This window comes from Rhamphochromis sp. 'chilingali', assembly GCF_963969265.1.
Source record: "Rhamphochromis sp. 'chilingali' genome assembly, chromosome: 3".
NCBI lineage: Eukaryota > Metazoa > Chordata > Actinopteri > Cichliformes > Cichlidae > Rhamphochromis > Rhamphochromis sp. 'chilingali'.
Genome location: NC_137931.1, coordinates 37,217,037 through 37,347,282, shown reverse-complemented (window position 1 = coordinate 37,347,282; position 130,246 = coordinate 37,217,037). Strand labels below are relative to the sequence as shown.

The 130,246-nt window shown below is 40.5% G+C and overlaps 9 protein-coding genes and 1 long non-coding RNA gene across 11 annotated transcripts; 3 read left to right on the top strand and 7 right to left on the bottom strand.

The window, feature by feature from the left end:
- Positions 1–3,020: 3,020 nt before the first annotated feature.
- chd1l (chromodomain helicase DNA binding protein 1-like) lies at positions 3,021–23,421 on the bottom strand. The gene is made up of 25 exons (XM_080879109.1): positions 23,222–23,421; positions 22,898–23,010; positions 22,280–22,386; positions 22,082–22,193; positions 21,945–21,976; positions 21,342–21,423; positions 21,091–21,253; positions 20,753–20,908; positions 19,961–20,053; positions 19,717–19,813; positions 19,510–19,583; positions 19,231–19,341; positions 17,875–17,989; positions 12,738–12,891; positions 12,391–12,580; positions 10,400–10,545; positions 8,370–8,533; positions 8,073–8,269; positions 7,088–7,186; positions 6,929–6,999; positions 6,579–6,693; positions 5,697–5,805; positions 5,389–5,616; positions 5,114–5,198; positions 3,021–4,928 (listed from the first exon to the last, which is right to left on the bottom strand). Exons 1-25 carry the CDS (start codon positions 23,313–23,315, stop codon positions 4,806–4,808), a joined length of 3,030 nt encoding a protein of 1,009 aa, XP_080735235.1. The 5' UTR covers positions 23,316–23,421; the 3' UTR covers positions 3,021–4,805.
- Positions 23,422–24,177: 756 nt separating this feature from the next.
- Positions 24,178–27,333, bottom strand: sft2d2a (SFT2 domain containing 2a). The gene is made up of 8 exons (XM_080877878.1): positions 27,109–27,333; positions 26,930–27,019; positions 26,609–26,694; positions 26,425–26,506; positions 24,932–24,967; positions 24,766–24,824; positions 24,657–24,686; positions 24,178–24,554 (listed from the first exon to the last, which is right to left on the bottom strand). The coding sequence occupies exons 1-8, from the start codon at positions 27,172–27,174 to the stop codon at positions 24,515–24,517; spliced, it is 489 nt and encodes a 162-aa protein (XP_080734004.1). The 5' UTR covers positions 27,175–27,333; the 3' UTR covers positions 24,178–24,514.
- Positions 27,334–28,407: 1,074 nt separating this feature from the next.
- On the bottom strand, positions 28,408–35,472 carry tmem45a (transmembrane protein 45a). 2 transcript variants are annotated; one of them, XM_080877440.1, is made up of 6 exons: positions 35,127–35,472; positions 31,960–32,170; positions 31,611–31,823; positions 30,751–30,935; positions 30,524–30,666; positions 28,408–29,367 (listed from the first exon to the last, which is right to left on the bottom strand). In XM_080877440.1, the coding sequence occupies exons 2-6, from the start codon at positions 32,153–32,155 to the stop codon at positions 29,271–29,273; spliced, it is 834 nt and encodes a 277-aa protein (XP_080733566.1). In that variant the 5' UTR covers positions 32,156–32,170; positions 35,127–35,472; the 3' UTR covers positions 28,408–29,270. The 2 variants fall into 2 exon arrangements, with proteins under 2 accessions (XP_080733566.1, XP_080733565.1); XM_080877439.1 differs by lacking the exon at positions 35,127–35,472 and adding an exon at positions 34,820–35,059 and having other exon boundaries at positions 28,415–29,367.
- Positions 35,473–40,177: 4,705 nt separating this feature from the next.
- Positions 40,178–44,689, bottom strand: lnp1 (leukemia NUP98 fusion partner 1; the record flags this gene model as incomplete). Its single annotated transcript, XM_080877675.1, has 4 exons — positions 40,178–40,345; positions 40,607–40,699; positions 41,419–41,664; positions 44,504–44,689. 4 exons carry the CDS (start codon positions 44,687–44,689, stop codon positions 40,178–40,180), a joined length of 693 nt encoding a protein of 230 aa, XP_080733801.1.
- Positions 44,690–51,879: 7,190 nt separating this feature from the next.
- On the bottom strand, positions 51,880–60,300 carry LOC308393551 (ELAV-like protein 1). The gene is made up of 8 exons (XM_080877407.1): positions 60,141–60,300; positions 59,041–59,103; positions 57,630–57,701; positions 57,359–57,527; positions 53,846–53,949; positions 53,231–53,384; positions 52,918–53,143; positions 51,880–52,765 (listed from the first exon to the last, which is right to left on the bottom strand). Exons 2-8 carry the CDS (start codon positions 59,074–59,076, stop codon positions 52,447–52,449), a joined length of 1,080 nt encoding a protein of 359 aa, XP_080733533.1. The 5' UTR covers positions 59,077–59,103; positions 60,141–60,300; the 3' UTR covers positions 51,880–52,446.
- Positions 60,301–74,599: 14,299 nt separating this feature from the next.
- LOC308394124 (uncharacterized protein) lies at positions 74,600–76,451 on the top strand. Its single transcript, XM_080878296.1, has 2 exons — positions 74,600–75,065; positions 75,954–76,451. Exons 1-2 carry the CDS (start codon positions 74,806–74,808, stop codon positions 76,222–76,224), a joined length of 531 nt encoding a protein of 176 aa, XP_080734422.1. The 5' UTR covers positions 74,600–74,805; the 3' UTR covers positions 76,225–76,451.
- Positions 76,452–76,563: 112 nt separating this feature from the next.
- LOC308394125 lies at positions 76,564–77,906 on the bottom strand. Its single transcript, XR_013971120.1, has 2 exons — positions 77,667–77,906; positions 76,564–76,828 (listed from the first exon to the last, which is right to left on the bottom strand). It is a non-coding gene; the product is annotated as an uncharacterized lncRNA (long non-coding RNA).
- Positions 77,907–79,279: 1,373 nt separating this feature from the next.
- On the top strand, positions 79,280–85,083 carry stx6 (syntaxin 6). Its single transcript, XM_080879121.1, has 8 exons — positions 79,280–79,478; positions 80,971–81,140; positions 82,171–82,265; positions 82,414–82,470; positions 82,614–82,742; positions 82,819–82,925; positions 83,305–83,399; positions 83,677–85,083. Exons 1-8 carry the CDS (start codon positions 79,444–79,446, stop codon positions 83,751–83,753), a joined length of 765 nt encoding a protein of 254 aa, XP_080735247.1. The 5' UTR covers positions 79,280–79,443; the 3' UTR covers positions 83,754–85,083.
- A 140-nt stretch (positions 85,084–85,223) lies between these two features.
- LOC308393717 (uncharacterized protein) lies at positions 85,224–99,206 on the bottom strand (the record flags this gene model as incomplete). Its single annotated transcript, XM_080877674.1, has 8 exons — positions 85,224–85,942; positions 87,919–88,091; positions 88,169–88,260; positions 91,890–92,100; positions 93,140–93,215; positions 96,251–97,008; positions 97,587–97,706; positions 99,175–99,206. The coding sequence occupies 8 exons, from the start codon at positions 99,204–99,206 to the stop codon at positions 85,749–85,751; spliced, it is 1,656 nt and encodes a 551-aa protein (XP_080733800.1). The 3' UTR covers positions 85,224–85,748.
- Positions 99,207–100,830: 1,624 nt separating this feature from the next.
- On the top strand, positions 100,831–121,474 carry wdr18 (WD repeat domain 18). The gene is made up of 10 exons (XM_080879016.1): positions 100,831–101,085; positions 102,728–102,838; positions 104,227–104,360; positions 104,606–104,747; positions 105,031–105,174; positions 105,268–105,332; positions 106,942–107,066; positions 115,831–115,994; positions 116,757–116,825; positions 121,263–121,474. The coding sequence occupies exons 1-10, from the start codon at positions 100,873–100,875 to the stop codon at positions 121,389–121,391; spliced, it is 1,296 nt and encodes a 431-aa protein (XP_080735142.1). The 5' UTR covers positions 100,831–100,872; the 3' UTR covers positions 121,392–121,474.
- Positions 121,475–130,246: the final 8,772 nt, after the last annotated feature.

Sequence of the window (130,246 nt, the reverse complement as noted above, 5' to 3'; positions counted from 1 at the left end):
TTAGAAGCATGGCGTCTACTTAGTTTTTCACACAGTGCTTCTGCATTTTGGTTTAGTCTGTTAGATAAATAATGTCAGCGTGTAACACGTCATGTTTTGCTGTTCATCTGAGGTTGTATTTAATTAATCTTAACACCCGAGAAGGACCAGATGATCCTAAAACTTGCTGTTAAAACTTAAGAATTAAAAGAGGGCCACGTTTTGGCTTTGATATTTGACTTTGGGAACGGCTGATCTCTAATGGTGGTCAGTTTCAGCTAATAGCAAATGTTTTGTAAATCGCTACAGAAGTAATTTTTCTCATAAATCATATGTTTGTACTATACTAATAACCCTAAGACTTCAGAGTGCAGAAAGGTGATGCATCCATATGCTTAAATCTGGTCCTGTTTGTCTCATTGGTGTGTTTACACCTGCTTTAAAGTTTATGTAAATAGGCAGGCATGATGGGGGGTGGGGTATAGATCACAAGACTGTAAACATGCAGACTGCAGTTCATATCCTGTTCAGTTTTGCTTTCACTTGTTTTTTTGGTTAGGTTTAGTAAAAGGTTGTGGTTTGGGTAGTATTCTGAGAGGCCCATCCTGCTGCAGTATTTGCATCATGGCAGACACTATGTATCTCTGAGACTGTAGCTGTTTGCAAATTATAAGAAGAATAAAATTCTGAATACAAAACTATGAGAATTCTGCAACAGAAGAATAGATTTCATAATAACTTAAACCTACTTATTTGGGGATAAACTTCAAAACAGAAGTGTTTTTTTAATCAAATTTGATTAGTGATTGTTTACATGTATTTATGTTATGGTATCGCATTTCATATGATATCAATCGCCATGTATGGGCGTGTCCTGACAGCACTCCTGCTGTAGGTACCACAATTTTCACAGTGCTTAAGTACAGAGAAAGCAAAGCTCCAGTGCAAAGAGCTGTTTTTTCCACTCTGACATTTTTTTCCTGTTTTTACGGAAATGTAACTAGCAAATTTCATCATTATTAGTTAGAAAACATGTAATCACCATTTCATTGTTTAATGGTAAAGTTACTCTAAATTAATAGATAATTAAACTGTAATCTACAGTTCTTTAATGATAGTAGATACACATCATGACTTTCTTCCCACCCAGAAAACAAAACACCTGAATTCATCAAAACTAACAACAAAACACAAAGTCCAACATCTTAAAACCCGTTTATTTGCTCATTAGATGTTCTGTTGAAAAGTTTCCTCTTTGGAGTGTGGCACAAAAAATTACAGGATTTTTTTCTAAATATGCAAAAAAAAAAATCAATAAAAATAAATTACTTTTACTAAAAAAAAAAATCATTCAGTGAAATTTGGTTCTTTTCGGTTTCACACTATCTTATTTTGAAGGAAGATTTAATATGGAGTCAAGGAATCCCTGAAAACGTAACTAAAATAACTTACGACAAGACTATTTTAAGTGTAACCTTCATAAGTAAGACTATTGATAAAGGAGTTTATAATCTAATAAAATGTTATTAGAGACACTGAAACTGCCTTAAAATCTTAAAAGCAAGCACAGAATTTTATTCTGCAAACCAGAAATCACTTGGATGCTGAGATGCCTCAGGTCAAGGTCAAAGTGTAAAGGATATGAACCCGTATAATAGATCTATAGTTACATTAGGATCGTTTTTTCCCCTTCCTATACAACTTGAAGTTGCCTCACCCGTTTCTTTATCATAGATATTCAGCCTATACCCGCATCTGTCCAGTCATCTCACTGTTTGTCTGTGGTCATAAAGATTTGATCAAATTGGATGCGACAAAACTTTCATGAAAATTAAGAGAAACCTGAGCTCAGTGATCACCTACACCAAGAATCTTCCAAATCACTTTAAGCATATTTGCACTGCACAAGACATAATGTGGATTGCACAACACTGGTCACTATATTCTTCATTTCCAGTTAATACTTGTACAGCTGCTGTTATTGTGTATATATATATTTATTTATTTATTTATTTATATTTCTTCATACATTCTTATATAGTTCTATACTGTGTATTGTGTATTTTGTTGTACAGTTAATTTATTTTCAACTTTAATTTAATTTATATATTTTATCTTATTCTTTCCCAGTTAAATTTACCCTTCATTCTAATTTGTGTTGTACAGTTATTTCATTTTTAACCTTAATTTATATTTTATTCCTTCCTTATTTAAATTTACCCTTTTTAATTTTTCATATTTATTTCCTATCTTATTCATAGCCTTTTCCTTTTTTTTCCCTTTAGGTCACGAGCAGTTGTCTAAGCATTTCACTGCATATCGTACTGTGTATGACTGTGTACGTGACAAATAAAATTTGAATTTGATTTGAATCTAAGTGTAATAAGATCATGAAGGGGTAAATTTGTGTCCAAGAGGAGATTTAGAAAAACTCACCAGTTAATAATCTACTCTTCATGCAGGATAAATGCAGTTTCCAGTAATTCCCGTGAGCTCAGGCCTCAGACTTCTCTAAACAACGAGAGTGGGGAAAAACCTGCCTGCAGCTAAGTATGATGTCAGTGACAGAGGGATAGTGATAATATGGTCACAGCAGCCCAGAAGCACCTCCTACCTGTTGATCAAAACTTCTATTTGTGAGAGACAGCCAATCAAAACAAATTTCTCTTATAGGGAGAGAAGCAAGCTATATTTTTTCAGTAGTGAATAGTGCAAAGCTACTTTAGTAGAGTTCAAAGTAGCAAAAATGCAGAGATGGAAAGGAGCAGATTAGGTCCACTTCAGAATGGCTCATTCTCTTTTAGTCAGAGTCACTCAGAGCCTAAAATAGTTCCACGTTAGTTGATTTTTGTTAAAAACGAGCTTGTAGATGTCTCATATCTGCAACTGGATGTGAATTCAAACTACACAGTTTAAATTCACATTTCTGTTTGCACAGGTTTCAGAGACATGCATGTTAGGTTAATTTGTGTTTCTACAGTAGCTTGCAAAAGTATTCGGCCCCCTTGAATTTTCCCACATTTTGTCACATCACAGCCACAAACATGAATCAATTTTAATGGAATTCCACATGAAAGACCAACACAAAGTGGTGTACACGTGAGAAGTGGAACGAAAATCATACATGATTCCAAACATTTTTCACAAATAAATAACTGCAAAGTGGGGTGTGCGTAATTATTCAGCCTCCTGAGTCAATACTTTGTAGAACCACCTTTTGCTGCAATTACAGCTGCCAGTCTTTTAGGGCATGTCTCTACCAGCTTTGCACATCTAGAGACTGAAATCTTTGCCCATTCTTCTTTGCAAAACAGCTCCAGCTCAGATTAGATGGACAGCGTTTGTGAACAGCAGTTTTCAGATTTTGCCACATATTCTCGATTGGATTTAGATCTGGACTTTGACTGGGCCAGTCTAACACATGGATATGTTTTGTTTTAAACCATTCCATTGTTGCCCTGGCTTTATGTTTAGGGTCGTTGTCCTGCTGGAAGGTGAACCTCCGCCCCAGTCTCAAGTCTTTTGCAGAATCCAAGAGGTTTTCCTCCAAGATTGCCCTGTATTTGGCTCCATCCATCTTCCCATCAACTCTGACCAGCTTCCCTGTCCCTGCTGAAGAGAAGCACCCCCAGAGCATGATGCTGCCACCACCATATTTGACAGTGGGGATGGTGTGTTCAGAGTGATGTGCAGTGTTAGTTTCCCGCCACACATAGCGTTTTGCATTTTGGTCAAAAAGTTCCATTTTGGTCTCATCTGACCAGAGCACCTTCTTCCACATGTTTGCTGTGTCCCCCACATGGCTTGTGGCAAACTGCAAATGGGACTTCTTATGGTTTTCTGTTAACAATGGCTTTCTTCTTGCCGCTCTTCCATAAAGGCCAACTTTGTGCAGTGCACGACTAATAGTAGTCCTATGGACAGATTCCCCCAGCTGAGCTGTAGATCTCTGCAGCTCGTCCAGAGTCACCATGGGCCTCTTGGCTGCATTTCTGATCAGCCTTGTTCGGCCTGTGAGTTTAGGTGGACGGCCTTGTCTTGGTAGGTTTACAGTTGTGCCATACTTCTTCCATTTCTGAATGATCACTTGAACAGTGCTCCGTGGGATGTTCAAGGCTTGGGAAATCTTTTTGTAGCCTAAGCCTGCTTTAAATTTCTCAATAACTTTATCCCTGACCTGTCTGGTGTGTTCTTTGGACTTCATGGTGTTGTTGCTCCCAATATTCTCTTAGACAACCTCTGAGGCCGTCACAGGGCAGCTGTATTTGTACTGACCTTAGATTACACACAGGTGCACTCTATTTAGTCATTAGCACTCATCAGGTCTCTATGGTCTCTCTCAGTTGCCCATAGACATTGCTATGGGCAACTGACTGCACTCAGACCAAAGGGGGGCTGAATAATTACGCACACCCCACTTTGCAGTTATTTATTTGTAAAGAATGTTTGGAATCATGTAAATTGGCAGTAGGTATGAATGGTTGTCTGTCTCTGTGCGCCGGCCCGATGATGCACTGGTGCCCTGTCGAGGGATGACAGCTGGGACAGGCTATGCCCCGTGAGCCTGAATTGACAAAATTAGGTGTATGAATGATTTTGTGTCATTTATATTTCTTTTAAACCTAGTAATGTATTTATGTAAAACACATCAAACCTCCTCCTTTGTTGTTGTTCGTTTACTCCTTATGCTGCTTAAAGATAATCAATTTTAATAGCTATCAAATGATCTGCACTATGTGTCAAGCATCCAACAGTGAACTCAGAGTTCATTGTGACGAAGCACAATTTAATGACGTAATTTAAAAACACACCAATAAAACAGTGTGTTATCTGAGCTTATGTAGGTACTGTGCAGTGTTGATTCTTGTTTGTTTGGAAAAGCAGGACTCGAGCCAGGCCCTCTGCACAGGAACAGCCTGACTGTACTGACGCAGCAGATCCTGGAGCTCCTGGTTCGAACAAAACAAAGAGATAGTATTTAATTTACATCGTTTACAACCTAAAGAAATTTAATCTGCCTCAAGAAAATGCCTCCTAACTCTTTCCGCCCCACCTCGACAAATAAACATTACTGGAAAAGATTATGTATGTCAAACGTCAGATAAGCATCAGTGAGAGTTACCATGACACTAACCTGTGAGTGGATGTTGTTCTCCACCTCTGCTACTATGTGGGTGACATCCGGACTCATGATCTCCTCCTCATCTCCATCATAAGTGCACTTCAGCTAAGGAGGAGTTATAACATTATTTGAGCATCGTACCACACCTCTGTAGTTCGCAATTGTGGCTTTTAAGCTTTCGGGCTCTTTTCTCAACAAAACCACACAAACTGCCGCAGATGAAAGCACGCAGGAGACAGTAACTGTTAAAACACCAAGCTGTGGCAACCAGTATTAAAGGATATGTGATAAGATAGCGGGCCAGCCTCTTCCTCTCTGATGCAGGCAAGTTGTAGAAAAACACACGGACCCCGTTCATGAAACTAGGGAGGTCTGCAGGGCTCTGGAGTGTAGCCGAGGGCCCGGAGGTTGCAGAGTCGGTGTCATCAGAATTTTGCAACTGTAGCCCCGGGGAGGATGCTGAAGTGGATGTCTGGGGTATAGCTGTGTTCTTGACATTTCTGCTATGATAGTATCTGAAAGTTTGGTTAAGAGAAGATTACAGACATCACAACTACTACTACTGAGTCCATGCTCTGAAAGCACTAAAAGATACATGAATGTGGGGATGCCTCTGGAAGCAAGGTGCTTCCTGATGAGCCTCTCTGTGCCGTACCAGTTGAAACCTTTGGTAGCGTGACCGATACGTGGAAGATGAACACTTGCTTTGTGTGGGAAAAAGACAACAAGGGTTAGTGGCTGTTAGCAGTAGCCTCCTGCAGTCTTTACCATTGAAAGTATTTTAGTGCAGAGGGTTACAACAATAAGAAAACACTGTGGTGAATGAGAATTAAGTCAAGCCAATTTATTTGTAGCCCAGTATCACGTGTAAAGGTTCAAAGGACATGAGGAGAAATAATAATCAAGTCACAAAGAATTTAAGAGGCATAAAAAAAGAAGAGTATTTGCAATAAAGACCTATTGAGCCAAAGAGAGAAGAGAGGGAGAAAGAAAACAAACCTGGTTTGATAATGTGCACAGCTGTGCCTCGATTACTAAATGTAAGATTTAAGAAGCGTCTTTACGAGTTTCTTAAAGGTATCGGTTGATTTTGGGGCACAAACAGCAAAAGCAGCGAGTGCAAAGTCTTTTAATCAGTTCATCTAGCGTGCAACATAACTAGAGGAAATATAAATTCCCGCTTCATTGGTTGTTCTTCTGCAGTTGTGTTTGTAAGAATTTGTGCGTGCACACATCAGATGGCACACAGCACGTCCTGTAAATCCTGCCAATCAGGTCTTACAGTAATAACGCATCATTTTCAAGGTGTGTTATTACTGTAAGGTGTTCGGTTATTATTCGAACCTTTACAAGGGTTTATGTGAGCACTGCTGACTTGACTTTTTTCACAATTTCACCAGTCTCAGGCTACATGAAAACAAAAAAAAGACATTTCACACTTTTTTGTATTAAAATAGCATGAAATGCTTTACTGCACCCATGGTTCTTTTGGCCGCTTTGTAAATCTTCTTCAGGCCTTCATCCAGAGCACTCAGAAAGATCCCAGACAAGTTGTTGGCTTTGTCTCGCTGCTGTGCCACTATTAGGGCTAACTGGGTGACAGGAAGGAGATGGAAGCTGATCAACACATTATCTGATCACTGTTGCATGGCACTGAGTGCTGTTCCTCACAGCTTTGCAAGCCTGTCACCACACATTAACCCAAAGCAGGTATATCACACAACTGATCACTACTACTGCAAAGAAACAAAAAATATTGTGAAACAAGCATGTTTTTTAAGACATTCAGGGTGTTTTATGCAGCAGAGTTCTTCAACCAGAACCTACTTGATCTTGGCTGTTCAATCTGGACTGTTTGTCATTAATTGGGAACAGAAGCACACTTCCAAGATCCAAATCTGAAACAAATCATATTTAATTTTGTGACTCATTCTTTAGTCAGACCACCAAAGAAGAAATAAAATGCTTTTTTACTGTCAATCTTACCTTTCATCTTTCCAGCTAACTCATACTGCTTTCGCGGCTCGTCTGATCTCACCTCCAGTGCTGTAAACAGACCTCCTCTTCCCCACCGACCTGAGTCATCTACACAGGAATCACTACTTTGGTAAATAACACATGCCGTGGTTTGGTTTTCAAACTTATTGTGCCCAAGGGGCACCAAACACGAATTAAAAGCCACACCTGCATCATATCGTGGCAAAGTTACCATCTGACATGTTGCCAGTCGTTTTGGTTTGAACTGATAAATTAAGGTATTAATTAAGACTTTGCACGACATCAAAGTTTTCACACCAGGTTCTTTTACGCAATCCAACATTCAGTCCTGCTGCAACTGGTACAGATCTAGTTCTCTTTTGTGTAAGATAAATCTTTCTCTCTACAGAGGCCTGTTTGGCACCATGTTGGCATTAATCAGCTTCTCTAAGGTAGAAACCGTTGGTTAGGGTCTGCTCAACAGACTTTTTTTTTCTTTCCTATTTCCATTAGTGAGTCGTTCAGTAGTTCTTATTTGCTTTGCACAAGAAAATGATCAATTTTGTACTTTTTTGTTAACTTTTGCACTATAAGTCAGGGCTTTTAGTGTATCACACTGTAATAACAGGTAATTATCTAGTAGCCTCCTAAAACTGAGAGACTTAATGCTAAGGATGTGGTTACTGTGACTGACAGCTGTCCTGACAGTCTTATTCAGGTTCAACCTCTCCACTGTTGGTGTTTTTTGGAGGATTTTTAATCCAATGCACATCATATGTTTTACTCACCAGACCATATGAGGAGCTGAAGTTTGTGCTTTAATTCTGGTGAAAATAATTCTTGGTCTTAGCTTATTACTTAGCACCTGTACCTGTACCGAAAGGTGACATCATGTAATGTCCATATCCATCTATAGTTCCTACAAAGCGCACACTGAATTAAAAAAATTCTAATGTGTCAGTTTACGAAGTAACAAGAAAAATGGGGCACGTACCAACGCAGTGGACGATGATGGCGTCTCCCCGGGCAGTGTGAGGATGAGTAACATCCCCCAGAACGTAGTGGATATCCGTGCTGTCAGAGTCTGTGGAGCACATGCTGCTGCCATCCTCCTCTTCTTCCTCCTCTTCCTCACTGTCCACAGACGGCAGGCACCGAGATCTGTACCCACAGGACTCCCACCAGGCCATTCTGCACAACGAACCCACAAGTCAAATAAAGGGAAAAACTGTTTGTGCAAAAGAAGTCTCAGAATTGTTTTAAAAAAGCAAATAAACTAATAAATCTTTACTTTTTCTTGTATTTCTGCTCTTCCTGCTTCTTCTTCATCTCCTCCTGCATTTTGGCTCTCTTGGCTGCAGCCTCCTCCCTCCTCTGCCGCCTCAGCTCCAGCTCAGCCTCCGTGACAGGCTTCCTCTTCCTCGTTGGAATCCCAAGGGCTACCGACAGTGAAACCTGAGAACCCATCGAGAAAAATCACACTCATATAACGCTTGCAACACTGGGATTATCAGCGTAAGAAAACATGTGAGGCTGCTTTGTATCCATCCTTTAAGTAACACTGAAAGCCTGGGTTTTTGTGGTTGCTGGGATTTCCTGTAATATTCATTCAAATCAACCCACAGATAAAATTAAAGTCAATTAAATGTTGCTCAGTCCAGAGTATACATTTGATCCATTTTCCATTTTTTTATTTGTGCAGTTTAATTTCAGTTGAGATTTTATGAGTTTCAGTAATCGCTTTGGTATTTGGAGAATTTTGAGGTGGATAATATTTGTCAGGCGCAAAATGTAAGAAAGTAGAATTTATAATATAAACAAAGCTTTCTAACTGTTGACTGTCAGTCCTGCGGTGATCCCATTCTCAATAAACACATCTACCAATGTGACAGTGTTTGAATATTTAGCAAAGTTAACAAAAACTAGCTTAGTTAGTTTTCGTTAACTATAATGCTCTCGTTAGCGATGTTAAAGCTACAGCTCCTCCAGAGTTAACAACCCGGTCCCATAGGAGCTACAACACTGAGTGTGGTAGGGAAAAAACCCAAGGCAACAAGAATCTTGTGATTAAAATAGGTTTTAACTGGTATTCACTTTTGATAACATTAAAAAAAGGCTGACAGCTGAAGGAAAAATTGTGACATGTAATGGTGAAATATGACCGAGGACCAAAGACAGCCTGCGGAACGTTTCAATCACCTGCAACATCCTGAAAGGAAGAGATAACAATCCATCCAACAATAATAAAAGAGGCAGCATTATTATGAGAAATCGACAACAAGTCTGAACTACTTCTTCACCTGAATTCAAAGCAATGACCTTCATAGATGTGCCTGTGAAGTTTTTAGTCAGCTACTTTAAAAATATACTTTCTATTGTTGTCTCTGATTACATTAATCAGGAACATCCGGAACAAATGGTTTCGCAGACCGCAGATGTGTACTACAAAGCAGGATTTGAACGTATCCAGGTAACTTGGCGGTTAAGTTCTTGTGTACATTTCCATGATAACATATGCTGCAGACCTAAACTGCTCTGCAGCGGTTTATGACTGGAGATCAAAAGGTACAAAATTATCGCCTACTGACCAATCAGTTCTCTAGGAAACAGCTTGGCTGTTCCTGGAAGGTCTTTTGGACCACTGTGCACAGGCAGTAGTAGTTCTAATGGCACCGAAAGTCTGCCTTTTCCTGATTAGCAACACAAGTTGACTTCACATGGATTCAACCATTCCTTTGATTTTGGTCCTTATTGACATGACGGCATCACACAGTTGCGGGTTTGCCGGTTGCACATCCATGCTATGATTCTCCTGTTTCACTACATCCCAAAGGCGGTCTGCAGAAGATGAGTACATTGTGGTCATGAAGGGATGGACCTTGTCAGTGACAACACTCAGGTAGGCCATGCTGTTTAAATGATGTTCAGCTGGTACTTAGGGGCCCAAAGCACGCCATTACACCACCAGCCTGCACCTCTATCGTTACGCCCACATGTTGTGGTAGCGACGAGGACACGAGCAAAAAGCAAAACTAGAAAAAAGTCTGTCAGGACCGAACTGATTGATGTCCCCAACATCTTACAGACTGTGTTACACTGTGATCATCACAGTGTTCCCTTCATTTTTCATGGGGGTGGATGTGTCCTCCGTCCAAGTGTTCCTCGTCTGCTAATTAACTTTAAACTGCAGAGCCACGATGAGTCTAACATGGCTAATTTCTTTTAAGTTTTCAGCATTCTGTCTATACATAACTAACCTCATGTGGGATGCATGTCCTTACAAAGATAATTCTGTTTTAATTTAAAGTCGGGGCGTCTTACTCCAGTTTTGTGTCGCAGAGCTCGTCCCTCTCCTGCTGCTCTCTGAAACCCGGTCAGCTGCTCCTCCAACAAACGATCAAAGCTCTTCTGGTCCTCAGAGCTGGGGTCCTTACTGTAGTCTTTCCCCTCAAAGAAGTACAGGTGGTCTAAAGGAGCAGAGGGGACAGAGGTTTGAGATAATCATCACAAAGAGAGAAAAGACTATGTCGGCTGTGATGAAGCACAGAGGAGGTCAAAATCTGCATGTAAACTAACAGGCTCCTGGCTTCTTTAAAGGCTTTTAATGGAGGTGTCAAACTTAAGGGACACGAGAGAAATGAGAATCACATCGGGGGCAAGACATATTTAGTTTGTCCTGCTTTCATTTTGTCAAAAGCCCATTTTTCTCTACTTAAACTTATCTCGTTGCCCGTGAGGAAAATTTTATGGAATCATCTAATTTATTGGGATGAAATTTGCTGCACATTACACCCGAAACACTTTCTCAGAAAAATCATCTTCTTAATGGCCTCCCTGACTTTCATTTCCTGTGCTGCGGTGAGACTTCCTTTTACAGAGTCGTCACTTTGAGATGGGTTCAAACTTATTTTGCTCTAGATTTGTGTCTTTTTGACGGAGCACCTTCCCGCCCCTCTTTGCTGTCCATGACTCAGTATCTCTGCTGGTGTTTGAATTCAAAATGATGATACAAATTATATCATTTAAAAACAGCCGTCATTTTATGACACATCAGTAAACAGGCCTTTCTTCATGGTAAAAAAAAAAGAAAAAAAAAGTACCCACTCATTGCCAGTTATGCCATGCTGTGTTAGTTAGCTGTTAGGCTTCAGCTGTATGAGGGGGGGATGACTGGTTTTAATATATAATATAAAAATAATCTAGTTCTTGGAAGGTCTTCAGGTTGAGTTGTAACGCCTTGATTCTTTACCTTTTCAGACATTCTGCCGTAGATTTGCTGCTGTGTTTGAGATCATTGTCCTTCTGCATGACCCAGCTTCGGTCAGGCAGCCAGCCTCATATTTGACTCTAGAATACTTTGTTATACAGAGGAGTTCATGGACGAGTCACTGACTGCAATGTTCCCTGATGCTGTGGCTGCAAAACGAGCCCGGATCATCATGCCTCCGCCACGATTGACAGCATGCAATAGGTATTTGTGACAAACATGGCGCCGTGCATTATGCCAAACACCTCCAATTGGGTGTCTTCAGTCAAAAGATGTTGTTGCCCAAGTCTTGTGGTTTGGGCTGATGCAGGTTTGCAAACCTAAGCTGTGATGCCGTAGAGAGAAGATGTTTTCTCCTGGTAATCCTTCCAGGATTCTTCCATGTTTTTCTAACTGTACTGTCATGAACTTTAACATTTAACATGCTAACTGAGGCCTGTAGAGTCTCAGATGCCACTCCAAGGTTTTTTTGCAGTTTCTTTGAGCCTTGCACTGTCTGACTTCAAGGTGAATTTACTGGGACATCCACTCCTGGAAAGGCTGTGGCATTGTGTTAACACACACCTCAATATACCACAACAGAAAACTGGTAAAATCTCTGCTTTTATACTACATTCGATAAGCAGCACCTGGCTGCAATGTACCCTTTTAATCCCTATGGAAGAAGTAAGGTTGTTTTTACCTTTTTTATTTTTATAGGACTGTATTTGAACACTTATCTGTCTTACTCTCAATGTGATTCTCATTTTCTCTTGCAGCCCTATGTGAAACTAAATTTGTCACTCCTGACCTAAAGTGATTTGCAGATTTCCTCTGTTTTCTTTGCAACCTCTAGTGATGAGCCCAAGAGAAGCAATCTTGGGTGTTTTCTCCTCTGTGGTTTGCAGTTCAAGAACCAAAAGTAAGACGGAGTCGCTTACATGCAGGAACAACATGTTCGCTATACCACACCAGTTACATTATATTAGTAGTTTTTGAAATTCGCACACTAAGAATAGCCCATAGTGATTTGAGATTTCAACATGTACACTATAATGAAACATACTCTGCCCGTCAGCTTCAGATCCTTTCCCTTCATCATCCTCTTCATTTTCTTCATGCTGGGAGTAGTCCTCATCATCCACCCAATGACCATTATGTGACAGGCCAAGGATCTTCTCCAGTTTCACATCTTGTATGGAGCTCTCATCAGATGACAAAAGCTTATCAATGCCAAACTTCAAGATCTCGCTTAGCTGTGCCGAAGAGGAAATGTGAGCAGAGGAGGTGAAAACTGGAGAGGTTTTCATACAAAGCGGACACACAGTAAACTGAGCACTGAAGGATTCAGAGATTATCAGGGATTATCCTGCAGTGATAGAATTTATTTTCAGTGATTTAAAGCTCACAAACCTGCAGCCCTCCTGCAGCTGACTGAGCTTGATCCAGTAAAGAGAAGCGGCCTTCTTCAATAACAGTGTTGGTGAGCTGCAACTTGGACACAGCGCGAGAGTACATGATCTCCTCCACAGTGTCTCGTGCCAGGAGGCGGATCACTTTCACAGGCCTGTAGGAAATCATTCAAATATTGAACCCCAACATCACATTGAACTTCCATTAAGTTGAGAATTGTTAAATTCATAGAGTAAAGCTCAAGCTACCCATAATCAATCAGTCAATTAATCTTTACTTTTATAGCTCATTTCCTGTAGATTACTGCAAAGTGCTTCACAGACGACTGACATGCAGATATTAATACAATAGAAAATGTAATAAAAATAGACTAAAAGTTAGGTGAATCAAACTGAAAGGATAAACGTATATAAATTCAACTGCAGCAGTCTGAGACTGTAAATGTAGGTACATATACAGTGGTTGGAGATCTATTAACCAATCATGTCTGAGATTTGATTACATACAGTCTATGTGGCGCAAAAGAGAGTCTACATTTGCTGAAATTCACGATAAGTATGGGTTATTATCTAGCCTTGTTCTGAAACAAATTTACAGTCATTACGGACGTAAACAGATCTCTTGGACCTGATATCTACTGGCTAAGTCAGAGCCGAGTATGGCAGCCAAGTCAGCAGTCTAGCTGACTGATGCCAGACTGACAGTGTCATGCCAAGGCAGTGTTGGTATACAGCAAACACCCCCACAATGTTAAGGAGAACAACCGACTAATACTACCTTAAAACATGAAAGTCTGTTAGTCCAGAACACTTCAAAAACCTTTCAAGTTCAGTCACAAAAGCCATCAAAGGGGACATGAAACGCAACACATATAAAGGCTAATTTACATTTTATTTTAAAAAGTGACAGATTTTTTATTGTTGTTTTGTCCATGGCACGCATCGGCCTACTTTTCCTACAGACATACTGTTAGGATATCCAATCGTGCTTCAGTAAGAAACACAGTTATGTTTGTGGTGTGCATGTAGTGCTGTTATGTTGTAAACTGGATGTGCTCGTGGGAAAAGAAAGATTTTTTTACTGCATAAAATAGTTTTGATCGCATCAGCTGACTGCGCCCCTTACTTGGCCAGACGAGGAAAAATGTGAGTTTCTAACACCAGCTTGTCGGTCCGGTGAATCACCTCACACCTGGATCAAACAGGCTCTCCTCCACCTCCACGCAGTCCTCATTTATAAAGTGCGTAACAAACCCGAATATTACGGCTAACAGCTCGATTTTCCCCCTTGAGTGCAGCTAGCCAAACAGCGGGGAGCCAGATACTGCTAACGAGACGGAGAGTGAAAGTAAACAACGTAACATAAAACTCATTGTAGCAACACAAAAATGACCCCTTTAGACTGATTTTTAGTTGTTTTTATTTTTAGTCTCCTTGCTCTTCTTGGAGTTATCGGTTCTGTCACTAGTTAGCTAACAGAAACTAATGTAAGTTTATTAGCTGCAACCAACCAACCGGTTAACGTCATTTACTGACAGAAGATGGTGTTAAAGATGTTTAACTTTAGGTATTTATTTCTTAAATCCAGTTTCACAGACAGTGTTACATCTATGTCAGTTGAGAGTAGGTCTCAGTGTTATAAATAACCTTTATATGTGTAGTGTTTCATGTCCCCTTTAATGAAGACCACCACAAGAGAAAAAGACATGAAGACCAAGTAGATCATTTAATCGAAACTTAGGCTACGTTCATACTGCAGGTCTTAATGCTCAAATCCAATTTTTGGATCAAATCCGATTTTTTTGTCTGCTTGTTCACACTACAAATAAAACGCATGCGCAAAAGAAGACGTCACACACAACGCGCTCTGTTTAGACCCAGACCAAACAGTGTTATTTGACTGATGGCTGTTAATATAAAGACTTGTTTCGGACTTTACATTTCCCAATTTTGCTTTAAGTTATCAAGTTATTTAGATATGGCCTAATAATGATCCTTATTGCGGTTTTAGAGAGGAGCGGTACTTCAAAGGATAGTTGCAGATTTCTGTCAGAATCTGCAGATTATACAGTACAAATAAAATGTTCACGTTTCTCCAACGTTGTCTTCCAAACAGTTTCACTGGATGGCCAGGAAGCGTTCGCGATGTCTTCTTGGGCGCTGATATTTGGCGTCTGTCTTGTGTCAGTGACGTAGAAGACTGATTTAATGCGACGTGACCGTTCAAACAGCAGTCGCTTTCTAAAACATCAGATATGTATCGGATTCAGTACCACATACGAAAGTGACCCAGATCGGATTTGAAAATATCAGATTTGTGCTGTTCACACTGTCACACCATGATCGGATATGGGTCGCAAAGGGTCAAAAAAGTCGGATTTGATGCACATTCGCCTGAAGTTCATGGTGAAACCACTCTTAAGGTCAGCTGTTGGAGGTGTAGTGTGATGTGTTGCGACTTGCAGATATGTGCAAAATATTATAATATGTAAAATATTCGAATAACTAACAACAGATCATATCTTTCTCTCCGAACTCATCTCGTTCTTTGCCAGTATGCCCCTCTCCCATCAGCCGTATTTGTACCTCACCTCTGAATGCTCTACCTGTTGATCCCCACCCTGCACCTGATTTTTTGCAACGTATCCTACAAATATTTTAAAAGCTATATATTTCTTTAAAAGAAATATAGAGTTTCTGTCTAACCAGAGGACAAAGGGTTATATAAATATTGAAACAACATAACACATAATCTTTAATAAGAAGCTAAATGGAGACAGCGACAACCACTAAGTTTTAAGGTGGAATATTTTCTCGCTTGTTGTGAACAGATCAGTATATCAACGTGACACCTCTAACAATTCATTCGATTTTAAGCTGGTCTCTGCATAATACACGAACTGCACTGCCTGAACTGGTCCGGTTATTTCAACAACAGTTACTGCATGAAAGAAAAACAAAAGGGGAGCTCTGCACTCATACTACAGTCATGATACTACAGCAACATTAAAAAAAGGCTGACAGCTGAAGGAAAAATTGTGACATGTAATGGTGAAATATGACCGAGGACCAAAGACAGCCTGCGGAACGTTTCAATCACCTGCAACATCCTGAAAGGAAGAGATAACAATCCATCCAACAATAATAAAAGAGGCAGCATTATTATGAGAAATCGACAACAAGTCTTAACTACTTCTTCACCTGAATTCAAAGCAATGACCTTCATAGATGTGCCTGTGAAGTTTTTAGTCAGCTACTTTAAAAAATATACTTTCTATTGTTGTCTCTGATTACATTAATCAGGAACATCCGGAACAAATGGTTTCGCAGACCGCAGATGTGTACTACAAAGCAGGATTTGAACGTATCCAGGTAACTTGGCGGTTAAGTTCTTGTGTACATTGCCATGATAACATATGCTGCAGACCTAAACTGCTCTGCAGCGGTTTATGACTGGAGATCAAAAGGTACAAAATTATCGCCTACTGACCAATCAGTTCTCTAGGAAACAGCTTGGCTGTTCCTGGAAGGTCTTTTGGACCACTGTGCACAGGCAGTAGTAGTTCTAATGGCACCGAAAGTCTGCCTTTTCCTGATTAGCAACACAAGTTGACTTCACATGGATTCAACCATTCCTTTGATTTTGGTCCTTATTGACATGACGGCATCACACAGTTGCGGGTTTGCCGGTTGCACATCCATGCTATGATTCTCCTGTTTCACTACATCCCAAAGGCGGTCTGCAGAAGATGAGTACATTGTGGTCATGAAGGGATGGACCTTGTCAGTGACAACACTCAGGTAGGCCATGCTGTTTAAATGATGTGATCGGATATGGGTCGCAAAGGGTCAAAAAAGTCGGATTTGATGCGCATTCGCCTGAAGTTCATGGTGAAACCACTCTTAAGGTCAGCTGTTGGAGGTGTAGTGTGATGTGTTGCGACTTGCAGATATGTGCAAAATATTATAATATGTAAAATATTCGAATAACTAACAACAGATCATATCTTTCTCTCCGAACTCATCTCGTTCTTTGCCAGTATGCCCCTCTCCATCAGCCGTATTTGTACCTCACCTCTGAATGCTCTACCTGTTGATCCCCACCCTGCACCTGATTTTTTGCAACGTATCCTACAAATATTTTAAAAGCTATATATTTCTTTAAAAGAAATATAGAGTTTCTGTCTAACCAGAGGACAAAGGGTTATATAAATATTGAAACAACATAACACATAATCTTTAATAAGAAGCTAAATGGAGACAGCGACAACCACTAAGTTTTAAGGTGGAATATTTTCTCGCTTGTTGTGAACAGATCAGTATATCAACGTGACACCTCTAACAATTCATTCGATTTTAAGCTGGTCTCTGCATAATACACGAACTGCACTGCCTGAACTGGTCCGGTTATTTCAACAACAGTTACTGCATGAAAGAAAAACAAAAGGGGAGCTCTGCACTCATACTACAGTCATGATACTACAGCAAGACTTAACAAGTTCAATGAAAATTCAATTGTTTTTCTTAATAATGAGCCAAAACACACTTTCAGGCCTGCCACTCACAATCATCCACCCTAAACCCAACGGAAATGGTTTCAGGTGAGCTGGACCACAGAGTAAAAGTAAAGCAGCCAAGGACAGCTCAGGAGGTGCAGGAATTCTTTCAACGAGAACCTCCTGGCAATGCCCTCATGTTGCTGGTTGTGAAATGATGAGTGTGCAACATAATCTTGGCTTGTTTAACTTGTTTTTACGACATAAATCAAAAGATATCGCAGACATTGTTCCCCAGCATGGGAAAAAATAAAAATATGGAAAAACACTACCAAAGTAAGTGTTAACATTTTTGTCTCGCTCTGCTGCATCAATTTTGTTGCTTTCTGTAAGCATCCCTATGAAGCCTTATTGATGTGCAATAGCTAGGTTGCATGCAGGGAGTACTCTTTCACACCTAACTAGAGATAAGCCTAATGAGATAGTTATTTTCTTCAGCAAAACAGGACATCGTGCAGAAGTTTTCACCACTTCTTTGTGCTGTCAATGCTGCACGTCCCTTTGCGAAACGGTGCGACTTTCAGGACACCTAAATGAAATACCGATTGGATCCTGCTTGGAATCATTTCTCGTATGCTTCACCTGTTCTGACCAATCCGGTGGCTGCGTGCGGCAGCCTGCAAGTCATTTTGAGGGTTGAAGTCACTATCCACAAAAATGACAGTGTCAGCAGCTGTCAGGTTCATCCCTACTCCCCCTGCAAAGACAGAGGGAAAGAACAAAAACTGAAAATTGTGGCTCTCGATTTTTGTGCACGCAATAAAGAAACAGTAGGATTGGTGCATTTACTGTAAACAGGTTAAAGAAAATCATAATCTGTGACAGGAAACATGCTGGCCTTATTTACACAGGCGTTTCATTCTGCTGCAGCTCTTATCTCCTGTCATCACTCCCCTTTCCTCTCTCAGCCACTTCTGTGTTAGAAAGTCAGCTCAAGCTGAGCTTGCAGGCTTGTCTGCATATCTGAATCTACAGCAGAGTTCACAGAAGTGTTATCTTAAAAATTGCCACAGTCTTGTTTGTGAAATGCACTCTCAGCACTTTTGGCATCTAAAATGTCTACAGTAGAAGGGGTTACTGCTTCCCCTTTTCATATGCCTAGTTCCCAATCATAACCAGTGGGGTGCGTGATAGCGGATCATATGATGACTTTCTATCCCTATTTAGGTTTGGGTTTTTTTTAGCAGGAACCAGGATCTCTTTCAGGATCGTCTTTGACCGATCTACTATTTAGGTTTTGTCTACCCGTTTCTTGCCCATGCAGGTGAGGCTGAGAGCGCAGAAGTATTTGGTATTGAGTAGCAGGGGAGGGAAGAGGTGGTAGCTTGCTCTGAAGCTGCATTTTGTAAACAAATGCCAGCTTTTTTCCACATCCTCCTGCCTAAAGACCTGCTTCTTAAACATCCCTCTGAAATTTTCTGTGGCTAACCAATAACAGCCACTTCTTGTATGGGCTCTCCATGTGACATTTACCAGTGAGTTATATTAGTTATGTTGCAGTAAAATGAAAAAGCAAAAGATCCAGACATTTGTCTGAAGAATATCTTAAATAGAACCTATTCTGTCCCAGCTCTGCATTTCCATTCTTCTACTAGAACAGCTCTGCACGAGTTCAAAATGCAGCCCCTCAGTTCATCCTCTGACTGAAACAAGTAATTTTAGGTCCTCCACCTTTTTTCTGATTGCCGACAGCAGCTGGGTGGGGCTCCGGTGCCTCTGATGACCATATTAGGAATATCTGCACTCATTGAGTGAAAAAAAGGGTTTTAAAAAAGGAAAAAAAGGAGAACCTGACTGAAACTGAACATTTAGATCAGTCGGAAGTCTGCGCTATTGACTCACAGGAATTACTTGAATAGACTTCATTACTTGAAACGGTTTAACATGAGTTTATATATAAGTATATCAAAGAAAATACTACACCAGGGCTTTATTTACCGGCTTTAGTGCTGAGCAGAAAGACGAAGACATCTTTGCTGCTGAAGTTTTTCACTGCTAGGTTTCGTTCCTCCCCTCGGACTGACCCATCCAGACGTTCGTAGCTGTAACCTGAACAGAAAAGCTGAATTCAGCATTTATTTATAACTAAGAATAAATCAAATGGTTTTCAAGTTTGCCATTATGAAGAATGAGAATAATTACTAATTAATTCATGCCATTAAGAACAATTAATAGTAAGTCAATGAACAATAACCCCTCATGTTCACTCTCACTCACCTCTGTACTCCATGTAGTCCTGGAGAATATCGAGCATCCTCGTCATCTGAGAGAACAGCAGGATCCGATGGCCCCTTCAACCACAGATATGAAAACACAAATATTGTAAGACTCAATTTAAAGACGAATATGTGACTTAGAATATCACAGCATTACAGCAATGCCGCACTAAACCACCAGGTGGAGCCAAATAACACATCAGCAAACCCTTTGTGGAGGAATGTCAGCATGCTGTCCAAAAGACAAAGTTTTCCACTGGCTTCAATGAGATGTTCCCCCATCTCAAATGGCTCTGGCTCAACTCCTATCCAAGAAACAGACACACAAACATAGAATGTAATGGAAGCGGCTTTATCCTGTCCCACTGAAAACACACCTACGCCTCAGGTCTTTCCTGTAGCAGAGAGAACTAAAGCCAGTCTTTTTTACATCATCACTCTGCACCTCTCACCGTCAAACAGATAAGGGTGGTCAACACACTTCCTCAGGTTCATCAAGATGTTCAGCAACCGAGTTTTGCTGCCTTGGTCATTTCCAAAAGCCTCTGAAAGAAGAGTTTTAGAAGCAGATTGAATTTACAAATGACTGATGCCACTAAACAGATACTATTAGAACTATTATTTCCACTTGGCACCTTTAAAAACAGCCTACAAAGTGGAAAAAGCCAAAATCAAACAACAACAAAATCAGTGTAAAGTTATAAGACATGAAACAAGGACATAAGGACATAACAAAATGCCTTTGTTATGAGTTTTTGGTGGTTCTCAAATGTAACTTAACACCCGAGTGTTTCTTAGATGTAGACTAGTTGGTTAGTCTCATTTTTGTTCCTCGTTTAGTTGACTGAGAAATTAGTTGCCAGGAACATCCCTAGTAAAACTAGTAAACTAATAATAAAAGCTATGAAGCAACCATGAGAGCTCAGAATATTCGTGCCTTGATCACCTTCAGGTTTATTCATCGACTTTGGAACAGACAAAAAAATAGCACATTTCTCCTACACAGCTGGAGACCAGACCCAGAAGTTCTTTAAGGTGATGAGTAAAACCTTAAAACCAACTCTAAAATAGAGAGAACTGATAGAGAGAAGTCAGGATTTAGTGTCTGTTATGCCAACTGTAAAAATCAGTGATAAGCTGAGCTGGTGCTTTCTTGCTAATGCTATAAGTAAAGAGGCAGGGTAAGTACTGCAGAGAAAATGCATTTATAAATGACACAGCACACCATAGCGCCCAAGTCTCACCCAGATCCTTCATCAGAACAGCTTTGTAGTATTTCTTCTGCAGAGCGGACATGCCGTGATAAACCACCAGCTCGGTTTTCTTGGGCAGATCGACGGCCACCTGAGACTTGACTCTACGGAGCAGGAAGGGCTCCAGGATGCTTTGGAGCTCAGCAGCTATAAAAGTAATAAGATTCATGGTTAGCGTTCCTACAGTGCATTACTGTACTCCACTTTTTCGTGACCAATATTCACCCATTATATTTCAAAACATTTATTTGGATATGGAGAGACGCATGGACTCAGAAATAACACTGAATGTAAGCTATGCTTTGTTATGCTATAATTATGTATCGTACCCAACGCAGGCTGACTTTGTACATCAGAGTAAGAGTTGACAAAGCTGTCTGTGTCTTCTGGTATAAAGATATTGGGCTGGATGAAGCTCAGCAGGGAGTAGAGCTCCTGCAGGTTGTTCTGAATGGGAGTCCCTGTCAGCAAGACTCTGAATCCCACGAAAAACTACAAGAGAAGAACACAAACAAACTGATTTAAGAGGTCAAGGGAAAGACAATGAAGAAATCTGCCCAAACCAGGTGTTGCTTAGTACCTCTGTCAAAGTTTTGTGCAACAGCGAGTTTTGATTCTTCAACCTGTGAGCTTCATCAACCACAAGCACCTTCCACTTCCACCTGAGGAAGAGATCAGGGAAATATCAGCACATGAAAACTTTGTTCTCAGTGAACAAACCTTTAAAGACCATTATTCTCTTCCTTTTCTTCTGTCACATATAATTTGATACAAAGGTGGATTGCTTATATTAAAAATGGCTCACGTTTAAAAGAATGACCCCTCTCTAATAATCTCTGTAGATTACTACAGACACACAGGCTTCAGACTAATATTAAAGCTTTGTTTGTGACAGTTTTTTCTAGTCTTGGTTTTGTAGTGTGGCTAGAATAACATGATCATCTCAGGCATACAGGTCGCTAACCTAGATAACTACAGTTTAAGCCGATCTTACTGGGTGAAGGCCGGGAAGAGCCGACACAGAGCGACCTAAAAGCAATATCTCTGTTGGTACTGGTCCTTTTTTCTGTCACCTCTTGCTTAAAACTATATAAACTTGTATTAGGACCCCACAGTTAAATTTTCCTCACAGTACATTGCTTCCAGAGTAGTTTATGTAGATCAAGAATAAGTACAAACTCACCGTTTCAAGAATGAAGCATCTTTGAGACACAGCTGGAAATAACAGGTAAAAAAAAAATATATATATATATATATATATATCAGTTTTAACAAAGGTGAAACCTTATCCTGTTTTGTTTTCACTTAATAGCCTCCGACCTCATATGTAGTGAGAAGAACATGGAAGTCCTGAGAGTTCGCCTCCTGCTGGATCTCTGTCCGCCTTTCTTTGTCTCCTTTGTAAACCAGGGCCGTCAGTGAGGGAGCGAAGCTGAAAGCGAGGCACACACAGGTTTACAGACAGCGCTAAAAGCACATTATCAAATGAAATGCAATTACTGATTAATGTAGCTCCACCTTTCCAACTCATTCCTCCAGTTCTCCAGGACAGAGAGTGGGCTCAGCACCAGAAATGGTCCTTTCTTCCTGAGAGCCCCTGACATGTACACCAGCAGAGAGATTGTCTGAAGGGATACATGATGACCAGGACACCGTTAGAACATGTAAATAATAAGCCATATATAAAGCAGCCCCCAAATGGTCAGATTCATGAGTGTGTGACACATAAGGGGAAAACTTCTCATTCAATTGAAGCAAAGTGTGTAATTTGTCTAACAAGCCACTTGGAAACCAAGAATCTCTCTTCAGAGAAACATTGCTTAACTTTGAAGAGCACTGGCTCTGATCCAGTGTATGCTAATGTTATAAAGGTGTAAGCCTATGGAGTAGAAAAACTGCATTAAAATAAATGTAATTATAGTAATTATACAAATGTCACGTTAGGTCCAAGTGACAGAAAAGTGCTATAAAAAATATAACGAAAGGCACAATTGATATGTCACATGGCACTGAGGCTTTTTAGAATCAACTTCTGGGCACCCCCAGTGTAACAGATGCTCCAAGCCTCACCGCCTATATAAAAACTGTCCAGCCATGCCAGGGCTCTGGATTACAGGTAAACAGATGATGTCATACCTGGCAGGTTTTACCCAAGCCCATCTCGTCTCCTAAGATGCATCCCTGCTGGTTCTTCAGGCACTGAGTTAACCAGTGCACCCCGTCCAGCTGGTAGGGTCTCAGCTGTATCCCTGTGAGGAGAAAGATCATCACCGCTGGAGCACGTTTAATATAATCTCTGAAAATTACATGTAGGACGGCGCTGAAAGTGTATTAATCTGCTCTAAGTGCGTTTAGTTTGTATCCACAGAAAACGCCATGTCACTGTGAATGAGTGAAGACAGCCTGAAGTTTGTATGTACTTTGCAGGTCAGTCGTCCAGGTTAAAAATAGCCTTTCTACCTCTCAATCCCCATTTCTTCAGGTCACTTTGAGCAACATCCGCCTTCTTTTTCTCCGCGATGCTGTTTTTTATTCTCACCAAAATGTCCGACATGTTTGCTGACCGGCAGGACTATAATTTATACGAAAGACGACTTTATCGGAGACATGTACAGACATGCGAGTTCCCACTGTTGTTTTCATGCAGTTTATGCTTCCTGACTGGGTCACGTGACGCTACGGAAAGGCGCGCGGTTTTTTAAACTTCGCCAAAAGTTTGTTTTCTTTCTTGAGCAACGCTCATTTCTTTATATTTTGCTAGGAAAACGGGAAATATATGCAAACATAAATGCAACTACAGAATATAAGGGGAAAACTGTTTTTAAATTCTAGAAACGATTAAGAATTTGCACATTTTACAAACTTTGGCTTTTTGTGACAGGTCGCTAGTAACTAAGTGCCTGATAATAAAATTTAATGGTGCTTTCTTTGCTAGAAATCACACTGGTTAATCTCTGAAGCCCGGGGTCTTTTTTATGCTTGAATTACTCATGACCTCAGAAAACAAAAGACATTCCTCTTTAAATGGACGGGTTCGAGGACTGGACTGAAAATGAGCGAAAAGGAAGCCAATGTCCAACAAAAAGACTTTACAAAAAAGGCTCCCTAGAAACAAAATAATAAGAAAAGGTCTTAAAAGCTCCACAAATAGATGTAAAAATAAGTGCTTCGAGTTTTAACGTGAAACAGATTTTCTGACAGTTTAGTTCTGAAAACAGAAACAAGAACCAAAAATATAAACTTATACTAAATGAGAGATAATTCCTGATAACTAAAAATTCACCATTTAAAAAAATACATTTTGCATATTATAATATTAACAGGACCTGTTCATACCCTGATTAACTATTTGAGCTTCACATTCAAATACCAACACAATTTAAGACCATAAGAACTTTTAATAAAAATAGATTTTTTCTGAGCAAGATGAAAACAAAAATCACCAACAACAAATTTAAAAAGTTTAAAATACTGATTTATTACAGATATTTACACATATTACAAACAAAGTCTACAATAATTATAAACTGGTTAAATTTGAGTGGTCACCAAAAATTAATCAATCAATCAATGAAGCACAACTGAGAAAGATAAATAGAAAATTTGCTTCTTTTTCACCTATAAACAAATGTCTGAGCAGCAGGAAGGGCCAGAGACTCTCTAAAGGAGCCAATTTTAGCAACTTCAGTAAGAGACCTGCCCCATTCTTCAACACTTCATCCAAGCTGAACCTTCACCGCAAACACACATGGCCTATTTCATGCACATGGCCAGCATCCTCATGATTGCTTCTCTGGAAGGTAAAGAACATAAACCAGACATTTAGGCTTTGAACACCACTTTTTTCTGATTATTTATACAGAAGATTTGAATAAATGGAGCAAAATCTACAAACCTCACACATGGGATGTATGACAAGCTGTACCTGAAAACACACACATTTTATGTAACAAAAAACAATTTAAGACTGAAAAAAAAAATTAATTAGATATGTAGAGACTCACCAGGTAAATGACAAGACTTGCAAGATAACAAACAACAAAGCAAGTCCAAAGTTCTTCCACTGTGAGAAAAAAAAGAGAGAGATTGGGATCAAACACTGACATTAATCCAACAGATAAACAGATAAAGTTAGAAGTGATCATAAGTATTTTTTGGAGGCTCACTCACCCAGAAAGCCGCACAGAGAGTCAGAACGAGACAAGTCTAAAGCAATGACAGAGAGACTTTTAGCTTTAATTTGAAGGGTTTTAACAAAAGTCTGTGTAAACTGTTTTTGAAGTACAGCTATTTTTTGGACACAGACCCTCATTTTTAGGCTCTCACATTAACTGTACAAACTAACATAGTTGTAAATATAAGGATTGTTTAATACTTTGATAAAAATCATTGACTGCTTAAAGTCTAGAAACCATGGATATTACCAAATGTCTTGCTGTGCTAGACCTTTACTTCTGCTGCCTTTATTTACTCCTAGTTTGTGAGTCTTTCTGCATTCAGTTATGTAGTTAATAACTGAAAAGCATGCTCTATTGATTTTCTCATTTCTTTTCCTGAGAAACTGTTGGGTTAGTGTGCAGTTTGCTTTGGGTCTATTTGCACTGTGAAGTGCAGTCTGGTCAGTTTATACCCCTGCACACTTCACAGGTCATCCCGCAACTTCTATCAACAGTCACATCATCAATAAACACCAGTAACCAAGTTGCACTAGCAGCCATACATGCCCATGCAATAACATCGCCTCCATCATGTTTTACAGATAATGTGGTACACTTCAAATTCAAATTTTATTTGTCACGTACACAGTCATACACAGTACGATATGTAGTGAAATGCTTGGCTTCAGATCATGAGCAGTTTCTCTCCTTCTTTTCCTTTCCATTCATTCTGGTACAAGGTCATCCTGGTTTCATCTGTCTTATATTTTCTGTGGTCTTCCCTTAGGCTTTTTGGTTTTGCTGAGCGAGTCAGTGCATTCCTTCTTTTTATGACTCTACCAGTTTGCTCATTTGGCTATCCCTAAAGTTTTTGGTTTCTATCTGATGTTGTTTTGTTTCAGCCCAGTGATGACCTCCCTCACTTGCACTAACATCTCTTAGGGCCTGTTAGTTAACTATAATACCCTTGCTTCCAGTTGTATATGTCAGAACTGCAAAGTATGATGCTTGGGCATTACATAGGCGACATGGCCATGCTCATAACCACATTAAAGCTGAGAAAATCTTCAGATCTACAACACAGGTGTCACATTAGTGTCTGATTTAATTATTTACCTACATGTAGTTTAAATATTTGCATACTGAGCACTGAAAGAAAGAGGATGGTAACCTAATTGCACCTGCTGTGGGACATTCTGAGAGCAAATCTTCCATCACAGCAAATATTGTAGTTTTAAAGAGAGACGTTTGCACATCAGGGTCTGATTTTTGTCAGTCCATCCACAACCAAGTTTTATGAACTCTAGCTTGGTGTTGTCATGCAATCCTCTAAGCAGAAAGCTGTGTTATGCAATCCTTTCACCTTTAACCAGCTCTTGAACTCTTAAGGAAAACAGAATTTTTTTTGCAATGAATCTAAATTTACTGAACTCAGTCCACTCATGTTTGTGTAACATGTTCTGTCTTTTGGGGGTTGATTTTTTTATTTTTATTTTTTGCACTTACCAACATAAGAGTAGTAGCCAGCGCTCTTGTTTTGTCACACATCCTTTTCAGCTGCTTCATTGGGCCCATCAGAAGCATTGTGCTATTGGACACAGTGAAATGTGCAAGAAAGAAAAGCATGTATTAAGTGTGTAAAACATGCAAAATAAGCTTCCCATTTCAAGGTATTTTTTTCATCACTAACCTGCACAGAGCACATATGTTGCCAAATGTGTAAAAGACAATAAAGAGAGTGATCCCAATCTTGGGGAGGAAGAGCACACACACTCCCTGCAAGACACACGTGAATGCAGGTGGATCACACGTCATGTTTTATAAGCCTCACTTTAAGGAGGGACTAGGCAGTGTCGCCAAATGAAAGAGCATCACATCTTCAGCATTCCTCAGAGCAAGAAGAACCAGTAGGGCAACACCAGCTTTCTCTGAGCTCTTCCTCGTTGTGGAGAGCGACTGAATATTGTCGTAGAAAAAACAAAAACAAAAAACACAGAAATTAAATTCTTACCAGAACTGTGCATGCAGCTCCCACCACGAAGCAGGCGATGAATCCCTTTATACGTGTGCCCCAGCCTAAAGTCGAAGCTTGGTTCATTTGCTGCATTAGTAGAGATTGAATAAACGATCGATTAATGATCCAGCTGAGATTACTAGCCACAACAGTGAAAGATGGGATTAAGGCTTTACCTGTATAATGTTCCGGTCATCTCTGCGCGCCTCCTCACCGCTCAGAACCGACTTTAATTTATCCATGCCCGAGGAGCTTTAAAATTCGGCTTAATTGGTGAAGAATTATAGTTGTTTCCTGAACTGATAGGAACTTTGCCGGGTTTTCTCAGATCTGTGTGAATGGACAACAGCGTCACATGCCAGCAGAGGGAGAGCCGGATGAGCTGCCAGTACCTTACCTGGCCAGGTGGGTCACTTCATCGTCACACCTGAACCGGAACAGCAGCAAAGACGTCTCACTCTGATCTTTTTTTCCCAGACGTGACTCAGTGTTAGAAAAATTTAAACGCACCACCCAGTACAGCCATGAGTGAACAAGAGGGTCCAGACACCACTTTTATTTATTTTTTTCGGAGATAACAAGTTTTCTCTTAAAACTGTAAAAATAACTATACAAGTTAAATAATTGTTTTGATTCCCCGGGGAATCAAAACAAAGTGGTTTGGTCCATCGTATATAATTCACTTCTTTACTTTGTAAAGCTGGGCTTAAAACAATTTATTTCTACTAGTTAGTGGTAGAAATAAATTGTTACACCTCTCTTGCATTTCTGAATGAATTGATAGAAATAATCAAATAAAGCACCTTTTGCGTTTTTCGTAGTATTTTAACCGAACTGCTTATCATACCTCCATTAAATGTGCAAAGACTGTCACACAGAGGCCCACTTTTTTCAAGACCGAGTGTTTAATCTTGTCAAAACAGAACATCTTTGTTTATCCCTCTTGTCAACAGATGTTTTGTGTTGCCCTGCCCTGACAAAAATAAATCTGCACAAGCACTTTATTAGGACTGATCATTTGGTATTAATGTGATTGTGTTCTAAAAATCAGGGGTTCTCAGGCATTTTAGGGCTAGTAGTAGTCTTAGTATTTGAACTATTAGACACTACTGAAACTTTAATCCTGGAAGTTTTCAACCAGCTCAGACAGGGGAAACTTTATGTTCTACAATCTTATCAACAAGAGAATGGGGCTGAGAGCAAAGGACACAGTAACTTCCCTTTATTGGTAGAAACCACATCCTTTGCTGTCACCTTTATAATAATTTGTCGCAAATTAATTGATCATTTCAATGACCCTGTCTGAGAGCCACTGATAGATGATGGTGATTATGGATACATGAATAAAGAGAACCAACTTTAAAACATATAAAAAAGTAAAATTTGATCATAGAGGCTACCATAAATTCTGTATTGAGTAGCACATTGTAAACACTTACATACTAGCTATAATGTTATGCAAGGTGTGAAGGAAATGATAGGAATTAAATAAAATTAAAAAAAATTTACTGTTTGAACAATTTTATTTTTCTTTTTATAGTTTGACACTTGGTTTGAGTCACTTGCTAACATGAAACAATATAAAATGTACAATTTCAAGTAATACACATGATGATGCAGTGACGTTTTCACCACAAAATAGCACTACTGAATACCAAACTGTGGAAGAAGTTTAGCAAGTCAAAAGTAAAGCATGAAATCCATTAAAAGCTTTTCATTTATATTGAATGCGCAAAGTAGTAACAAAGATATGACAGAGTATATGAAAATTATATTGCTGTAAAATAAATAAGAGCAGCTTGTGACTGCATACCTCCACTAAGGTAGGTAATCCCCTCCGCACCTTGCATGAACCGACTCTCTGCATCCAGATTAATTTATATTTTCACAAAAGATGTTATCTTTTGATATTTATTATTAAAACTGTATTTTGTAGCTGTGATGTTGTGAAACATCCAGTCTTGTTCTCTTGCAATGGTAAATGATTCAAAACCTTCTGGATCCAGGTGGCGATGCACATATTTTTATAGTTTATATATACAGTCACAAATTTTGCCAAGCCACAAGAGTTCTGTCCAGTAATCCTGCTGAAAAATAAACTGAACAAATCATAAAGCTTCTCTGGAGGAGGTAATAACAAAAGTACGTTTAAAATGTTGTACAGCTGGTTAATTAAGGCAGAGGTAGAGACGCATTTCTAAGGTTAAGGTTCCGTATCCACATCAGTTTCCACATCTGTGTGCCTTGCTTCTTATTCTGCTCCTGGAAATTTGAGCGTTTTATCCCTGATTGTTCTATAATGTTCATGAGCCACAACGTAGATGCACAACAGTCTTCCTCACATAAGCTCATCCTCAGACTCTGGATCTCGCTCTCTTGCCTTCAGAAGTCCCATTTCCACTGGAGGAGTCTTCTTCAGTCTGGAGCGAACCGCACTTCAAGAGGAAAATAACAACAAACACGAGAATCACACATATTGTAAACTGTGCAGGTCTCCAGGATAAATAAACAAGTGTCTATCAGATATAGAAAAATACAGTACATTTTTGTCCCTATAGGTATGCACTAGGGCTAATGATTGGAACTAAAATTAAATGTATAACTTTTGAAATCCAAAGGTTTTCTTTTTGTTTGTTTTTTTTAATTGATGTGTTACAGTGGTCCCTCGCTATATTGCGGTTCACTTTTCGCGGCCTCGCTGTTTTGCGGATTTTTTCGGGGGTGCAATTTTTCATTTATTTATTTTTTTAAACAGCGCAATGTGTTCTGCGTCCTGATCGGCTATAGACCATTTTCAATCAATCTCGTGCTGTGTCTTTTATACAGTACAGAATTCATTCAGCCTGTCAAATCTACATAAATCTTCGCTAGCAGAAGACAACAAACACAACAGTGTCTACGTCAAAGGATTATAAGGAGCATTAAGTAAACCAAACAGTCAGATGAGTAAAACGTCACTCAATTCCTTCTTCTTGCTTCCTCTACTTCCGTATCATTAATTCATTAATGTTGAATTGTCTCGCAGCTGCTCTATTCACATGTTCTGGACTTGAAAACAGGGTTTGATCTTTGGTTTCATTCTATAATACTGGACTTATTTTTCTACGAAGGTTTGAACTTTGAGAGTGTTTAAACAAGAGAGAAGCGCGTCAAAATGTCGATGCCTGTCTGAGAAAAGTGTATAAAGTGTGTAGTGAGGGGTTTTTTACAGCCTTAAAACATCTATAATAATTGTAAAAAATAAAGTTCCCTACTTCGCGGATTTCACCTTTCGTGGGTTATTTTTAGAACATAACACCTGCGATAAACGAGGGAACACTGTTTTTTAAATCTACATTCTTGAGCAGCAAAAACACATTTATTACACATTTTCTCTCTTGGATTTTATGGTGAAATAGTGGCAAAAACCAAATTTGATTAAATATGAATCAGAGGTTTGTTCTCCTTGTATCTGGTTATATCTGCACCTATGGCCAATTTAAAGCCTTATGTGCTAAATAAGACAAAAAAAATGCATTTCCAATTCTTTGAATATATCTAAATCACAATGGGATGTCTTATTGGATTGTCTTTTGTGGAGCAGGTTCTTACCAGCTGACGATGCAATAGAGCACGCTCACTATAAGCATGGCGAAGGCGAGGTGCCAGGAGTAACACATGGTAATGAACATCATATTGTTGGGATCTTTCAAGTCCCACTCGGGGCCGCGGGGCGGGTACAGCACAAAACCAACCTGTGGTTTAGAGGAGAAAACATTGGGAGTAACTATAAATCAGCAAACATAAACATCTGCTCATAAAGCCACATTCAGATTTACCTCCCAGAACCAGGTCCCCTGAACCACCGTTAGCGTGCACCGCAGCAGCTCCAGAATGATGTTGCCTCGGTGAAAGATCTCCAGGAAGGCAACAAGAGTCTCTCCAAAGACCGCGTACAGAAGGAGCAGATGCACGTGGACATCCAGCATGCTCCTGCCATGGAGGTGGTAGAGAAAAAGAAATCCTGCAGAGAACAAAAAGCTGGTAATGTAGGTAAATGTGTTTGTCTTGATCAGTTAAACTGCATCTAAACTTCAAATATTTATCCCAAGCCATCGCCACAGATTGTCTTAAATTCAAACAGTGCGAAAATAATTGACTCAAAATGCTGTAAAAATGCAGAAAGTCCTATCTGTGCTTGGTTTAAATTAGGCTTAATTAACCCCACAGGGTACACTTAAAATGACCTTTGAATGGAAGGAACTCAATTTGATTAACAAGAAATGTATTTATACAAGTTTATTGGAAAATGTACAGACAGGCAACAAGTTGTAAATAAAAACCTGAATTTAAAAAAAAAAGATCAGAGTATGAAAGTTGGTCTGTTGTATGGGAACATACGGCAGAAGCAGTGAAAACAGTCCATCTACAATTACAGCGATGGATAATAAAGGTGGATATAATGGCGCACATTCATAAACCCCTCAATATAAAGCTTGGCCAAACACTAATGGAGGATTTTTTTGTGTTTTAGATGTAAGACTATCTTCGAGAATAGTATTGTTTACTCGAGACTTTGAAGGAACCAAGGATTAAACTGATTAACTTATTAGTAAGCGATCTGCCCTGAAGCACTGGCTTGAAATAAAAAGGATATCAAAGGATCTCAAAGACAATGATTACATTTTATTCTTCTTACCTTCATTAAAGAAAGCAATTGCCAGCATTAACCGATCCAGTGCCAGTGGTGCCGCTTCTGTGGTGTGGATAATCAGAGACACTGTTGCAAAGAGCCCAAAGAACAAGTACATGGTGGCGTGGTGCCAGCTGTGCAGATGGTCCCAGTGTTTCTCTACGAAGTCGTACAACTGAAGCTTCGGTCCACCCGATCCAAACTGTTCTGCCAACATCCCTGAAAGCACCACATCAGAGGAAACACGCACATCTCCTTAATTAAAGCCCTGATTTGTCTTGGATTTACTCGAGAAGAGTCTTGCTAGTTATATCTGATATATGGATGCATTAAGAAGCTTTTTGGACACGCTTACCAACAAGGGAGAAAAAGAGTATGACTGAGCTCTCAATGATCTCCAGCCGTCGCTGTGAGGCTCTGCTAGCCAGACGAGTAGAACCAATACCCTTGTTCCTGCGCGTGGCATGCCAAATCGAGTACTTTACCGTCCACCAAATCCCAGCAACAAGGAAGAAGGTCCCAGGGAGAGCGTGGCCTCTGAAGCTGCCCATGATACCTCTCAACACCTAGAGAAACAGATTAGGTACTTCATGGAATTAGAAGTACATATTACAAAAACACTTCTTCCCACTACTAACATGTTTATTTAAATCAGCCAGATATGACTTGAAACAAACAATAATTTAACCTAACTTATCATCTGAAGAGTAGACAAGATCTATTTTTAGCACAACTGGAATAAGTGGATAAAAGAAAAGGGAAAAAAGTGCAACAGTGCCCATAATTTAGTTAAACAGCGTAATCAAACATAATTAGCGTGTGTGTTGGCGACCGTCCTCCAGCTGAGCTCAGCAGAAGTGCGTCTAGCTGTGGGAGGAGGCCTGTTAGGAGTGTCACGAGTCATTTACCTTTACGTGCAAAAATAGAAACCCATTTCTTAACATGCACTCCAGAAAAAGCACTTTGTTTGCAAAGACTGCAGCAGCATCTAACACTGAGTATAGGATCCTCTTGATAATGACTAAATATCATTAAACCTGCACCGACTTATGTGGACTGCTGAAGTCTTTGTCTGGCCAGTTTCTTAACAATTACTTTCACTCACACGATCTCAGTTGGTCATTATCAGAGACGAATGAAAGACTAACGGGGACCATCATTTACAAAAGGAACACCCTGTTGTATTCAAGAAGAGCTGAAACTAGAGCCTGAGCTTATAACCCATATGTAAAGGTTTTACTGAGGTCAAAGGGTGAAAAAGACCAAGATTATTTTAATAGTCTATTATGCACCAAAATATATTTTTGAAAACAGAATCACCACCCCCTGCTGGTTATTAGAAAGAATGCAGGCTCAATAATTTCCCTTTTCAGACGTGGAAACTATGTCTATTGTGTCAAGTTAAATTATGTTTCTAGGTCAAACAAAAGGTTAATAGGAAAACTTGCAGACTTATCTAAAAAATAAAACTCAGAATTTGATATTCTCCTTTTTCAAAAGGCAGGAAAAAGCATGAAAAGCAGTCAATACGTCATTATATTGAGAAACATGTCAAAATGAGAAACAATTTACATCATTTACCAAGCTTGATATAGTCCAACATAGTTCATATTATCATTAAAACAAGACTTTGGAACAATTTTATCATATTAACTTAAAATGTTACTTATGTGATCAGAGGTACTGGAATGGTAAACATAATGATATTGTCTCCGACTTCTATAAATTCATAAGGCTTCATATTTAATTAAAGAAAGAAAGCTTTTTAAAGTGTTTGACTGCAGTGCTCTTAGGTAATGACTGCACTTTGTAAAGTGAGAGCAAAGCTGGAGTGGTATGAATAGCAGGCAGAGAATAAGAAAAAGGCACATGGCTGTACTGTCCTTTGTGATGGAGATGACCAGGCAATATTCTGCTCGGCAACAGAGGAAACCTTTGAAGGAGGACACTCAATAGAAACCGATTGAGATGTTAAACCCAGCTCATCTGTGTCCGACAGTCTTTTGGGGGTGCAGCCTCTCCAGACTGAGGAAAACACTCCAGTCTCCATGGCACTCAAGAGCCACTAGAGGATTCATCAGTGTTTGGCTGATTCAGTGTTTTGGCTGATTTAGTTTAGCCACAAACACTAGTCATCTGCGCCAGACCGTTTTTATGACAACGACGTAAAATAAAATAAAGTATGCTTTTATTACACCAACATGGTGGGAGTGGTGTAGTAAAAGTGTTCGCCACAAGTACAAATATGATTTCTATTCTGTGAATTGGTCAAAACTATGAGCATGAAGAGGTTTTGGTGCATATGTTTGAGGCTGGGATGTCTGGGAGGCAGCTGTCTTCAAAGGGTGTTCCTGTTTGAGTTTTGCTATTAAAAATATAACAAAAAACAAACAAGCAAACAAAAAAAACTTCAGCTGAGCTAATTAGAAAGGGTGCACACTTCAATAAAGTAGGTTTTTCTGTAAGTTTTTGAGTAAATGTAGCATGGTGCATACCACCACTGATCCCGTCTCATCCACTGTAAGATTAACAATATTCTAGATCAAGCCAAAATTAAATATAGACATTACTGAATAAGTAGCGTCTGCATCACATTTGTGAACCTACAATATGTGATACTTCACTCTAAGGGTTTATACTAAACGTTTTAGCAAGTTTAAATTTCCAAGCCAATCTGAAGTGAAATTACTCTGATTTATCTCTCCTGAACGTAAACTTTGAGGACAGTGATGTCTTGAGGTCTACAAAAAGAAAAAAAATGGAAACAGTCGTTTGACAGAATCAGAACTTTCTTTTTTTTTTAGTAGTTTTTTTTTTCTTTTTTAAGTAGTTTATTTTAGCTTCAGGAGATGAAACAGTGTTGTGGAAGTTAAATCGTGAAATCACTCAGCAACATTGTCTAAACGGCCACCCGATGTCTTGTACATAATTCTCGATGGAGACCTTCCTAATCTTTTTTCCCCTTCCTTCCTTTCTTCCTTCCTTCCTTCCTTCCTTCCTTTCTTCCTTCCTTCCTTCCTTCCTTCCTTTCTTTCTTTCTTTCTTTCTTTCTTTCTTTCTTTCTTTCTTTCTTTCTTTCTTTCTTTCTTGCTTTCTTTCTTTCTTTCTTTCTTTCTTTCTTTCTTTCTTTCTTGACCTGGCTTTACATTTTATCTACACATGACACAGTAGGCTTGATTTTCTTTACTGTGAGAGGAAAAGAGAGGGTCTCTTACCCAAGTTTGTTTTTCTCCGAAGATCAAAAGTTAGTGGAAGTATTCAGACAGAAAAGGGGAAGAAATTTTTTAACGCATCTTCACTTTGCCCCCCAATCACATAAAATCTTTTTTTTTTCTTTTGGAAAAGAATATGGGTCTCTCTCTTATAGCCTAGACACAAGAAGTAAACATCTTCTCCGAGTCGGAATCCCAGCAGGATCCAGACCAGATCCGTTTCACAACCCTTTTTTCCTCCCCTACTCTAAACACTTCGAGCTTTTCTCTTATCAAACCCTCCCATTGGATGAGTGTGAGCTTGCGTCACCTGTCTGTGCGGTCATTGGTTGGAGGTAACGTCAATCTCAGGTGTCCACGTGTGCACTTTCACTCCGCCTGCTCGTGCACGGCTCGGTCCCTCCTCACTCTGGGAAAACCGCTACTTTCCGTCGTGCCAGGGCAGGCCTGGCTGGGCCGGGACAAGATTTCCAGCACGTACACCACAGCTGGAAGACTTCCTCATCCTCAGGCAGGAGGTTTCTTGACCAAGTCTCGTTTTACTCGCTTAATTGTCTCCAACCAGTCCACACAGTTTAAGTTACAATAGAGGAAAAAAGTAGAAAGTCGTGAATGTTCATGAAGGAAACGACTGGCCACGTAGGGGCGTCTCCAAGATTTTTTTTTTCAGTGGGGCGACATAGGGGAGTATACGGAAGAGGATTAGGGCCACTGGGAAAAAAAAGTGGGCACGTCTTTTTTCTTCTTCTTTTCCTGAATTCTGAGAAAAAAAAGTCAGAATTCTGACTTTTTTCTCAGATTTTTTTTTCCAGTGGCCCTAATCCTCTTCCGTAGGAGTACCAGGGACCTTGAAAGAAAGAAGAGAACTTATTATGCAGAGTTATCAATTATAGTACTGGGCCATAATTATTCATTATAGCACTTTAATGTTGTAGCTGGTGTTAACCATTACATTATATGTAATTAAGGTTAACACATCCAGCTAACCAACAGTTAAGAAAAACTTTCTGTACAAGCACATGGCCTTGCTTTACTATTATTTACCCTCTTCATGCTGGTGGCTGTGAGATTAAAATGATATGATGCATTTATGAAGTGTTGTAGGTGCATAACGTTAGAGGAAATAAACTCATTTTACTAGGTGGTTTCTAGGCAACATCAAGATATAGATATTTGGCATATTAGATAAGAAACTTTGTGCGTCACATTTGGTTGCTCAGTGTGAAGATCAAAATCGTAAACTCAGGTGAATCAAGCAGGCAGCTCAGAAAGGAGCAACACTGACACTTGGGATAACTGGCAGAGGAGGATGAGACACAGGCGAGCATACTTAGAAGGTTACAACAATCAAAGGGTCAGGGAAAGATGGACAGAAAACAACCCTTCAAAGTAAAACAGAAAATAACCAGAGGAGAAAAACCTAACTACCTGAACACTTGTTTTTACTTGTTTCATTAACCTGGGTAAGGCGGATAGAATAAGGAAACAACAAAAGGGATCAAGAGATAAACAAAGAGATACAGAACAGGTGTTTCACTCATTTCATTGTGTTTTTATTCAAGAGTGCAAAAACAACAACAACAGTGAAATGGAAACAGTGAACACAGCAGCTGGAAGTTGGTGCTGCTGAGAGTCATAAAAAGTTCTTCAGCTTTTTAAGCACAAGGTTGGAAAATGTAATTAAACACATAACCTCCGTGGTGTAAGCATACTGAACCCAACAGCCTTTAACTGTTCTGCAGAGTGCAAAGGTTTTGTGTCTTTGTGCATAAATCTAATGGTAGTTATGAGCATTTGCTGGTTAAATGAACTGCTATAGCAGCATTTTAAAATTGCATTCTAATTTTCATTAACTACAGAGCTATCCTTTATATAACTGCATATTTACATGGCTAAATATATACATAGGCCAGCTCTTTTTAGTTGGACTTTGTGTACATACTGTAAACTTCTCACATGGAAGTGCAAAACACACGGCACAAGAGAGATGTTTGAAAACGATCGAATAGAAGTCACACGCAAAAACCTTTACATGCAAAACAAAAGCTAATTGGGTAAGGCAGGAAGACGGTGCAGATGTACGATAAGATATGACACTGATGCAGGGGAGGAGTTTTGTTACTTAAGAGAAAGCATTGTGAATGCAGGCAATAAATAAATGTGCATGCTCAATCCTTCAAAATAGCAGAGCAGAGCTATTGCTAGTGCAGCTGTTGAAATTTCTCTACTGGGTAATCAGCATTGACTGAAATACACCAACCACCTTCTGCAGAATATGCAAAAAACCCATACTGACAGGTGACAAAGAAGGAAAATCAACTTCATGCTTCTCAATAAGGTATTGAGCTGCCATGTGCTGACAGAGCAATTCTAATGCACCTTAGTACCGACTGAAGCCTCTGAAACATTATCATTCCAAAAGACATTCTCTCATATGGTGTACAGCACTGCTTAACTTAAAATCATGTTCTGAGTAATAAAAGCATTCAGTAACCCCTTGTGTCGAGTAGAAGGTGGCATCTTTCATTGTAGCATAAAAGTAACCAGTCAGACAAAGTTTGTATCGCTATACAGTGACGCTGTCTGGACTCAAATCAGTGCACCAAAACATAGCCACTGGACCCCTTCAGTGCGTGGGTCACTGGTTTTGATGGTTTTCCTTTAATTTGTCACCTGTCTTAGAGCTGATTCTCTGTAGTTTTCAGCTTTTTTTAAGACTGTTTTCAAGATTTTTAATTAAAACTATATCAGGAACTTGTGATTATTATAAGATGTCAGTCAAATGTTGTCAAAAAATATATAGAATATTTGTGTGTATGAATGGTTTTGGGAAAATATTTACGTTCCCCATATTTCTGTGCTAAATATAAAACCAAAGTCAGAAACTAGTCAGCTTAGCATTAAACTTTTAACATTTAAAAGCTTTAAACTGAGGGGAAACAGCTTGCCAAAGATGTGCTCAGTGGAACTCAGATGGGAGGTCTTATGAGCCCTGAAATTCGACTGCTACTGATGCACACATTCATATGCTACCTGCTGTAAGAAGACTAATTTATGAGTTGTTTGTTTATATTTCATGATGTGATTTTATATCTAAGTTCAACTTCAGAACTTGGAAATATTCAACCTCAACCACAAACTCAGCAGAATTCAGGCAGATTATTTTGTTCATTACCAAAAAATATTGTCAGTTTTGAGGATATTTGCTCCACCTAACTGCATGTCATTAGAAATTGTTTAGAATCATTTTTGGACAAAAACAAAATAAGAACAAGAAAGACTAATCCTCCCCTGATAGTGCATTAATTTACAAGAGCTCTTATATAAATAATCACCGTCCAATGACAGCTCGTGTCTCTCACATGAGATATCCTCACTCTCATTTCCTGCTTCCTTCAGGGACAGAAGACAGTTTTGCAGAGGGTGTTCATGCAGAAAGAACGAGGCGTGGAGATGGAGAGGAGGAGGTCTTGGGGTCACATATACATGCAGGCATTTCAAGTGTAGGTGCAGGACCATTATGGGACGGTGGTGCGACAAGAAGGCCAATAGAGGGGCTTTAGCATGGATACGTAGACACGGCATGTGGGACAGTTCCTTTTCCTCCATAGCCACTGCTCCATGCACTGAAACACATTTTAAAACACACCATTGCATCATTGTTGCTATGATCTGTATCATGTATCATTTATGCAGTCATTGATATTTTCAACTGATGCCAGGAGGTCATTTCCAACATGTTGATGCATGAGCAACAGGATCTACGTTCACAGACCCTAACCCTTAGCTGGAAGGGACAGTGTTGCTGCCTATTTGAGCAGCTTTCTCTGTTTCAAAGGCTACGAGTCAAAGAAGGTTTTAAATAAATTTCTTTACAGTTAATAATGTGGTGCCTTGCTTTTTATTGACTTTTATTATATTCACTTTGACAAAATGTTAACATGTTTACAAGTTCTGATTGTCAACAGATTCAACAGTATATAAAGTGACTCACTGTAGTTCTGATGAAATGCTTTTATAAACTGTAAATATTCTCTATTGATTATAAAGTATATTTATTCTAAAGTGATATTTAAAACCATTTAATTAGTATAATCATAGAGGTATCTTCTCATCCAATAACGTGCTGTAAGTCTAATAACTGAATACAATGACCGTTACATACAGAGGCGTTTCCAGGAAATTTTATATGGTTTTGGCACAGAGGGACCCAAGAACCAGTAAGGGTGGTGTAGAGCACAGAAAAGGAGAAAACACCAAATGAAATCAGAAAAAAATGCCAAACGAAACCACTTGAAAATTGTTTGAAAATCCACTGAGTTATGGTGATTTTAACTTTGACCAGACTTGTATCCATGGATACCAATGCTGGTACTAGTGTTGAATCGATACTAGAGCAATAGGATTGATACTTTGTTTCTAACCAATAGTGAAATGTGTGAAAAACAATAGTGAAAAATCCCTGAAACTTTTTGTGCTGGCCGTCATGCCTACTTTATTTATTTAAACAACATAAACTGATCCAACATAAACCGATCCAAAGTGCTTTAGAAACAGGCACACAGCTGAATTGTTTTGGTGAAAGGAAAAATCACAGTGATTTCATTAAAGTGTGTTCAGACTTTGTATATTGATGATACTTCATCTCATCTTCAATACATAAGCTGCTTTCATTGGTTAAATGGTATCGGTAATACTGGCCCTGTATTTAGTTAGTATTGAATCAATGCCAAAATTTGCAGAATGCAGCACTAGAGTCAGGAAACAACAAGCAGTGGATCAAACCACTGTGAGGCATGTCATGGGGGAGTCATACATCCATAACTGAGCAGAAGAGCTTTTAGTGTGTATTATCATATTATATAACATTATATAGTTATATTTACAATAATGTATTGAGGAGTACCACAGTGTTTTTACAGCAAAAATGTAACTGGACACCTTACATCCCCCTGTTATTTTCACTCATGTTTGCATTTATATAATAAAGATTAAGCTGGGGCACCAGGTGGACCTAATAAATTTCAGGCCCCAAGCCAACACTTTAGCAACACCCCTGTTTACATAGTCATGGTGCAGTACAGTTTGTCATACTGAGGTTTTAAAGCAGAAAACTTTGAGTTCAAACCTTTAAACTCGGTCTCAATTTTTTTTTCTAACTCTAACCCTTTTCAAACATTTTTAACTCTGTGTTTGCACACTGAAGAGAAGAAGTTGCAATTATTCCAAAAGTGACCTAAAACTCTGGCCCAGAGGGGATTTGAGGCCCTGATTTTTCAGTGTCACATCGTAGTAAAAGTTCAGGAGAAATCCTGATGTTTTCACTGCAAATCATGCATTTTCCCCTTCTTGAAAACAATATCAGCGATGTCTCCTCAGGGAATGTTGACGATGGAGTGTGTGCTGCTCCTTCTCCGTGGAAATCTGTCCATCTGCAGACCTCCTCCTCTCCTCATAGAGCTTCCTCCCCTGTAAAACAGCTGCTTCACTGCTGCTTTGGGGCCGACACTGCTCTAACCTCCGAGCTGCCTTCAGCACCCACCAGATGGAAACATCATAATGAGTAAGTATCCAGTTCCTGGGACCTCAGGCTGTTCAGTGTACTCCATGCATCTACAGGGATAAGTTTCTGCTGCAGGCATTGTGTTTTCATTCCAGTTCACATCATGCATGTCAGGGAACAGGCTGATATCATGCATCAGAGATCTGGTGTCTGACTTGCAGGGATTTTAGGGAACACAGTGTAGACAGAGGTCATGCAGTAGATCTGACGTGTGCAGGTTCTCTTACCTCTTTATGAAAGCGGTGTGTACAATGTGGCACTCCCCTCCCATTCTTACGCATGTCCTCATGACAGATCAGGCACAACGTATCGTCCTTCTTCTGTGAGAAAAAGAAACAACATCTGACCAAGATTTCAATAACTTATGTATTTATAAAAATAATAAACCTGTATTATTGCATCAGTGGGAGATTAAGTGACAGGAACTTCATATATGTAACTTATATACCAAAGTGAAGGAGCTCCATTTAATTTCAGTAAACTAATAAATAAAGATATAATTTTTCACAAAGTTATGATAAGCTGTAAATGTTATTTGCACTGTGTATGTTATGTATCACGTTTTTTTTATTGATTTCCTGTGACACCACAAAGATACAGAAACACCGTTTCATTAACATTAAACCCCTGACAATGAGTTTTAACAAGGCTTGACAAAAAATTTTGTTCCAAGAAAAATCAGGTATAAAAATGAAAAAGGATTAAACATGCATTCACAACTATATTCTTTAGTATGCCGACAAAAAGCATGGACAATAGAAGAAAAAGAAAACTTCAAGGTCCTTGTGTGCATTCAAGACCAGTTAATTATGTGGGTATTTGTAGGTTATGTAATTCACAGCTTTGTCTTTGGCAGCACATAAAAGTAATGCAGCGTTTCAGGCTCCTTAATTTTTACGGGCTTCGTAATTTTATATGAGGAGGAGAAAGACCATCAAGTCTGATCGTCCTTCGGTCATCTATAACACTATGAGAAGGTAAAAATCTGTAAGGACCATTTATCGTTCGTTTAGTTAATGTTATAAATCCTCCTGCTCACCAGAGACGTGGTCTTCTTATCATTTAGACAGAGCCTCTTCTCAAGTGTCTCTGTGAGCTCTGGGATGGTGGTGATGCGATTCTCTGCGATCGCAGTCTTAGCGCGGATGTTGTCATCTGCAGAGGCACGGCGAGGCTTCTGGTGGACCCTGGTTTCCCCCTTATCCTCTCTTGATTTGACGTGGCTGGGAGTGGGCGCCATTGTAGCCGCATGAAACCTGTTTAACTTCATGACATCTAACTGTGACTGAGGATTAAGAACAGAACAATAAGTGTTATTACACCACGTAATAACACTTGAGAGTAAAATTATTGTGTCACATTCCCTCTAATAGTGAGGCGGAGTTGTAAGAAGATTAAACTAGAGAGACAACCATGTCTGCCTTATGTCTGTCAATGGGGTTAAACACTCACTCGCTAATGTCCTTAAGTAACATGTTGGCAAAGCAGCTACCTATATATAGTTTGACTCTAGACTCAGGACAGAACGTAAATATATATTTACACAACAGCAATAATCTGATAATGCAACTCCAGTAAAACATCAAAGGTGAAGGTACAGATGAATTTCAGTGTTTGGCTAGACTTGTAAATCTGTAACTACTGAACTGTTCTCTTCAAATGATGTATTTCTGGAGCACTCATTACTAAACCAAGGTTTAACTCTTAATGGGAGCTTTAAATAGCGATGCACTAGACACAGGCTGACATTCTACAACCCCAGAAGTTATTTCTGGTTCTACTTAACTTTATTACTGCTGCTGAGGAAAAAAATACGATGTCTAGATGTTCCTTTGACTTTAAATTTGAGGAAAAAAAATAACATGAGAGATCTGTGACAATGTGATTTTTTCTGTTTAAAGAAACTAAACAATGTGATAAATGTTACTTTAAATAGGTCAAAATATGTGTAAAGGTGTGAAAAGTGCAGTCAACGCTGATGCACCTTAATATGTCAGATTTTCTGTTGATCTACTATCTCAGTTAGTACTGTCAAGACTTCTTTAACTGAGCAGGTTCTTCAATTTTGAATTAATCGCCTACCACCGCTTTAGGGTGTAGCTACTTTAGGAGTCAAACGTTTTTATATGTGCAGTGTATTTTTTCTTTGGATCAACCCCTCACTTCGATTTCATAAACCTCGATCTCACCAGCCAAAATTTCAAACTTTAAGCTTCAAACAGGACTTCAAAAAAAGAACGGTCATAGGGGTTAATTACATCTTTTATATATATATATACTATGTTTTTATGGTATTTGCAAGAAGCTTTTTTTGTTTTGCGGTGCAAGGAAGTGGCTTGTTATGTTGATGTTGCTAGTTTTAACTGTTATAGGACAAACATTGCTATTTGTAGCTGCCCGCCTTGTTGACTGATAAACGTCCTGGAACATTTAGTAACGTCATGGGCTCATCTGTGACACCATTTTTGCATTTGCTGCATTTTAAAAGATAAATGTAGTATGAAGAAAGGCTAAAAATATTCAGAATAGTTGTTATTTGAATGAGAATTTCTTTATTTCCCAGAATAAACTTATATAGCATAGGCTTTCAGCAAAATTGTTATTTTAAATATACTGACCAATAGTTCCACTATCAGACCAAGAATCTGTGCATTACTTCTCTATTTGCTTGCTTAAAAACAGAGCATACGGGGAACTGCAGGCTTCAGTTTAAACAGCACTTCTTCTGATTATTAGTGAAAGGTTACACTATGCTACTACATTTGTTTTTTTGCATTTGTCAGTGCTTCCTTCATGATGAGAACTGATTGTGCTCACCCAGTGTTGTCTGTAAACTACTTGCTTGTAAGTTTCTTTTCTTCCACAGAGAGACCACTTTATATGTGTGCACTTACACTGTTGTGACTCTTATCACCTGCTTTAGATTAGAAAGAGTTTCTTTGGCTCCTTCCATCCTTTAGTTTTCGCTTAACTCCTATGAAATTTGTCATCACACTAATGAAAATATACCAGAAAACTATAAAGTAAGCACCACTATTCACCACACAGGCCATGACACTTGACTATGCTGATAGATAAGTTACCCTGTTCTGTGTTATTAATAAAAAATACAAATCACTAAATTGTGCGCCATTCATGTTGGTTGCTCTTCTGCTTGTTTGCTGCTTTAAGTTGTACCTCTATTTTTTGCTAAACATCCACATAGCCAGAGGTTATGGAAGAGTTGGAACGCTATTGAATGAAGAATATGTGTAAGAGCTTTGGCATGCGGCAGCCCATGACTTAAAAACATTGTTTATATAAGAAAATGATATCAGATGTGAAGGCATTTTTAGTTGGAAAAAATAATTTTCCTACAGACCTACACAGACACAGCTACAACACAAACACCAGACTGGTCTGTATTCATTATAGAACTATACTGTTTTTCCTAATGAGACTGTGAACAGCTCAGCACGTGGCACGGCATTTGCAGTGTTTGATCGCTCTGATGTAAAGTAATAGAAAACAACTCACTTAGAGCATCAATAATTTCGTACTTTGCAGGCTTTCATGGGGAAATTTACCAAAACAACAGTTTGCACACTACTAGAGGCTTTTTGTTCGGAAGCTTTAATATTTAATTAGTTCTCATACCAGCTTGTAAAACATACATGTGCATTATTCTGCTGTCATAGTCCATATTTTGTCTTTTTCAGAGAAAATAAAACTCTGTGTTTTATAAATATTCCATGCAGTGATATTTGCAGTCAGTGAAGGTATGGGATCTTTCTAACACCCTGAGCTGCTTTTAAAGAAATACATAGAAAGTATACTGTCTGATAAATGTACTTTATTATATTTATTAAACTGGCCTTTAATTAGTATAGTGAAATACATTCATCAGAGAGTGCATATATTTTATTTTCCCTCCAATTATCAATGAAGGGCTATACAGAATAAAATTTAAGATGTTTATAGTGTCAAGTGTACAAGCATGCTGTCCATATGTGGTGTAAAACTGGACAAGAGAAACTGCAAAAAATGTTTGTTAAAAGTGTTTTGCTGCTGTTTAAATGTCAGTGCATGCATCAAGTCGAATGCTGCAGAGCTGAACACATACGTGAAGTGCAGCCGGTCCTTACCGCAGTCGGGAGTGATGCTCGTCTATCAGCTTGTGTTTTTGAAGGCCTTCTGAAACTGTGTTTTCTTTCTCTGGAATGTACAGCGTCTGGTCCGTGACCCCAGTAACTGCTCATCCATTTTGTGAAGTTACTATCATCGTCCTCGTCATTGTCCATAATGATAGCAGGCAGAAGCCGTAGAGACATGATGGAGCTGTGCAGGGAGCTTCTTGGTGCAGCAGGTCTTGGTACAACAGATGAAAGTGAATGGGGTGAGTACTGACAACACTCAGCTGACCTATTGAGTGTCTAACAGACCAGCTGCTCTGCTACACTGCACTGTCCCACATGGCAAAAGTGACTTACTTCAATTAGATGCCTCTAGTGAATCAAGCTGTCGCTTTTGTTGTTATCCTTGGACAATCTAAAAATAACCTGCAGAGATTTAGCTCCAGTCTTTAAATAAGTGAATCCTCTATAATCTATTTAACGTCACTGGTAGAACATAAACTGGAGGTGATTGGAATAAACAGCGAGGTGGTAGCTGTGACGGAACAGCTAGTATTTTGGCACAGGGTGGGTGATGTGACCACTCCTTTTAATCTTTCCATTACAGTCATCAGCCTCGGGGTAGACAACTGAAACTCCAATTTCCCCATACTTTCCACTCGCTGAGTACATCAAACCTGTCAATAATTATGGAGCGCAGGCAACTGGGTGCTGAGAGCCCAAGGCTTGTGCAATACAGGGCAAAGAGCTTTAATATTACACTGTATACAAGTTTATTTGTTTTGCTCTTTTAAGTCAAGTATGTAAAATCCAGATTTTATACATGAACAATGAAAACATGTAATACAAGGCCATCAGCTAGAAAAGCAACATCTCTGGCATCATAATTCAGTATATATCGTGTCAGTTCAGTCTGAAAAATTAGTAGTAGTAGTATTAAATACTATTGATATTACTACACAAAGGGGATTGTGTATTATTGGAAATATTCATGTTAGACACACCATGTTTTCATTAGGTTTTTGTGTTTTTTAACAAAAAAGCAGAAGAAATTATATAAAAGTCTTTTTCTGCTCTTTTACAAACTCAAAGTTTCCCTGTGCTAATAATGTTGTAAAGATCTCAAAGAGAAAGGCAGGGCAGGCACTGTTATGAGACATTCATGCTGCTTTATCATGTAACCTCAGATCCCCACTGAGAAAGAGATTACGGTAATCTGTGTTCTTTCCAAAAATAAGGATGAAACAAGGTCACACCTGAAGACAAATGACCACATTTTATTAAATAAATGAAGAGTACTATCCGTGTGCGCCGTTGAGATATTATAATATCAACGAGCCTCCATCCAGTATTATTATGGGGTCTTTATCTTACAATATAAAACACTTTGAGGCGACTGCTGTTGTGATTTGGTGCTATAAATAAAATTGAATTGAATTAAAAGTATTGAAAACAATCTCGTATTCATACATTACAAATCTGCACAGGTTTTTTTTTTTTTAAATATAAAATTAAAATTGTGTTTCAGATTTAGGATAAACCCTCTGTATCAAACAACTAAAACAGGAGAGAATAGCTATACAATACAACACCACACCATATAATACATAATAAAAATACAATGACTTATTGATAATTTGTTATTACTGATAAGTGACTGTGTACAGCAGCTTGTTGCATACCATACAAGCATGCATTCATGCAGACACATAATCGTACTCTTAATCGATTAATTACATAATCATCATGCTTTTTTTAAAGGCCGAATGACCACGATAATCAGTATAAAATGTTTCAGAAAATGCTATCGTATTAAAGCTAGTTTAAATCAAAGCAGAGGCATAACCTACTTGATAAGTTGAAGAAGGCTGTTCCAAAATTTAGTTTTGGTCACCTCTACATTTAAAATCAGAATGCACAACACTTAAAATACCCTGAGTGGAATTGGGTTTTAACAGTTTTAACAGTTCTTATGAAAGCAGGGGCCGGCCTTTCAGTCTTTTGTATGATAGTAAAATTAGAAAATGAATTTCAGATTTCACTGGAGGCCAATGAAGGGAGGCAAGGAATGCACAAACACAATATTTTATATTGTTTTATTGAGACCTTATTATACATTTACATACAAAACATACAGTCTACATATAGTTAAACCTTAGTGTCACAACAAGTGTTTGCTAAAAGAAAAAAAAAGCAACAAAGAAAAAGTTTGTTTTGGGTTTTTTTTAAGGGAAAAGGAATTTGGGTTCCTTAGAAGGAAGGAGATATGAAAGGAAAGGCTTACGTGAGGTATAACATTTCTTATTGGCCCCTCTAAGAGAAACTATAAACTTTTCCAATTTAAGGAATGACATTAGATCTGTCGGTCAAGACTTTTCTGTTGGTGGCTTGGGTGACTTCCAGTGTGGGAGAATACATCTTTGGGCAATTAAAGAGACAAATGAGGCAATACTTTCTGTTTAGTTGACTCAGATAGATCACCTATCTACTCATAGCTATTAGCTGTAAGTATGTTGGGATACGATATCAGTCTCTAGGACTTGATTTTGAAAACATTTTTCTAAAATCCTGTTTAAACATGACATGAGACGGGCCTCACAAGTTTATTATTATTAGAGCAAGTTTATTATTCAAATATGATCTGAATATTTGAGATTTGTAAAAAAAAAAAAGTGGATTTTATAAATACTATAAATGAAGAACAATGTTTGCAAAATGATCCCTGGAAGCAGGAGTTACCCTGGACTCACTCACTTAATCAACAGACTGCACTGCAGAAAGAGCAGCAACAACAACCTGCATGAATAAAATATACCAGCATGAATTTATGTTAATCAGATTAAAAAATCTAAATGGAATAATCTGCTGTGTTCACATAGCTGATCTGTAAAGATTTACATTTCCAAACAACATGCCACGTGCATCAGGAGAGCACAGACACGTCTCAGTAATCACAGGTTACCAAGTACCTGCTGGCAGCAGCTACAACTGAGCCACGCAGTGCTAACAATAGCAGGCACAGTTTATAGGAATAACAGGTGGAGTCAACAGAAGATCAGACATTCTTAGTAGCCCCTATCCATCCATCCATCCATCTTCCCACAGCTACACACACACCACACATGTAACACACAAGGTTATTGTCTCACATCACATGTGGTGCCAGGCAAAATTGATTTTATGGCCTTCATTGCAAGAATCGATTATGTTCAGGGCGGGCACACGTTTTGTGCTATGCTCAACTTTAACAGATTGATCGATTTTTACATATCTTACTCTTAATTCAATGAAACTGAAAAACAGAAATATTTGTATTTGAAAAACAAAAAGGATTAAATTCACTACAGAAAGAACCGGAGACAAGTGACAAATTAAAGGAAAAAGTTGAACTCTGGCTCTCCACAGTGAGGGGATTTGGGGCTTTGCTCTGATGACAGGGGGGATTTTGCTGGTATGGTTTGGTAATTGGTTTGGTAAAGTTGTTTTGATTGATCACTTTTATCCTGTGATAAAATATGCAATGGGAGTGGTCTCTCCCAGGTCTCTCCTATTCACACTGCATGGTTCAATGAGCACTCTCAGGTTAATAAAGGTGGTCTGGTTCTTCAAAGAATCTCCCCAATAGAAGAAACTCTTTATTTTAATGATGTTTTTTTTTTTTCATATACTTCATGTGGTTCTATTATGGTTCTAGATTTTAGTGTTGTTGTTTTTAAAGTTTGTTAATTAATTTAATATATGTTAAAATTTGAATTTAGGTTGAAGAGTGCGTCATGTGTTGAGTTTGTCTTCCCTCATAAACATACTGTTTACATAAGAATACTTACATTTAATATAACAATAAAACAATAGAATATAAACTAGTCAAACATGAAGCATGAAGTCATGACACCACATGAATCATTTTAATTTTATATATGAAACTGACCAAATTTCAACCACCTTGATCATCTATTGTAGATGTTCTAAGATGCTTAACTGTGTTTTGTTTTCTTTTAATTCATCATCTGTGTGTAAGTCAGTTATGATATAATTTAAAGCCAGTCCTTGCATTGTCCAACTAATCAGGGAATAGTTTTTCTATGAATAGATGTTACAGTCAGACTCTTCTGACAGCTAGTAGAGTTGACTTTGAAAAATTGCCCACTGCTGGTGACTGTTTGAGGACGGATGGCCCTAGGCACAAATTGAGTAGCCAGGCAGCAGCACGTTCCAGACAGACCAGCACTCCAGCAGATGACGGCTTCTCTCTGTCTCGATCTCCCCTCTCACAGTCTGTTTTGAGCAGAGGCTTGGAAACACACACACACACACACACACACACACACACACACACACACACACACACACACACACACACACACACACACACACACAGAGGTGCCTTGTTTCTCTCACGATCTCTCAGGTAGGTACAGGTCACGAAGGAGAAAGCAACTGAAAAAGTTCCCCACTAGTATTTAAAATCTTTCTTTTTTTAAAAAAAATTGCAATCTTCAAACAGAATTGGGCAGAATGTGACTAATATTTTGGCCATTACTGAGCTTTCACTTGTTAAGAGAGAATACCTTTTGACCTTTGAGACTTTGTAGTCATGTTCTCAGCCTTCACAGATGACGATTAGCAGTTGGTTCATTAGTTTATAAACTATTTTCAGTTACAGTGAAATCAAATAAAAAGAAAAAGGGGGATCACTGCTGGAGGTTTTATCCCAGGAATGGTGCCTGTCTCGTGGGGAGGGCTGCTCCGTGAGGACGGGGGTGGCGCACACCAATTTGACTCAACTCTACTTTCCAATTAATATTCACAGGTTTCATTTACAAACAATCATTTAGCATGCAATCCCAGTGAGGGGACACCTGTATGACCTGTATTTAATACGCGTAAGACATCGGTCTACATGCTCACTTTAAATATATTGTCACGGCAAAACTGTCACAACACAGAATGGACCAAAAACACAGACCCAAGACAGCGGCACAGGTTAGTGTAACGAGATTTATTTACAGTGATTGTGATATGGTGTAAACAGTCATATGTACAGGACGTGACACAATATGAGCTGAGAGCAGGTGAACTATAACAATAGCTGTGGGATAAACTCTGCCAGTGACTATATACAGGTGCAAGGGCAAAGCTAAGGTAAATCCTAATAACATGAACTGTGAGGCATTATAAAACTACAAAGCTATATACAAGGTCATACACACATAGTCATAGAAACACTAACTGTGAGAGGCATACGCTGATTAAAGCTATGAAAGTTACGTGAACAGGAGTGAAAGCTTGATACGGGAGACCCAGGGATGATAGTGGCACGTTAGTGAACTGTAGATTGGAGGCACTGCAACACAGGGAGAGGTGAGTCACAGTGGATCCAACGGAACGGAAAGAAACTGATTCAGTGTGGATATTGTGTGGGGGGCATTTTGACTCTCCCCTCCAATTATGCTCTCACCAGAAGATCTCCAAGGCTGGGATTTTTTCTGAGAGCCCTAATAACTCTCCTGGTGAGGCACGCTCCAGTTAGTTTGCCGCAAACTGTTTCACCACTAGATGGAAGCATTGTCAAAGCACTGTCAAATTTGAATTGGAGCATCACTGGGCTGCAATTCACATTGTAGAGGGATACAAAAACAAACAAACACAGACACACACAGACACAGAAACAGACAATTAATAAAAAATTATATATAAAAAATGCAAAAAGTGAAAAAAAAATTGATTATGTCCTTCTTCCAATGCATTATGGGTCCTCAAAATGGAACCCTTTTTTTCACTCCCAACTCAGCTTCTGTACCTCCTACATCCAGCAGGTGCTATATTGCCCTAAAGGTCTCCTCCAGCTCTATCCTATGATACACATACCTCAATGTCCTACCTTGCAACCATGATTCAACCAGCCACTCCCTCACAGGCCTTTAAATACCACAGTGGGCACCTAAGGGGCTCAAAAATTGAACTTTCTCCGATTGCCACCAAACTTGGCAGGCACGAGCCTACTGCTACCAACACCACTCACACAAAATTTCCCCACTGTGCTTATGCTTCTCCAGTTATTGATGATCGTCACATGACGATTGTGGTTATCGCCAACCCCTTGGTATTTGGACACATGGCTTAGAAGCTTTCAAAATCTTTTTTGATAAATTGAACAATCACCACCCCTTTAATGAAGTTACAGTTTCAACTAAATAAATTCCAAGTTAACTTTTTAGACACAATAGTTTTCTTTAGAAACAATAATAATCAAAGCAAACAACTATTTGTTGTTTTAAGGATACAGATACATACTGTTATATAAAAAAGTTTTCATCCTAGACATGTTTTCAGGAGTATTATTAAATCTCAATTGATTAGATTCCATCGTATCTGTACCTTTAAGATGCATGTGGAAGAAGCTACTTCAGCGTTGTTTAAGGCTTTAAGACCAAGAGGTTACTCAGTCCGCTTTTAAGGGCAGATTTAAAGTGAAGTGAAAGCACTCTTTGATAGGATCAGCCAACAATTAGGAGGAATAATCAGAGTGAATTGATTCAGTTTGTAATCACCTTTTCAAGACACATCGGAGTCTTGAATCAATCTCTTAATACCTCTTTTTTGATGGCCCAACAAGCCCTTCCTCCTTTACAGCAATTTAAAAGTTACAGCTTATAGAAGAAATAAAAATCTAAAGGATATTTTGGTGCACAACAAATTGAATCCTATAAAGAATTTAGATGACAGATTTAAACAAGTACGATATATGGAAAATATTAGTAAGAGAGGGCTTTCTATTCAAAAATGGTTTTTGAAAATCTGTTTCTATTGAGTGTAATTTTTTTTATGAAATCAATTTCTCATTTATTAATGGATTAATAATTCACTTTGAAAAATTGATTTAAATGTTTTTATTTTTAAACTATTAAACCAATTACTTTAATTTTGTTTGAATAAATAAAATCATTTTGAAAAATGAATTCACAAATGGATGATTTATTATACAATTCATAATTTAAGCACAGAATTCTTTGTTTCAATGCATGTCGCCTTGTGGTCCTCTATAACTGGCTCCCAGTAAAACTTTTAAAACTTTCACACAGGATGCGTAAATTCCCACATTAAAAATATTTTCGGACTTACCTATTCTTACACAGTGGATGCGTAATTCCACAGGACAAATTTGTGGCATTTATTCTTTCAAACCGAGCTAGATTTTTCGGATCCAAATAAACAGATTTGTCCAAACAGACCACTGCATTTGTCATCGTTCAGTCACGCCATTGTACTGAATATGCAACGACACAGAAATAGTAAAATAAACTCCACACTTTGTGTCCATCGATAAAGAAAAAGTTTGACAGTTTAAAGAAATTCAGACAAAGGGGAGACAAACATTCAGACACAGGTTAAGTTTTCACAATAACAGATTTATTGCTGAATAAATGTCACAATGAAGCTGCAATACAAAAATAAAACAAATGAAAATCGACTTCACATCAGTTACCTGTTCATCAGGTGCATTCCTCTACCTCACCTGTACAACATGAAACTAATCGTCTAACACTGACCTGATCACCTGACATGATAACGTCAGGTTACCTGTCCAAACTTTTAATCCTTTAATCAGTTGTCAGTGGTTACCATGACATCATTTACATAAACTGTACATAAAACCAATTGAACGTTTTACTCAAATCAGAAAAGAGCAGATTTAGTTTCCGTAACCTTTGACCCCAAATGTTTTAAAGTAAACCTGCAGAAATTGATACAACTCCAGTTATGTTCATAACAATGCTGACAGTCAGCTGTCAGTCATACTGCAAATTTCAGTCCTTTATTGTGGATGAATGCCCACACAGCCAGAAAAATTACTTACTGACATAAAGAAAGAGGGCATGCTGGGAAAAACTGAGAAAACAGACAAAAAACAAAAACAAAAACACCTGTTATTAGTTTTAGCCTTGCCCCCTCCTCTACTTGTGCCCCTTGCTGGTCTTGAAGGAGACCTGCAGGACTTTGTCCCCCAGGCGGTACCCGTTCAGGCTGTGGATCGCCATGGCAGCTTCCTCGTAGTTTGCCATTGTAACAAAGCCAAAGCCTTTGCACTTATTGGTGTTAAAATCTCGGATCACTTTCACATTCAAGACTGCACCGAACGGGCCAAACATCTGCCACAGCATGGCCTCGTCAGCTTCCTGGCCCAGGTTGTAGATGAAGATGCACCAACCAGAGGATGAGCTCCCCGAGGCCCCACCCCCTCCGCTCATGTGGTCGGTGCTCATTGGAGAAAACCTGGACACACGAAGTATTAGACAGCTGCAGATTAACTGATTCTCATCGAACAGTAACAAACATCTAAGTCAATTAGCTGCTGGATCTCGGGACAAGGTAGGTTAGAGTACTCAGACTACAGTAATCAGGTTATTCTGAGCAGGTCAGCATACCGGAACCTTTGTGCCTGGTGATGGACAGGCCCCCCAAAGCGTCGTGATTGGCCGTGGTACATCTGTGACATCATCTGGGAGTTCCTGGCCTGGTTGGGATTGGCAGCAAACTTGACCGTGATTGGCTCAGCGCTGCCGGGAGGCGTGTGTCCGTTCAGGTGTTTGACAGCGTCATCGGCCTCGGCCCTCTTATCAAAGCGGATGAAGGCCACGCCACGTGACAGACCTAAACAGCCAACCAGAACAGAATTTTTTCAGTTCCAAACATCACAAGCCATCACATGACCCTGAGCTTACTGAGCGCGTGCGGTACCTGAAGCCTGGTCCACTAACACTCTAGAATTGATGATGCGACCGTAGTGCGAGAACATGTCCTCCACGTCCTGCTGACTGAGAGTCCGTGGCAAACCACTGATATACAGGTTCGCATCTTTGATGGCGTCCGAACTCGGCCGTGCAAATGAAACCTGCGGGGAAGTGACAGGAAGTAAGTCAGCTGATCATCTTTACAAAATAATTGTCACAGAAAACAAACTGTGATGAAAATAAAAAATACAGTTACATTGAGTTCAAATAAAATCCAGATTTAAATTTTTAAATATTCAATAAAAATAAATAAAAATCCACAATTTTTCCAAACAACAAAACAAAACACAAAATAAAAGCATCCAAACAGGCTCTGATCACCAAAATAAAAGCATTAATATCATTAATGTCTGAAAGTAAAAGGTGCAGTACGTTGTCTCACTGAATTGAAGAAATTCACAGATTCAGTGTTGACACGTGTCGGTGCGAAAACAATAAAAACAAAACAGCAGAGTTTGAAAATACCTTCATCCATCAGACAGGTGAGAGTGCCCTCTACTGTCCGGGGAACATAACACATCAGTTGAGACAGGAAAAACAAAGAGCACCTGTGGCACGTTACCTTGATAGTTTTAGACTGTAGCCTCAGGCCATTGAGGGTACTGATAGCCCTCTCTGCATCACTAGGGTTAACAAAGTTAACAAAGCCGTAACCTAAACTGTGGCCTAGAGAAACACAAAGGAAAACAACAAAATAAAAAACAAAAGCGTCTGTTACAGCTGCTACACAGTCCGAGAGAAACAAACACAGAGTTCAAACTAAGTACAGAGATCCATACAGTCAATTGGAAAACATCAGTTTTCTGAACAAACCGAGAAAACCTGCCGCCACCCACCACGCTGCCTGACCGCCGCGCACCTACCACGTTTTAGCTCTCAAAACAGTTAGCCAATGTACCTTGCAGTGTCACCTATTTAAAAAAAATAAAAAATAAAAAAAAATAAAAAAAATCAACTTCGGAAAAAAACTCACTACAAACAAAGAAGTTAAAGGTCATCTCTCCTGTTACACTTCAACACAAGTTAGTTCTCACAGAAAATAAAGTGATGAAAATAAAAACTGCACTTACATCGAGTTGAAATAAAATCCAGATTAAATGTTTAAATATTCAATATAAATATTAATTTATTTTTTATCTGAAAAGGTAAGATCTCACCTGATTTGGCCAGTTCAGGTAAGATCTGTCCATGGAAGTAAATAATTTATCGTCGTCAGTGAATGAGGTTAAAGATGACTCACTGGTGATATATTACTTTGGCATGAGGGTGGTTAGCCACATGATGATGATGATCAAACCGTCGGCACAAATCATCTGCACATGGTTGTATTGAACGCACGACGACCTGACGATTACACGCTGGCAGGATGCAATCCTGCATCACCCCACACGACTGTTGAAAACGATTGTTTTCTCGACTTGTTCAGAACAAAAAAAATCTTCAAATATTTTTAAAGTTTTACAAACAGCCTGAAAAAAAAAATCAAACAGGTGAAAATACTTTTTAAAACAAACAAACAAAATAAAACCCCACAAAAAATAAAAAACAAAACACCTTTATCAGAGGCTGGACGAAAAAAATTCAACCAAAACTTTCATTCTTTGCTCAGGCACTGACATGCTCGCCATTTGCTCGCCATTTGCTCGCCAATCAAAGTTATTCTGTTTCTGCTGTAGGGCAGAAGACCTGAAAACCTGCAACCAAGCCACGTGTCATCTGAAGACATTCATCACCAGACGGCCGTCGCCTCAAAATGTAATTACAAAGTTTCAAATTCTTATAAAATAAAAAACAAGAAGTTCAGTTAGTGTCAACATATTCTTGCCACACCTCTTTTCTAAATCATTCTTTAATTTGTTTTGAATCATTCAGTAAATAACTTTTTATTTACTTTGTTCGCCCAGCCCTGATGTAACCAATCAGCATTAAGTACCTGTTAGACACTTTGATGTCATTAAACCTGGTGTGAAAAAAAATGAAGATTACAACAACAAAAATATCCAAATTGTTTTATGACAAAAAAAAAAAAAAAAAAAAAAAAAAAAAAAAAAAGAGAGAGAGAGAAAAATCACAAAATTCACCTAAAAAAAAGAAGAACAAAAAAACAGAGTTAAAACCCCCCCAAAACAAACAAAATCAGCTGATCGTCTTGAAACCCCCCAAAAAACAACAGTGAACAGGAAATACTGCAAACAGTACTATAACGACTATGTACTGATACTACAACTACTGCAAAATACAGCTGTGACCTACTTCGCAGTATAAGGAGTACAAAGTACAATGAAGCATGAACAAGTACACGTGTTAATGCTGAAATACATTTACTTCAAGTACTGAAATAAAACATATTCACAGTAAAACTTATAATGCTTCAAAAGTAATCTGGTATTTGTCTTTAGTAAAATTATCATCATTAGTCGTAAGCAAAGTAATACCACAGTACTACTGTGTGTAACAGTACCCCAGTAATACCATAGTACTACTAGAGCTGGGCGATAGAACGATAACGATATGTATCGCGATATAACTTTGACTCGATAGAGAAATTAAGCTATCGCGATAGACTTCGCCGCTCTTGTCCTCAAGAAAAAAGAAAAAAAAAAAAAGAAGGTCAGCCAATCCAAATTAAGTAGCGCAGAGCCGAACCAATCACAGCCGCAGCATCACGTCGCGTGACTTGTTACGTACAGCACAAGTGCCAAGCCGCACGTGTGTTTGTTTGGGAAGCAGCCAGCGGGTAATGGAGCCAGTGCGTAATGGAGGAAATGAGTGTGCCGACTAGAAAAATCAACCGAGCGTGACCGAAGAGAAAACAGATGATGGTTCCAATGCCGGAGAGATTGTCGAACGGAAGAGCCATAGAAGTTCCGTAGTGTGAAGGTATTTCGGCTATTTCAAGTCTGACAAAAAACAGAGTAGCGTGCACTGTAAATTGTGCCGAAAGCAAGTCTGGAAATACAATAAACTGGTGCATGCGTCACACTGTGCGCCACGTTATTGTTTCGGTGAAATGAATTTCTACAATACTGTTACTGTTAATTCTACTCTCTGCAGTGTTTAAATGCTTACATATACACACAGTTACTGTCCCTCCACACATACGACTCGGTTCTGCTTCTATGCCCCAGCTTTGTTTACTTTTTCCCATCGAGGCTTCTAGACTTCTGATTGGCCAACATTTCGGCACGGTTAGGAATCTAGCGCCACCTGCTGCTTTGGCATGTTCATAGCAGCGTTTTCCTTCATTTCTGCCTTTATGTGTGGACGGGATTATTTTTTAAAACGAAAACGGAAAATCTCCGTTTTCAAAAATACCCGTGTACGTGTGGACGTAGCCTCAGTCTCTGACTGGAAGCGCTAATTCGTCATTCGGCTTTTGTCAGACTAAAGTAACTGTTAAAACTGTTTGAAAAGCTCAGCTATACAACAAGGAGAGATTGAGAATTTCCTTTTAGTTCTCAGTTTATTTGATATTGACAAAAGTTAGTCAGTTTTGTCTGTTCTTCTGTAAAACAAACTAAGATTTATTTTTAGAATTAATATTTTGTTTCTAAGTGGAATTGACAATTTAGTCTGTTTTGTTTGTTCTATTTTGAAACTTAAACGCTTTAGCGGCTGCCTTTTGTGTAGTTTGCAATATTTGCCTTTATTTATCTGAAAAAGTCTCATGTTCCTTAAGTACATCTACCCTGTTGAACTTATTATGGGAAATAAATATTTAAATAAAAACAAGCTGCTGATTATTTCACATTTTACTTGTGAGCAACAGCACATTTAAATCTTACAAATATAGTTATTTGGCTTATATCGTGATAGATATCGTTATCGCCTGAAATGAAAAAAACATATCGTGATATGAAAAAATCTCATATCGCCCAGCTCTAAGTACTACCTGAATAATACTGCAGTACGATTGGGGAGCTCAGCACCTGCTGCAGTCCAGGTACTCAGAAGTACTACAGTGATTCTACTGTAGTACTGCAGTAGTGGTACTAACAGTGATACTGCAGCAGCACTTCAGTAGTACTGTATTAGTGGTACTTCAGCACTACATTAGCAGTACTTTCATCGTTACCTGCCACTTTGTCGCGGATGAGCTTGGCAGACTCGACCTCGCCGACGCTGCTGAAGAGGCTGCGTAGCTCGTCCTGGCTCATGCTCTGCGGCAGGTAGTTCACAATCAGGTTCGTGCGTGCGTCTTCGTCCTCCATCATCTGCTCGCCGTACCCGTTATCGTACAGCTCCTGAGGTCATTACATCATCACCATCATCACTTTCACTAAAGTCAAAAAGATGCCAGAATAAAGGAAGTGAACAGATTCAGCCAATCAAAGCGTAGCACTCACATTTCCAGCAGCTCCTTTAGCGGCGAGCGAAGCGTCTCTGACATCACCCTGAGAGTTCTGAACCTCACACACCTGAAACACACACACCACACACACCTGTCATAAACATGCACTAATCCCCAGGCCCTGATTCAGGAATTGGGTTCAGCTAAAACTCTGAGTTTGTTAACCCTGAGATAAGATAGACTTGGGTTTCTGTTCCAGAAAGAGAGCCACCAGGGTAAAGAATTTTGGAAACTAAACTTTGGGTAACCTCTGACAGGTGTTCCCTCTGACTCCTCCCCTCCTCCTGGACCTGAATTAGCTGAGTGACCCTTGCTTTCATAAAGTCACAGCTATTAAGTCAGTCCAACCAACCACTCATCAATATATCAGCACAGAGACAGCTATTCCATCAATGACAGATTACAACTTAGAATCAAATCTCTAGTGACAGTATGAGTGTAATACGATTACAGTTATTGTAGAATCACCGTTTACATGACATCGATCAGCGATCAATCGTCAGGCTCAGTGATGGATTTTAGTGACAATAAGGCTGAAATGACTTTCAGATCCAAACTGAACTAAATGTGTTTAAAGTGACATTTTATAAGCAGACAGTCTGACTGTAGTCTGATTACATTTCATGCTGACATAGGTTCACAGATTCAGATTCTGTCATTTGGGATGGGTGACACTCATCTACTAATTGGAAGGTTAGTGGTTCTGCTGCAGTTTGCAGGCCAAAGTGTCCTTGAGCAAGACACCGAAGCCTGAGCTGCTCTATGATGCGTTTATCGGTGCGTGAAGGCGAAACAGAAAGCAGTCAGGTATATTAAAAAGTGTTCGTATGAATGTTCAAAGTCTGAAAATCGCCTGAAAAAGTCTCACCGACTTGACCCAGAACCAGATCACCCAAAGGAATCATAGGCTCCGGTTTTCAGATAAGCTCTGAATTCTCTTTGCGATTACATTTGTAGTACAAAGCCAGATTGCCGACTTAGCAAGCTTAAGCTCAGAGTTCTGTGCCACAAAGGTGGCATTCTTTGTACCTGTGAGATCACCGTGGTAATGCGTGCCGATCACATGGTCAGGAGCAGGTTTAAATCTGATGGAACTGCCTTGTTTTCACCGATTCTGTCATTTACGGTCTGAGTCAGCGAGACTGAGATCCTCTACTCATCGTTTTATTTGTAAAACCTGTTCAATGGCCTCTGGGTGACATCATGGCCGAAACCCAGGTGTGAAGTCACATGATGCATATGTTCAGCTGCTGATGTAGAAAATGCAGAAACAGTTTGATGTTTGGTCCTCGTGCTATCATTTTGTTAAGCTGGTTAACTGAAAGAAAGCTTGAATTTGTTGAACCCGCTTCACAGCACAGCCTCTGAACAGGTTAAAAACACTTGATCACTACTGATCCACTCACCTTCAGGTACCTGATGTGTCCTCGTCTTTGCGCCATGGAAATGATTCAGGAAGTTAACTGCGTCTGGGAAAAATAGCAAAAGCAGCTGATTATTGATCATTGCTTATCATTTGCAAGCTACTCGATAAACTGAAGGTGATCAGAATTCAATCTGTTTCAATCAGGAAACCCAAACCAGTAACTCTCTGATGATGGGTCCCCAGTTTAGCTCATTTCACTCTGTATTATCTTATGTTCCTGTTGCTACAGTAGCATTATTGATTGAGAAGCACCTGTGAAGTCCGGGTGTTCTCTGTGGATCAATGTGCAGATGTTGATTCCAGATCCCAAAACGTTGATTATGTTCATCTGGACGTGTTCAGTGGGAGAAACGTTTCATCACCATCCAGGTGACTTCTTCAGTCTCAGCTGACTGCAGGTTTCCAACCTTATAAACAGTACATTTGCACAACAACGGAAGCTAACCTACTGAATAAACAATGGAGTCATGCAGTCAGCTGAAAGTCACCTACATGAGGATGAAATGTTTCTCCCATCGGAAAAGCCACATCAAGATTAACAGAATCAACCTTTTGGGAATTACTTACCTGGATGATTGAGCATGCATCAAGACATTGATTCCAGATGTTTCTCGGCCTGTTTGACTCACCTGCAGCTTTCTATAAGATGACATCTGACCCCAAACACTGCCAATCAGAATGACGTCTGAGAATGTCATCAATATTTCTAACCAACCAAAGAGCTCTAGAACTACATTTACCTGCCTGACACCCCGAGAACCGTCTAACCGCTGAAGCACCGCCCACAGGTCCAGGTGAACACATTAACTTAATGGATTAACACATATTTACTTAATCACTAACTTAATTACAGAGATCGCTGGCGTTTCTCAGAAAAACCCGTAGGTTTCCAGTTCCGGTCCAGTTCGCGTTACAGTCGGGTCTCACATGTGGATAGGTAAGCAGGTAAAGTGGGTAAAATAAAAGCGCGCACTTTGAGGCCGCGGAGCTGCTAGCATTAGCCGCTGTTAGCACCGCGGACACACCACGAGGCTACTCGGCCACTCGCACCTTGGCACTCAAAGACGTCACCGTTCTTACCTGTGGGAGTGCGGACAGGTGATCCGGTGTGATTGGGTCAGATTTCGATCCGCAGTTGGAAGATGAGATGATCTGTCGATCCTAACAAGCACGTTCCCTACTGCACACAAAGAACCAACTGCCGCCCAGTGAAGTATCGCGAGATCTCCCCCTGTCCTTCTTCCTCTTCTTCTTCTGTAAAATAGGACTGTGCTCCTTATTTGCCCCCTGCTGGAGTCATTGGGAAAACACGAAAATCAAATCAGAAGTTTTGTTTTGATTTTACTGAAGAACTTTATTTATAAAATAGAACCAACAACACGTGTACCAGAAAACTAAACATGACATCACCCAAACATTAACATCCAGCTGTAAAACATCTGTCTGCTCAGAATGAGATGGTCAACTCCCGCAAATGTTGTACCTTTTATATTGTAAGGAAAAGACCCTACAATAATAAAAAGAAAACAGCAAAACCCCCAACAATCACATGACCCCCTTATGAGCAAGAACTCTGTTGACAGTGGGAGAGGAAAAAAAAAACCTTTTACAGTTTTTCACAGTTATTTACACACAATTTCTTGTACTTCAGACACAATGACTACAACATGTATCTGATGCACCAACCCCCTGAACCAATCCTGCTAAACTACAAACACAATTTCTGCTTTACACTCAAATTGCAGTTTTAAAACACACTTTTTTTTAACACACTACATGCAATTCTCTGCATTTGGCACAATTTTCATGAAGAAAATCTTTGTTTTCACAAGAAACACACTTTCATTCAAAATGGTAAGCTCAGTTGCCCTACTTTTCCTACTAACTCATCACATGAAGGGCTCTAGACTGCGACCAATTTGGTCGCAAAATTTTTCAACTTAAAAAATCCTAGGTCGCACAGGTGCGACCAACTGTTTGAGTGGAAAAAAAAAAAGAAAGAAGAAAAAGAAAAGCCCCCACAACTCTGACAGTCTCCGTGTGGTCAAAACAGACACACATTATGCCCCTATTGTGGTCTAAACCAGAGGCGGAGCCAGACATTTGAAACACCCAGGGCTTAGCTCTAAAGGGTAGTATGCATGTGGGATTTTTTTTTTTTTTTTGGGGGGGGGGGGGGGTTAGAAATGACTGATTAATTGGCTCTGTTTTGAGTTTTGTTCAAAAAAGAATGACTTCATATAGGGAAAAATATATATCACGTATGCAGGACACCTTAAACTAGTTTTTTTAATTAAGCAGCAAGGCAGAACAAAGGTGGGGCTGTATTAAGACACAAGGACTAAACCCCAATTCAACCAGACCCAGAACTGATCCGGAATTAAAACAGGACTACAACAGTTCAAAATCAGGACTGAGGACTTAACCAAGACAGAACCAGAATCAGAACTAGATGATAGTAGCACTAAAAATCATCATAGACCTGCACTACACTTATTTTTTTAATTCTACCAAAGTACACTATTTAGATTGAGAAAAGTTTATATAATTATTTAGCCTTGTTGTGCAAACAAGCCTGCATAACTTAATAAATGTAGAATTTGAAAAATAGTAAACCTAAAAAGAAACACTAGGTACGAGATACATGAGTACCTATGATACGGTGATACTTTTGGTAAACAACCATTTGACTAACATGTGTGTCTCACCTGCTCTTGTTCATCTCTGTTCTGTCCTCATTCTCCATCTCCCTCTCTGTTCCTCTCTCTCCCTCTTTGTGCTGACAATCATCAAATATACAGTTGAAACCAGATATTTACAAACTCTTCAGATCAAAACACAAATACTTTTTTATTTGTAACATCAAATCAGACTAAATGTTTATTTTTTTTAGATTGATAAATATATAATTTATCAATAACATATTTGTTAGCTTTAAGAGTAAAGAGAGAAACTATCTGTATTTCTTAATTGTAAATGGCACCAAATTGTATTCAAAATTGAGCCACACTTATGGAGCTCCACGATTCTTTTCCTGGTGTTTTGGTTGATAAATTTAGGGCTGGGTATTGTCACTGATTTCTAGAATCGATTCAATTCCGATTCACAAGGTCCCGAATCGATTCGATCCACGATTCGATTTAATTCGATTTGATTCAATTCAATTCAATTTGAATCTGGGAAATTTTGACAGTCAGAAAAAGGAAGCTGACACACGCAAGACTTTATCAAAGGTGTGAGCATCACAGCAGATGCCTTTGTGTCAAAGTAGCTGAGGATAAAACACAGAAAAACATGAAGGCGATTTTCCTGGCCTGGATTTTATAAAAATATTCTGCAGTACATCAAAAACGAAAGAAAACCATTAATCAACACATGAACATTACCTCTGACGTTACAGCGGTTTTATTAGAGACACGGCTAAGCGTTTTGCATAATTTAAAAAAGTTTAAATTTGTTCAGTATTGAACGGCAGAAATTAGGTTTTCTTTTCGGAAGTATATAAAAAAAAACTTAAAAAAACGTCGGCCGACAGCGCTGTAAACAACGGTAGACTTGTGCGTAACAAGCAAGCGAATAATGAAGAAAACAGATTTTTAGACGGGAAACTGTTCTTGAAGTACAGAGAGAGAGGGAGAGAGAGGGAGAGAGAGAGAGCTGTGCATCGTGGTCGAAGCAAAACAGTAAAAGTAAGAGTGAATACATGACGATGTTTATGTGAAGCGTAGTTTGGATCTTCTTTTGCTGCTGGTTCGGTCAATATTGTTTGGAGAGACATCAAACTAACAGCTGTAGAATCAGCGCATAAAGGGCGTGAACACAAAGCGCGGACAGATCAGAATTAGCGAGCTGTCGGCTTTCAGCCCCGACCGTGAGAAAGGCCACATCTAACTGATTTGAACCGCGGGTTGTGCTGTGTGTTTAAGTCTTTGTGCAGAATCTGTGTTCCTGCTCTCATTTATTGTCTTAGCTGTTTGGTGGTTGTTGAAATTTTGTGAGATTTCACCAGAGATTCTGGCATTTCGGGCAAAATAAATTTATATTAAAAAATCGATTCAGGATTTTAATGAATCGATTTTACATTATCCAAGCCAGAATCGATTTTAATTGATAAATCGATTATAAAAACCCACCCCTAGTTGATATCTCTTAATTTTCCCATGTCAAAGAAACAGGCTCTGTGTTTTGCCTTATATGCATCCACAGGTGTGCCACCAATTTACTCACATGGACTCTACTAACCTATCAGAAGCTTCTTCAGCTCAGAATGGAATCGTCTGGAGTTTCTTATTAATTAACAATAAACTTAGTGTATATGTACTCCTAAATTTGATGAAAGTGATAAAAAATAGGAAGCTCTGTCTCTCTTTATTCTGACATTTAACTAATTCAAAAGATATTTCAATATTTATTTATCCAAAACAAAACAAGTTTACTCTAAATTGATGTTGTACAGTAAAAAAATGTTCTTGTGTTTTCCATAAAGTGTATGTAAATATCTGGTTTCAACTGTGAATATACTGCTGTGTATTGAAGTTCCTCTTGTTTTGCATAGGAATATACTGAACAACATACAAAGCATAATATATAAAATACTACCAGAGTTTTTTCTTTGAAAGAAGCTTCTTATGTCCATTCTTGTATATCAGTGCATTACTGAAACCGATTTATTTAGCCGTGGAGGGTAACAACTGAAAATATGAAATAGACACACATGTAAGCATAGCTGGACTGGCCATCGGGCATACCGGGCATTTGCCCGGTGGGCCGCTGGCGATTTTTTGTTTTTATGGGCCGATGGATATTTTTTTTTTTTTTTTTTTTTTTTTTTAGGAAGGGTATATATAATGAAAGGTGTTGGATTGGCCAATTGGTCATGATCGACTCTGGGCTGGACCAATTACAGCCGAGGAGGCTGGATGCACCCTCCCCCTTGTTTAGCAATCACGTGATTTTCGCGCATTGCATGCCGGGAACTCGTGGCAAAACAATCCAAGTACCGCATCAAATGCAAGCATTTGCAGCACCGCAAGACGTTCATTCTCCGGTTCCAATACCTTCTTTTTTTTTCTTTGCCGCACAAAAAAGGAATGTACAAAACAAAAGGAGAACAATGCCGGTCCGTACAAAGACAGTCTCGACGAAAAGACAAAGAAAAGATACGAGGAAAAAATCAAAGGAGTGAAAGGGTCAGACCCTTACGAGCACACAGAGTGGACAAAAGACGTCAGTGTGCTGCCCACTTTCACCACGCTCAGATTTATAATTACACGGTTCTTGGAGTGAGTGCATACACTCATGAAGTTTAGTAACTTCAGGTCACTGCAACAAGCCCAGGTACAGTTTACCGACGGATGGGTGCAGGACCTTGAAATGCACCGTGTAGGACGAAAGACTATTGTACGTATCATAAGTTTACCAGTCTCACAAATCGTCATCATAAATACACATTCATTAACAGTTTATTAATAGGACCTTTGAGCTCAACGGTAATTAATTAGTAGTGGAAATAATTTCTGGTAGTGTAACAGTGTTTGTGGTATTATTCCACTTGCCACAAATATCAGTGTAATGGGGAAACAGCGCCCCCCCGCTCTCAGTGTGGCTGGTTAGGTGAGGCTGGCTGCAGTAATCGCTGCCAGTCTGCCGTAGCCATACGAGAGGTGAGTTGTATTGTTCCGCACACAATATAGCTAAGTAGTACAGACACATAAAACATGTTTGATTAGCTGACGAGCACCGAGTGTAATAAGTGCTTAGTGGACACATGTCCAACACCAGTTTTATGTACTTTTCATTTGTTTATTACAGTTTTTTACAGACGCTAGGACACATTTCTCAATACTTAGGTCACGTTTGCAAAACTCCTCACACAGTGAGCACAACAGAAGTCTATGTGGGCTAAACTGAGGACCAGTTATCATTGTTTTGGCACAAAATGCATTCAATGACTACATCTCTCAAATTACATGAATCATCTTCTCACTCAGACACAACAACTGCCAAAAACCTTTGTACGGACAGGACATTTTGCATGTGCTTACATACTGTTTTCAAAACTGTTAAACTCATGGTCAAAACAATAACACAATGCAAAACTTGAAAAGACAGCAAAATCCAACGGCAATATTTTATTGAAACATATTTTAAATCTAACAATGCAGTTTAACCAGCCACAGCTGATTCTCATTGTAGATGAACATCTACACAGTTGTTACTCCTTCAATTTTTCAACTCCTTCAATTCTGGCATGCCAGAAGATTCTTTCCTAGGTGTGTTGCCCTAGATGACATAAGATGTGATGTGGATGAGAACCTGTGGCCAAATGGAGAAGACCGAGTAGATTAGCATTACTATTGTATGTGTATCAGTGGATGGTGTGTATACGAATTCTTGTATTTTGGGATTACTTAGTGCAAAAAAATAAAAATACATAAACATAAATACATGATGTCTGATTCATTCCAGTAACATATATTGAAATTATAAACAGAGATGTGTCCTTGTTTTACACAGGAAAACACTGTGTAATGCTACATGTTGTTAGTGTTTTTTAGGTCATTGTTTTGTGGGTGACAAAGTGTGTTTGTCGGCTGTCAACCTTTGCTAGTGTTCTGGAGGAATGTTTTTATTTGAGACCTGAATGAAGTGTTTTGGTAGTTGTAGTGCATTTTGAATGTGGAATGAACTGCTTTGCCAAGCTGAGGGTCAGTTAGGAGAATTGTGTGAAGAGTTTTGCAAAAGTGACCTAAGTATTGAGAAATGTGTCCTAGCGTCTGTAAAAAACTGTAATGTGTGAAACTGTATGCTAAAGCGGAATGCTAATGAGATGTTCTGCCGTAGTGTGCTGTGCGGAGTGGTGTGTGGCGAGCCTGTGCACTGATAATACACCGTTGTTTCCATTCAGGTACATAATTTGTTGTTGCTGTTATTTTATTGTATATTAGAAATTGTAATATTGCTGCAGTAATCGCTGCCAGTCTGCCGTAGCCATACGAGAGTGTGCTGTGCGGAGTGGTGTATGGCGAGCTTGTGCACTGATAATACACCGTTGTTTCCATTCAGGAAATAAAGTGGCAACGATCGATCAGAGACTCCTTGTCTTTTTAAAAACACTACACAACGCAGAGTCGAGGAGTCTGTTTGGGCCGAACTGTTGCAGCGGGATGAAGCAGAAACCGGTTACAGTAGCATTACAGAAATGTAGCAGTGACAATAATATTGTATGTTATAATCGCAATAAGTGATACAAAACAACTGTTTTATCCTGTGAATAAAAGTATATGTTTTTGTCAATGTACCATGGTAATAACAGAAGCGAAACACAATATTGTGTCAGGACAATTTACTATTTATGCACAATAAATAAAGGAGCATAGCGCGACAATTTCTGTTCAGCGCCAGACTTGCTTGTAACCTATATCACCAATTATGTTAAGAAAAATGACGTATTAACTACTAAAAAACTCTGACCTTTGTGGGAATGCTTGGAGCAGACTAACATGTGAGCTGGAGTGTTCTGAGACGTTATATTTGGTATATCCAGACCATCCGTCGGCTCTTACTTCGGAAACATGGCTTAAAAAATTTCTCTTCAACGACGTAATCCGATAAAAAAAAAAAAACGATCTCTTTACCCATCGGCTTCCCATGGCTGTCATGCGACCGGCTATTGAAGTTAATAATACAACAGCTTCTTGCCATTTTTGGGGTTTCTTTTTATCGCTGTGTAACTGAGTTCAATTGAAAGCCTGCGTGCGCTAGTACCTCTTGCCACAAGTTCCCAGAATCCTTTGCGGTTTTATCCCTGAATGACATCACATTTTCAATCTTTATCCTGGTGGGCCGGTCTCTAGTCAAAATGCCCGGGCCGATTTTTTGTCCCAGTCCAGCCTTGCATGTAAGCTAAGACTCTCTAAAGAAACAGCATTGTTGTTGTTCGGCTTTTCATTTTGCCATTTGTTGATTCACTTGAAGAGCAAGTAACGTAATATGGGTCAAGCGATCAGTTTGATATCAATCTTTCGTGATACACCGTCATATTTACATTATTTGTACGGTACGAATGATTTGTTTTGGTACCTGGTCAAACTTAAGCTCTCCTTAGTATGGCTGGCTCCGTTTCTCCAACAGCGCACTCACAGGCAGCAGCTGCCCCGCCCTCTCACTCAGTCCTTAGTGCCTGAGCTCGGATCATACCAATATCAGGGGGAATTCACGCACAGTCGTAAATTCCCACAGTGTGCACTATGTGCTTCGAATATTGTGTGTACTTTTTGTTTTATACAGTTGTCAGCCAGGCATCTAACTATGAAAAAATTACACTCCAAAAGACCCCAGGCTTCTGACAAAACAACCCGGGCTTAAGCCCAGTAAGCCACCCCCACGCTCCGCCCCTGGTCTAAACCAATCAGAGCTAGTCAAGGGCAGGACCTCTCTGATTGGCCGTGGTCCAGTTGAACGTGCAGGTGGATAGAGAGAGGTGAGTAGCTTGAATAAAACGATAAAGCTCACAAAACTATTTCAACAACCACCAAACAGGAAATAAAACTTCAGTTACTTTTGACACAAAGGCATCTGCTGTGATGCTCACACCTCTGATGAAGTCTCACATGTATCAGTACTGATAAGTGATCAGAATTATAATATGTCTGACTGTCAAAATTGGATCGAATCAGGACCTCGTGAATCGGAATCAAATGGATTATAGAAATCAGTGACGATACCCAGCCCTAGTGAGCAGTCTAGGCCTGACAGAAGTGGATTTAGCTGTGGGTAATAAGAAAAGATGAAAAGAACTATTGATAACTTTTTTGTTAAGTTAAGGCCTGATCCGTCTGAAATTCATAGCCAGTCCTCTGACACGGAGCTATCAATCTCTGAACCCTGAAATAGCACAGTGTACCCAGAAAACACATTATATGATGGAATAAATGCACTGCCCAAATGGGTAAACACCTTTCACACATAATTGCAATTAAGAAATCAGAGCTATATAAAAGGGCAACAGGTGAACTCTTCTGTTTTGGAGGAATGGATGCTAACCAGAGGAGTGAGACTAAGAGGAGGAGGAGGAGGACAAGGACGATGAAGGCCAAGGAACGTAATCTCCGATGAGCTCAAAGCCACTTTGGTTGGCCATGTGGTCAACCATGGTCTAACAATAAGGGAGGCAAAGTGTACAGCCAAATTTGATCAGGTGCACTGTAGCATCCATCATCCGGACTTTCTGAAGTGAGAATAGGTAAGAAATCTTACAGTACTCAATGAGTACTTTACTGTAGCACAGTATTGCCTGTGGACTGTTCTGTAGAATGTGAAAGTAAAGTATGTGTCATGTATTTGGGAAATGTATTCCTATATTATATTCCTACATAGTAGGCCTATTCATAGTATTTTACAGTATACTATTTGTATTGCAGAGCTGAAAGCTTACCAACACGAGGTGGTCGGGAACGTCTTCTGTCTCCTGAACAGGAGAATGAAATCATTAACATGCTTCTAGAAAATAATGCCATAACAGCACAGCAAATACAAAGAAAAATAATAAAAGACAACAACATGTTTCAAAATACTGATAAGGTCAGCTTATCAACACAGGAACGTGTCCTCAGAAATAATCTGAGGATGAACCAGCTCTACAGGGTGCCATTTGAACGCAATTCAGAAAGAGTCAATGAATTGCAATACATGTGGAAGTAAGTCCCATACAATCCCACAATTAATGCATACTCTCAACAGTATATAAATTACAGTACTGTACATACGCATACTCTGATTATGCTTCACAATAGTGACCACTCCAAGTCTGTATTACGTATCATGTTTGTTTCAGAGTTGGTAACTGGTTCACTGTCCACCCACACTTTTTAGTTGTTTATCTCCCTCCATATTCTCCATTCCTCAAGCCCATTATAAGGAATCTTTTTCTGCCTGGAGATGGAAAGTGTATGACCGAAATCCACACACACATATACCCCTTCCCAAGCTATGGAAGATGCATGTGAAGATATAGCAGTTGATGCTATTCATGGCTGGATTCGCCATGCTTGGCAATATTTGCCCTGCTGATCAACCAGGGCAAACATTGCTTGTGATATGGATAAGGTGCTGTTTTCATTCAAATTCCGGTGCTTTCATTCTATTTTTTTTTGTTTTCATTCAAATTCCGTTGTTTTCATTCAAATTCCGTTCTTTTCATTCAAATTCCGTTGTATTCATTCTAATTCTGTTGTTTTCATTCTAATTCCGTTGTTTTCATTCAAATTCTGTTGTTTTCATTCAAATTCTGTTGCTTTTATTCAAATTCTGTTCATTTCATTCAAATTCCATTGTTTTCATTCAAGTTCTGTTCTTTTCATTCAAATTCTATTGTTTGTTCTCAAATTCTTTTCTTTTCATTCTAATTCTGTTGCTTTCATTCAAATACTGTTCTTTTCATTCAAATTCTGTTCTTTTCATTCAAATTCGATTCTTCTTATTCTAATTCCGTTCTTTTCATTTTAATTACGTTTTGTTCATTCAAATTCCGGTGCTTTCATTCTATTTTATTTGTTTTCATTCAAATTACGTTCTTTTCATTCAAATTCCGTTGTTTTAATTCTAATTCCGTTCTTTTCATTCAAATTCTCTTCTTTTCATTCTAAATCCGTTGTTTTCATTCTAATGCTGTTGTTTTTAATGCAAATGATGTTCTTCTCATTCTAATTCTACTCTTTTTATTCAAATTCTTTTGTTGTCATTCAAATGCTGTTCTTCTCATTCTAATTCTTTTCTTTTCATTCAAATTCCGGTGCTTTCATTCTATTTTTTGTTTTCATTCAAATTCTGTTGTTTTCATTCAAATTCTCTTCTTTTCATTCTAATTCCGTTGTTTTCATTCAAATTCTGTTGTTTTTATTCAAATGCTGTTCTTCTCATTCTAATTCTACTCTTTTTATTGAAATTCTGTAGTTTTCATTCAAATACTGTTCTTTTCATTTTAATTCCATTGTTTTCATTCAAATTCCCGTGCTTTCAATCTAACCCTTTTGTTTTCATTCAAATGCTGTTCTTTTCATTCTAATTCCATTCTTTGATTCTGTTCTTTTCATTCAAATTCTGTTCTTCTCATTCTAATTCTTTTCTTTTCATTTTAATTCCGTTGTTTTCATTCAAATTCCGGTGCTTTCATTCTATTTTTTTCTCTTTTCATTCAAATTCTGTTCTTTTCATTCAAATTCCATTCTTTTCCTTTAAATTCCATTGTTTTCATTCAAAATCTGTTCTTTTCATTCACATTCCATTGTTTTCATTCAAATTCTATTGTTTGTTCTCAAATTCTGTTCTTTTCATTTTAATTCCGTTGTTTTCATTCAAATTCCGGTGCTTTCATTCTAATTTTTTTTTGTTTTCATTCAAATTCCATTGTTTTCATTCTAATTCCATTGTTTTCATTCAAATTCTCTTCTTTTCATTCTAATTCCGTTGTTTTCATTCAAATTCTGTTGTTTTTATTCAAATTCTCTTCTTTTCATTCTAATTCCGTTGTTTTCATTCAAATTCTGTTGTTTTTATTCAAATGCTGTTCTTTTATTTTTAATTCCGTTGTTTTCATTCAAATTCCCGTGCTTTCAATCTAACCCTTTTGTTTTCATTCAAATTGCGTTCTTTTCATTCAAATTCCATTCTTTTCCTTTAAATTCCGTTGCTTTCATTCAAATTCTGTTCTTTTCATTCAAATTCTTTTCTTTTCATTCTAATTCTGTTGTTTTCATTCAAATTCTGTTCTTTTCATTTTAATTCCGTTGTTTTCATTCAAATTCCCGTGCTTTCAATCTAACCCTTTTGTTTTCATTCTAATTCTGTTCTTTTCATTCTAATTCCGTTGTTTTCATTCAAACGTTGTTGTTTTTATTCAAATGCTGTTCTTCTCATTCTAATTCTTTTCATTTCATTTTAATTCCGTTGTTTTCATTCAAATTCCCGTGCTTTCATTCTAATGCTTTTGTTTTCATTCAAATTGCGTTCTTTTCATTCAAATTCCATTCTTTTGATTCTAATTCTGTTGTTTTCATTCAAATTCTGTTGTTTTCATTCAAATTCCGTTGTTTTCATTCAAATTCTGTTGTTTTTATTCAAATGCCTTTGTTTTCATTCAAATTCTGTTGTTTTCATTCAAATGCTGTTCTTCTCATTCTAATTCTGTTCTTTTCATTTCAATTCCGTTGTTTTCATTCAAATTCCCGTGCTTTCATTCTAATTCTTTTGTTTTCATTCAAATTGCGTTCTTTTCATTCAAATTCCATTCTTTTGATTCTAATTCTGTTGTTTTCATTCAAATACAGTTCTTTCCATTCAAATTCCATTCTTTTGATTCTAATTCTTGTGTTTTCATTCAAATTCTGTTCTTTTCATTCAAATTCTTTTCTTTTCATTCTAATTCTGTTGTTTTCATTCAAATTCTGTTCTTTTCATTTTAATTCCGTTGTTTTCATTCAAATTCTGTTGTTTTTATTCAAATGCTGTTCTTTTATTTTTAATTCCGTTGTTTTCATTCAAATTCCCGTGCTTTCAATCTAACCCTTTTGTTTTCATTCAAATTGCGTTCTTTTCATTCAAATTCCATTCTTTGATTCTGTTCTTTTCATTCAAATTCCATTCTTTTCCTTTAAATTCCGTTGCTTTCATTCAAATTCTGTTCTTTTCATTCAAATTCTTTTCTTTTCATTCTAATTCCGTTGTTTTCATTCAAACGTTGTTGTTTTTATTCAAATGCTGTTCTTCTCATTCTAATTCTTTTCATTTCATTTTAATTCCGTTGTTTTCATTCAAATTCCCGTGCTTTCATTCTAATGCTTTTGTTTTCATTCAAATTGCGTTCTTTTCATTCAAATTCCATTCTTTTGATTCTAATTCTGTTGTTTTCATTCAAATTCTGTTGTTTTCATTCAAATTCTGTTGTTTTCATTCTAATTCCGTTGTTTTCATTCAAATTCTGTTGTTTTTATTCAAATGCCTTTGTTTTCATTCAAATTCTGTTGTTTTCATTCAAATGCTGTTCTTCTCATTCTAATTCTGTTCTTTTCATTTCAATTCCGTTGTTTTCATTCAAATTCCCGTGCTTTCATTCTAATTCTTTTGTTTTCATTCAAATTGCGTTCTTTTCATTCAAATTCCATTCTTTTGATTCTAATTCTGTTGTTTTCATTCAAATACAGTTCTTTCCATTCAAATTCCATTCTTTTGATTCTAATTCTTGTGTTTTCATTCAAAATCTGTTCTTTTCATTCACATTCTTTTGTTTTCATTCAAATTCGATTCTTCTCATTCTAATTCTGTTCTTTTCATTTTAATTCCGTTGTTTTCATTCAAATTCCGTTCTTGTCATTCAAATTCCGTTGTTTTCATTCTAATTCCGTTGTTTTCATTCAAATTCTCTTCTTTTCATTCTAATTATGTTGTTTTCATTCAAATTCTGTTATTTTTATTCAAATGCTGTTCTTCTCATTCTAATTCTACTCTTTTTATCCAAATTCTGTTGTTTTCATTCAAATTCTGTTCTTTTCATTCTAATTCTACTCTTTTTATTCAAATTAATTTGTTTTCATTCTAATTCTTTTCATTCTAATTCCGTTGCTTTCATTCAAATACTGTTCTTTCATTCAAATACTGTTCTTTCATTCAAATACTGTTCTTTTCATTCAAATTCTGTTCTTTTCATTCACATTCTTTTGTTTTCATTCAAATTCGATTCTTCTCATTCTAATTCTGTTCTTTTCATTTTAATTGCGTTGTTTTCATTCAAATTCCGGTGCTTTCATTCTAATTCCTTTGTTTTCATTCAAATTCTCTTCTTTTCATTCTAATTCCTTTGTTTTCATTCAAATTCTCTTCTTTTCATTCTAATTCCTTTGTTTTCATTCAAATTCTCTTCTTTTCATTCTAATTCCGTTGTTTTCATTCAAATTCTGTTGTTTTCATTCAAATGCTGTTCTTCTCATTCTAATTCTCCTCTTTTCATTTTAATTTCGTTTTTTTCATTCAAATTCCCTGTGCTTTCATTCTAATGCTTTTGTTTTCATTAAAATTGCATTCCTTTCATTCAAATTGCATTCTTTTCATTCTTATTCTTTTGTTTTCATTCAAATTCTATTGTTTGTTTTCAAATTCTGTCCTTTTCATTCTAATTCCGTTGCTTTCATTCAAATACTGTTGTTTTCATTCAAATTCTGTCCTTTTCATTCTAATTCCGTTGCTTTCATTCAAATTCTCTTCTTTTCATTCTAATTCCGTTGTTTTCATTCAAATTCTGTTCTTTTCATTCTAATTCCTTTGTTTTCATTCAAATTCTCTTCTTTTCATTCTAATTCCGTTGTTTTCATTCAAATTCTGTTGTTTTCATTCAAATGCTGTTCTTCTCATTCTAATTCTGTTCTTTTCATTTTAATTCCGTTGTTTTCATTCAAATTCTGTCCTTTTCATTCTAATTCCGTTGCTTTCATTCAAATTCTCTTCTTTTCATTCTAATTCTGTTGTTTTCATTCAAATTCTGTTCTTTTCATTCTAATTCCTTTGTTTTCATTCAAATTCTCTTCTTTTCATTCTAATTCCGTTGTTTTCATTCAAATTCTGTTGTTTTCATTCAAATGCTGTTCTTCTCATTCTAATTCTGTTCTTTTCATTTTAATTCCGTTGTTTTCATTCAAATTCTGTTGTTTTTATTCAAATTCTCTTCTTTTCATTCTAATTCCGTTGTTTTCGTTCAAATTCTTTTTTTCATTCAAATTCTGTTCTTTTCCTTTAAATTCCGTTGCTTTCATTCAAATACTGTTCTTTCCATTCAAATTCTGTTCTTTTCATTCTAATTCTTTTGTTTTCATTCAAAATCTGTCCTTTTCATTCACATTCGATTCTTCTCATTCTATTTCTGTTCTTTTCATTTTAATTCCGTTGTTTTCATTCAAATTCTGTTGTTTTTATTCCATTTCTTTTTTAAGGAGCCGTTCGCAACTCTACTAACTAACCTTATGAATAAAATAAAGTTCACTACCAGTAACATCATAGCACCCACCCAGCTGTACTGTATAAAAACTCTGTCAAGCTGGCTAGAACGCAGTACGAGTTATTGTAACTGACGGTAAAAAGTCAGCACAACGAAAATAAACTCCACCTAAACTTGGTATATATCTGACCCAGATAGACTGCAGGTCATAACTTCTTACCTGAAGTTCAGTTCACCTGACACTCGGACCGGCGGCTGCCTCGGGTCTCTCCTCCTGCCTCACCTTCCCTCATCCACCTGCTGGCCTCTGTGGAAGCCCCACCATAGACACCACCAAACAACTGAGTTATTTTTACACATCGACCTGCATCTGGCCAATCCACCACCTCTCATTGTTCATGCCATTACAAAAAAAATAAAAAATAAGTCACCGGGCATATGCCCGGTATGCCCGATGGCCAGTCCAGCTATGTTTACCTGCAACCAAATCTGCAGCTCCATACAGCAATGTTACGACTTACGGTGTGTTCACACCGAACGCGATGGACGCGAATAAAACGCCCCAAACGCCCCTAATTTGACGCGTGTACATTCGCGTCTCAACGCGTGTCCAAGAAAAATCCATCGCGCGTCAAAATATCATATTTTGACGCGCGTGAACCGGAAATGTGGGAGGAATGTGGGAGGGAGTTGTGCCAGACCGGTATCTTTGCAAGATGGCAGCTATCGAGCTAGCGCTTGAAGAGAGAGTCTCCCTTCTCTATGTACTGTGGAGAGCAGAGCAGCAGCGTAAAAGACGTCCTCGCCGTACCTGGGTCCATCAGGTCCTCCAGAGGCATGAGCAGTTTGGTGAGTTTCACCACTTGCTCCAGGAGCTGCGCCTGGATGACGGCCGATTCCAGCGCTATCACCGTCGGCCAGTTTGAGGACCTGCTTTCCCTCGTCGGTCCCAGCATTGCCCGCCTAGACACCAACTACAGACGCTCAATCCCACCTGCAGAGCGCCTGTCCGTCTGCCTGAGGTTAGTAAAACTATTTAATACGGTAGTCCTTTATTGATATCTGTGCTAATATGCTAATCCATCCAGTTATACACTGCTAACATGGATGTGCTATGCTAACAGTGAATGCTGTCGGTGTTTACTGAAAGCAAACTGTGGTACAGAGACGACTCTTTATAATATTTCTAGTGATACTCAGAAGGTCTCATCAAGTCCCGATTTAATTCGATTTATGCTGTTATCAGTGTTTGAATGATAGCATGGCTGTGGTGTCACATCAATGTATGCGCTCGGTGTTTGCTGATATCAAACTGTAGCATTAGGACCACTGAGTTAACCTTTGTAGTGATACTCACTCCTTTTTATTTAGACCTGGTTTGATTCTGGGATAGTTGAATATTTGTATATAATCCCTGCAGCTGTCAGACTCTATAGCAGGGGTCACAGCCTTTATTAAAACAGAGTTAGATAAAACTGTGAACAGTTTGGTTCATCTCTAGTTACATGGTTCTATCTTGATAAGCTGTCTTATCACAGATTAATTTTTCAAAAATATTAATGATTTAAGCAAGGAAAAGGCTACATGTCAACACACAACTCTTTATTTCTATTAATGTCTTACTTCATTCCTACCTGATTGACATGTTTAGGAATTATGAGTGATTGGCTCACTGTAGTTGTGAAAGTTGCTACCAATCAAATTATGATATGTTAAAGTTAAAACAAAACACAACTGTTTTAGATATTATGTAATATACATTTTGTAATTATCCTTATAATTACAAAATGTTTTATGTAAGATTTAAGTTTTGTGATTTATATCTGACATCACAAAAGTATTTTGGAATTTGAATAATGTATTTTGTAACTGCAGTACACATAATACTGATTTTGAACAATTTTGTCCAGGTTCCTTGTCACCGGGGACTCCTTCAGGACCATCGCGTTCAGTTTCAGAGTCGGTGTGTCCACGGTGAGCCAGATCACCCCCCAGGCAGCGACGTCCATCTGGGACTGTCTAGTGGACGACTTCATGGCTGTGCCTTCACCTGGAGACTGGCGGTCCATCACAGAGGGATTCCAGGAGCGCTGGAACTTTCCTCTGTGCTGTGCAGCTCTGGATGGGAAGCACATCCAGACAAAGGCACCCCATATATCATATAGGAGACACACACATTGATATACACTAAATATTCATTTCATTTCTTTTTTGTGGTGCCCAAATTGATGCACCTGCTTGATTTTGTTTAAACAATTATTGCACACTTTCTGTAAATCCAGTAAACTTCTTTTCACTTCTCAAATATCACTGTGTGTGTCTCCTGTATGATATTTAACTGACATTTTTTATTGTAACAACCAACGATTTATACAGGAAAATAATGTCTATTAACAAGGTTGCCCAAACTTCTGCATCCCACTGTATCAGTATATTTTGTCATTAGTATAATATGAAATAAATTCTACATGTGTCAAGTCGTGTGCCAACATTTGCTGTGTAGTAGAACTGAGACATTAGTCATTATAAACATTTATTTGAAATAATATTAAAAGTCTCAAACAGAAAAACATTAAACATAAATATATAAAATATAAGAATTTACAGAGAGACAGGAATAAAAAGGACCAGCTGCTCTCCAGAGCAGGAACAAGGCTGAGGAGGAAATGCTCCATTGGAGACTGGTGTGGCCTCTTCAGGGACTCCAGGGTGGCCAGCTCCACCGCCGATGGACCGTCCTGGGACCCGTCCCTCATCTGCCTCGGAGCCGTCCTCCTCTGTGGGCCTGTAAAACAGCACAAAACACAAAGAAATGAGAAGGCTGCTACTAGATTTTAATTTCAACATTGAAAAAAAAAAAAAAAAACAATAACAGGATATAATCAGATTGGTTGTAGATATTTAGTAAAGGTGATCACAAGGGAATCCCACCGACTAAAAAGGTATCAGTGCTTGCTGTACATATCTGTGGGTGCAGCAGCAGGAGCTCAGGGACTGGGGATGCTCTGCTGCAGAATCAGTTGGTTCTATCAATACAGTATTAAATGTTAACAGGTTGGATATAATAATCGTAGAGTAGACAGTGGTCCCTCATTTATTGCAGGGGTTCTCAGAATAACTAGCCCCTGGTCACAGTTCTCACAATTGATTCTCAAAGTGCAAACCTTTGTAGATTGCAAAACGTAAAAGTATTATTATGCCGCGGTTTGTCTTCATCTGCCCGCCACTTTCGTGCGCCTTTTTCCCTCACGGTGCAGGTGTCTATTTCCGAATGAGGCTCATAGTTATGGGTGTTTTTGTGCTGTTTTTTCTATTGGACGCGATGGTTATCAAAACCAAACGTGATAAATTTGGCAAGCGCAGGAGATTTGTCAATCAGGCTGCAGAATGCAATGCTGTACTGTGCAATAAAAAATCAGCGAAAAAGCAAAGCAGTGACGGATGAACAGCGGGACCACTGTGTGCTGTTTATTAATAAACAATAAAATATATTCCTAAATGACAACATGCATAAAAGCAGAACGGTATTTGTACGTCAGTGGGAAAATAGCGGTGGCTTGCTAGCTTTTGTGCGGCTTCCCCGGGTCAGTGAAAACTTTCAAAAGAGAAATGAATGAACTTACCAGGTTGCCCGATCTCTTCACATATCTTCCTCCAAGCTCGGTCCTTTTTATTCCTGTCTCGGTACTGAAAGCAGCTGGTGTTGTACAGCTCCGAGTTGTTTGCTACCGCATTGATTAGCCTTCCCCTCCATTGAAGTATGAAAGGCTTTGGCTGGATCTGCCCCTTTGACCTAGGTAACAGCCACGTCACCAGGCTCCTGATTGGTTGTCGCGGCGCGATTTGACGCTGGAGTTCAGATTTTTCCAACTCGAGCGGTAGACGCGAAAACGCGCCTATGCACAAAATGCAACACAAAAACTCACGCGCGTGGTTTTATTCGCGAGTCAAACGCGCCAGACGCGCTACACTGACGCGCGTTTCACGCGTTTTGGCGTTTTCGCGACGCAAATCTGCTTCCGAATTTTCGTGGGACCCGCAATCGCGCGTCATCGCGCCTTTCCATTGACTTTACATGTAAACCTGACGCTCTATTCGCGTCCATCGCGTTCGGTGTGAACACACCGTTAGATTATATCTTATAACTCATAACTCTTATGTTAGCTGCCCTCAGTAGCATACTGTCTGATATATTCCACGGCTGCAATAATTCTTTAAGTGTTATTCTTTCCTTGGGATTCTAATTTCACCGAAGTTTACTAAACTCAACAAACTTAATATTACTTACCGGGACATTTATTCTGTCCTCATTTTCTTTCACCGAAAAATTGTTTCCTGCAGTGCCGTCTTTCGTGCTTGGCTCTCCTACCTTTGCTAATGTGATGCACATAGCGCAGAAACCGATGCTACATTCACTTACACTCGGATATCTGAGCTTCACCGTAAAAACATAATCGTACATTTGATATTTGATTGAATTTTATTGTTTTGCCTTTGGGGTGGCACCTGGGGTGGCCAGTCTGGTTGGGGGGTGGGGGGGGGGGGTGGCCTGTGCCCCCCAGGCCACCCCGCTGGACACGCCACTGAGCAAAGACTAAAAGGGAAAAAAAAAAAGAAACAGGGCAGGGTTCGGTGGTTGAATCATCCGTCCCCACCAATGCCAAAACCAAATCTACGCCCTTGCCCTCACTACACACTTTATACACTTTTCTCAGACAGGCATGACCATTTTCACACTCTTCTCTCTTGTTTAAACACCCTCAAAGGTGAAACCTTGGTAGAAAAATAAGTCCAGTATTATAGAATGAAACCAAAGGCACCCACAGTTGCCTTTGACGGTGCAAAACGTTTCATCGACATTGTTGTGTTTGTTGGGGAGAAAACAAACATACAATAATGCACTTCAGAGTCACACTACTAGCGATCGAAGATTTATGTAAATTGGACAAGCTGAACTCATTCTGTACTGTACAGGACCACGGCACGAGATTGATTGACAATCAATGATCTACAGCCAATCAGGACGGAGAACACAATGCGCTTTAAAAAAATAAAATAAAATAAATCATGCAAAATTGCACACACAAAAAAAAAAAAAATCCGCGAAACACCGATTCCGCGAAAGGTGAATCGCGAGGGACCACTGTATAATATTGCAATTAAATGTTATTTCCCCGCAACTGCTGGTGGCACTGTTTTCTTGTTTGGAAACTGTAGTAAGAGTCGGAGAAGAAGAAGAAGAAGAAGAAGAGTGCCATCGCGGAGCTGTTTCCGGTGCTACGCGTAAACAAAGCCTGTTAGCGGCTCCGTTAGCGGCTTCGTGAGGACGGACCGGCGGAAATCAGAATCCGCGGATTCGGTTACGAGAAAGTGGGTGATGGAGTGAGCAGAGCCGGCGGGATGTCCATGGAAGACCCGTTCTTCGTCGTCAAAGGGTCAGAACCGCGTCGCTAACACAGGGCTAGCAGCTAACATTAGCCTGCGGACAGGTGATAGCTGATCCATAATCGATCTGATCGTTGATCTGTTTCCGTCAATAGTGAGACCGACGTGTGTGCCGGAGCAGATTCACGGCAACTAACGTGCTAACGTTAACATAAACGTGTCTTCACAGTTAGTTTATTAGCATGTTAGCCTGTTAGCTTTGTGTGTTTTTTATCAGATTAAAGTTTTAGGAGGTGTTTTAGACAGTCTGTGTGTACCACGATGATGATGATGAGAAAGAGTGAGAGACTCTATTTAGATCAAATTTACCAGCTTCTGTTTGGAGCAGGTGGAATGAAGCTGAAACAGCAACAATTAAAATAATATAATAATAACATTTGGATAGGCGACAGAGAATTAATGAATGAGTGGGTGAATAATAATAATATTGTTATTAATAGTAATGATGACATTTCCAGATAGGTGTATGTTTATCAGAGAGTCACAGACCTCCTGTATGTTGTGGAGGTGAAGCAGTTTGTGCAGCAGGCGAGATCAGGATGATCCGTGGTGGAGAACACTTTGTGCACTGGCTTCGTTTCCACCACAGCTTTATAGTGTCTGCAGCCAATCGCAGAACGCTCTCCTGATCACTTTCTATGGTCTCTTGGTGTCTCCAACTTTTATGATGCTCCTCCTCAGTGATCTGTGAGGGGTGTGGTGTGTGTTCTCTCATGATGTTCCCAATGAATCCCAAAGTGAACTGTGTCTCCTTGAACGTATAAACCACCACACAGCAGCAACTGCATCATGTTAAATGAAAGTGACCTCCATGATGATTGTATAATACACTGTGCAAACTTCAGAGGCTTAAGACGTTTTCACCTCTGATCTCAGGTGGGCGAGGCTGGCCTCTCAAGCACCTTAATCACTTGTCACATGAGGGAACACCTGTATCTCCTCCTGATTCACACACAGGACCACAGCTTGTGCTTATATCGCTTCTGATTTCAGCCTGTTTGAACGTTACAGATGAGATGTTTGATTTTATTGATCAGTGATATATAACCTGTTTACAGGTGTAACATTACTTCACCCTAATAGGTTCCTTTCTATAAGTAGCTTTTTGTTTTGACATAATCAGTTCCTTCACATGTTTTCTTCTTTTTTATATTTTGCATGGAGAATGGGGGACATGGCAGAGTACAGATAGTGAGCCATGTGATTTTAAAAACATTTTGATTCCTTGGCTCTGTAAAATAACAACCGGGTGGCTGTGCAGATTTGACTGAAATTGTTGCTGGACATTTAAACACTGATCAGTAAACGATCCATAAAGTTGACCCTCCAGTTTTGTATTTATTTAGTTTTCCAGTTACCTTACGTCACATGAAAACACCCTGCAGCAGATAGACCTGGTTCTGTTTCTGGTTTGTGCTATTAAGGTTCCTCTGAAGCTCAACTTCACCTGTTTGTTTTTTTGTTTTTGTTTTGTTTTTTTAGCGAGGTGCAGAAAGCAGTCAACGCTGCTCAGAGCCTCCATCATAGATGGAGCGAACTGATGGTGGAGGGAGGCGGAGCCTCCAAGGAGGAGATAGACTGGACGACCAATGAGCTGAGGAACAGCCTGCGCTCCATCGAGTGGGACCTAGAGGACCTTGACGAGACAATCAATATCCTTCAAATGTGAAGCCAGCAGAAACACGCACAGGTGTATATACAGGCGTACTGGAAAGGTGAATACAGTTTTATGATTAGAGCATCTGATATTGGCTGATTCGTTCAGCTGTGGAAAAAGAAAGAATGAAGAAGAAGAGGAGATGTGTATCACCTCAAAACCCTGGACAGTGAAGACAGTTTTGTTTGTAAATCTTCACATAGACCTGGTGCACAAGGTGAGATGGAGCAATTTGATTGGTTCATAAATGGTTAGAGTCTGTTTGATGACAATTTAATGAAGAAGAGGAGGGTTAACAGACTCCTCCCCTCCCACTGCATCTGAAGCTGCTGATTGACACCCGTTTCCTCGTACATGCTGAGAGCAGATCAATCAATTAGTAATCATTAATTACATATTTACAAACACTGAAATTGGCTCCAATCAATCACTGATTGTGAAGACAGAGTAAGTGATCGTGTTGAATTTATTAGAACAGGTCCCTCTTCTATGGAACCAGCTTCTAGTTTTGATTCAGGAGACAGACACTATTTCTACTTTTAAGATTAGGGTTAGGCTTCAAACTTTTCTTTTTGCTTCTCTGGCTCTGTTCCACAGCATGGTTCTGTCTTCATCCCCTCATCCCTAACTGATCTCTCAGAAGGCCACCCCTCACTGAGCATGGTTCTGCTGGAGGTTTCCTTCTGTTAAAAGGAAGAAACCTCCACCTTTCTACTGTCGCCAAGTGCGTGCACATAGGTCGTCTGATTGTTGGGTTTTTTTCAGTTTTCTCGGGCCTTTACCTAACCTAACACTATAAAGCAACTGTTGTTGTGATTTTTCGTCATTAACTTCAGCTAATATATTAAAATGTGTTTCTTATTTTGTTAAATATGCTCTCTGAGCTGAACTAGGTTTTACTTTCATCTTTAGCATGCATTAGGGGGCTACATGCCACCCCTGAGTTGAGGTCACGTCACCAACATTGTCATTATGTAACATGTTTTATATGAAAATAAGATAATTCTTCTTAACGGTAAGTTTACGTATTGTCGAGTCGAACCCAAAGAAGTTCAACCTGGATGCTGCCGAGCTGTCTAAGAGGAAGGCCTTCATCAACAGCATGCGGGTTGCCGTCAAGGTAACTTTATTGACAACAGGAGATCAATGGCTCAGACAGAAGGACCCAGTCATATTCTAATAATTTACAAGGTAGATCGTTCAGGTGATTGATTACCTGAGATGTCCAGAATTGATCGATTTGATTTGCTGCTGTGTTTGTTTTGCAGGAAATGAAAGCTCAGATGTCGATTCCACCTGCTGCTTCTGACCGAAAGAACAAACAGGTAACTGTCACACCTGCCTACGGGTGATCCATTACCCGAGACTGCAGAACCTTCAGGGCACCACAAGATCTCAGTTGGATCCTCTTGGGGTCCTCCTGTATACCTGGTCTTGGTGCACGTGTAACTGTTGTTGTGACCTTCAGGCTCTGCTGGGTGAACGTGGTGCTCAGGGCCCCATATGGCAGCCTGGTGCAGATAAGTACAGCCGACTGGACCACCAGCTACAGAACGCTAACTCTCAGATCATCGAGGAACAGCAGGTCCAGCAGCAGGTACAAGAACACCTGAGAAACCTAAACAAGTTTTCCACCTTTACAATGCCGCTAAAGTGTTTCCTGTCTCTGGTAGCTGATTGCGGAGCAGCAGGATGAGCAGCTGGAACTTGTGTCGGGAACCATCGGAGTCCTGAAGAACATGTCGGAGCGAATCGGCATGGAGCTGGATGAGCAGGCCGTGTAAGAACCGAGTGTAGTAAGAGGGGTGGGTGGGAACGTCATGTGACTACAAAATGTCAGAGTGGTAAAGGTGATTCGGTAAACTAAAGTTCCTGTGATCCCTATGTCGGTGCTTTCTCAAAGGCATTATGTTTGTTTTTGTTGTTGTGTTTTTTTTTATGTGACGATTAAAGGTCACTTCCTGTTCTTGCTCCTCACCATAGCGGCTCATTGTCTGCTCTTTTGTATATGAAAAAGCTTCAGACAGCTTTTAGTTTCTGATATAGTAATTTCCAAATAAAATTTAATTGAACTGGAACTTTATTTGGCCTGTAATAAGCAAAGAGGTGAGGGGGGAGTGGAGGCACCTGTCAGAGACTTACTGATGTCCTTCCTGCAGGATGTTGGATGACTTTGGCCATGAGATGGACAACACTCAGTCCAAACTGGACAACGTAATGAAGAAGCTCGCCAAGGTGTCCCACATGACCAGCGGTAATCTGCCCAACAGCACATGAAACAAGATATGAGTTAACTCAGAGGGGTGGGCAGGGTTTTAGATGTTCAGAGCTGATGAATCAGAAATGATCAATTAGGGCAGGAAATTTTGTAGCTTTAAGCTGATTTGGATTTATTGATGATGATGATGGAATTATTGATCTTGCTGTAGTTCTTCCCTCTGCGGATTGAACTGAGCTGGAGTCAGTGTGACTACCTGTATTAATGAGGTGCACTCACCTGTACTCATCTTATTAACTCTGTGTGTTTGCAGATCGTCGTCAGTGGTGTGCCATCGGCGTGCTGCTTACCATCCTCTTCATCATCATTCTCCTTTTCTTTATACTCTGATCAATGCCTCCACCTATCGACATGAAATCTTAATCCCGTTTACTGGACTCCATTTATACTCTACTGAACATTCTTTGGACTGTGCTGAACTTTATTTAGACTCTAATGGACTCTTCCTGCTGATCGGGAGTGAACAGCACTTTTGGTTCCTTGAGTGTTTAACTGTTAGAACCACCTCAGAGGTCAAAGGTCATGTTTGGTGTGGTTTTGATTGGTTGTTCTTTTTATTTAAAACTGAAAATAACAAGTTTCACTCGAGTTTAATGTGGACTTATTCTGCTCCTTTGCACAGTAGCTTTGCGTGAGTCACAGCTCAAAGTAATCCTTCTTTTATTTGATACTAGGCCTTGGTGCAGCCCCTCAATTTATCCTCCAACACTTCAAGACAGTCTTATTGGCTGCCCCTCATAAACAGAAGGTATGAACAGCAGGTGGGTGGGGCTTCTATCCTCTCTCTGTGGCATCTTCCAGATTCAAGAATAGAAAAAATGTTGAGAGCAGTCTGAGCTCTTGGCTCACAGGGAAAACTATATCCTCCTGAGAAACAAGGAAAAAGGAATCTTTTTGTGATTTCCTTCCTTTTTGGAGCTAAAAGAGGCCACCCAGACACATGAGATCTCAATGGAAAGCCCAGGATGTCCTCTATTTAGTACGTCAGGACTTAGTAGGGTAGAACAAATAATTCAAAACATATAGACCAAAAACAAATGTACATTAGAGAGGAAATGATGAATAGGCTGGTTCTCAGGAGGGTATGCACTGTGACCTAATTATTAGAAACTTTAATACAAACATCCGTCACAGGAGCAGGAGACACACGACAGGAAGTGAGGAGAGCAGGTCCACTTTAAAGACACTTTTATCCAGTTGTGTTGAATACTAATTTTAATTTAACTCACATTTAGTTCAGTTCAAACTGGTTTAGTTCAGTTTGAACTTCATGGCAGTACTTTACAGCTAAAGTAGAAACACTAAAATTCCTGTTTTGTTTTTTGACTGAAACCGTTTTATTTTGTTGTCTTTTTTATTTCTGTTTCCTGTATTTATCACATGTGCAGCATATTGAGTGACTTATTGACCTGTGGATGACTTCCTGTGGCTCCTTTAGTGTACTATTCTGAAGGCTGGTGAGCAAGTTAGTTAAAACATGAAAATGGATGACGGCAGCAACAGCCAGTCACATTGTCCTAGATATCGGGTTTATGGTACGGCGTGACGGTGGCAATTCTCCTGGGGCCGCTAAAATGTTTCCTGAATAAATGATCTCAGTGTTCTGATGTCTGACTGAAACGCAAAACAAACTGAAATAAAGATTGTGACAAACCTAAAATTTCACCTGCTTTTACACTAAAGATTAACCAGACTGCTCATGTTTCCGCAAAACTTTATTCCTCACACTAAACAAGAATAAATAATGAGTGTCCGAATGGAGAAAGCTGTTACAGATCAGTGATTGATAAAAGTATTATCTGGTGACCGATGGTATGATATGTCTCGAGCTTTTTTTTTTTTTTATTCAATAAAGAAAAGAAAAGAAAACAGACTTTGACCATTTGATTAAGGTACATTTTAATCCAGTCTGACTGATTTCAATTATTGACCAATGAGTTTTTCACTTTGAATAATTTTCTTTTGGCAGGTTCCAGCTTGTTTTTAAACAATATTTTTCTTTTTCTTTAACAAAAGCAAAACAAACACAGACAAAATAAAAAACCAAGCTACTTCATGAAAAAAAACCAATAATATTATTAATATAATAATAAAATAAAATTGAAAAAACAAAAAAACAGTATCAGCTCAGAGGACAAATACTGCATGGCATTAAACAAATATTCACACCAGCAAGTCAAAGTGATTTAACAGGAAACAAGAAGCTTCTCATCATGAGAAAGTGTAAGACATAGACTGCAGTTTTGCTTTAACTCTGTTACTGCCATAAACAGGTGAGTCAGGTTCAGTGTCGGCAACTGGTTCTTCAGTCAGGCAGTGTGGTTGTCACTCTGAACGTGTCCTCTGGTGTCGAAGGACCCGAATGGTGACAGACTGGTTCTTGATCAGGAGGTTTGTCACCTGGTCCAGACTGAGGCAGGCCACCTTCTCCTCGTTGACTTCCAGGATCTCATCTCCAATAGCCAGCAGGCCAGCATACAGCTTCCCAGTGCTGCTGTTCATGTCTTCTATATACACACCTGTAATGTACATCAAACTGTTAGTAGTTTGTTGCTCTATAAAAAAAAAAGCCCTCATAAAGCTAGAACGTCTTACTATTTATCACTGATTGAAGAAAAAAAGAACAAGGTTTCTCTTCAGCACTGTAGCCAGGCTGACAAGAAGTCAGAGCACTGTTGAGCCAACCATTCCTTTAACATTAACTAGTAATGACTTCATGAACTTCTTCACAAATAAAATGTTAACTATTGCAAAACAAAATTATTCATAACATACACAGCTACTTTCAATACTGTTGATATTTATTTAGAGTTTTTATTTTTATTTTTCTAACTTTATTTCAATAATTACTTCCTCCAAATGATCAGCATGTCTTTAGACCCCATTCCTAAAAGACTGCTCAAAGCTGGCAGTAGTTAAACCGTTACTTAAAAAGTCATCACTTGACCCAGCTGTCTTAGCTAAATATAAGTCAATCTCCAACCTTCATTTCACCTAAATTGTTTTTGAAAGAGTAGTTGCCAAACAGCCAAATGATTATCTGCAGAGGAATCTTTTATTTCAAGAGTTTCAGTCAGGTTTCAGAGTTCCTCACAGTACAGAGACAGCTTTAGTGGAGGTTATAAATGATCTTCTTATGGCCTCTGGTGTTGTATGTTATTCATCCTTGACCTTGGACTCACATATAAAATTGATCTCCCATTCCTGTTTCTTCCATTTAAGGAACATTTTTAAATTGCAAGCTATAGTTGCCTCCTCTGAAATGAAGAAAATTGTTCATGCATTTGTATCATCACACTTAGATTATTGAAATGCTCTCTTTATGGGCATGGACAAATTATCTCTGTTATGCCTCCAAGCAATAATGAATGCTGCAGCCAGACTCCTGAAACACTCTGGGATGCCAGCTCACATTACCTGCATTTTATTTTCTTTACATTGGGTCCCAGTTGACTTTAGAATTCATTTTAAAATTCTCACACTTACATGGAAAGAATTATTAACCCCTCTATAAAAATGTAGTTTTTTTCTTTATTTAAACAGTGTAAGGAATGTTTAACACAAGTCTTCCAAACATTGTAGTTTTATTTGTGATGCTTACATACACTCAATCTGTTACATTTTTTGACCTATAGTTTTCGGCATAGTTTTTGTCGATAACCGTTTTTTTTCCTGACAATACAACATGGTAATTAATTAAAAACTGATGCACAAGGACAAAAACTATGATGAAATGTATTTATACTTTTGAAAAAAATAAATAAAAATGAGATCCAATCAGAACAAATTAAATTGTGTGGAAAGGCGGGACAAATGTGGCAGTGATCCAATCCTTGTGCAGTTGTTTAATGCAGTGTCATTTTCCTGGAGTACATCCAGGAAACTTCAAGCTGCATGGTGCAAGGAACAGCTGTGACTGGCTCATCAGGCAGTGATGTGCTTTGTGATCTATTGGTGGTGCCGCACGCTCATTTCATTGTGGGAACTGTCATTTTCTACATTACTGTCACTGTTCCACAGCAGGACAATAAAGTCCCCAGATAGAATCTCCCTGACCCCAGCATATTAGTGAGTCGATATATTTAGTAATGTGAGTAGTATTTAAGATGATATCAGTAGTATCAGTGGGGCGATCGTGGCTCAAGAGTTGGGAGTTCGCCTTGTAATCGAAAGGTTGCCGGTTCGACAGTCTCGGTCGTTGTGTCCTTGGGCAAGACACTTCACCTACTGCCTACTGGTGTTGGCCAGAAAGGCTGATGGCGTGATATGGCAGCCTCGCTTCTGTCAGTCTGCCCCAGGGCAGCTGTGGCTACAACTGTAGCTTGCCTCCACCAGTGTGTGAATGTGTGGGTGGATGACTGGGTGTGTAAAGCGCTTTGGGGTCCCTAGGGGGACTAGTAAAAGCGCTATACAAATACAGGCCATTTACCATTTAGTAAGGTGAAAAATACTTATATATATTAAGTATTAGGGGAAGTGTCGGTAGAGTTAGTACCAGTGTCACGTCGTCCTCTTCCTCTGCTGATGATGAAGCCAAACGTCTGACCCACTGGTCGCTTAAGCTCCAATAAAAATGTCCCATCAGGGCAAATCTGAAGAATCCGCCCAACAGAGCAAACTGAAGAGGGACAACTGATGTCTTCGACGCCAAGACTACCAGGTAAGGACCTGAGAGACAAACAGGTGGGTAGGCTGTGATGGGCTGGTCTGAGTATCAGGGTAGAAAAGAGAAGTGTGTGTCTTACTGTTCAGCAGCTGGTTTATAGTTCGCAGAACGATCTTTCTTCTTCTTCAGCTCCAAAGATGACTTTCTTGACTGGAAAAGTGGTACTTCCTGCTGAACAGACAGGAAACAGATAGGTTAAAGAAGTAGTCTCACCATATATATATATATATATATAAAAACACCCAGCACGCCCCTGCGGGCGGTTTATCCTTCAAGCTCGGGTCCTCTACCAGAGGCCTGGGAGCTTGAGGGTCCTGCGCAGTATCTTAGCTGTTCCCAGGACTGCGCTCTTCTGGACAGAGATCTCCGATGTTATTCCCGGGATCTGCTGGAGCCACTCGCCTAGCTTGGGAGTCACCGCACCTAGTGCTCCGATTACCACGGGGACCACCGTTACCTTCACCCTCCACATCCTCTCGAGCTCTTCTCTGAGCCCTTGGTATTTCTCCAGCTTCTCGTGTTCCTTCTTCCTGATATTGCTGTCATTCGGAACCGCTACATCGATCACTACGGCCGTCTTCTTCTGTTTGTCTACCACCACTATGTCCGGTTGGTTAGCCACCACCATTTTGTCCGTCTGTATCTGGAAGTCCCACAGGATCTTAGCTCGGTCATTCTCCACCACCCTTGGGGGCATCTCCCATTTTGACCTCGGGACTTCTAGGTTATACTCGGCACAGATGTTCCTGTACACTATGCCGGCCACTTGGTTATGGCGTTCCATGTATGCCTTGCCTGCTAGCATCTTGCACCCTGCTGTTATGTGCTGGATTGTCTCTGGGGCATCTTTACACAGCCTGCACCTGGGGTCTTGCCTGGTGTGATAGACCCCAGCCTCTATGGATCTTGTACTCAGAGCTTGTTCTTGTGCTGCCATGATTAGTGCCTCTGTGCTGTCTTTCAGTCCAGCTTTGTCCAGCCACTGGTAGGATTTCTGGATATCAGCCACCTCCTCTATCTGCCGGTGGTACATACCGTGCAGGGGCCTGTCCTTCCATGATGGTTCCTCGTCTCCCTCCTCTTTCTTGGGTTTCTGCTGCCTGAGGTATTCACTGAGCACTCGGTCAGTTGGGGCCATCTTCCCAATGTATTCTTGGATGTTCCTTGTCTCATCCTGGACTGTGGTGCTGACACTCACCAGTCCCCGGCCCCCTTCCTTCCGCTTAGCGTACAGCCTCAGGGTGCTGGACTTGGGGTGAAACCCTCCATGCATGGTCAGGAGCTTTCTTGTCTTTATGTCAGTGGCTTCTATCTCCTCCTTTGGCCAGCCTATTACCCCAGCAGGGTACCTGATCACGGGCAGGGCGTATGTGTTGATGGCCCGGATCTTGTTCTTACCATTCAGCTGACTCCTCAGGACTTGCCTGACCCTCTGCAGGTACTTGGTGGTTGCAGCCTTTCTAGCGGCCTCTTCATGGTTCCCATTTGCCTGCGGGATCCCCAGGTACTTGTAACTGTCCTCTATGTCTGCAATGTTGCCTTCTGGTAGTTCAATCCCCTCAGTTCTGACTACCTTCCCTCTCTTTGTTACCATCCGACTACACTTCTCCAGTCCGAACGACATTCCAATGTCATTGCTGTATAGCCTGGTAGTGTGGATCAGTGAATCGATGTCTCGTTCACTCTTGGCATACAGCTTGATGTCATCCATGTACAGGAGGTGGCTGACAACTGCTCCGTTCCGTAGTCGGTATCCGTAGCCAGTCTTGTTAATGATCTCACTGAGGGGGTTCAGGCCTATGCAGAACAGCAGTGGGGACAGAGCATCTCCTTGGTAGATCCCGCACTTGATGGTAACTTGTGCTATGGGCTTGGAGTTGGCCTCTAGTGTTGTACGCCACATCCCCATTGAGTTCCTGATGAAGGCTCTTAGGGTCCCATTGATCTTGTACAATTCTAGGCATTCCAGTATCCAGCTGTGGGGCATTGAGTCATAGGCCTTCTTGTAATCAATCCAGGCAGTGCACAGGTTGGTCAGTCTGGTCTTGCAGTCTCGGCTGATTGTTCTGTCTACCAGTAGCTGGTGTTTTGCACCTCTGGTATTCTTGCCAATTCCTTTCTGTGTCCCGCTCATGTATTGACCCATGTGCCTGTTCATCTTAGCCGATATGATGCCTGACAGGAGCTTCCATGTAGTACTGAGGCAGGTTATTGGTCGGTAGTTGGAGGGGACCGGTCCCTTCTTGGGGTCCTTGGGGATCAGGACCGTCCGGCCTTCAGTTAGCCATTCCGGGTGTCTCTCGTTAACTAGCAGCTGGTTCATTTGTGCTGCCAGACGCTCGTGGAGTGCAGTCAGCTTCTTCAGCCAGTAGGCGTGAACCATGTCGGGCCCTGGTGCTGTCCAACTCTTCATACTGGAGACCCTTTCTTGGATATCTGCCACTGTGATGGTTACTGGACCCTGTTCAGGGAGGTCGCTGTGGTCTGCCATCAGATCCTCTAGCCACTGAGCATTGCCGTTATGGGTTGCGTCCTTCTCCCATATGCTCTTCCAGTATTGCTCCGTCTCCAGCCTTGGTGGTGCTGTTCTCTTATTGTTCCCTTGCCACTGAGAGTACACCTTTGCTGGTTCTGTGGAGAACAGCTGGTTTATTCTCCTGCCTTCTATCTCTCTGGTGTACCTCCTCAAGCGGCTGGCCAAGGCTGTGAGTCTTTGCTTGGCAGTTTCCAAGGCCTCAGGTATGGACAGCTTGCTGTATTTCTTAGGCACCTTATTTGTCGCACCTTTCTGCAACTCTGTTAGTTGGCTAACCTCCCTCCGTGCTACTTTGATCTTGCCCTCTAGCCTCCTTCTCCATGGAGGGTACTGCCCCTTGTGGCTGTTCAACTTGTAGCCAAGCATCTCACTGATCACTGCTGCCGTATTGTAGATCAGCTTGTTAGTGTCGGTAATCGTGGTTGTAGGTATTGCCCGTAGTGCTGCATTAACATCATCTAGCAGACCTTCTGAGGGTACTTCACGTAATCTTGGTAACCGGCTACGGGGGATCCAGGTTTCAAGCTTGGCCATGATCCTATTTTTCAGGTCAGTTCCTCTCGCACTCAACGATCCTTCTCCTATCGCACTTGGGGCTATGTACCCAATCTCGGGTGGGGGTGATGATATCTCCCCCCTGACCTGGCGTCCTGACTCCTCCTTGCCGTAGCATTTGTGTTGTACCTCGTCAATCTCTAGCTGTGAGTCCCTTCTTTCGAATGTTGGAACACTGAGCTACTAGTTGTTTCGCTGTCATTGTGGATGTTGGGTATCGAAGAATCCATAGGTCCCTCATCCTATTCATGTAGCCCCTTCCGCCGGGGTTACTTGCGTAGTAGCATTCCAACAACGCCCTGTTTTCGTCCCTTGCCCACCGATGCCTTCTTGTTCCAGTAGCCCACTTTTCGTCAGGGTGCCCTGGTTCCTCAACACCTGACGCGGACCTTGTTGATCCGGGCGACGTCCGAGCCGGCATGCCTTCATATTTATCTGTCTCGCTCATGTCTGCGGTAGGCTTGCTTAGCATAGGGGGTCTAGCCTTAGGACCCTTACTGGATACAGACGCCCCAGGCAGGAATCGAACTTGCGATCCTCTGTTCCAAAGGCGTGTAGTTTAACCACTACGCTATCCAGCTGCTATATATATATATATATATATATGTGTGTATGTATGTATGTATGTATGTATGTATAGATAGATAGATAGATAGATAGATAGATAGATAGATAGATAGATAGATAGATGTATAATTCATGTTCTCACCACACTGAGCGACTCAACAGATAAAGTTTTCTTCACCAGGCTGGAGGAGTTCCTGGAAATTGAGGAGGTGGAGTCAGCGAGGGAGGGGTGGGTTCGCTCATGGGTCCGTGAGCAGAGGCGGTCGAGGCTGCTGGTTCGAGTCCTGCTCAGTGTGACGGTGGAGAAAAAACGTCGCAGAGAAAGACGGGAGGAATCTTCTCTGCTGCTTAAACTGCAACACAGATCAATGAGATCAGCCACATGACACCTCACCTGGAAACACCTGAGATCACAGCTGGATTTAAACAGTGTATTGATCTTTCTGAGTTAACTTCAGTAATTGCTTCCTCTAAATCATCAACGTGTCTTTTAGACCCCATTCCTACAAGACTGTTGAAAGAAGTCCTGCCATTAATTAATGCTTCAATCTTTAACTCATTCACTGCCATTGACGTCTATAGCCGTCAATTGCAGTGAATGAGTCAATGGGTTTAACTCATTCACTGCCAATGGCTGGCAGTGAATGAGTTAATATGATCAATCTATCTCTAATAATCGGCTGTAGTTAAACCATTACTGACCTCTGACCTCTGACAGTGGACTCATCTCTGTACTTGTCCTGCTGGACCTCAGTGCAGTGTTCAATACTGTTGTGACCATAATTTTCTGTTAAAATGATTGATTAGAGCATGCTGTAGGTATTACAGGTACTGCGCTGCAGTGGGTTGTATCATATCTGTCTAATAGACTCCAATTTGTTCATGTAAATGGAGAGTCCTTTTTACACACTAAGGTTAATTGTGGAGGTCCACACATTTACATTATACATTATAGACCTCTCTGCATTGAATCATACTTGTTATTAATCTCTGGCTCTCTTCCACAGCATGTCTTTTATCCTGTCTTGCTGCTCTCACTCCAACCAGTCGCGGCAGATGGCGCCTCCCTCTGCTGGGGTTTCTTCCTGTTAAAAGGGAGTTTTTCCTTCCCGCTGTCGCCAAAGTGCCTGCTCATAGGGGGTCATATGATTGTTGGGTTTTTCTCTGTATGTAATCTACATTACAATATCCGCCTTGAGGCAACTGTTGTGATTTGGTGATGAATAAATAAAATTGAGTTGAATTGAATAGCGGGGATGAGCATGTGATCAAAACACAATTAAACCAAATAAGCGATCAGTTAGGCTGCTGCAACTAAACTCATGAAACACATGAATCCAGGTGTGACGCTCATCTCCTTGACCAGCTGTCAATGAAATCACACAAACTCACTGTGGAGGAAGTGAAACGTCAAGTTGGTGGAGCTCTGCTCTCATTGGCTCTGAGGTGGGCGGGGGATGACTCTCAGCTGTAAACAAATTAGAAATCTAGAGGTTAAGGTGTGTTTAGAGGCGCATGTGATATCATGTGCAGCTCTGCAGTGAACTCTGGAGGCCAAACAAACTGCTCACAGATTAAATAAAATGATTTATGGTAGCCTCATGTTTATGTTTAGAGGTACAACAGAAGGTACAAGGAAGTTCAAGATATCCAGGCTTTTGCTGTGTTAGCTGGCTCAACAAAACTTAAAATCCCAGTCAGAGATGATGGGTGTCAGCATACTGGTTATCAACTTTCTCTGTTAAACTGGGCTTCAGGCTCTGAGTGCGCTCACATAAAAATGGGCATTTCATATGTCTTGTGACTCTTCCTCTGTGAAGGAAATTGCCGTCCCGGGTTTCCTCCGTGGCGTGAGCGATAAGCAGAGTTCTGTCCTTTCCTTCTAAGATTCCTAATTATTTAAAGTAACACTCAGGTATGCCATTCAGCGTGTTAGTACGAGCTCGGGAGCAGCTTGGGAGAACAAGAAAACAGAGACTGCTTTAGGTTGCCTTCCCAATCGACTCAAAGGTTTATTTAGTACATAACAGCTTATATAGATGAAAAAAGGTTCGTGTGTCAGCTTTCCCAGTTCAAACCGGTACAGACCAAATAAGGAAACGTCTTCCTGCCTTGTGAGCAAAGAAGTATCCTGTGTGTAGTTTATCAGCTCAGCTACAATTTATGATCATCCCAGCAAAATACACAGAATACAGAGTTCTTTCATTAGTGAATTCTGAAACAAACCACCTGGCCTTTAACGAGCCTTTTTCTAAGAGATAAGGAAGGGAGGATGGGAGTAAGGAAGTGGTCTCGTCTCTGTGGTGTTTTCGACCTTGGGGTACCAGCCTGTGAGTCTTACACATTAATTCTTGGGTCAGAGAGAAAGAGAAAAACAACTAGTAAATAGGCCTTATTGAGTAACAGTTTTCCTGTATAAAACAATCTTCTGTAAATGCTAACCGTGGTATCAAAATATCATAACACTCTGCACTAAATAATATCTGTGAGTCCTGCCAGTTAGAGCTGGGCGATAGAACGATAACGATATGTATCGCGATATAACTTTGACTCGATAGAGAAATTAAGCTATCGCGATAGACCTCGCCGCTCTTGTCCTCAAGAAAAAAGAAAAAAAAAAAGAAGGTCAGCCAATCCAAATTAAGTAGCGCAGAGCCGAACCAATCACAGCCGCAGCATCACGTCGCGTGACTTGTTACGTACAGCACAAGTGCCAAGCCGCACGTGTGTTTGTTTGGGAAGCAGCCAGCGGGTAATGGAGCCAGTGCGTAATGGAGGAAATGAGTGTGCCGACTAGAAAAATCAACCGAGCGTGACCTTAAGAGAAAACAGATGATGGTTCCAATGCCGGAGAGATTGTCGAACGGAAGAGCCACAGAAGTTCCGTAGTGTGAAGGTATTTCGGCTATTTCAAGTCTGACAAAAAACAGAGTAGCGTGCACTGTAAATTGTGCCGAAAGCAAGTCTGGAAATACAATAAACTGGTGCATGCGTCACACTGTGCGCCACGTTATTGTTTCGGTGAAATGAATTTCTACAATACTGTTACTGTTAATTCTACTCTCTGCAGTGTTTAAATGCTTACATATACACACAGTTACTGTCCGTCCACACATACGACTCGGTTCTGCTTCTATGCCCCAGCTTTGTTTACTTTTTCCCACCGAGGCTTCTAGACTTCTGATTGGCCAACATTTCGGCACGGTTAGGAATCTAGCGCCACCTGCTGCTTTGGCATGTTCATAGCAGCGTTTTCCTTCATTTCTGCCTTTATGTGTGGACGGGATTATTTTTTTAAAACGAAAACGGAAAATCTCCGTTTTCAAAAATACCCGTGTACGTGTGGACGTAGCCTCAGTCTCTGACTGGAAGCGCTAATTCGTCATTCGGCTTTTGTCAGACTAAAGTAACTGTTAAAACTGTTTGAAAAGCTCAGCTATACAACAAGGAGAGATTGAGAATTTCCTTTTAGTTCTCAGTTTATTTGATATTGACAAAAGTTAGTCAGTTTTGTCTGTTCTTCTGTAAAACAAACTAAGATTTATTTTTAGAATTAATATTTTGTTTCTAAGTGGAATTGACAATTTAGTCTGTTTCGTTTGTTCTATTTTGAAACTTAAACGCTTTAGTGGCTGCCTTTTGTGTAGTTTGCAATATTTGCCTTTATTTATCTGAAAAAGTCTCATGTTCCTTAAGTACATCTACCCTGTTGAACTTATTATGGGAAATAAATATTTAAATAAAAACAAGCTGCTGATTATTTCACATTTTACTTGTGAGCAACGGCACATTTAAATCTTACAAATATAGTTATTTGGCTTATATCGTGATAGATATCGTTATCGCCTGAAATGAAAAAAACATATCGTGATATGAAAAAATCTCATATCGCCCAGCTCTACTGCCAGTCCAGTTAGAGCCATTATCAGAAGATGATGATGATAAAAATAGAGATAAAAATCTGTAAAGAACATAAAATTCTAATATAAATAATCTGAGAGACGAACGGTGCAGTAGCTGTTTAATCTGGTGATTTGTGGCACAGAGTGGTAAAATTAAGATCTGAATCGCAGTGAATCCACATTAACATACAAGCTTCCTGTCCCACAGGGTGATTAAGAAGATGTGGAAATCAGATCAGCGTGAATTAATGTAAATTGTTGAACAGTTATGCTTGGTGTGTTTTCTGTGTTTGCAGCAGTGTGAAAGAGACTAAGCAGCAGATCATAATCAAGCAGAACAACATTTAGACATTTTCTGCAACAGCACACAAACACAGGAATGTTCAGTCTGAGCTGCCGCAGCTTCATCGACTGCACATAAAGCTGCACATAAAAGAATCAAAGGAAATTCTTCAGCTGATTTTAAACTCAAACTCTGAACATCACCTGATCCTGACTAGGCGATGCCTTCAGCACCAGTTACTGTGGTGATTTAGCAGGTAAATTTCTTAGCTCAACACAAAGTGTGTAGGCAAATGTTTTTCAGGAGATAAGTTCTCACCTGTTGTGTCTGCGCTCCTCTCTGAGGAGGATGAGGAGTTCTTCATCATGTTGTTCAGATCTTCCTCCACCTCACGCCCTCTCCTCTCCCTAGGCTCAGGCCCCAATTGATGCTCTCTGTGCAGTTTGGGCGGGTGGGTAGTACACAGCCCCATTGAGTGAGGGGCATAGGGGTTGGTTGGCAGGCCAGCGTAGGGCATGGCTTGATGAAAAGTCACCTGGGCTCCATTTAGCTCCACTGATTGCCGTCTCACCTGTGTGTAAGCCCCATCCTTTTCCACACTGGTGACAGAGCCGATGTAGGTCTCTCTGATTGGTTCAGTCCGCAGGTTAAGGTGCTGTCTGTTTAGGCTCCCCCTCTTGTCAGTTCCAGGTGAGTGTTGCCAGAGATTGACTCCGCATCTTATTCCTCTCTCACAGGTGTGATTCTGACCTGCTCTGCTCACCACTGTTCGCCCCCTTGGCTGCTTGCCGACCGCGTGCCCTGCCTCCGCCGTGCCATTGATGTACAGGTTCAAGTCTGGTTTGGACATCACCACACCAACTCCGCAGTTCCCCGTCTGTCTCTTCTGCCGCTGTCGCTCCAGGTAACGAGATTCCGCCTCCTTTTCCGTCTCATCCTCAAACCGCAGACGACGAGTCGGAGATGCTGCTGGCCGCTGCCTGGCCGACGCGGTGTTGGGTTTGCTGCTGGATGAGCCTCCTGAGAGAGGAGCCACACCCCCTGACTGCACCTGATCACATTGCCTCAACCCCAGGCTGAAATAGTGAGACATGTAAAAACTGATTCTTAATGGTTTTAGAGAGAAGGTTAAAAATAAAACTGTAATCTACAAAATCAGATTTGTCAGTGAAGCCTTTATTTAGTATTTATCGATTTTTTTTGTTTCATCATAAAACAATCTTTTTTTGCCTTATTTTTTTTAAAAATAATTTATTATTTTTGTGAAGAAAAATATATTTTAAAAATAACTTCTTTAGTGTTTTGATTTCAGTGTTTGTTTAACCCATTTCTAGTTTTTCCCATTATCTGGTAAAACAAGATTCAGGTGTTTGTCACTAAAGGTAACGGTGACCAGTCAGCTGCTCTGCAGTTAATTTAATCACCAAGTCATAATGATGTAATTAAGAGCACAGAACTAAAGAACAGCTTCTTCATAAAACTGTTTGAGCTTCGTTAGTCAACGTGTGTGTGTGTGTGTATATATTACTCACGGCGTGTGTGTTACTTATGGTGTGTGTGTGTGTGTGTGTGTGTGTGTGTGTGTGTGTGTGTGTGTGTGTGTGTGTGTGTGTGTGTGTTACTCACGGCATGTATGCATGTGTGTATTACTCACAGTGTGTGTGTGTCAGGGGTCAGCAGGCTGTGGTCTCCTCTCAGAGGAAAACAACGACGCTTCATACGAACTCCGTCCTCACACTGCTGCTGCCGCGGCAACCGGTCAACCACAAAGAGGCTGAACACATACACACACGAGGAGGGGTGAAGAGCGAGGATGACATCAGGTGCTCTGATTGGTCAGAGGGACAGAGGAAGGAGGATTACCAGGAGCAGCTGGTCAGGATTAATTAAACTGACGAGCCCACAGACTGTTTACATCAGCACAGTGTGTTTGACCCACTCTGTGGGGACATTTCTGCTTTTTCAGACTTTTGGCCCTCATTATTTTCCAACAGGACAGTAGAAAAGGTTTTGTGCTTTAACAAAAATTAGTTTCCTTCATGTTGTCCTGAAACATGTACAGGTGTGCTGTTCCACCTGTTCTCATGTAATGATCAAGTAATAATCGTGTACTTGTAGCACTGATAGTACTTTTTTATACTTTTAGTTCCTGAGTGTTCATTTGTGAAATGTTGTCAGCCGTCAATACACCTGAGCAGGTAGGGTAGACTGCTGACAGCTGATGTAAATTCACAGTTTTCGGGTTATCTCTACCAGCATGACACACAGCAGAGTCATAACTCTGCAAGAGGCAGGGTTTTTGGTTATCATGGTAACTTCAGGTTTAACTCTATGGTTTCAGGGCTACTAGGGATGCCACCACCTGTTCCCAAGAATTGTTGTATATAGTTTTAAAATACACACACACACACACAGTCTACTCCTAGACAGGCCACTTCTCCTGTTCATCTCCCAGGGGTAGATGTTAAAAAGTTGTATTTTACCTAGAGATAAAAGCTACTTTTTATTAAGATGTTTTACAATCATATTGTACATGAACAATATCAATAAACAGCTATTCTATTCTATTATTTAGGCTAAAAGCATTTCTGAACTTGTTCAGATCATTTATTCTGTGACTATAAAGCTAAAAGTACATGTCTTACAGACACAAAACCCTGGATCACATCTAATTTCCTGCTTGCCATGGACATTTCTCATATCCATGGCAAATTCAGATAAAACTGAGGTTATTGTGGTTGGCCCTAAAAATAGAAATATGGTATCTAACCAGATTCTTACTCTGGATGGCATTACCTTGGCCTCCAGCGACACTGTGTGGAAGTTTGGTGTCGTTTTTGACCAGGATATGCCCTTTAATATGCACATTATACAAATATTTATGACTGCTTTCTTCCATTTGCACAATAGCTCTAAAATTAGAAACATCTTGGCTCAGAGTAATACTGAAAAACTTGTTTATGCATTTATTACTTCCAGGCTGGACTAGTGTAATTTGTTATTGTCAGAATGTCCTAAAAACTCTATGAAAAGCATTCAGTTGGTTTAAAATGCTTCAGCAAGAGTACTGACAGGGACTAGAAACAAATGGCATTTTACTCCCATACTGGCTCTTCACTGGCTGCCTGTTAAATCCAGAATGGATTTAAAATTTAAAATCATTCTCTTCACATACAAGGTCTTGAATAATCAGGCCCATTATTTTATCTTAAAGACTTTATAGTACCATATCACCCCAATACAGCACGTCACTCTCAGACTGCTGGTTTCCCATGATGCAGTGAGCACTTCTCCTGCTCTTACCTCTTTTAACTCACCATGTGCTTTATACACTACTCTCCATTTAACTACGAGTTATCGATCATGTCTTGCTCTCTTCCATAGCATGCCTTTTGTCCTGTCTACGTTCCCTCACCCCCAAGTGGTTGCGGTAGACGGCAGCCCCTCCCAGAGCATGGTTCTGCTGGAGGAGATTTTTGGGGTTTCTCTGTATTATGGGAATGTGTTTAGCCTACAATATTAAATGCTTTGAGTCAACTGTTGTTGTGATTTGGTGCTATATATATATAAAACTAACTTGAATTGAAGTGATGTTAAATATCAACCAAAATAATATATTTATCTGAGCACTAAATCAGATAAAGGTCTGAGAAATCAGACAATACTTTAAGTAAGGCCCATGTTGGACGATAGATAACAACAAATAAAACTATATTTTAAATTTAGACATGGGTAAGTGTCAGGCTTTCAAATGAATTAAAATTCTGTCTGGGTCTTTGGTGGATCAATAAGCTGGAGGAAAAGATTGCAGCCTGCCACACCCTCTCATCGTCCTGTGTTAAGAGGATTCTGACAGTTAACTCAGGGGTGTTGATTTATTTAAACTATTATAATCATCCTACTGTAACCAGGTTTCTGTAATCAATCAGTGTCTTGATCAATTATTAATTCAAGTAGTAACAAGGATAGAGAATATAGAGACCTAATGTTGGTTCACTGACTGATTGAAACTGAAATTCACTGTGCAAAGGGTTTGAGTCCAGAAAAGTGAACCGGCCAGCCACTGTAACTGTCTGTAAAGGCATGTTAGGTTCAGATGTGGTTCCTTTTCTTTACAGATAACCACAACACCAAAGAAAAGATAAAACGGATTCAATGAAAGCGCAATAAAATAAAATCATCATGGTTTTATCAGTCTAGAAACGAGAACGCTTGTTGAGATATTTAATTTGTGTACTCAAGTTGTGAAATGTGTTGGACTGCATTCGTGTTATTGTTTGACTGAGACGCAGTATTTTAGTTGTCACCACAAGGGGGCACAGTTTATCCGTGAAGGCACGTATGCTGCCTCATCACGCCCCTGAGGCGGCAAACGTGTTGTCACGTATGCTGCCAAATGAGCGGGTGGAACTCAGGAATGTTCGCTTTGAAAGACAGGATGTAATGTGTGTCAGTGTATAAATAAAGTTTCCAAAGAGCTTAAGGATATTCTTTTGAGATTTGAACTCGTCCAAGATTTTTGTAGCGACACCTGCGGTGTCGAATTAAAACTCCAACATGCTCTTGAGTTATCGCATTCACAAACCTCGGTGTCCACGCTGGCCTCCCAGCAGGGGGATGGTCGTACCCCATCAGCCTTTTATGGTTGAGGGGTAAAAATGTGCGGTTCTTAAAATGGAAGTTTAATTATGCAAAATATTCATATTTGCTTTCAGGTGAGTAAAAACCTGAATTATTTATCATTTGTTTAGAATGTTTGTATAAATAACGCCTCCCGTGCTCTAAGTTTTATTTTTACTTGTGTTAAATATTTTTGGAGAAAAACAGGTGTTTCTAAATAGAGCCTGTCCCTACATCTCCCACAGTGCACCGCGCCCGGACGTGACGTATCGGTCTCGGACGTGACGTAGAGTGTACGGCGGTGGCCGGTGTGTGTGTGGATGATGGCGGCTCCTCTGGAGGTCCTGCTGAGCAGCGATTCGGGGTCCCAGCTGTGGAACTGCACCGTGTTCGACCCGCACAGCGGCTCCAGTCTGCTCTCGTACCGCGGCGGGAACAGCGGCGCGCGCAGCCTCACGGTGCTCGGCGGGGAGTACCTGCTGTCCGCGCAGCTCGGCAAGAACTTCATCAACGTGTGGGAGCTGCAGAGAAAGGTAGGACAGCACCTGGCCCAGCTGAGCCCACCTCGCTCACTAGGCGAGAGTCACGAAAGTAACGCTCCGCCGCTCAGCGCGGACAGGGGCTCAGAAACCCGCAGTCCCTCTAAAGGTGTAAACAAAGCGTTTAGAAAGCTGACACTTTAATTCTGTGAAAAAGAAAAAGTAGAGCCGTTGTCAGAACCACTCGAACCCCCTACCGAATCCCGTTTATCTGTCCTCACACCTTACCTGTGTGATGGCTGCAGCTCAGCGTTAAAGAAGCTGATTCGTGAGTCCACGTGTTTTCGCACAGACTGCTGTGTTAGTACACACAGATCTTGTTGAGACATCCTACAGATGTGCAGTTTCTCTGTGAAGCATTCTACCTTGAAAGCCTGCTGCTCAAATGTAACATGGACACACCTGGTGGTACAGCAGGTACGCAGAGCCGTTTTCAGAGTGTTGAGGGTGTGCTGCAGGTCACTGTGGTGATGGTCGCTGATCACCTGTTGTTTGAACCTTGCTGACCTGTGTCTGACTTTCCCTTGAAGGTTCCATCACCTCAGTTTGATATCTGAATTTGGAAGCAGAAAATTAGAGGTCATCCAGGTCTTTATCTTTAAGACAGTCCTGCAGTTTAACTACTTGGTGTGTGTTATCAGGCTTCATGGATTGGATAGTATCGAACACTGCACTGAGGTATAGCAGGACAAGCAGAAAGATGAGTCCACTGTCAGAGGCCATAAGACGATCATTTGTAACCTTCACTAAAGCTGTTTTTGTGCTGTGATGAGCTCTGAAACCTGATTGAAACTTCAAATAAGCCATTTCTCTGCAGATGATCAGAGATGTTTGACAACTACTTTTTTTTAAGTGTTTTTGATATGAAAGGAAGGTTGGAGATTGGCCTATAGTTAGCTAAGACCACTGGGTCATGTTCCACAAAATGCATCAACTAAGCCCCATGTCCTCCTATCAGAGGAGCAGCTGTGCTGGTGCTTGGAGGGGCGTTAAAGAAGTAGGACAATAGTCTCCAGATGTGGCGCTCTCCAGGACCCGCTCAGGGACCTCGGGTAATCTGAATTGCTCAGCGCATAATGGAGATCATCAAATATTGTTTTCAGTTCTTGCTTTATTGTATTTGATCTAGTTTTATTTTGATAGCAAAAATGTTATTCACACTGCGTTTCCTCTTTTAATTTCCTGTAGCAACTCTGATAGACGTCTTTAAAGAAAATAAAAAGAAATGCTGCTGGAAATGCCCAATCATCAGAAGCACACAAAGCGTCACAATAAAAATGTTTGCTGGGGTTTATGTTTGTTTCTAATGTGACACATCAGAGCTCTGAACTATATACAGCTCCATGAAGTGTGGTACCTGGATGGCATTACCTTAGGGCAACTGTTGCTGTGATTTGGTGATGTATATAAATAAAATGGTATTGAAGTGAAAATTGAATGTCTGATCATGCTCAGAGCCTAAAGCAGAAAAGAAGATGGGGGGTTAAACACCAAGCTGATGCCCATGTTCTGATATTCATGGTCTCTGATAATCTCTGACTGGGCTTTTTAAATTTTGTTAAGCCAGCGAACAGAGTAAGCCTGGATATGTTGATCTTCCCTCGTAGACACACCCACTTGTTCTTTTGTTGTTCAGGATCAGCTGCAGCAGAAGATCGTGTGTCCCGGTGTGGTCACTTGTCTTTCTGCTTCACCTAATGGACTCTTTCTTGCTGCTGGAGTCGCTGAGGCCATTTACCTGTGGGAGGTGAGTCTATTCAAGCTCCGATTGGCTGAATGTAATTTATTAATTTTTAAGATCCTGTTTAGCCTGTGCTGTACGACTCAATAGGCAGACAGCATGATGCAAATCACAAGTTCTTTCAGTAACTCTACTGATGTGAAGTTACTGTTCAGCAGCATTCATTCATCCTGGTCACTCATCAATCAAGCGGTCAGTAAGCAATCTGCCCTTTGATGAATGGGATTTCACCAGTCTGTGACCAAGCTGGTGACCAGTGTGATGAGGAAGTGCCAGGCTGTTGTGGCTCTGTGTGGTTTGTACAGATGCTCGTGAGGCCCCTGATTGTTCAGTTCAGTAAATAAACTGTTAAACATGTCTTGTTTCTTCAGACTTCAATCATCCGATCCAATATATGTTACACAAAAGAGAGTCAATAGCAGCTGTTTAGCATTGGCAGAGAAGATTTGGTTTGTCATGGGTACAGCCCACATAACTGAACTCTGTTGCTCAACCCACGAATACCTTTTCTCTACAAATGTGGCACCATTTAAAAAACAAAACACAGACTTTCCAATATTACAGGAACAGTTGTTACCAAAAAGAAAATATTGACCAAACAAAGTTTAGAATACATCCATCCATCTGTTTCACTCTTATTTAATTTAGTCTTGCTGGGGGAGGAGATTATCTGAGCTATAGGTGACACCAGGTACACATTGACAGGTCTCCAGTTTATCACAGGGTTAACATAGAGACGGATCAGCACTCAGGCTCAGTCAGGACTTGGACTGGGGAAGGAACTCTGAGAACCAGGAGAGAACCCACACAAGAATAAGAAGCACAACTACCCACATTCGTGTGGAGAACAGATTCTCATATTCTTGTGTTCTCTGAAGAACTAACAGATAAAGTTAATCTGAACAAAAAACACGTCTTTAAGCATCTCCAGGTGTTTAACATAAAAGCTCATTATTGACTTACTGACACCACAAAAAGCTGCTTAGATGATGCTGACAGAGGAGTTTAAGAAAGAGCATCACCATCTCAGAGCTCCTCAGCTGTTTCCATCCTGTTCATCAGAGAGGAAACAGTAGAAGCTGAATGCATGGAGGAGGGTTTGGAAAGTGAAATGTGAACACAGGATTGGAGATCAGCTCGTGCTGTGCTAAGACTAACTCACTAAAACTGGTTCATGAGAACATCTGGACCTCCTGCAGGTTCAATGTTAGAATAAAGCTCCAGCAGACATATGGAGGTGATCAGAGGCTGAAGGAGCTGATTGGAATGAGGATTCAAACATTTCAGGAAGAGCTTAGAGAGACAGTTCTTCCTTTTATGTTTTTGTCGTTTTTGGGGGGGGGGGGGTTTGTCTCTTTGTTCAGGTTTGTTTACTTTGTTTTCTCACTGATCAGGTGTGCACAGGTAAACTGCTGTCTGTCCTCAGTCGTCACTATCAGGACGTCACCTGTCTGAAGTTCACTGATGACAGCAGCCATTTTGTTTCTGGTGGAAAAGACAACCTGGCTCTGGTGTGGAGTCTGTCAAGGTGAGACATACCTGAAAACACATCTGGAGCGTTCTGTAGCTTTTAATCAGGAGTAAGGTATTTCATGACAAGAAGACTAATGTGAAGTCAGCCAGGAGAGAGGCGCAGTGTCCAGCAGGTGCAGCTTTAGCTGTGTGTGTGTTTTATAAAATTCAGACTTGCCTGGTAAGGTCGGCGCGTCACCTGTGACTCTGAGATGTGCCAGACGGATCTCTGACTCACTTACTCTGTTCACTGTGTTTCAGTGTTGTCCAACTGGATGTAAGCCACGCCCCTGAGCCTCGCCACATCATGTCTCGTCACTCTCTGCCAATCACAGACCTGCACTGCGGCCTGATGGGAGCTCAGGCTCGAGTCGCCACCGCCTCCTTAGACCAGACAGTGAAGGTGAGTTTGTGCACCTCTGCTCATGTCACTCAGCGATCCAGACAGCTGTGACCCAGGTAAAGCGGGCAGCTGATGATCTTCATCTCACCATAATCAAGAACAGGAGTTAGCGTGGTATTGAGGAGGAAGCTTACTTCGTTTAGTTTCTCTAAACAAGTTGGTGTCTTGAAACTGTCTGTGTCTGCAGTTCATGTAGTAATGGGTTAAATCATACCAATCAGAGCTCAGCACAGTAAAATATCAGTCATCACAGTCTTAGGGTTTGTTTCTGCTAATTGTCTAGGTATGGGAGCTGTCCTCAGGCGAGCTACTCCTCTCGATCCTCTTTGATGTGGAGATCATGTCTGTGACCTTTGACCCTGCTGAGTACTTCGTGTTCTGTGGAGGAAGTGATGGAAATATTTTCCAAGTGTCTCTGTGCAGCCAGGTGAGTCTGTCTCATTTTCTCACCCAATCATGTTTTGACTCCTCCCAGCTTTAAGGGGAGACGATAAAGTTTACCTGTTTGAACTGTTTGCAGAGTCTCGGTCGGGAAAAGTCGTTCCAGTCGGATGGCGAGGGGAATCAGGTGTTTAAAGGTCACAGGTGAGACAGCCGCTGGCGTTTGTTTGCAGGAATATGGTCGTGTGTGTGCACGAAAACCAGCTTTCTTTTTTCTTCTTTTCAAAATAAAGTCTCACGCTAGAAGCTTTGATGAACCGTTTTTACCTTTTTGTTTAATAGTGAGAAAAAAACTGTGTGGACATTAAAGCTGGTGGGCCTAAATGTCACGCCACAAGTTCTTAGAATACGAGGGGGAACACGTGTATCAGAAACCCAGGGAGGAGAGACTGAGCGGGTCTTAATCACACGCAGTTTAGTCCCCGAGGAGGAGACCAGGAATAAATAAACACAATTCTTTTGAACAACTTTTGCAATAAGATGTTCTTTGTACATTAAATCCCGCCCAGTGCCGCGATAAAATTGTCCTACAACCTAAGACAAATGTTCCTTATATGTACAAAGAGAGAGGAATTCCTCTTCTGATTTTTGGATCACGCCAGCCTAGTTTCAGGAGGACGAGGAGAAACTCCCATCTCCGTCCTGTCTCTCTATCAGGCTCGTCACATCACAACCCAGCTGCGCTCCGCACTTGAGTCTCTTGCTAGCTGCTACTTCCCTCGTGGCACCGCCCTGTAAACAGACAGACACTGGACAGAAACGTCATCCGTGAAGCTGGCCTGGCTAATAGCCACGGTGACCCTCCCCCAACACGGCTGCACCCGGCAAACAACATTGGAAGCCGTTTCACGTGGCGATCCGGTAGCATGTCCTTCTCTCCCACGCCTGGTCTGTAAAGATTTATATCAGTGGATAGCCCTGGGTCATTTCCTGTTCCTTTTGCAGCAAAAGTCTTGTTCACTGAAAGCAGAGGGTGAAAATCTGTAGAAAGGACGGGATTGTTTCAATGAGTTTAATCTGACACCAACCATTTCTCTGTGGCGGTGACAGGAAGTGCGAGTATTTTCATGTGTGTGGAACAAATTGTGTTTCCGGTACGGTGCGAGGAGCGGCGCTGGTGATCACGTCGAGCGTTTGGAGGTCAGCGAGTCCACCGACAATTAACCTTCATCGTCTGTAACAGTCACGACGTTTAAGCACAAAGTTAGAACAAGTGGGGCGGGGCTTCAGACGGAGTGTGGCTGGGGCCTAATATGAGTAGCAGAAAATTAAGAAACTTCATGTGTTGTACAAACAGTTTTATCTCCATGTTTGAAAATAAATGAATAACGTGTAGACCGTCAACAGGATATGACCATGCCAGGCGACCAGTTCTTTATCACAGCAGAGTATTGTCCACGTTTTCACGGTGCTTCTCGTCAGACTTGTGGGAGTCTGCTTGGGCTGAGGTGTGACATCACGGCGATAAATGGTGGTGGGCTGTCTCTTCATTAATTCCAAGCTCGCCAAGCAGTGGGTGTGGTAGGAAATATGAACGACCATAAACTGAAAACAGGTGTGGGGAAAACGACACGTGTGATGAAGAGCTCTTGTCTCCATCGGTGAAGTAATCCAGATGGTAGTGAATAACACACGTCAGAGGAAGCCCTTCTAACAGGTGTTTACTGTGGATTAACTTCAATGATCAAGGTTCAGGATGATTGTTGATTAGGGTTTATTAACTGTATTGATCGTGGTTGTGTGTTCTCCTCAGGAACATGGTGACGTGTCTCTCAGTGTCGATGGACGGGACTCTGCTGCTGTCAGGGTCACACGATGAAACGGTTAGACTGTGGGACATTCAGAGCAAACAGAGCATCCGCTGCCTCACACACAAAGGTAAGTCCCGCACCGTGTGACATCATCAGGGTTGAGAGTTTTTCTATCTGTGCTGCCTTGCTCAAAAGAAATCTCAGCTTGAGATCTACTTCTGGTTACATGTGGGTCAATGGAAGCTGCACTTTTAAGCTATCACCTCAGGGAGGTGCTGTTTAATTGCCTCCTCCTCAGCTGCTGCTGGGTTATTAATGAGTGGTGACGCTGGCGGCGCTGTCTCTTCCTCTGGTGTCTGCTTGATGATGAGCGGCGGTGTGGTTCTGACAGGAACACGAGAAGGGACCTCCCCGCTGTGATCGTGACTGACATTTTGTAATTAACCAAATCCTCCGCGCCAAATTCGTCTCACTTCAAACGGCCGTCAGCGACCGTAATCCCTGCTTTGGCCGGATGCGCGGCTCACCCTCCCCCCCTCCCGGTCACGTTTCTGCTCACAAAGAGCCAGAGTGAATTTAAAGAGAAAGCTTCATCCTCCATGACGACAACGCCTCAAAAGGATTCATCTCAGCAGAGCAGATTCAGCTCCTCACAAAAAGGCGAGAGGAGGTGCTCGCTCTCAGCCCGTCTGATGGTTTTACCTGACGTGTGCAGAGTCGGACTCATCAGCGTGATGAAACGCCATAGAACATAATTCCTGCCATCTCAAACCTCACCTGCTGCTGAAGAATTTTTAACCTGGCTTCACTAAACATGACCAATGTGCTCCCCTCAGCACTGGTCTATGAGGAAACCAGTGTCAGACAGGTAGCGCTGCAGGTATGTCACAGGTGGAGCAAACCTGAAATAATCTCAGGATTTTGAGTTGAATCCAGGCTGAAGCTGAGCCTTTTTAACTGAGTGAAGTGAAGAACGATCAGTGTGACATCATAGTGATGTCACTGATTACCATGCAGATGTTTGTCTGTAGGCATCATGCTGACGACCTTCACAGAAACCATCGCCCTCTGTTGGGCACAGTCAACGGGCGAGAGGTGGGATGCACCTGGATAGGTTGCTGTCTATCACTTTGTTAAAAATGTAAACTCACATGGCTCCAGGACCCTGGAGCACCCAGGAAGACCACAGGAACAGAAGGCGGTCCTCAGACATTTCCTCGCCATTTTTAATCAGTTATTTTGTTTCATTTGATTATGGTGAGAACAATGATGCGTCACAGGAAGTAGATCATTTGATGGTTGGGTTTGACTGAGGCAAGTCGGTGCAGAAGTCTCGGATCTGAGATGCTGTGATTGGCTCAGCATCACGTGATCCTCAGAGACGTCATTTGAGATCCATCTACAGGTGCTAAGCTCAGAGGAGACGCTGCATCCCATCACTGTTATCGAACACATTGTGTGTGTGCGCGCGATTGATTATCTGAGCTGCTGTGAAATAAACCAAATAAAGTGAGAGGTTCATGAAGAGTTCATGAGAAGCGAGGAGGGGGAGGTGTGCATCAGTCCGAGTTCTCCTGCCTCCTCCGCCGTTTCTCAGCGTGTCAGATCTGCGACTGTTATAAAGAAACATCCATCTGACAGCAGAGCACCGCTCCTGCAGGCGACGAGGCGAGACCACCTCTCTCTGCTGCCGCCACCTCATCTCAGGACTCATTACCCCGAGAGGCTGCGGGGAAACACTGACAGCTCTGAGGGCCCCTGAACACATCGTACTAGAATAAAAAACACAGTGACACTTGAACACACCATGCTGCATTGAACCGTACACCTGAGCGTGACAGCATTTTCTGACAAACATCAGTGGCTCAGTTGAGTTGTCTTCTGCTCGGACTTTTCAGTACAAAGTTTCACTCCTCGGGGATTTTATTTATGATGTAAGAGCAAGGACACCCTTCCGAGAGAAACCCTTAAACGATGTGTTAAAACGGAGCCTGCGGGTCCCCTAGAGATTTACAGTTTTTAATTAAATAACTGACCATCAGCACCAGTTATTATTATCATTCCACCTAAATTTTGATGGCTCAGTTGAGTTGTCTTTGTGGCGTTCCTGCAAACTGCAGGTTTTCTTTAAATTTTTTCAACTATTAAACATGAAGCTGCCAACTCCATGGCGTGGCAAGCTGTCCATTCATGTGGCTGTAGGTTACTGTTGTAGTCGCCAGGTATTTCCTAATGTCATAGATCAGCTGTTTGGACGGTGTCCTTGGTGTGACGCGTCAGAGTCGCTTCCTGATGTGTTCTCTAATTGAACAACAAAAATCCAGCAGCTCAACTAAAAAGGAACTTTTGGGAAGAGCTGGTGGGCGGGATTAGTGTGATGGCCATACAGGAAGGCTATTGCGAGGCAGCCCATCTGCAGTGCTGACATTTAACTGCTGCTTTTACCTCCCAGAGATTCATCTTCACTACAATCCTGAGACTTTTTGCTGAGACAAATCATCAGCAGCTGAATTATGATCAGAGTCTGTAAGAGAACCACAGACAGGAAGCTGACTCGCAGAAGAAAGGAATTATCACAATAGAGATAAGATAAATGATTTCTGTGACATCGCAAAACATGGAAACTTTCATTTCAGCAGCCCACATTTGCCTGACAGTTTCAATGATTCTCTTTTATGTTTGATAGTATTAAATTAAATGCAATGATCTCAGGAGTATCTCAGTAAACAAACGGCATTCAATGAAAACTTGATGAAGACTCACCACCTGCAGTTATCAGTGCTACTGATGGGGGGGCGCTGTGCTCAGATGAAAGAAGTTTTTAAGATGAGCTAAATTATGTTAGCAACTAATCTGCATACTTGCGTTACATTAACATCCACACTCAGTAAAATTAGGCTTTGGTAAAGCTTTGACAGGTGGCTAGCTGTCTGCAATCAAAGAGGCCATGCCCCCAATAATGCAAACAGTTGTTTTCTAAAAACATTCTTCACCTGTACAGTTGTTGTGAAAAGAGAAATTATCTTTAGAGGCTAAACCAGTTTTTCTATCTGGTTGTAAACTTGTTAATTTTAACATAGAGATAGATTCACTGCTGCCTCTGCTGGACGGTAGATGAACTGCAGATTTATGGTATAAAAAACCCCCAAAAAACTTTCCTTCAGCTCATGAAGCAGTTGATGTGATAAGTGTCTTTCATAGGTTTGTTTAGTGCAGGGGTCTCAAAGTGGCGGCCCGGGGGCTGCCACTTTGTATTGTTGAATACAAACAAAATGATAGCAGAAGTGCTGCCATGTGTGTGGCCAGAAAGAGAGGACCAATGTGTTTATTTGGTAGTTAAATGAAAGGCTTCAGTTAGTTAAGAGGGAGTAAAAAAATTGTGTTGTTATACAGTATTTGAAATAAAAAACAAACAAAACATTTTCTGAAATATTTGTGGATTTGTTTCTTGTTTGGTTTTTTGTACTACTTGAACACTAAAGTGGCCCTCCAATGAGATGACAGTGCCAGGATTGGCCCATGGCTCATTTAAGTTTGAGACCCCTGGTTTAGTGGAATATCGATAAAACATCCAGGTGAGAGGCTCCGAACCAGCTGAGGGTGTTTCCTCAGAGTGTCTGCAGTGTGTTGGCAGCCCTTCAGCCTCTAACACACTCAGCCTGATTTATCTGTCGTTCTGGACCACATTTGGACCATTAGTGTAATTCCAGCAGCCGGAGCCAAGCAGACGATCAATATGTGTAATTGAGTGGGGGATAATTAGCCCGTTTCTATTAGCACAACAAGCAGGAATTCTGCTCGGACTTTTCAGTATAAACCTCCTGAGTTTCACTGCTCGGGGATTTTATTTATGATGTAAGAGTGAGGACATCCTTCTGAGAGAAACCCTTAAACTATGTGTTAAAACAGAGCCTGCGGGTCCCCTAGAGATTTACAGTTTTTAATGAAATAACTGAGCATCAGCACCAGTTATTCTTATTATCATTCCACCTACATTTTGATGTTTAACTTTCCCTCAGCTTTGAACCCCCCTTTGCCTTTATTTTACTGGGAGGACATCTCAGATAAAAACCCTTTCTTTATCATAGACACGTCATTCAAAGTTTAAATGACTAACAGGTGTTACAGGAAGTGTGCTAGACTTTTTAAAACTCATCAGGGACTGTAAGTGATGCCAGTTTTTATGGCTTTTTAAAATAAAATCTCATAAATATCAGAATGACCCTTCAGTAAATGGCAGCAGTCATGCAGAGACTCAGTGGTAGACACACACATTTACTTTGTTTCACCTTGAATCATTGTATCATTGACTTTCATATAAAAGCTCAAAAATATTTAAGCTGCTTTTTAAGGTTTATAAACACTTTCATTTTGAAATCTATGTCTGAGCTTCTTTCAGCTCACCTGCAAGGTGACCTGGCGGTCATTATGTTTTGCTGGTGGAGTTTCTCACCCTGAGCATAGTCTCTCAGGGATTGGTTTTATTGAGGAGCGGCAGCTTAGTTGAAATCAGATGAGCTATCAGCTGCATCTGACCGAGGCACTGACATGCCTGGGGACTGACCCCCAGGTCAGACTGCAGGTATAAACCTGGTTCAGCAACTGCTTTTATACTTATTGATCTGGTGTTGGAATCGCCTGCTCTGGCTGATCGATGAGCCAGAGCAGTGTTTGAAAGTATTTTGATCACAAACTTTAGAGTATTAAACATTTAGCGTCATGCTAACCTAGGAGCCAATCAAACAGCTTATTCCATATTTTAAATTGGCACATTATGTGTCTGGTGCTCTAGGTCAAAGATGAAGCTGCTGGCTCTCAGGAGTGGAGCTGTAATGTGTGAGGCTGTAGAAGTTTAACCTGCAGGCAAAAGCGTCTTGAACTTTATTTTTGAACATCTGAAGCTGGGGCAGCATGCTGCATGCATCAGAGTTTAAGGAGGTGGACAATGGAAAAGTTGATAGATGGCGGGATGGATGGGTGGGTAGATTTCAGAATTGCTAAGCATAAGATTTGCTCTGGTGGGGAGGGGGCGTGGTGGGCGTGGCTCAACTCCTCATGGGAAACCTTCAGGTGAACAGACTCTGAGTCGTGGTCACACGGCCGTGGTCTTCAGTCTGCTGTAAACTGTTTTCTGAGCAGATAAAACATCTTCAGCAGCTGCTGCAGTCGGACCAGTTTCACATTAACCTTTGAAAGACGCTGCCGCCAGCTGGTCTCACAGCGAGGAGCACGGTGAAGCGGCTGCTAGAGGTGAAGCTGCTACCTGAGTACAGGTAATAAAAAAAGCTGTTTAGAGTGAACAGGTGAGGTCAGCTCGCTTGTTTCGTTCTGTGTGTAAATGAGCCACTTCCTGTTTCGGGGCTCAGGCGTGTCAGTCAGCTCAGATGCTTTGTCGTCTCCCGAGCGATTTGTCATCCTTCAGACTCTTAAACAGATCCTCGAGCTAATCTCAGGGAAATTAATTTTAAAAGTCCCCAGACAGGAAGTTAGAGTGACAGTGAGCTGAGGCGCTGAAGGCGGAGTGAATACAGAGCGGTGAGGTGGAGGTGCAGACGGCTGTTATGGAGGGCTGAAGGTGGAGGCAGATGCAGTAAATCCGCTCCCACGCGCTGCGGTTTGGAGCTTCTGTTGGCGTGAAATGAGTCTGGCAGCGTGTCAGCGTGGCGGCAGATTTACTGATGGAGCACGCCTCGCTCAGAGCCGCTCCTTTTGATTGGCTGCAAGTGAAGGAAGCAGAGGAGATTAAAGGTGCCATTCCAATTCCTGTGTTTGTCCTGACCTGATTGGCTGTTGCAGCTGATGGACAAGCGTTGATGACAGGTTGATGAGTTGCAGTGGGACAGTTTCTCAGAGGACCTGTGGTCACCGTGGTTACAGATGGCACTTTAAACTTGTTCTCTCACTCTCTCTCACGCACACACACAGTGTCCTTGTCTCAATCAGCAGCCAGAGGAATCTTCAATAGGTGGAGGAGAGCCACCATGGACCTTGTTATTTAACCTTTGACCGCTGAATGTTTTGACCTCAGTTATTTTTGCCAGTGATGATGATTGGATTATTTAACTGCTTCACGGCGGGCCCTGACTGGACATTGGTCTGGAATATTCCATGATTTTCATTCATCTGCGCCACATTTCAGAGACATTTACGACTGACAGAACGCGCTCGGGTTAATCACACGCAGATCCTCCTGTTTCCATTCTTCCCACAAAAACACCTGAACGTGTTTGTGCAGACCGCAGCTGTCTGAGGGACTGACACAGCGATCGCGGCAAAATTAGCCGAGGTCTGAAAACTTGAGGTCAGACATGCCTGACAGAGAACCTGTCACAGGTAGCGTTCATCAGGACCAAACACATCAGTGGTGTGATTTACCTGGTGCTAATCCGAATCGTGATGAATTTCGGGATCTTAATAATCCCGTCTGCTTCATGAGTCTCATTGATAAATGATCATGTAGGTCATGTGGCCTGGCAGCTTTTAGGAACAAAGTGAGCTTGCCCCTGCTGCAGAGCGCAGAAGCAGTCATGTGTTATTGAGGTGATCGCCATCTGTTGATGTCCATCAGCTCCTCCTAATGTGACTTGAGTGCAGCAGCTTGAATATTTTACTGATGAACCAGAAGAACTTTAATATTTCACACGAGTTTCTCTGAATGTCCTTCACAAACTCAGACACTTTGCTCTATTTTCAGTTTTTAATACTCTTCATTTGTAGAACACCAAATCAAAGGCACCTGTGATGGAAACGTCAAGTGACAGTGGACAGCTTCTTCTCCTCCTCCTTTCTCATGCTCCCTTCAGGGAAGGATGGTCTGCCTCCATCTTCCTTCTCCAGCATCCTCTTCTGTCACACGGGCCAAGGCCTTTGTGACAGAAGAGGTTTGTTTGGGTGTGATCAAAAACTGATGGTCGTCAGTACGTATTGGTTATGGGTCAACACATGTTGATATTGTGTTAGTCCCAGAGGAGCTGACATACAGTATGCAATCAGGTGGTGGAGGTGAAGTCCTGGTCTGTCAATGAGGCTGTGTGTAAAAGTTTAAGCTAACTTCAGGCAGGCACATCTGATGAGGTTGATGTAATGAATGTTTGATGGTCAGATGGTCAGGTCAGGCCCACTTGTCTCTTCTTGTTCTGTTCTGGTGCTCGAGAGAGGTTCTGTCAGTGTGCCGAATGAGGAAACACTGCAGGACAATTAAGGTTTTATCAGCCGAAGGAGCTGCTGAGGGCAGACCAACGAACATCAGTAGATAAGAACTGAGCACGTGCAGGAAACCAACAGTGCGTTTTTGTTTATGTTGAAGCACAGTACGTATTACTCCGCGAGGCTCCTGCCTACGATAGCCGTAATGCTCCGACAATCCATCAAGCAGTGCGACTTCGTAGCTTAGCAAAGTCGTACTAAAACATTTGACAGATTTTTGAGTGCCGTGTACCACAGAAAATCGTTTTGAGGTCAGTAAACACAACCAGAATTCATACGAGGGCACACGGGATTATAAGGGGCACTGGCGATTTTCAGAAAAATCAAAGGATTGATTTCAAGTGTGCCATATTTTCCAAAAAACATGGTAATAACGACGGCCTGCTTGCATGCTCTACCAAAAATAGTACTTTGTTGTTTATCTGACGGACAAAAGCTAAACCAGTGGTGTGGAACGTTCCACACCACTGAAGTTGCAGCATTTTTACAAACCAATTCTGTTTCATCTGTTTCATTCAACGATCCACTTTCGCCCTTCTCATTCTCTGTTGCCGGCACGCTTTTTTCGCCATGTGCGTATGAAAACAAAGGCACTGCGCATGGGCTTTTTACCCATATTCTATCGTGATATTTCATTTTCTTATCGTTGCCCGACATTTTACCGGTATTACCGTGAACAGTATGATATGGCCCAGCCCTTGTTGTTACCTTATGTCTGCCGCTAGGGGTCACCTTTTTTGTTTTATGGTATGGTGTGTTTATGTGAATGTATTTAAGGTAGATACACATAATTAGCTCCAGGTGTTGTTATTCGGAAGGAGCAAACAGATTGTGACGCTGTTATGATAAATGATGTTGGATAAAGAGAACTGTGGAACAACAAATACAACTGCTGGAAGTGGAATAACAGCGGCATCGCGTCACTCCCGCCAACGAAAACCTCAATGGCTTCAAGTGTAGGCTTGGCCTCTGCAGACGTGTAATACAACCAACGCACCAAAAAATGTTAAAGGTTACAAAACAAGTAAGCAAAAAACCCTAATTTTGTTTCACCTAAGTGGCTTTTTAATCTGCAGCCTGTCATCATTTGCATGTTTCAGGTCGGTACAGTTTCAGCCTGGTTACATGACATCACTGACTTGCTTCCTGTTTCATCTAAGAGACTGATATGTTCTTGAAAGCCAAGTTGACAGGAAGTGATGTAAACATGGGCTTCAATGTTATTCAAAAACAAACAGCTTTATTTAAACAACACCGTGGAGCTATCACGAAAGAAGAAGAAACAGTTTTGACCTTCAGGAGCTCCCTACATCATCTTTATCACCCCAGCGGGGCGGAGCCTATCCCAGCTGCCATGGGGCAAGAGGCGACATTCACCCTGGACATGTCGCCATTTACACCCGTGAATCACAGAGGAAACTCACGTGCACTCATCACCTTAGGGGTCATTGTCATTCAGCTAATGTCTCTGGTCAGTTGGCCCCTGATTGGCCGGTTCCTGTTCATACCTATGACCTAATGGTTAATGAGCTGATGATGTCATGAGCGATGTGGGGTTAGCAGAGGATCATGCGTGTCGTGGAATTTACACAGGAAGCAAAATTTCTTCTGTAGTGATTATGTCTCTCCATCCACAAACGACACTTCCTGAGCACCGCGACATCACTTCCTGTTTGTGTGTTTAGGGCCAGTGACAAACGCCATCATCACGCCAGCTCCCGCTAACATGTTCCTGCCTGACAGTCGGCCCACCGTCCCTCTGCCACGCTTCAGCCGACACCTGCATGCCTCCGAGAGCGACAGCGGTGAGCCGGGGGAGGTGTGTGTCCGCCTCAGGCTCCACACACAGGTGAGTGCTGCCTTTCTTCCTTGTGTCTTCCATAATTGAGCTTCCTGTTTACGGAAGTAAAAACCAAATGAATGTCTGAGCAGTTTATTTTCATAGATGGGAGCCACAACAACAAGAAATTCTGACAAGACAGGGTAGAAATGAAAACACACACACACACAGGTGAACGAAGGAGCTGTGCAGGTGAAGGCTGAACGTAAAGATGGAAAGATCAAACACAATTTGAGGAAACGTTTAAATAAAACATGAAGCTGCAGCTCAAACACATCGATCCCTCTGAAGGAGGAAGGTGACATAGACACGCACAAATGCATACACAATGAGAGGGAAACTTTCATAAGCAGCCTCAGAGCAGTTTATGCTAATGAGGCTGAGACACACACACACACACACTCTCTGCTGTAATGACGATGAGTTTGAAAAATGCGTGTTTGCTCAGTGGGTAAGCAATAATATCAATATTTACAGCTTTGATTGCCTGACAGGTCAGAGTGCTCTGTCACCAGCGTGCCTGCTAACATCGTCAGTCCTGTTTGGAGTGTTTAACATCGTTTAATTGATCAGCTCTCAAGACATAAAATTTTTAGATGTCTTCATCATTATCACCAGATTCACACAGCAGTGCTACATTTTATTGCTAAATTATTTTTGTAATTATGGTGGAAGATTTCAGTTTTATTTTGAAGTGACAATCTGCACATCTCACTTAAAGCTGATACATCGCAGGTTTTACTTTGAAGAGGTCTGCCCGTTTGTTTACAGGAGGAGGAGGAAACGTACCTGCAGAAAGCCGACACGCTGAACTCGCTGATGAACGCCGTGACTGACAAGGTGAGAGGGGGCGAGGTTTCGTCGAGTGTTGGTTTGCATCCTCTGACAATCCCACAGTTTAACTGGCCAAGGGTCAGAGACAAACTGACTGTGAGCCTGACATTCCTGTCAGTCTTATTGATTATTGATAGCAATGGTGGTCGGAGATGGTGTGAAGAAGGCAGCTCTATTGGTCAGCCCTGTGTGTGTCTGGAGCGTGGGGTCAAAGTTCAGACTCTGAGACTGCCTCAGTTCAATTGAGTTTTATTTATACAGCGCCAAATCACAACAACACTCACCTCAAGGTAGTGGTCGGCGATATGAGGAAAATCTTATTTGCACGATATATATCATGATATGTTTAAATAACCTACAAAAACAAATGTTCTTATCAACCATATAGTGCCTAACACTGCATCGGTACACTCATTCAAATCGACAATTCAGTGGTTTCATATTTTCATTCATATTTTTTGTATTAAAATGTTTTATTTAACTATGTTTTTTAACAATCCGTTATACACAGAGGTTTTTAACAGATGACAATCCTGTGACAGTTAAGTCTCTTTCGGTGGTCAACACTAGACCTTTTAACAAACAAACGCAAGATCACAGCAACAAAAACATCAAACAAGAATTCACGAGTAAAAATAAAACAAACTTCTGTGCTTATAACATTTAAAATTTGTAAAATAAAAAATATAATGATCAACAGAAACAAAAGTCTAGACAGTCAGTATAAAAACGACTGACCAAGAGCAATTACAGGTATCAAAGCTGGTTTTCTTTGTGTGTGCACAGTTTAAAACAGTCTTCATTTTGGACTACACTGGGTTTTGTAGTGTTTTTCATGCTGATTTCAAATCTGTGTTTAGGTTTTCCGTAGCACGTACAGTTTTTGTGATAATGCTAGTTATATATTGCATAATAGTTGGTATAATTAGCCTAAGCATGTAACCAGATTTAACGACAGTTCCCTGTGTTTTATGTTACATACGGCATTAATTGCAATTGATTTCAGTTGTTACCGTGCCTAGATTGTATTAATCATCCAGACAGTTGCTCTTAGGTGTGTGGTTCATTCAAGACAAAAGCATGTCTCCCGATTACTATAGACCTTAAGAAGATGTACAAATTGTACTTTGGCTGCCCTCTGGGTGACCAGGATAAATCTTGGGCTCAACATGTCATCTGCAACAGTTGTTCCAATGCACTGCAGCACTGGCTAAATCTGTGAAAATCAGCAATGCCATTTGCAATCCCGATGGTGTGGCAGGAACCACGAGATCATCTCAACAATTGCTATTTTTGCCACGTGAATACAACAGCATTCTCATTCAAAAATAAGCACAAAGTTGTCTACACCAGCCTGGATTCTGCAATAAGGCCTGTTCCTGTGCTGCCACATGATGGATTCGCTTCTGTAGAAGGTGACGAGGAAACGGTCAAGGTGCCTCTGGTTACAATCTAGAGCCATCAGATCTGTTCTGGCTGATGAAGATTCAGAACCAAACAAGCAGAGCTAAACTATCTCGTTCGTGATCTAAATCTATCGAAAGACAAAGCAGAACTTCTTGCTTCGAAGCTTAAGCAGAAGCATTTGTTTGCCAAGGGTGTTACTGTAACTCACTACAATCATAGTTGAAGTCATAACTTGACAGCGTTCTTCACAACTGACTGCTCAATGTGCCATTGTCATGACATCAACAGACTCTTCAGCATGTTCCAACTAAATGGTGTCTTTTCATTCTTTACAAAAATGCTCGAAGGCACTCCTACTCCATAACGGAAATGCCAAACCAAGTGTGCCGATTGCCCATTCTGTTCATCTAAGGGAGTCCTATGACAACATGAAGACACTGCTTGAATCATTTGGGTATAAAACTCATTAGTGGAACATCATCGGTGGTGATCTGAAGGTGATTGGTATGTTGACGGGAATGCGAGGAGGATTCACCAAATACTGCTGTTTCCTGTGCCTGTGGGACAGCCGATCTACTGCGGAACATTATGTCAAGGGTGACTGGCAGCCACGAGATGCCTATGAGCCAGGAAAAAGCAGTATCGAGTTTCTGCCTCTGGTTGAGCCGTGTAAAATATTTTTGCCGCTTCTCCATATCAAGCTAGGCTTGATGAAGAATCATGTTGAGGCCATAGGCAAAGGGAATTCATGCAGTTTTCAGTACCCCACTGAAAGGTTTCCAAACATAAGCGGTGTAAAAATGAATGAAGGTTTATTTATAGGTCCACAGATCAAGTTCATTTTGCAGAATGAAGGCTTCAAACAATCTCTCTCAACAGCCGAGTTCAAAGCTTGGGAGGAATTGAAGTGGCTCTGCAAAAGCTTTCTGGGCATCCACAAGTTTTCTGCATACATGGAAGGAGTTCAGCTTCTGCTTGATTCCTACCAGAAACTGGGCTGTCGCATGTCATTGAAAATAAATACACTTCCTGCACTCAGGCCTCGAGTTCTTTCCAGAAAATCTTGGCATGGTGAGTGATGAACAGGGAGAGCATTTTCATCAGGACATGCAGTTAATGGAACGTCGCTACTAAGGTTTCTGGAATGAGAGCATGATGGCTGACTACTGCTGGACGCTGTACCCTGACAATCCAGACACAGTGTGCACAAGAAAATCATATGCTAAGGATTTTTTGAAGAAACAGTGGTAGCTGACTGCCACTGATCATCATATCTATGCCACAGTGCGTGCCTGACTGAAAATATTGAAACAGTTGCTTGATTGGTGCCTGTTTAATAAAAACTGTGAAGGTCCATTGCAAACTAATATTACTCATAATTCAAAATTATCTGGCTGATGTAACTGAAAAAAATTTGAAAGCAGACCTGAAATCAGCATGAAAAAACAGTTTAGAAAAGTGTTTTGTGGTTTCTGATGATTGCAAAAAAAAAAAAAAGAAATAAAATTGTTGACCTGTGTAGTTTTACGGCATGTTTTTGCAAATTACTGCATTTTGTGCAGCATTGTCCTTGTGAAATCCAAATGACAGCGAGTCTGAAACTCCAGCTGTCGCTATATTTTTCCCTGTCTGGTAGTATATTAATGCGCATGCTCAGCCCAGTGTGGCAGGTAGAAAATTTTGGGGTGGGGCGGGGGTTAATGATGCATTGGCAGCGTGTGTGAGGAAAAAAATCTCAGTGAATTATATGCAGACAGCTTAATATTGCCGTGGCAATTTATACTCAATGGTTACAATAAAGCCGCTTTAACCGTTGTATGTGGAAAAAGTGATATATTGCACACCCCTACCTCATGGTGCTTTATATTGTAATGTAAAGACCCTACTATAATTTAAAGAAAACCGAATACCCCACCAATCATATTGACCCCCTATGAGCAAGTGCTTTGGTGACAGTGGGAAGGAAAAACTCTGTTTTAAAGAGAAGGAACCTCCAGCAGAACCAGGCTCAAGCTGGCGTGGACATCTGCTGCAACCAGTTGAGGTGAGGGGAGGAGACAGGACAAAGACACACTGTGGAAGAGAGCCAGAGATTAATTATAACTAATGGTTTGATGCAGAGAGGTGTATAAACACCTAATTCAGCCCTAACTATATGCTTTAGGAAAAAGAAAAGTTTGAAGCCTAATCCTATAAGTAGAGATAGTGTGTCTCTCCTGAATCCAAACTGGAAGCTGGTTCCATAGAAGAAGGGCTTGAAAACTAAAGGCTCTGCTTCCCAGTCTACTTTTAAATACTCTAGGAACAGCAAGTAATATGAAGATCAATTAGGGTCCAGCTCAACCCAGCCAATCAGATAACAGTATTTACTGTTTGCTGGGTAAATATTTTCCCACCTTAGTCCATCATAGGATGATCAGAAATCATGTTTCTTACCTGTTGGCTGGTGTCTGTGGCATCCCTGGAAGAAGTCGTGGTCATCTTTAACCAAAATGCTAATTTTTAGCTTGTAACCAACGTGACACAGCAGCTGTCAATCATTAGCACTTTGAAGCTTCGTTATGAGCGTGTCTGCTGCCAACGTCATCGTGTTTTCAACCCAAATGTGGTGATTAATGGGAGGTTCTGACTGTGACAGACTGGTTCACAACCTGTCAATTACAAGTCATCAGCCAACGAGTGTACAGCAAAAACCCTCCATTTTGAAAGAGTTACAAATTAAACTTGATTGAAACTTGATGTCAGGACTGAGTCTTTTTAGAACCACAACTTTCACCCCCTAGTGAGTGGCCGCTAGAAAGAAAGCATGTTGAAGTTACAGTTACTGTTGGTACTGTTGATGATCATAATAGGGGCAAACACCTAGCGGCAGGATCATCTGGTGCAGAACCAGTCATGTATTGTATTTAAAGGGACGGGAAAAAAGTGATTTTGGTGAGCTCGTTGAGCAGAGGACGATGTTTGGAGACAGATGACAGAGATTGTTTTGTTTTTTTTCTGTGATGTGTAATTGCTTGTTTTTGTTTGTGTTTTCAGTCGGTGTTTGGTGATTGCGAGAACACGAAGGTTAGAATCGCTGAGCTCGAAGAAGAAGTTCAGACTCTGAAAAAAATGAACAAAGATTTGTACGACTTCTCCAGCCAGCTGCTCACCAAACCAACATAAGTGCACTCACACACACAAACACACACTGTGATGGGTTTTTTGTTTATTTGTTTTTCTACAAAATAAAAGTTTTTGGAAAACTTCCTGTGTGTGAGCCTACTATTCCTTCTGGGTGATTTTGGGTCACGTGCCGAGACCGATTCAGGTGACTTCCAGACTTTGAACCTTTAAAATGTTGTTTAACAGTCATTGACATGGGTGGATCTGTCTGTGAACACGAAATGTAATCAGATTACCTTTAGATTACACTTGTTACTTTCAGCAGCTGCTTCGTTAAACTCGTCTGGTTTAGAAAGTCATTTCAGCTATCCATTTTTACTGAGATATTCACACGAAGATCCAACATTTGTCCATCATAGTGACCAATAATCATTCACTGATCAGCCTGATAAATGACTGATCACAGGGATGTAAATGGGGAATCTGCAGTAAATGTAATCAGATTACATTTCCAGGGCTCTCCGTTACAAAGATGGAGAGTCAGGCTTAAGAAACTCAGAGTTTTAGCTGATCCAGCTTCCTGGATCAGGGTCCAGGTCCTGAAAACCAGAGAAGAATTAAATTTCAGGTTCCACTTTGTCCACATCTGTACAAAGGTGTGCAGCAGCTTTTCCAGGTGAATTACTTTGTACACACATCAACACACAAAAACACAATCGTCCAGACAAGGAAACCCCAGAAAGTAAATGTTTTTGTGTTTTCAGTAGGAGACAGGCGTGTTTTCCTTCCTGTAATCAGGTGTTTGAAGATGTGACACAGTTTAACTTGTTTTATAATCTCATGTTTTTACTACTCTCTTTTTTAAAGTGAAGATTTGAATATCAACAAACTGTATTCAAACATTTCATTTGTGTTCATAGTTAAACTGGCACGCTGCATTTGAGCCTTTCAACCTTTATTTAAACCAGCAGTGACAGGTGTTCACATAAAAAGAGCCCAGATGTCAAACTATAAATATAAACTAACATGAGGGGAAAAAACACATTATAAAAATTGAAAACTGGATTAAAGTCGGAGATTAAAGGTCATGTGAAGGTGGAAGAAAACTGTCAGTTCAAACAGGAAAACCACAAAAACCTTTTTTTACATGTTGTCTTTGCTCAAACTACAATCCAGAGCCCGATAAGGGATTGATTTATTTAAACAAGTCCAAGGACAAAGAAAACCCAGTATCAGTTTTACTGGTCACATGACCGGTATAAAAGATATTTGGAGAGAGGCTGAGCTGAACATCTCTGTTAAAGACTGTGAGAATTAGTGGATTACATCAGCAAGGGTGCCAAACATAAGGCCCGGAGGACAGAATCAGCCCGGCAAAGACTCCAGTCCACCGGACAGCTTGAAGGAGGCATACAATTAGTACTTCCCATACGTTTACAGCTTTTTCTGCTGATGGAGAGGTCCCTCGTGCCCTTTCATACTAGGCTAAATTAATCGATTAATAGGTAAATGTTTAGAGGACTTTAATAGTGTTTTAGTTGTCAGTGTCACATTCAGCAGAAGTGTCCACAGCAGGGTACCATAACCTGAAATCTCTGCATGTAGCATTTTTAATGCTGCTATCTGACCACAATAATAATAATGTTGTTAATTGTACGAGCAGACTCTCCAAGACGTCTGAGCTCCAGTTTAGGTGCACAGTGAAATTCAAGGATTTTGACTGGATGCTGCTGAGCAGTGAGTCTGTTTGAAAGTAGCTCACATTAGCTAATAAATCCACCGTCTCTTCCAAATATGGCCATTTTGCAAATTAAAAAAAACAAACATATTTTATTAAGAGTGTGTTTTTGTAGACAGAAGTTCGTGTGAGCCACAAACAAATGATGAAAAATGATCAAATATCAGGTTCAAATATTCAGCAACCTGATTATTTTTCTCAAGCTCACTTTAAACTTCAGATCATCACAAAATCATATTAAAACCAAACACTGAATGTCTGCAGTCGACACCTCCGATTGGTTGGAAATTGTTTGACAGCTGCTAAGATGAAGGCTGAGAAAATCTGAAATCCTGCAGTAATTTTTTCTTTTATCACTTCCTGCCGTGTTGTGCCTTTTTTTAGAGGATCTGAGGAAACAAGTGTGACTGCCTTGGTGTGCACAGACGAGGTAAAATCATTTTACAAACATTTATTTATTTTTCATTTATTTGACAGGTATAATGATGTGATGTTCCTGTGTGTAAACACTGCAGTAGAAGGAGGATGAAGACATTTAATCTGAGAGTTGTGAGACCTTGCCTCACCCTATCATATGACCTATTAAGATCAACTGACACAATATGTGAGTGGGTGTTAACGTGCCTGGGAAGGATCTCAAAACTGGATTGTATATGGCTGACAGTTGGTGTCATAAGCCCCGCCCTCTGTTCAAAGATGGTTGTTGACAGTGGATATAGATAGCTTCTTTTTTTAGGGCTGGGTTTTAAAAAATCGATTTTCCGATTCAAATCTATTTTAGCTTAAATAACGCGATATCAATTCATTGAATCCTGAATCAATTTTTTAATATAAATGTATTTTTGCCATAAACACCAGAATCTACGGTGAAAGCTTACAAAGATGTAAACACAAAGTGCGGATCGTTCACCCAACGGCACGTACGCAGACATCTCATAGATGCCACTCTGGCCAAAATTCACCGAACCAGCAGCAAAAGAAGATCAAAACTACCCTTCACGTTTGATAAACATTGTCATTAATTCCCTCTTACTTTGGCTGTTTTGCTTCCACCACAATAAAATCATAGTTCCTGTACAGCTCTCTCTCTCTCTCTCAGTGTACTCAGAGACCAGTTTACCATCAAAAATCTCAGTTTTCTGCATTATTCACTGCTTAATTACGCACCAGTCTACTGTTGTGTTCAGTGCTGTCAACTTCTGACATAAAAGCCTCAGAAATTGAACCTTTTACAAGTGATTGCTTAGCTGTGCCTCTAATAAAACCTCTGTAACTTTGCTCTGCTTCACTTCAGCAGCAGGTAAGGTAATTTCCATATGTTGATTCATATTTTCTTCAGTTTTTGATCTACTGCAGAATATTTTTAGGGTGGTTCTCTGCTATAAAATGCCAGGCCAGGAAAATATCCTTCATGTTTTTCTGTTTCTCAGTTATCCTCAGTTACTTTGACACAAATACATCTGCTGTGATGCTCACACCTCTGACAAAGTCTTACAAGTGTCAGCTTTGTTTTTATACATAGATACATATTATATGGATATGTACTGATAAATGATCAGAATTATATTTCTACTGTCTGGGTCAAAATTGAATTGAATCTGGACCTTGTGAATCGGAACCGAACCGATTATAGAAATCAGTGATGATACCCAGCCCTACTTCTTTCACTCCTCTTTCATACTTCTGTCCTTTGTCTGCCACCTACACATGGTTTCACCCAAAACTTCCACTGATAATGAGCCACACCCTTTTTTACACCTTGGCTCATGCGATGAAGCACATAATCAATAGTGGGTCAACGATCCTCCCACTAGGGCTTAAAATCTGAGACTCTCCACCATTTGATTTTAGAACTGAACAAGCTTCCGAATGAAATGTCTTCAAGAAACTTAAAAAAGTCCAGACACTTTTATTTTCAAGCTTCTTAGACTATGTCCTGGATGACTGAAACCCTTCACAGAAACTGCATTAGAAGCTGTTCCTCCTCCTCCTGCATTAGGGACATATCCTCACACATCTGGCTGAACATGTTGACCTGTCTCAGTTATAGATGTTTGAGAGTTTTCTTGCATGTTTTCCTATTTCAGATCTCTCCACAGCATCTAATCCAGACTCAGATCTTCTTTCTGTGCCGGTCATTGGTGGATTTGTTTCCTGTTTCACCATCCAATCAGTCAGATGTCCTCAGCCTGTAAAGAAGAACATTAGTGATTGAAATCTATCCAGCATCCAGCTGTTGGGGTTTGAGAGATCTTTGGATGTTCGCATGATGGCACCTAGCACTTTAACTGCAAAGGGATCAGAGTGTCAGCGGTTCTATCAAACCAAACTGGTCTTTGGCACCTGATCAGGAACACTTGAAGCTAAAATGAAGGGTGAGACATTTAGCAACTTTTACTTTGTTCCATACATGAAATACATAAATACAATCAATTATATTAGAAACCTGATCAGTGATTATAATGGTTTTCATCATGCTGTTTAACATTTCACTTTGATTAATAAAAATTAGCCCAGCATGTTGGTGAAGATGATCAATGTTCTTCAGTTTTTACTGGAAATGTCAGATTCAAGCCAATCCAACTTTATTTATAAAGCACTTTAAAATAGCCAGTACAGAACCAAAGTGCTGTACATTAAATAAGTTAAGAACAATAGATAAAATGAAACAGCAACAAAAACAAAACACATAATACATACAAATTAAATTTAAAACAGTCCTATATTTAAAAAAAAACATAAAACATAGAATCAACTAAAAATAAATAAATAAAATAAAAACAAAAACCAACATCTCACAGGGTGTCAAAGGCCAGGGTGAAGATATGGGTTTTCAGAAGTGATTTAAAAACAGGCAGAGAAGAGGCCTGCCTCATCTCTAAAGCTCCACAGTTTGGGAGCAGCTAAAGTTTACGCTCAGTCCTGGGTACATTCAGCTGATCAGCTGACCTGAGAGAGCGGGTGGGTGTATAAGGCTGTAGCAGCTCACAGAGATAAGATGGGGCTAGGCCATGGAGGGCTTTAAAAGCAAATAAAAGAATTTAAAATCTAAAAAGGAATGGGCAGCCAGTGAAGTGAAGCTAAAATAGGGGGAATGTGTTCAAACTTTCAAGTGGCAGTTAAAAGACAGGCTGCAGCATTTTGCACCCTCTGTAGATGAGCAATGTATGAAGCACTGACCCCAATATAATGTGCATAACAGTAATTAAGCCGAGTGCTAACAAAGGCGTGGATAACTGTCTCAAAGTGCTGCCTTGAAAGAATTGGCTTTATTTTTGCCAACTGCCTGAGCTGAAAGAAGCTTGATTTTATGACGGCCTTAATCTGGCTGTCAAGCTTCAGTTCAGACTCCACTTTGACCCCCAGGTTTGTGACAGCTGGGCCAAGGAATCTAAATACAGATTTGGGGTCTCAGTAGGGCTACCAAAAATCATCACCTCAGGCTTTTTGTCATTGAATTTTAAACAGTTAAGAGACATCCAAGCCTTAATGTCATCCAGACACTGAAGTAATGGCTGTACAGAAATGTACCTTATTTCTTTAAACGGACATAGATCTGACAGTCATCAGCATAAAAGTGAAATGCATTACCGTGTTTTCTCAGTATAAAACTAAGAGGGAGCACATACAAAGAAATGAGGAGGGGGCCTAGAACTGAGCCCTGTGGGACACCACACAAGAGAGGAACAGAGGACGACAGATGGTCGTGTAGCCGCTAAACTGGTGGACCTAAATCTTTACCACCACGTCTGTATACATACAAGCAGAAAGGGGAGTGGGCGGGTCAGCGCTCAGGGCACAGAAACTCAGCTGGCTTCAAACACCATTTATTTCCATAAAAAAAACACAGCCAGAGTCACAAATACAAGATAAAATTCCCCGTATACAATAAAAATAGTGTTGCAACCCGCTAAAAACCCTGCCGGCAGAAATAACTATACAATATTAAAACAAGGCTAAATGAATGTTTTCCATATGCTAAAATTACCCTCCCATAGTCCCATAATCCCACAATCCAGCCACACCTGGGCGAATGGTTCTTATATGAAAGAGACAGGAGAGGAACTTCTCTTCCAGTATGGTAAAACTCGTCAGCAACAGACCAGGGAGGGGGCTCCTATCGCAGACCTGTCTCCTCCTGACAGCGCGTCGCCGTACAGTCCCGCCCCACTCCACACCTGAACACGGCCTCCCTCGTCTCACCGTCAGATGCAGGCAGAGGGGCATCCCTGCCCTGTCGTGCATTGCAGCCATCGCCACCCACTGTTGCCGTTCCTGCCGTTAGGACTGGATCGCCGAACAACTCGCAGCGCCCCACAGTCAGGCAGCAGTTCGTTCCACACACGTGCGGGGTTGCACGCGTTCCTTTTTCTCCTCCTCACCCTTCGTGCGTCACTCCTCTCTCCTTTTGTCTCTGCGCTCACCATCCCCTTTAACAGGTCAACCTGGTGGCTGATAGGCCACCTTGGGGAACGCCCCCACCTCACAGGTGCCTACAATTATCTGTTTAGTCCACAGTGGGTTAAAGGAACATGGTACAACATTAACACAAATATAAATATGAGGATAAAACCATGCAGTATAAATATCAACAAACAAACATGCAGTATAAATATCACTATAAAATCATGCAAATAAAATCAACACTATGTACCAATACACAGATTGATAAAACATAAAAACACAAATTTCCGCTGTGTGACAGTCGCAGAGACTGACACAAAAAGTTTGTTCTGCCAAGTAGGACCTAAACCACTCCAGTGCTGTGCCCCTAATGCCCACCCACTGCTCCAAACGAGATAGTAAAATGGCATGATCCAGTGTCTCAAACGCAGCTGTCAAATCTAAAAGCGCAAGAACAACATAGTCGTCAGTAGCTAATAATATGTAATTAAAACCTTTTAAAGGGCTGATTCAGTGCTATGTAAGGATTTCAAACCAGACTGGAAAACCTCTAAAACATTTTGCTTTTCCATAAAGGTCATTAATTGACTCTGACATCACTGAAGTCTGCATAATTATTTCAGTTTCACATTTGAAGCATTTTGATTGGAATGGATTGCCAAACATCAGAATCAGTAACACATATCAACCTATGTGACATCATTCACTGAAGAAGACTTCTGTAACCTGTACTCTTCATCTTGATCAGTCTGCAGACTCAGGATGTGATCACAAAAAACGTCCTAAATCTCCACATTAGCGCCTTCTCTGCTACGCTGTTTTCTTTAAATGTCACCAAACACTTTAACATTCTGCCAAAAGCTTCGACTGCACAGGAGCATCAAACCCAGGAGCAGGAGGAGACATGCTGGGTCAGTGCAGATTTGCCTGCAGTCAGGTGACTCCACAGGAAAAGTAAGCTCACAGACTGAAAGGTCTGAAAATGCCACGAATGCTTTATCAAGAAACGAAACAGAAAGTTCAGCCGGAAATGTCCTCCTCTTCTTAAGCTCTTCTTCCTCAGCACCACACAGACATATCACGTTTCAGCTTTCTGAAAGCTGCTACTGATGCTTCCAGTCACCTCTGATCTTCTCTGCAGCTGTGACGCTGTCAGAGTTCAGCCTCCATCAGCTGATTGCAACTGATTAACATCTGATTCATGTGTCGATCCTGCCCCGAGTCTCGCCTCTCATGTCTAAACATCTGCAGAAAGAACTCCGGTCTAAATCGGTCTAAAGTTAAAATGCCACTCAAGGAGTCGGGTTCAGCGTCAAAGTGATTAAGATGAAGCATCTTCACTGTTTGCTATGATGAAACCATCAGATGACACCATCAGTTTAACACCTTGAGTCAGCTGAGAGCGGGTGAACCTGATGATTGACCTCTTCTTAAATTTAGTTAATTTTATTTATAGAACTTCACTTCAAAAAACACTCATTATATTCTGTAAGGTAAAGCACAATATCTGGGAGAGACACCTAAGAAATCAGACAACACTCGTGAGCAGCTGCTACCCTTTGGAAAGAAAAATTCCCCTTTAACAGGAAAAAACCTCCAACAGAACCAGGATCAGGGAGAAACAGCAAGGAGAAGAAGGACAGAGAGACCACAGAGAGCGGGCCGAGTACAATAACATGCTTTATATAAATTTAGAAGCAGGAAATTGCAGGTCATCCAGCTTTTTATGTCTGTAAGACAGGGGTCTCAAACTGGTGGCCCGCGGGCCACTTCCTGCCCACGTCACATTACTTACAGACCTTATATTGATGTGAAAATATATAATGCAGTTTGGCCCTTGAAGTGACTTTTTTTTGTTAGGGGGGATTTGTTTGTTGTTGAGTGCAATGTTAAAATAATTCTTTAAAAAGCAAAAACTTATTTAATATGAAGGCAATAAGAGCAGAGAGTACAAACATGCCAGGGATTGGCTGTGTTAGTTCAGTGAGAGAGAGTCAAAAACTAATATGTACACTTATGTCTGCCTTTTTATTTGGTTAAATACGAACAAAATGATAGCAGAAGTGCTGCCACGTGTCCGGCCAGAAAGAGAGAACCAATTTCGTTATTTGGCAGTTCGATGAAAGGCTTCAGTTAGTTAAGAGGTTTATCTTGTTATACAATATTTGAAATTTAAAAAACAAAACAAAAAACAACTACATTTTAGGAAACATTTGTGGGTCTTTTCTTGTTTGGTTGGGGTTTTTTGTACTACTTGAACACTAAAGTGGCCCTCCAGTGAGACGACAGTGCCAGCAGTGGCCCACGGCTCATTTAAGTTTGAGACCCCTGCTCTAACTTATTGGTGTGTGTTATCTGGCTTCATGGATAGATAAAGTTGGGTGTCATTTGCATAGCAGTGAAAATGTATGCTATGCTTTCTAACCATACTGCTTAAGGGAAACATGTATAATGTAAAAACTAAACGAAACCAACCCCACTAACTGCATGTCTTTGGACAGTTGGGAGAAAGCTGGAGTACCCGGAGAGAACCTATGCAAACACGGGGAGAACATACAAACTCCACACAGAAAAGGCAAAGTGAATTCATGGCGGACACTCCCTGCACCACCATGCCCTGGCACGCGCAGCGGAAAAGCAACTCCAGGTCTGTGGTGGGCAGCTGCCAGGTTCTGCTCCAGCTAAACTAAAGTAAGTAAAAATTGAAACAAACCAAAGACTGTAATCCTGTCCATCTGTCGACCTCTTGTTTTTCTCTAAATGGAGCAGCTAT

Bases quoted from the DNA above. Each gene is read 5' to 3' on its own strand.
- chd1l (XM_080879109.1), bottom strand. From the start codon at position 23,315: ATGTCGGACATTTTGGTGAGAATAAAAAACAGCATCGCGGAGAAAAAG. The intron at 19,342-19,509 runs GTGAGTGAGAGT...TTTTCTGTTCAG, and splicing joins GGACTACATGGAGTACAGAG to GTTACAGCTACGAACGTCTG. The intron at 12,581-12,737 runs GTTTGTGAGCTT...TCTTCGGCACAG, and splicing joins CAGCTGCAGGAGGGCTGCAG to CTAAGCGAGATCTTGAAGTT.
- sft2d2a (XM_080877878.1), bottom strand. From the start codon at position 27,174: ATGGATAAATTAAAGTCGGTTCTGAGCGGTGAGGAGGCGCGCAGAGAT. The intron at 26,507-26,608 runs GTTAGTGATGAA...TGTGTCCAATAG, and splicing joins AACATATGTGCTCTGTGCAG to CACAATGCTTCTGATGGGCC. The intron at 24,555-24,656 runs GTTTGTAGATTT...TTTACCTTCCAG, and splicing joins TCATACATCCCATGTGTGAG to AGAAGCAATCATGAGGATGC.
- tmem45a (XM_080877440.1), bottom strand. From the start codon at position 32,155: ATGGGCAGCTTCAGAGGCCACGCTCTCCCTGGGACCTTCTTCCTTGTT. The intron at 31,824-31,959 runs GTAAGCGTGTCC...TGGTGCTTTCAG, and splicing joins ACTCTTTTTCTCCCTTGTTG to GGATGTTGGCAGAACAGTTT. The intron at 30,667-30,750 runs GTAAATCTGAAT...TCTAAACCACAG, and splicing joins AGGGGACCTGGTTCTGGGAG to GTTGGTTTTGTGCTGTACCC.
- LOC308393551 (XM_080877407.1), bottom strand. From the start codon at position 59,076: ATGGCGCAAAGACGAGGACACATCAGGTACCTGAAG. The intron at 57,702-59,040 runs GTGAGTGGATCA...TGTGTGTTTCAG, and splicing joins GACACATCAGGTACCTGAAG to GTGTGTGAGGTTCAGAACTC. The intron at 52,766-52,917 runs GTATGCTGACCT...TCGTGTGTCCAG, and splicing joins CACCAGGCACAAAGGTTCCG to GTTTTCTCCAATGAGCACCG.
- LOC308394124 (XM_080878296.1), top strand. From the start codon at position 74,806: ATGTACTGTGGAGAGCAGAGCAGCAGCGTAAAAGACGTCCTCGCCGTA. The intron at 75,066-75,953 runs GTTAGTAAAACT...AATTTTGTCCAG, and splicing joins CGCCTGTCCGTCTGCCTGAG to GTTCCTTGTCACCGGGGACT.
- stx6 (XM_080879121.1), top strand. From the start codon at position 79,444: ATGTCCATGGAAGACCCGTTCTTCGTCGTCAAAGG. The intron at 81,141-82,170 runs ATATCCTTCAAA...CGGTAAGTTTAC, and splicing joins GGACCTTGACGAGACAATCA to GTATTGTCGAGTCGAACCCA. The intron at 82,471-82,613 runs GTAACTGTCACA...TGTGACCTTCAG, and splicing joins CTGACCGAAAGAACAAACAG to GCTCTGCTGGGTGAACGTGG.
- wdr18 (XM_080879016.1), top strand. From the start codon at position 100,873: ATGATGGCGGCTCCTCTGGAGGTCCTGCTGAGCAGCGATTCGGGGTCC. The intron at 104,748-105,030 runs GTGAGTTTGTGC...CTAATTGTCTAG, and splicing joins CCTTAGACCAGACAGTGAAG to GTATGGGAGCTGTCCTCAGG. The intron at 105,175-105,267 runs GTGAGTCTGTCT...AACTGTTTGCAG, and splicing joins AAGTGTCTCTGTGCAGCCAG to AGTCTCGGTCGGGAAAAGTC.